Here is a 144,179-nt window from a genome sequence, read left to right on the forward strand (position 1 = left end):
CCTGGGTGTCCTGTATGTGCCGTGTGATGGCACTCAAGATGATCTGCTCCATAACTTTCCCTGGCACCGAGGTCAGACCGACAGGCCTGTAATTCCCTGGATCCTCCTTCCAGCCCTTCTTGTAGATGGGCATCACATTTGCTACCCTCCAGTCAACTGGGACCTCCCTGGTTAGCCAGGACTGCTGATAAATGATTGAAAGTGGCTTGGTGAGCACTTCCACCAGCTCCCTCAGTACCCTTGGGTGGATCCCATCCAGCCCCATAGACTTGTGTGTGTCTAAGTGGTGTAGCCGGTCGCTAACCATTTCCCCTTGGATTATGGGGGCTTCATTCTGCTCCCCGTCCCTGTCTTCCAGCTCAGGGGGCTGGGTACCCCGAGAACAACTGGTCTTCCTATTAAAGACTGAGGCAAAGAAGGCATTAAGTACCTCAGTCTTATCCTTTGTCACTATGTTTCCCCCCACATCCAATAAAGGATGGAGATTCTCCTCAGCCCTCCTTTTGTTGCTAACGTATTTATAGAAACATTTTTTATTGTCTTTTACTGCAGTAGCCAGATTAAGTTCTAGTTGGGCTTTGGCCCTTCTATTTTTCTCCCTGCAGAACCTCACAACATCCTTGTAGTCCTCCTGAGTTGCCTGCCCCTTCTTCCAAAGGTCATAAACTCTCTTTTTTTTCCTGAGTTCCAGCCAAAGCTCTCTGTTCAGCCAGGCCGGTCTTCTTCCCTGATGGCTTGTCTTTCGGCACATGGGGACAGCCTGCTCCTGTGCCTTTAAGATTTCCTTCTTGAAGAATGTCCAGCCTTCCTGGACTCCTTTGCCCTTCAGGACTGCCTCCCAAGGGACTCTCTCAACCAGGCCCCTAAACAGGCCAAAGTCTGCCCTCCAGAAGTCCAAGGTGGCAGTTCTGCTAACCCCCCTCCTTGCTTCTCTGAGAATCAAAAACTCTATTATTTCATGATCGCTGTGCCCAAGATGGCCTCCAGCCATCACATCACCCACAAGTCCTTCTCTGTTCAGAAACAACAGGTCCAGTGGGGTCCCTTACCTATTTGGCTCGCTCACCAACTGTGTCAGGAAGTTATCTTCCACACACTCCAGGAACCTCCTAGACTGCTTCCTCTCTGCCGTGTTGTATTTCCAGCAGACGTCCAGGAAGTTGAAGTCCCCCACGAGAACAAGGGCTATCGATTGTGAGACTTCTGCCAGCCGCTTATAGAATATTTCATCTGCCTCTTCATCCTGGTTGGGCGGTCTATAACAGACTCCCAGCAGGATATCTGCCTTGTTGGCCTTCCCCCTCATCCTTACCCATAAACACTCAACCGTACCATCATCACCACCATCGTTGAGCTCTAGACAATCGAAACACTCCCTAACATACAGGGCTACCCCACCGCCTCTCCTTCCTCGCCTGTCCCTTCTGAAGAGTTTATAGCCATCCATTGCAGCACTCCAGTCGTGGGAGTCACCCCACCATGTTTCCGTGATTGCAATTATATCATAGTTTTCCAGCTGCACAATGGCTTCCAGCTCCTCCTGTTTGTTGCCCATGCTGCATGCATTGGTGTAGATGCACTTCAGTTGGGCCATTGATCCCGCCACCTTTTTGGGGGGAGAAACTCTAATTCCTACGTGACCATTCTCAGGTGCTTCTGTGGTTTCTAACACATCCATAACCCTTATGTATTTGCTGCTGCATGGATCTTCATCCCCTACCCACACTGAGATGGCTAAGGAGCATTCATTGCTGCTCTGGTTGGCTTGGCTTTTTACCCTGTTGCTTTCAACTTCACAGGTGTCACCACTATGGACCCCATCCCCCAGGCTTGTCAGTTTAAAGCTCGCATCACCAAGTTTGCTAGCCTGTTGGCAAAGATTCCTTTGCCTTTTGTAGTCAGGTAGACTAGACATCCCTCTCTTCTGAGGGATGAAGCTCATACAAAATTCTGTTAGAATGAATTTCCTTGTTCCTGTGTGGAGGGAAAGAATGCTCATCCCTACATTAGGAATGTAAAACTTTCCGTAAAATATTAGCTGAGAATTATCATCTGCAACTTTTCTTGCCCACAACAGACCCTTTCCTGTTTGCTTAATCTTGTCTCCCAGTCTGTTGCTATCAGTTGCTCATTAGGCATCTGTCTCTTTTCCCCATGATGCTCACTCTGTTGTGGGAGATTTCCTCCTTTTAGTAGTTTCTATCCTTTTTGGGCTCATTCTGCAACTAATATGGTTCCTGTCTCTGCCATCCTTCCCTCCCCTGTGTCGTTGCCCCTCCCCCCCCCCCCCCCCCCAATGTGCTCAACAGCTATTTTCTTTCTCTATTGCACATTTGGTTCTCTGACTCAGGTATCAATTAAAAAAACCAAACACCTGGATGACTGGGAGCAAAGCTGAGAAGTCTCTCAAAATGATTGCTTCTTAAACACTGCTTGCTTCATCACACCTATCTGCATCTGAAGGGTGTGATGAGCCTTGGTAAGGTTTTGAAGGGCCCATGGAGGTTTGGGCAGTCCAGTGACCCGATGAGGAAGTCAGGAGGCAAAGGCGTTCGGAAGTGCTGTCTATTGTAGCCTAGAGGGACTCAGCAGGAGATTGTTCAGTTTCTGTCCTTGGGCTGGGCAAGGAAGAAGGAAGTCCTCGCCTCTGTTTCCAACCCTGTTTTGTCAGAACAGGGAATTGTGTGAAATGGAGCCTTAAACAGGGATGTGGCCAAGTCATACTCAGCATCAGCTGGGCACACAGTTTGCTGAGAGTCTTCTAGCTAAACTATGAGAAATCACCCTTTCTGGCATTAATGAACAGAAGCCTAAAACATCAGTTAAGTTTTTATCTCTGATTTAGCTTTGCAGATCAGCTATTCTGTTAACTGGGCCGGGTATATCTCACGCAATTGTTGCTGGGGCTAGGTTTCAGCTTTGAGCCAGCAGTGCTCAGAGCCTGAGGGTGAGTGAGTTGCCCAAGGAAGAGGGAGCTGTGGCAGAGCCGGGCTTGAACGGCATATGAAGAGATCATCACAGGGGATCTGTATCTGAAGGGAGGAAATGGTTTCCTTAGCCTTAACCAGAAGACCAGCCAGACTAGTGGCATGATGCTGCAAGCATTATTTTGAATATTATCAAATATTATCCAAGGGTACAGTGAATAGAAGGCTCTTGTATTGTAATGAATCAATGAATTAGAAAAAAAAAAATTATTTGGATTTCTTTCTAAGCATAATATTGATATTTAGTTGCTGCTAACTAGTTCACTTTTCAGTTTGGACTAATAGGAATTTAACTTTTTAAAAATTGTAATCAGCCTCAGTTATAGTGAAACTAACTTTTTTTAATTGTAGAAAGAAATTTAAAGTTTTGGGTAGTCAGCGTGGCTTTTGAGGGGAATGATAGACCATCAGAGTAACTTAACTTAAATTAGAAGTGCAACTGGGAAAATGAAGGCTTTCCACCTTACAGAGAATTCCAATATTCAACATGTTTAGTATTTGGGAATACTCTGTTTCAGCTTCAGAACAATCCAAATCTTGAATATTGGAACAATTCCATGTTAAACCAAATTTTCCTGGCTATTTGAGTTATTGTTTGGGTTTCCAGTTATTAGATTACATCTTTACATGACCTCTACCTTGAGATGGCCATTCCTTAATATAGCATGTCAGTGTCAGAGAAGATTATGTTGCATCATGGAAGACACCATCCAACAGAGAAGCCTGATTCATTCCAGACAGACTAATCTAGCAAAATGAAGTATAACTTCAGTAAGCAATTCAGATGCCTGAATCTCATTGAAATGCCTGTAGTGGCAAAGGTCAAAGGCCTATCTTTCCCTGTATCCCGTCTCAATTTTGGTAAAAGAGTGGCTGAGAAGGATGTAGAAATAGAGCAAGCATAGACAGTGCCTCCCCATAATGCTCTCCTAACTTCCAATGCACTTCAGGATGTCCCTATGCTGAAATAGGTGTGGGATTTCCTGAACGGAGTGTGGTTTCCATGTGGTTAGGAGTCATGCAAGTGAATTATTTATGTGCAAAAACACTTGATATAAGCTTTCTCTTATCCACCTCCTTCACTGCAAGCACATGTTCTGCAGGCAATGAATAAGAAATTCAGTTTAATATTGGACTGTTTTAAAGAGAAATGTTTTGCCTCTTTCCAGTTGTTCAAAATATTCTGTGTTAGTTCAAATCAACCAGAACTAAATACCCATTTTCAGATTTTTCTATTTTTTTCTTTTTTTTTTTTAATGAAGTTGAATTTTGTCCTGGGTGGGGGGACAGAAAGTCTGGTTTTGCAGAAATTGCATATTCTGAAAGAAAATCTCCCCTAAAGAAAATATTTAGCTACCTTCTATCCTACTCTCGGAAACACATCCAAAAAAGAGATGGTAGTGATTTTTCAATAACCAATGCTGAGCTTCAAATAATCAATCAATAATCCTTTAGCAAGATTGAAGTAATTTTGTTCATTGCTAGGCTGATTTGTCACAAATTGTTAGGAGGATTTATTTCCCTTTGGGACCATGACACTGCTGCCATGACAACAGTTATTAACAAAGCAAGATTCATCCCATGATATGTAAAATTATGGAAACTGTCTAGGATGTTGCTATTATCTTTTTTTTTTCTTTTGTTAGTAATTTAACTTGGTGGGTGGATAATAACACAGTTTGGAAGCTTTCAGGTATCTATTTTGAGACTTCCTGTCCTATATGGAGACTTTCTTGCAGAAAGGTCCAAGTCTAATACAAAACATGTTTTGTACATGATAAGCCCTTGGTAACATGCAACAGCATTAGCAGAGGTCCAGGTTATTCAACCAGATTGATGTAAGAGTTGGCATTGTTGGCACTTTTTCATAAGTCATTTAAAAAATAGAACAAAACAAAAAACCCTTTCCATTTCCAAAGTCTTTTATAAGGATTAATTGAACCTTCCAGTGACATGTGTGGGGTGGACAAGTTGCAGCAACTGGATCACAGATTTTGTACTTTCCCATTTCCACATATTGTATTCCACAGTGATATGGAGAATCTTCTACTTTCTCTTTTCTCTACTCTGGATCAGGCTGTTTGGGGTCTGAGCAGGTAGCCACATGTAGGTTTGGGAGTAGTTATTTAGCTGGTGGGGTAACACATGTTCCTGAACATCAGCTCTTCCTTACTGATGAGGGGAAAGACTGTGAGCTGAAGAGCATTTTTTAAGCACAGTGGTTTGGCCCATGTGCTATCAGTTAGACCACATCCAAATCAAACTAGCATTTGTGCTCTCTTGCTGCTCTGCTCAAAATCTCCCAATGGTACTTTGACAGGCTGCTGTTTGGACTGCGTGCTGCATGCCTGGGTTTTTAATCTCCCTCTGGTTGTTGGATCAGCCTCATAGCTATCGATTCTACGGTGGCCGCTGACCCCTTGTCTTCTGTGAGTAGAGTCTGTCACATCCCTTCCTGAAATGGGACCTTCTGACTCAGTGGCAGTGAGTGCTGTGCTATTCCTGAAAGACACCTCTATGAGGATAGGTGGTCCCACTGAGGTTATTCTGGTGCGTGGTTTCCAAGAACGGAGGATTGTTAAACCAAATTGAGACTTTGCACTGAAGAACAGTGATTCATTTTAGATTCATTTTAGATTAATATTTGACTGGATAAAGCAGTAACATACATGTCTGCCATTCCTCGTAGCTAGTTATTTCTTGCTCCTGTGCGTCCTTTGGACTTTGAATCAGGATCCTTTCAAATTTTCAGGTCTCCTTTGGTGTGCTGAGCATCTCTAAATCACTGTGCTGGTTTTGGCTGGGATAGAGTTAATTTTCTTCATAGTAGCTAGTATGGGGCTATGTTTTGGATTTGTGCTGAAAACAGTGTTGATAATACAGAGATGTTTTCGTTATTGCTGAGCAGTGCTTACACAGAGTCAAGGCTTTTTCTGCTTCTCACACCGCCCCACCAGCGAGCAGGCTGGGAGTGCACAAGAAGTTGGGAGGGGACATAGCTGGAAGAGCTGACCCCAACTGACCAAAGGGATATTCCATACCATATGACATCATGCTCAGCAATATAAAGCTGGGGGAAGAAGAAGGAAGGAGGGGACGTTCGGAGTGATGGCATTTGTCTTCCCAAGTAACCATTACGTGTGATGGAGCCCTGCTTTCCTGGAGATGGGCTGAATACCTGCCTGACAATGGGAAGTAGTGAATGAATTCCTTGTTTTCCTTTGCTTGCATGCGCAGCTTTTTCTTTGCCTATTAAACTGTCTTTATCTCAACCCACGAGTTTTCTCACTTTTACTCTTCTGATTCTCTCCCCCATCCCATTGTGGGGGGAGTGAGTGAGCAGCTGTGTGGTGCTTAGTTGCTAGCTGGGGTTAAACCACAACAATCACGTAATTCTTCTTTGACCTCCCCAGTCTCTGAAATTTCCTCTTTTTATCCTCCATTTTTCTGGGTCCCTTTTCTATTTCCTAAATATATAGACTTCAGCCCTTCCAGGGAAATTCTACTTCTCTCCTCCCTCTGCCCCTTCCTGTCCTTACAGACAAGTCAGGACAAACCTGGTTTCATAGATTCCAGGTTTTGTTTTTCTTTGTTGTGTCCATCCCAATGGTAGCCATTAGGACTGAGTCTCCATTGTTTCCGTCTTGTAGAAATTTGCAGTCTCTGGTACTAGGCAGCAAAATTGTGTATATCATGCTATTGGCAGTCAGTATTGCAATAACTTCCTTAAATTGACCAGATTTAATAAGCTTTTGTGAGACAAATTGTACAATCATTCTGGAAGTGGTATAGAAATCAAAAGAAAAAGACCCTGGCTTTCATGTCCGTGCTTAGAACATATGATTCTTCCCATTTTTTTCTTAAATGCTTGCTGATAACTGTGTCCTGACTTCTGCTTCCATGTATTGAAAGCTTTCCTGTGTGGGGTCATGCTGATGGTAAATCAGTATGGCATCTTCCATAATGCAGGTCTAGAATTGCTCCCAGTGAGGATTCCTGGACAGAAATCTGTGGCTATGTAGCATGGATGTCATTCAACAAACAGTCTCAAATCTGAGTTGCAATTTTTTAAATTTTTTTTTTAACTGTTAAAAACCTTTTTCTGACTTTTGTCCCTCACCCATTTTCTTGGATAACTGTGCTCCTTTCTGTGTCTGACAGTTTGTCTTAAAACTGATTTTGGTCTACCCTCTCTGTACCCTACCCGTGGATAGCACAGCAATCCATCCTGCCCCTCATCCTTTACAAAGCTGGTACAACACTGTGCCCTGCCAGTGAGAAGCTGGGAGGGGGCACAGCCAGGACAGCTGACCCAAAATGGCCAAAGGGGTATTCCATACCATATGATGTCATGCTCAGTATATAAACTGGGGGGAGTTGGCTGTGGGGGGCTGCTCGGGGACTGGCTGGGCATCGGTCGGCAGGTGGTGAGCAATTGCATTATGCATCACTTATTTTGTATATTCTTTTATCATTATTATTATTATTATTTTCCCTTCCTTTTCTGTCCTATTAAACTGTCTTTATCTCAACCCACAAATTTTACTTTTTTTTCCCCCGATTCTCTCCCCCATCCCACTGGGAGGGGGGGAGTGAGCAAACGGCTGTGTGGTGTTTAGCTGCCTGCTGGGTTAAACCACAACACACTGGCAGCAGCAAAGGTTGACGTTGAGACTTGCCTGCTGAAGAGGACAAAGTTGGACTTGCTGTTGGGAGTATAATTAAAAGTGATATTAAATAAAATAAACCCCCCAAAAATATTGTGTGCATGTATGACAGTGTGCCCTTGTTACCTTGCTGTATCTTTCTTATCATTTTCCCTTTTTATTTTCCAGGGAAGGGGAAAAAAAGACTTATACTTCATTTGAATCAAAAGGGTTTTGTTACATTGGAAACTTTGGGAAAGTTCCCATTTTTCAACCAGTTCTAGTTGTAGCTTAATTCTTTGCTTGCTCAACTACCATAACAACTTGGGATGGGACATTTCTTTCTCAAATCCTCTACCTGGCTTCCTGTGGTACGTTCTAGCATAAGCCTGCAATTTCCACTGTGTGCACAAGCAGTTTTCTGACATTTTTTACTTCAGCTGGGTGAGCTGAGACTCTCTGGAAGTTGAGTTTAGGACTACAGGGGCAGTGGATATACAAGGCTAATAACCTATTGCTTTACTTAGCCTTTGCTTGTTTGCATCTTTTCTAGGGAACTTCATTCAAATTCATTAATTTGCATTGAGCAGTGAATATTAAGCATTGCCACCACTTAATACGTGAAATGTTGCCTTGTGTAGGCTCCATTGCTGTACTACTTAAATTTCAGCTGAGATTTCTTTTGCCTAGAGTATCGTCTATGTCTATCGTCTTCACATTAGTAACATGAAAAGGTAGAGAGTTGTTTTGGTTTTTTTTAAACTTTGTTAAAGAAGGAACTATTGTAAGAATCATCACTGATGGAAGAAAGTGGATAAAAATCAGTCAATAATAAAGGAATAAAAGAGGTTTTTTTAAAAAAATTCTAAGAGACAAAAGTTAAATTAAAACCTGTATCTGTCTCCTTTCTTCCTTCCTCCCCTCTGGACATAGCAATGTAAAGATTTTGAGGCAAGGAGGAGAGAATATTTGTAAAAGTCAGGAAAAATATGGAGTATAAAAATTTTACCCACACATAGTTGCAGATATATTTTTGCTTGATTATGCATCAGTCCTATGTGCTATGCACAGCTGCTTAAACTGAAGATAAGATGCAACTTGTACTTAGTTCAGATTAAGATCTTTGTCCACTGAAGCACCATTTGGGGTGTGTATCAAAACCCTGTGCTGATTGCTTGGATATTAAATATCAACAGTTTGGTATGACCATACAAACTTTTGCAGAAATTATTCTTCAGCTCAATGCAAATGTGAGAAGGGTAAAAGTTTGTGATATTTCTTTCCAAGGTAATGTTCTCTTGTGGTACAACTCTTTGCGATGTAAGGCCAGAAGGACACTTCAGAGTGCAACCACATTAGAGATCTGAAACTTAAACAATTTAATTCATAAATTGAAAACTTTTTGTTTTTCAAGGCTGTTAAATTGGAAGGGTCAATGATCACCAGATTAATTTGGTTTAGAAGGAAAAAAGAAATCCTAGAATAGTGAAAATAGCATAGGAATAAAGTTGTACTCAGTTCCACTGGTTGACGTGCAATGGCTCTGATATGTATGCTTCAGAAAAATGTACAGAAATGTACAGAAAAAATCCTATTTGCTTTTGAATTTAGCTTGGTAAGGGCCATGTTTTGTATCTCACCTCTGGTTTTTGTTTTTGTCCAGTAGACCAATATGTATGCTGTATAGATCAAATTACAGAACTTGTCTGAAATGAAACATGAAATATGCCAATACTTATATTAATGGATGTTTTACTGTGTTTCATGAGCCACCTTTAGTTGCTGTCTTTCATTGAGAAGTTTTATCACCTAAGAGGTGATAAAGGGATAACTCATAGGCATTCATGTGTGTGTTATCACTAATATAAAGTCCTTAGGTGCTTTGATAATGCTATTTTGGTTTCAAAATGCAAACTGTTTTTACCATGTAGAATAGCAGCTTCTCCCTGTATCATAGTTTTCATAGTACATTAAGTTGTAAAACAGCTTTTTGTTTTCCTGCAATTGCTCATTTTTTCCTCTCATTTTCCATGATTTTTTGGAAAACCCCAAATTACCCATTTATTATGCTAACTTATTTCAAGGACTTATACTTCCTTATGCTGTGTTTTTGTTTGTGATTTTCCTTTCTGAATTCAGCATGTTTGTACAAAAGTTGTTTTTGAAAATGTGTGCTGCCTGTGTACTTGTCCTGTAAGTCAGCCAGTTTGAGGGAGAATTAATATAAATGTTGAATCAGAGCTGAGAAACTCCAATTCCAAGTTATTGTTATCTACATGGTAAAGCTATTCTGATACTTGTCTAAAATTGGGCAGTCACTTTTAAATACAAATACTGCTGAACACTTTAGTTGAGAAGATAGATTTATTAATCTCTGGATATTTTATTAAAAATGTTTTAATTGGATGGATAATTTTAAATTGTGCTACTTTTATTACACACTTCATAGCAATGGATTTCATTATCGGTTCACACTGAGAATTAGGTGCACAAGGGATGCATTGACCAGATCATGTGTGCAGGGAAGGCATGTGCATTTTCTTTAAGAGAAAATAAAAGCTTATAAACTGCCAGAGGAAATGAACTTATTTAATTCTCCAAAGTCTCAGCTCAGATTTCATTAAATATTTGAGTTGCTAAGATGCTGGTGTATATTGGATTTTGAAAGAAAAACATGGAAGATAGATAGTCTGGGGAAAGTCCTTGTCCCAGACAGGCTATCTTCAGCTGCTTGACTTGACAGAATCGGATACAGCTTCAGAGCCATCAGAGTAACGAGTTTAATGAATAACTGTCCTGGTTTCAGCAGGGATAGAGTTAATTTTCTTCCTAGTAGCTGGTACAGTGCTGTGTTTTGGATTTAGGATGAGAACAAAGTTGATAACGCACCGATGTTTTAGTTGTTGCTAGGTAATGCTTACACTAGCCAAGGACTTTTCAGCTTCCCATGCTCTACCGACTGAGAAGGCTGCAGGTGCACAAGAAGCTGGGAGGGGGCACAGCCAAACTGGCCAAAGGGACATTCCATACCATGTGACGTCATGCTCAGTACATAAACTGGGGAGGGCTGGCCTGGGGGGCCGCTGCTTGGGGACTGGCTGGGCATCGGTTGGTGGGTGGTGAGCGGTTGCGCTGTGCATCGCTTGCTTTGTGTATTATTATTGTTGTTGTTGTTGTTGTTATTATTGCATTATTGTTATTATTGCTATTGTTGTTTTGTTTCAATTGTTGGGCTGTTTTTGTCTCAACCCATGAGTTTTTCTCACTTGTGCTCTTCCAATTCTCTCCCCCATCCCACCGGGGACGGGGGGGGGCTGCATGGTGCTCAGTTGCCGACTGAGGTTAAACCACAACAATAAGTAAACTTTTCTAATAGAACAGCTTTTTCCTCTTGGTGTTGGGTTCCCAGCCACTACCTCTGTGTTACGCTGAAGTTGTTACTGAACAGCACCTGTCAGCACAGCCTAGCACTCTGCTATGTGCGTCATGCTGAACTGTTCGTGAAATTGATAAATAACAAGGAATTATTACTATCAAGGTTACTAGATCAGCATGGAAGGTTTTTTCTGATGCTGAATTTATGCCATTTGTATAATTTCACAATTCAACAGCTGAATATAGAAAGCTCGACGAAATTCTGTTTGGAGGTAATTTTTTGACTACTCTCTCTTTTGTGTACATCCCATTCTTGTTTTCATGAAGCAACTTGTTACTGCTACTTATTCCTCTAAAAGAAATACTGTTTTTCTTTGGAACATTAGAATGATAAGAGAGTAAAACAGCAGGAACAAATAAAGTTCAGAGCAACTCTGTTTAAGAAGAAAAGGAAACTAAAAAGTTGTTAATCAAACCAAGGTAATTAGCATGTTCGGGTTGCAGAAAAAACTTATGTTGAATACAAGGCACCTAGTACAAGGACTCTCTCAGCTGGGGTGGCCACCTTGTGTTTTCATGACTTCAGACTTGGCCTATGCATGGTGCAATACTGGAAGGCTCCTGGACTACTTGCCAGGTGATTGCTTTTCTTCTACTTGTCTGCCTTGGGTCAATGCACCTGTGGTTCACACTCTTTCTAGCATAGTTCTGAGGGTTGAGGGTCAAGGGTCAGGGGAAGATGAGTATCTAGGACATGCAAAAGTTCTCTGTTAGGTGTTTCTTGCTCACTAAAGGTTACATTAAATATAGCTCTTCTGTTCTAGTGTAAATGGTTGGGGGGGATCAAGGGTTTAGGTAACAGCTGTAAGATATACACATATGGATTCAAACAAGGCAGGCATAGTACAGGCAAATCAAAACAAGCTATTCCTCCATGTATCTGTAGTGCTCCTTAAGCACTCATTTGGGCTCCTTTTCATCATTCTGTTGCTCAATGAAGAATTGTTACTTGTGCTATTAAATTTGATAGCTTAATTTTATGGCTTATGAAGGAGTAAGCAAAAAAGCAAACGGTTCTTTTTAAGGTACTTCATCGTTGGACGAATGTAATGAAGTGGAAGCTAATCTAATTAAATAGTGAAGTTTTGTTTTGAAATAGTCAAGTGGAAAAACTTCAGCTTTAAACTTGAAACATTTTATGAGGTTTCATCTAGTTAATGATACTGTCAGCTTCCGGGGGAGAAAAAAATCTTTCTTATATGTTCTCCAGTTTTAGTGGTGTAAGTGTATGGGTCACTGCTCCTTATACATGTTCAGTTTTGAGCTCACTGAAAAAAAAATGCATTAGACCAACTGATTCTGAAAGGTGCTTGTGTGTAATCCATTAGGAACTCCAGGGACAAAAATAATATTACTTTTTTTCTGCTGTTTCCTTTTTATATTACTTTTTACACATTTGTGCTTTCCTTCTTCTCTCCTGTGTCAGTGGTGCTACCTGTTTACTATAAAAGTCTTGGTCAGCCTAAAGCTACACAGAGTGCACTGTTCTCCATTTGATGATGGCCTAAAGCAGATGCTTACAGAAGAGTATAAGAGGGTATGTATAGAACAATGCTTTCTCTGACATAGCCTCCCAGCTTCTGGCATGGTGATATGCATTGCAAATTAAATTAGTGGTTTGAATTCCAAATATGTGCTTTGTTTTGGGTTAATTCTAGAACTACTCAAACAAGGAAAATAACAAATTAGTAGATTTTTCCAATTCTAAATATGAAAACAGTCTCCACCTCTTGATAAGTATTGTTGCTTTGCAGACACTATGAGGAAGTCCTTTAAATGTTGTGAATATCCTTTCACTTAATAGTGTGTTTCAGTAAGCTGTTATCCTCAGGAGAATACAGGCTTTTCCAATAAAAATGAACAACAAATATAATTTTTTTTTTTAGCAAAATGTGAGCGATGTTAAGTGCTTCATGGGTTGCAGAATAACTCTTCCCAGGTGTGTCAGAGTTTACTCGGATCGGTGTTGACGGCGGAGCGGGAGTTGCGATCCCGGAGTAACGACAGATCTCAATGTGAGTATGGTCATTCTCCTTTATTCATGCTTATAACAGGGCTTATATAGTTATCTACTATAGGCACGCGCTTCATAACAACCTATGATTGGTTAACTACAGCTATACACGCGCTCACAACTCCTTCCTCATTGGAGGCTGACGGCTGGGCACACCGACCTTCGCCTCTTCCTCATCCCGGATGTAGTTCCGCTTTTGTTGTTTATCTGCTGGCGAGGTTCCCTCTTCTGCCCCGTGAAGGATGATCAGTCGTCTTTATCAGCGCACCCCTGCTATTGCTCAAAACATGGGTTGCTCAGGGATACTAGATCATGCCCCTGCTGTATCAGCCACTCCTCCACACCAGGTGCTTCATGTGATTCGAGTTTGGAATGCAATGAGCAGAGGTCTTTATTTCTGCTGGATGAAAATAAAGTTATTTGTTATACTATACCTATTAAAATATGGAATTTCATGCTGATTATCTAGTACCTGAGCTCATGCTACTTTTTCAGCACTTGTATTTAGAATACAATTAAGCATGTACAGTTATGAGCTTTATTATACATATTTCTTCACAAGACTTGCAGGAAAACATCTAAAATGGACTGGATTAACAATTTAATGAAATTATCTATGTTCCAAACAGGTACGATAACAGCAATTGCTAAGACACGCTGCTATAGCAGAATGCCTGTGGCATCTTGTCAATGGAACACAGTGTAATCGTTTCACACGTGTCCTAAAATAGTTCTCATAATGTCATCTTTGTGGACATATTTACTTGAAAATCAACAAAATTCCTACTAAGGGCAGGAGTCCTTGTAATGAATACCCACAGGTCTGGTTTCTTCCTTATGAATTTGTTAGTAGTTGGCTTAAAACTTGGTCTTAAAATCCACATATTTAGTATAACTGTGCATGTTCTCATTATTCATATACCTTTCTGTATCATTTTAACTGTTTGATTTGTCTGGACAAGTAACATGGAGTATCTAAGCTTTGTGATAAGCATGCCTATCCTTTGTGTAAACTTGAACTTTAAATTGGGGATTTTGATGATCGACTTTAACAAAGAATTCAGATAGCTAACCTCATAAGGAAGTGTAAGCTTCAGTGCCTGATTTCCAAGTTCTCTTTTTTTATGTCGCTTCTAAGTCCCTCTCTCTCTCTTTATACACCTCAAGTCTTTGGCAAAGAAACAGATTTTAAAGGGTTTTGTATTTTTGATTGGAGTTCAGTCCTTTGTCTTCACTGCTCTTGAATGAAAACCAGTTGGTCTTTGTGCCTTGTAGCTAATTTGTGTCAACTATAAAACCAGAGGATGAGGAACTGGACTAAGGTTAGTGTAAAGGATGTGAAAATTATGAATAATTAGACCCTAAAGCCAAGTGATATATAACAAAAATGTCTTATTATGTGACCATTTATCCATCTAGTTCTGCACTAAAAACATAACAAACCCCCCCTCCTCCCCAAAACAGAATGACAATATAATTGCACAAGGAAGAAAGAGGTAGGAGTGCAACTGGTATATATTTACACATACTAACATTTAATATTGATTTGGTTTTAGCTGTCTTGCTATCACTTTATACATCCAAGCCATTTTAATATTTATGACATTTACATACTTTTACTAAATTGTTATTTAAAGGAAATATTTACTATTGTACTTTTGAAGGAGGGTTAAGCTAAATGAAAATCATGGCTTGTTTTCTGAGTCTCCTTGTTTAATTTCTGCTGCATGTGAATATGGTAACCTTCCTTAGGCAGCTGGTAGTTAATGTCATGGTATGCATGAGGGAAAGCATCTGGCTGCAGATGAAGCACGTGTTGGAAAACAGCTTGCAAAAGATTGATAAGTTTTGGAATTGACAATAAAATGAGATTTGTTTTCCTCCTGCTTATTTATACCCTGTGTTTTTCCATGTCAAGATAAAAAAAACAACACCTAAGTGGAGAAAGAGAGAAGGAAGAAAAACAGGAGTAGAGAATACAATCTCCTGGATCATTTCCAACCTTGAAAAGACTGAAAAGAACCACAACTGGTAGCAACCCAGCTGAGCAGCCGCAGAGCTCTGGTGGAGAAGAGTTGGTAGGAGCTGTGTGCTTTCTCGCTTTCATTCCAGACTTGCTCCTTTGAGAACTCCTGGACTCTTTGTTCTTCTGTTTTGTTAGTAAATGCCTATTGTGATGAAATTTGTGTGGATATGGGTATGGGGGAGCTCAAATTTTGGGGAAAAAAATCTCATTATACCTAATGTTATATGCATCTAGGAAGTGCATGTGATTGAAATAGTGTCCTGGTTTTGGCTGGGATAGAGTTAATTTTCTTCCTAGGAGCTGGTATAGTGCTGTGTTTTGGATTCAGTATGAGAATAATGTTGAGAACACACCGATGTTTTAGTTGTTGCTAAGTAGTGCTTACACTAGCCAAGGACTTTTCAGCTTCCCATGCTCTACCGACTGAGAAGGCTGGAGGTGCACAAGAAGCTGGGAGGGGGCACAGCCAGGACAGCTGACCCAAACTGGCCAAAGGGATATTCCATACCATGTGATGTCAGGCTCAGTATATAAACTAGGGAAAAGCTGGCCAGGGGGGCTGCTGCTCGGGGACTGGCTGGGCATCGGTTGGCGAGCAATTGCATTGTGCATCACTTGCTTTGTATATTTTTTTTTATTATTACTACTACTATTTTACTTTATTTTATTTCAATTATTAAACTGTTCTTATCTCAACCTACGAGTTTTCTCACTTTTACTCTTCTGATTCTCTCCCCCATCCCACCGGGGGAGGGGGGAGAGTGAGCGAGCGGCTGTGTGGTGCTAAGTTGCCAGCTGGGGTTAAACCATGACAAATAGATTCACTTTCTCACTTGGTCTTTCTGCTAATTAGCTACTAGCTTTTGTGAATGTCTGATTTATTAATTGCTGCATAGGGATAATTCTCTATTTCTGCCTGGCTGGCTTGGTTATTATTCTCTAGATAGAAAAAGAGACTTAGTCAAGTCAAGAATAGAAATACACCAGAGCCTATATTTTCTATATAAAACATAGTGTTTGACCAGTGATTAGGGTGACTCCCTGCTAATGCCATTGTTTGGGCTTGGATTTTTATTCATTTAATGCCATTTTATCTTTCTTTTTTAAGCCTGTAATTTTTTCTCGTTATATGAAAGTGATGTGCATACTTCATAGTAATAATCATCTCTGGAAGCATATTTGCTTACAGACCATACGTATCTCTGTATAAGTCCATTTAAAAGCCTAATAAACACCTTTTTGCACGTGAACTGATCTGTCATTAAGGGAAAAAGAAACTTACTCCAAGGAATGGGTGTAAACAACCAAAAGGAAGGGAGTGTTGCATCTGCATGTAACGAGGACTGTTTTGTTGGAATTTGTTTATAAAGAGCAGTGACCCATTCCTCTCTAGTCCCAAAATAGATATACATTTAGGATTATTCTCTTATATGGGATTTAATGCCACTTCAATACATTTCTTGAAGAAAAACTGTAAGAACTTGCAGAAATGCTCAGCTGCCTCTTACAGCAGCCATCCCTGGCACCTAACATAAGGTAAGGCAGAGGATGTGATGACATACAGAGGCAGAACAGACCACGACTCTGTTATTGCTGATTTTCTGTGGTGTAGTATCCCAGAAAACACTTAAGAAAATTAAAACTCCCTGTGCAACCCCATGTACTGTCAAAGCTAAGCTTCTAGTGAGCTTTCTTGTCTTTAGACTGAGAGGAGGAGGCTTTTGTAGGAGGCTACAAATGCCCTCCCTTGGATCCAGCTATGCCAACTGAAGACACCCCTGCTGTATTACTCATCATCCTGCCTCCAGTACTGACCTATAAGTCTACTGCTGAAATAAGGGATTGTAAAACTGCTTCTTATATCACTTCAGGCAAAGTCAGCTGGGCAAGATTAAACACCTGATGAAGGTGGTTTGAATTATCTTAATTGGCCTGGATTGTGTGAGTTCCCCATAACCCATCCCTTCCACTGGTAAAGCCATAGGGAGGTTGTGTTAGATGGATGGTAAAAAACAGCTGAGGGACAGATTAGCACAGATATTTGTTAAGTTGGATGTTGATTCATTAGGAAACACTTAACATTTCTTTAGGTTTATAGCATTTTCAGCCTGTGCTGTGTTCACACCTGGAGGGTGTAGTGGGTAATTTATGCTTACAAGTGCCATTTTTTGGATCTGCTTCAAGGTCTCTTTTAAATGGTACAAAAATAATAAAAAAACAAGTTGAGACAACAGGCAATAATAGCAAGCAGTCCTTAATTTCTACCACATTGTTTCTGCCTTGCACAAATTTCATTGTGTATTCTTGCTTATCAATTCTCCATCTGATTCTCTTTTTTTTTTTCGATACTGTATTGATCCTGTGCTGATTCTTAAACTATATAACTAGGATATTCACACTTTCAAAGAGTTCTGCCTCTGAACCCAGCCATGTTCATATATGTCTCTCTGAAACATGAGCACCCCAATTTCATGCAACTCTTACTGTGTTAAGTTTTTGACGCATCAACCTTGTTTAGGAGACTGGCCCACTGCTCCTGATGGCTTTTGCTGTTCAGCATAGTGTCTTTCAAACTCAGTCAAGCAGCTTGTATAAAGTTGTCTTTTGACAGTTTCATCTTCCCCTTAGAAATATGATGGAGACTTGAGGAATTAAGGAGGAAAAAAAAAAGCTGTTTAAAAAGGCTATTAATACATAAAATGTACTCCTCAATATAATGTCTTTTGCTGGACTGTTTGGGGTATGTTTTCTTTATGAATGCTGTACCTAATTAACAAGCATTTTCTGGGACAGTCTGACAATACTAGCAACTGTAACAATTTTTACAGGGTTTTCGATATACGTTTACAAGCAATGAGCACTTAATGCTGCTTAAATTACTAGTTAAACCACGTTTTCTTCTTTCTGAAGTGACAAGGAAAAAAGATACCGCCTGAGGGGACCCATTTCTGATGATCACTGCCAGCAATGAGCCAGTCTCTTGACACCAGATGGAGCTGCCGTTATGCAACCCCATGTGTCTATAGGTGAATGAAGGAAGAACCAGAACTCCTGTCCCACAGGCCTTAAGGCAAGTGCCAACTTGTCTGATGCACTTGGTAGCCATTTGGAAATGCTTTATCATGTGTAACACCCATTTGCTCGGTACAGGAGTGGTGGTACTTTTAAAAAATGTTTTCCCTTTGACTTGTTTTAAACAGCACCACTAAAACTTGGAAAAAAAAAATTCAAAGCCAGTTCAGAGCTTATTTACCTGGGGGGAACCCACTTTTCCACCCTCCTTTCCTTTAAGGAAAAGGAATTTAGAAAGCTCTGGCTGTCACTATCTGTGCTTTTAAATGCAGAGTGGGGATGGAAATAAACACAGCTCTTCCACAGGGTAGAGAGGAATGGCCTTGCGATCTGAAATTGGTGACTGAAGTGACAAAGCATTATAATAGTGCTGCATCCGGAGGCGAAGGGCTCCGGAGCGGAGGATCGCGCCGGGGGATCCTTCCTGAAGCGGCAAAACCGCGGCCAAACCCGCGAAAAGCAAAAGCGCAGGGAGCGAGAGGGAGCCCCAGCCCCCCCATTCCCGGAGCCGGAGGAGGGCGTTCCTGACGAGCGGCAACTCTGACTCAGCGTGGGCGGGGACAAGAGGGGCGGCGGCCAAACCCCCTCACTTAGAAGAGCAGCCCCCAGGGAGCGCGAGCGACCCAGACGTGGCGCGTCAGATAGGGCGTGGCGCGGCAGTTTGCGCGGCATTTCGCGCAGGGAAGGCGAGCGGGCAAGGCGCAGCCCCCCTCCCGGCTCTAGAGGTCAACTCAATTGGTAATCGTTGCCCTCCCAGAAGAGGACTAGTTATGGTTTCCACTCGGCCGAAAGCCGTCGCCAGAAGAAATGTGGTGACCCAGATGGAGCCCTCACACAAGCATACAGCTGTCCAGGTCTCTGGCTGCAGGGAGTGCCTGAGCCTGTCAGCTGTACTGGAGGGCAGCAGAGACAACACCTGTGTGTGGTGTGACCAGGTGGATGATCTGCTCAGCCTGGTGGCAGAGCTGAAGGAGGAGGTGGAAAGGTTAAGAAGTATCAGGGAGTGTGAGAGGGAGATAGATTGGTGGAGCCACACCCTACCATCCCTCAGGCAGAGGCAGCAGATGGAGGCTCCACAAGAAGCAGAGGATCCCCTGCCTTCTTGCCATCAGGTAGAAAGAGAGGACCTAAGCGATGCGGGGGAATGGAAATGGGTCCCTGCTCGGGGTGCCAGGTGAACCCCCGCCCAGCCTCCCTCACCTTCCCAGTTGCCTTTACACAACAGATATGGGGCCCTGGAACTTGAGGGCCAGGCAAACGAGGATGTAGACGAAGGTCCATCCGGGGGGTCGCCTAGGGTGAGGCAGTCAGCCCCATGCATTATGACTGCTGCTGCCAAGAAAAAAAGGAGGGTAATTGTCGTAGGCGATTCCCTTCTGAGGGGAACAGAGGGCCCAATATGCCGACCAGACCCGTCCCACAGGGAAGTCTGCTGCCTCCCTGGGGCCCGGGTCAGAGACATTACTAGGAAACTCCCTGGTCTGGTACAGCCTTCCGATTACTACCCGCTGTTGGTTATACAGGCTGGCAGTGATGAGGTTGCAGAGAGAAGTCCTGCAGTGATCAAAAGGGACTTCAGGGCACTGGGGCGACTGGTTGAAGGATCGGGAGCACAGGTAGTGTTTTCCTCAATCCCTACAGTGGCAGGGAAGGATACTGAAAGGAGCAGGAAAACACACCTGATCAACGCATGGCTCAGGGGCTGGTGCCATCGGAAGAATTTTGGCTTTTTTGATCATGGGGAGGTTTACATGGCACCGGGCCTGCTGGTGACAGATGGAGTCCAGCTGTCTCACAGGGGGAAAAGAATCACGGCTCATGAATTGGCAGGGCTCATTGAGAGGGCTTTAAGCTAGGTTTGAAGGGGGAAGGGGATAAAACCAGGCTCACTAGAGATGAGCCTAGGGGTGGCGTGCCGATGCCGGGGGCGAAATCGATAGCCCAGCTCAAGTGCATCTACAGCAATGCACGCAGCATGGGCAGCAAACAGGAGGAGCTGGAAGCCATTGTGCAGCGGGAGAGATATGACTTAGTCACCATCACAGAAACATGGTGGGGTGACTCTCATGATTGGAGTGCTGCAATGGATGGCTATAGACTCTTCAGAAGGGACAGGTGGGGAAGGAGGGGCGGTGGGGTGGCCCTGTATGTTAGGGAGTGTTTCGATTGTCTAGAGCTCAACGATTGTGATGATGGTACGGTTGAGTGTTTATGGGTAAGGATGAGGGGGAAGGCCAACAAGGCAGATATCCTGCTGGGAGTCTGTTATAGACCACCCAACCAGGATGAAGGGGCGGATGAAGTGTTCTATAAGCGGCTGGCGGAAGTCTCTCAATCGCTAGCCCTTGTTCTCGTGGGGGACTTCAACTTCCCGGACGTCTGCTGGAAATCCAACACGGCAGAGAGGAAGCAGTCTAGGAGGTTCCTGGAGTGTGTGGAAGACACCTTCCTGACACAGCTGGTAAGTGAGCCTACCAGGGGAGGTGCCTCGCTCAACCTGCTGTTTACAAACAGAGAAGGACTGGTGGGAGATGTGGTGGTCGGAGGCCGTCTTGGGCTTAGCGACCATGAAATGATAGAATTCTCCATTCTTGGTGAAGTAAGGAGGGGGGCAGCAAAACTGCAACCATGGACTTCCGGAGGGCAGACTTTGGCCTGTTCAGGACGCTGGTTGAGAGAGTCCCTTGGGAGACAGTCCTGAAGGGCAAAGGGGTCCAGGAAGGCTGGACGATCTCCAAGAAGTAAGTCTTAAAGGCGCAGGAGCAGGCTGTCCCCATGTGCCGTAAGAAGAACGGGTGGGGAAGACGACCGGCCTGGCTGAATGGGGAGCTCTTGCTGGGACTCAGGAAAAAAAAAAAGGAGAGATTACCACTTGTGGAAGAAGGGGCAGGCGACTCAAGAAGAGTACAGGGATCTCGTTAGGTCGTGCAGAGAAGAAATGAGAAAGGCAAAAGCCCAGCTAGAACGCAATCTGGCCGCTGTCGTTAGAGACAACAAAAAATGTTTTTACAAAGATATTAATGACAAGAAGAGAGCCAAGGAGAATCTCCATCCTTTATTGGATGCGAGGGGGAACATTGTCACCGAGGATGAGGAAAAGGCTGAGGTACTTAATGCCTTCTTTGCCTCAGTCTTTAACAGGCAGACCATTTATCCTCAGGGTACTTGGCCCCCTGAGCTGGAAGACAGGGATGGTGAGCAGGATGAACCCCCCATAATCCAAGAGGAAGCAGTCAGTGACCTGCTACGCCACCTGGATGCTCACAAGTCTATGGGGCCGGATGGGATCCACCTGAGAGTGCTGAGGGAGCTGGTGGAGGAGCTTGCCAAGCTGCTCTCCATCATTTATCAGCGGTCCTGGTTAACGGGGGAGGTCCCGGAAGACTGGAGGCTTGCCAATGTGACGCCCATCTACAAGAAGGGCCGGAAGGAGGATCCGGGGAACTACAGGCCTGTCAGCCTGACCTCGGTGCCAGGGAAGATTATGGAGCGGTTCATCTTGAGGGCGCTCACAAGGCATGAGCAGGACAACCAGGGGATCCGGCCTAGCCAGCACGGATTCATGAGAGGCAGGTCCTGCTTGACCAACCTGATCTCCTTCTATGACCAGGTGACCCGCCTAGTGGATGAGGGAAAGGCTGTGGATGTGGTCTGCCTGGACTTCAGCAAGGCCTTTGACACCGTCTCCCACAGCATTCTCCTAGAGAAGCTGGCGGCTCATGGCTTAGACAGGTGTACTCTGCGCTGGGTCAAAAACTGGCTGGACGGCCGGGCCCAGAGAGTTGTGGTGAATGGAGTTCAATCCAGTTGGCGGCCGGTCACGAGCGGTGTTCCCCAGGGCTCAGTACTGGGGCCGGTCTTGTTTAATATCTTTATCGATGACCTGGATGAGGGGATCGAGTGCACCCTCAGGAAGTTTGCAGACGACACCAAGCTGGGTGGGAGTGTTGATCTGCTCGAGGGTAGGAAGGCTCTGCAGAGGGACCTGGACAGGCTGGATCGATGGGCCGAGGCCAACTGTATGAGATTCAACAAGGCCAAGTGCTGGGTCCTGCACTTCGGCCACAACAACCCCATGCAGCGCTACAGGCTTGGGGAAGAGTGGCTGGAAAGCTGCCTGTTGGAAAAGGACCTGGGGGTGCTGGTTGACAGCCGGCTGAACATGAGCCGGCAGTGTGCCCAGGTGGCCAAGAAGGCCAATGGCATGCTGGCCTGTATCAGAAATAGTGTGGCCAGCAGGAGTAGGGAAGCGATCGTGCCCCTGTACTCGGCCCTGGTGAGGCCGCACCTTGAATACTGTGTTCAGTTTTGGGCCCCTCACTACAAGAAGGACATCGAGGTGCTGGAGCGTGTCCAGAGAAGGGCAACGAGGCTGGTGAGGGGTCTGGAGAACAAGTCTTATGAGGAGCGGCTGAGGGAACTGGGGTGGTTTAGTCTGGAGAAAAGGAGGCTCAGGGGAGACCTCATCGCGCTCTACAACTACCTGAAAGGAGGTTGTAGCGAGGTGGGTGTCGGTCTCTTCTCCCAAGTAACTAGCGATAGGACGAGAGGAAATGGCCTCAAGTTGCGCCAGGGGAGGTTTAGATTGGACATGAGGAAAAATTTCTTTACTGAAAGAGTGGTTAAACATTGGAACAGGCTGCCCAGGGAAGTGGTTGAGTCCCCATCCCTGGAAGTATTTAAAAGACGTGTAGATGAGGCACTTAGGGACATGGTTTAGTGGACATGGTGGTGTTGGGTTGACGGTTGGACTCGACGATCTTAGAGGTCTTTTCCAACCTTAATGATTCTCTGATTCTATTCTATGATTCTATACAGGAGATACATTGCAGGGGTTTACACTTACAAGGAATAAAATAGATACATCTTTCCTACCTCCCCTCTCCACCCCCTAACATATCACTAGTAAATAATGGGTAAAGTTTTATCTATTGAATAGACAGGCAAAACTACAACTAATTTCAGAAGGTCCTTGAATTATTCCTGACTTCAGTCTATGCTGAAACAAATTTGTCTTCAAAATTACACTACATTTTATCAAATCCCACATCATACACAGCATGATGATTCAAAAGGATTAGATCACCACCTTTAAAAAGTTCAAATACAATGCTTAAAAGAGGGTGCCATTAAAATAATTCAGTGAAATTACGGGAATAGTAGCTTTAAAGCATGAGAAAGTAGGTCCTATAATATTAGAGTTCTATTTTAAGTATTACATTTTCCTTTAGGCTTCTCATTCATTTGGAATTTTTAAACTTTCTGAAGTACATTGAGCACTTTAACCTTTAACAGTGCAAGATCACATTACTCTGGTTCCTATTTGACTAATAAAATGACAGGTAATTGAAACGAGAACACTGTCAGAATGAGAATAGAAGTTCTTCACCTACAAATGCATTCAAGTGTTTGTATTCTGAGTCATGAATTCTAGGAAAACAAAATACATTTTCTCTTCTAAATAATCTTGCTTTATATTAATTCCTTTTTACTTAAGTACAAAACAATTAGTTGGTTACCAAAGGGAACAAATACAAATTGGCTATCAGCAGAAACAAAATAATCAAAGACTCCTTGATGTTCTTCCCATACTCTCCCCATAAAAGAAACCCCTGTAGAACTATGGACTGAACATTAAAACTTCTGTTTTCAGTTACCTATCAGAATGCCATGAAGGAAAGAGAGGAAAAATTTCTCCTTTAGGTAGCTTAAGGGTTGCTATTTTGTACCTATGGTGGTTATGACACTAAAATTTCAGAAAGGATAATTTAAGTGAAACTTTAATTTTAAAAGGAAGTTTAAATACTCAAACTACTTTTCCATTTGCAATTCAGCTGACTTTGAAATAAGCGTGTCCTATAGCTATAGAAATCCAAGCACTAGTATCAGCTAACGCTGGCAGTTATGGGAAATATCACTTTTACCATCTGGTTCCTATGATTCTTCTAGTATAGTCTGTTTTGTGTCAAAATACTATCAAAGTTTAACTTCTGTTTTACTGGCAACATTTTTTTCCTTATGGCTGAGTCTCCCAATATTAAAACAAATTAGAAAAAGTGGGTTTCTCTCCATTACTGAAATGGTTGCATAATCTCCTGGTACATTGTCATCTGTTAAGAAGGTTTACAACTCAAAATGTAAATTAAGTCTAGACAATGCAGCAACAATTGCTACAAATGAACAAAGGTAAAGCCAGGTTCAGCCATAAATGAAAATGTTTGAGTTGTAATTGATTTTGCAATTATTTTCGTTGGAATGCTTTCACAAATAGCATAGTAAACCAGTAGTGAATAGACAAATGCAAATACACCTGTTAATTTATCAGAGCCAGTTCACTGTTTAAGTGAAAAATGGTAGGATAGGACAAAACCAGGAATATCCACAATTCCTATCATTCCCTATTACGTCTGAAGTGACTAAACAAGAATCCCTTAATAAACAATTGTGGAGGAAGACAGAAATCTAAATCTGCTAGCAAGAGAAGAGAGATTTCCTATCACCGTATATTGCAGAGACACTTGAAAAGAACAACAGGGCTTCTCTATTATTGAAGATTTATCTCCAATTTTCTTTCTTTTTTACAGAATCTCAGCAATTTAATACTTTGTTCAAAGTTTGTGATAAGACTGCTGTTTAACAATGCCATAACCATTTTGTTTCCCTCTTAGAAAAGTGGGGATAATTTAAATATGAAGACAGATATTATATTAGTTTTTCATGAAAAATCAACGCTATGATTCCAAAAGCATTCCATTTAGTTCTTTATTCATTCTTCTCTGCAAGGATAGGAATCTGTAAGTAGAATAGGTTTAGCATAATCATGTCTAAGACATGTCTTATTCCCTGGGCAAATTGAAAAACATGAACAGAGTTAGGCTGAGATATGCATTGGGGCAGCTGATGAAAGAGCAAGTCTTCCCTTGACAAAATTGTCTAAACTGGAGAAAAGCAAAAATACACATCACCATTATTTCTATCTAATGAATTATTTTAGTTTTAAGGTGTTCTATAATATTCTTCATAATGGCTAGGTATTAATGGGTAATAAGTTTTGCATTACAAATTCCCCATTTCCTATGCTATTTTATATAACTTATTCTTGTAATTAAAAAATAGTAGTGCAGAGAGTATCCACACTGTTTTATTTCGCATATCTAACTGAGGGATGTAACTGAGCGATGTAAGGTACCAATATAGCCACTGGCTCTTCCAGTGAGCAATACAGAGTATCTGAGGGTGGAGGTACCAGACACTTTGGCTCTCATAGCAAAGGAGTTTTAAAGCTCTCTTATCCCTACCTCTCCAGCTGTGTGTCACCGGGGTTTGTCTCCATGCAGCTATACTAACACAACAGAGCCATCATGACAACATTTCAAACCAGATCACTGAAACGATTACAGATGCCTTTTCCCCCCCCCGATGTTTTTGTAGAGGGCTGCTATAACCCAGATCACTGCAGTGCTTTGGTTTGCAGCCTGGTCTCTTGATGCAGCTAACAGGACAGCAAATTGCTGCACAGGAAAAAGCTGGCAAAGGTGGGATAGGGCAGACGATCCCTCAACTGGCTTTATTACTACTGCCAGCATCAAGTAAATACCTGTAAGGTTAGCATCTTACTTTTCTCCAGCTGTGTAGGAAGATTGGATGTCTAATCTGGGCTTCAAAATCAGACATTTAAATAAGCTGTTGTAAATACCCAGGAGTTTATGAAATCCTAAAGGATAGCTCTTGATGTCCAGGGTTGGTTTTGACTACCCAATTGGTTATGTTTACACACAGGAAGCTTGCTTTATATTTAAACACAGGGAAACTAACCTCCTCCAGTAACATTGGTCCCTTACAACTTTGAGTATTGCTAGCCAGAGCTTTTGATGGGTTTCACGTAAAACAAAATGCATTAAAATTTTGCTCTATTTTCATATGCATTTGTTTGATCGGTTAAAAACAAAACTTCTGCAAAAATAAACCCCCCATGTTCTCTGCCCCATAAAATGAGGATCATAGAATCATAGAATCATAAAGGTTGGAAAAGACTTCCAAGATCATCGAGTCCAACTGTCAACCCAACACCACCATGCCCACTAAACCATGTCCCTAAGCGCCTCATCTACACGTCTTTTAAATACTTCCAGGGATGGGGACTCAACCACTTCCCTGGGCAGCCAGTTCCAATGTTTAACTACTCTTTCAGTAAAGAAATTTTAAAGAATTCTACCATTTCATGGTCGCTAAGCCCAAGACAGCCTCCGACCACCACATCTCCCACCAGTCCTTCTCTGTTTGTAAACAGCAGGTCGAGCGAGGCACCTCCCCTGGTAGGCTCACTTACCAGCTGTGTCAGGAAGGTGTCTTCCACACACTCCAGGAACCTCCTAGACTGTTTCCTCTCTGCCGTGTTGGATTTCCAGCAGACGTCCGGGAAGTTGAAGTCCCCCACGAGAACAAGGGCTAGCGATTGTGAGACTTCTGCCAGCCGCTTGTAGAATGCTTCATCCGCCTCTTCATCCTGGTTGGGTGGTCTATAACAGACTCCCAGCAGGATATCTGCCTCGTTGGCCTTCCCCCTCATCCTTACCCATAAACGCTCAACCGTATCATCACCACAATCGTTGAGCTCTAGACAATCGAAACACTCCCTAACATACAGGGCCACCCCACCGCCTCTCCTTCCTCGCCTGTCCCTTCTGAAGAGTTTATAGCCATCCATTGCAGCACTCCAATCATGAGAGTCACCCCACCATGTTTCTGTGATGGCGACTAAGTCATATCTCTCCCGCTGCACAATGGCTTCCAGCTCCTCCTGTTTGCCGCCCATGCTGCGTGCATTGGTGTAGATGCACTTGAGCTGGGCTATCGATTTAGCCCCCAGCATCGGCATGCCACCCCTAGGCTCATCTCTAGTGAGCCTGGTTTTATCCCCTTCCCCCTTTGAACCTAGTTTAAAGCCCTCTCAATGAGCCCTGCCAATTCATGAGCGAGGATCCTTTTCCCCCTGTGAGACAGCTGGACTCCATCTGTTGCCAGCAGGCCCGGTGCCGTGTAAACCTCCCCATGATCAAAAAAGCCAAAATTCTTCCGATGGCACCAGCCCCTGAGCCATGCGTTGATCAGGTGTGTTTTCCTGCTCCTTTCAGTATCCTTCCCTGCCACTGTAGGGATTGAGGAAAACACTACCTGTGCTCCCGATCCTTGAACCAGTCGCCCCAGTGCCCTGAAGTCCCTTTTGATCGCTTCTGGACTTCTCTCTGCAACCTCATCACTGCCAGCCTGTATAACCAACAGCGGGTAGTAATCGGAAGGCTGTACCAGACCAGGGAGTTTCCTAGTGATGTTTCTGACCCGGGCCCCAGGGAGGCAGCAGACTTCCCTGTGGGATGGGTCTGGGTGGCATATTGGGCCCTCTGTTCCCCTCAGAAGGGAATCGCCTACGACAATTACCCTCCTTTTTTTCTTAGCAGAGGCAGTCATAATGCGTGGGGCTAGGCAACCCCCTGGATGGACCTTCGTCTACATCCTCATTTGCCTCGCCCTCAAGTTCCAGGGCCCCATATCTGTTGTGTAAGGGCAACCGGGAAGGTGAGGGAGGCCGGGAGGGGGTTCGCCTGGCACCCCGAGCAGGGACCTGTTTCCATTCCCCCCCATCGCTTAGGTCCCCTCCTTCTGCCTGGTGGCAAGAGGGCAGGGGATCCTCTGCTTCTTGTGGAGCCTCCATCTGCTGCCTTTGCCTCAGGGATGGTAGGGTGTGGCTCCACCAATCTATCTCCCTCTCACACTCCCTGATACTCCTTAACCTTTCCACCTCCTCCTTCAGCTCTGCCACCAGGCTGAGCAGATCATCCACCTGGTCACACCATACACAGGTGTTGTCTCTGCTGCCCTCCAGTACAGCTGACAGGCTCAGGCACTCCCTGCAGCCAGAGACCTGGACAGCTGTATGCTTGTGTGAGGGCTCTGTCTGGGTCGCCACATTCCTTCTGGCAATGGCTTTTGGCCGAGTGGAAACCATAGCTGGGTCCTCTTCTGGGAGGGTGATGACTACTAGTTGAGTTGGCCTCTAGAGCCGGGAGGGAGACTGCGCCCTGCCCGCTCGCCTTCCCTGCATGCCCTCCCTCGTGAACTGCCGCGCCACAGCCCTGTTCGCTGCACTCCCTGGGGGCTGCTCTTGTATGTGAGGGGGTTTGACCGCCGTCCCTCCTGTCCCCGCCCATGCTGAGTCGGAGCTGCCGCTCGTCAGGAACTCCCTCCTCCGGCTCGGGGAATGGGGGGGCTGGGGCACCCTCTCACCCCCTGCGCTTTTGCCTTCGCGGTTTTTGCCGCGGTTTTGTCGCTTCAGGAAGGGTCTCCCGGCGCGATCCTCCGCTCCGGAGCCCTTCGCCTTGGTGGCTTCGAAAGAGAGGTCTACTTGCTTGATGAAGAGTGAAGAGAAGGAGAATGCCTTGAGTATTTGATATTTGCTTTTGAAGAAGCTTTTAATATTTTTCATGAGACTGCATCTATCTTTGATCTTCTCTCTTTATAAGAATTTTCTCATGATTGAAATGAAGACATAAAATCAGCAATGTGCCACCTTGAGAATGGCAAAAGAGTTGCACTCTCACTCGTAATAAAAGTGTTAGTCTGATGGAGTCAATCAAAAGCAAATAGGAAAGCCTATCTGTATCTCTCAGCTTGGTAAATTTCAAGTGGCCGTGACAAAAATAAGCCAACAATTCAGAAATTAATACTGAGGTGGTTGAACATTTCCTTGTAGCTGTAAGAGCGGACAGATCAATCCAGAAAATAAAAGAGAACAATACCAAGTTAACGAGTGGAAATGGAACTATTGTACTGATACAAACAGGTGAAACACACCTGTAAGAAGGCACACATCAAAAGAACTTATGGTTCTATGCATTCTTAGAAGACCTGCATAGTAGTGCAGGCCTATAATCAGTTCACAAGGTAATCAACTTTTTAAGACGACAGACAAAAAAAAACCCCAAACCACACAGCACACACTGTGATTGAAGAATTACAAAAGATAAAGTCAATCTTTCTAATATGAAGCATGTCTTACCAAATCTTCGTTCTGCTCTGCTTGTTTTGCTGGTAAGTTTGAGTATGAAGCAGTATGAGAAATTCTAACTTTGGATAAATGCCAAAATCACACTTTTTATTTTAAACACCAGTTGCTGGGTGTTAAAATATGACCACATGACCACTGATGTCCCACAGTAGAGAGCAGCTAATATGTATGGCTCAATATGTTTTTAGATTAACTGCTCACAGACTTGCTAAATGTCAGCAAGCAAGCAAGAATTTCTGAAGCAAACTGCTTTTCATTTACCTCCAAAGAGCAGAAAATACTGCACAATCTTAAACTTGTGCACAACAAAAACCTTTGTGAACGTTTGAGGTTCTTTTATTAGAAGAATAGTGCAATGTAACAAAAATTTCAAAATGGTTTCAGCATCAACCCTTTGCACTTAATTGGAAAGTCTATCCAAGACCATTAAAAAAATTTTATACACATGATATCTTCTAACAGCACTCCAATATATTCCCCCTTTCCCTACTTCTAATTTAAAATGGCTTACATCAAGTATAAAATTGGAAATAATCACTGTGATCAAACTTGATTGCCTGCACAATCCAGACTAAATGATTGCCCAGATTTAATTGTCATTTGAATGAGATGTATTCTTGAAACATCCAAGGTTGATTAAAAATGTTGCCACAATGAAGACTCCATGGCAACCTTAACAACTAGTTCTGTGATTGACTACACTCAAATTTAAATAAAAAAATGCTCCTCAATCATCTGAATTTGTCTTGCTTCAATGTTCAGCCATTTAATCCTGTCCAACTTTCAGTCCTCTCTAATCAATTTGATTGAACTCCTTGAGTCCTTTCATGACAAGTCATACTGCCTGAGTATTTTCTAATTTTTCATCATCCTTGAACTTCAGTCTCCACAACTCAACACAGCACTCCAGTAACAGTTTGCATCACTAGCAAATTGAAAGATAAATTTTACAAATCCAATCTTGCAGGCTATTTTGAAAAAGTAAGTTCACGTCACCTGATTGTCTGTCTATCAGGGCTCACAAGTGTTTTAAAAGTGCAGTAGTTTTGTTATGCCATTGGCATCCACCTAACCAATTGCGTTATACCTCTCCTTTGTGAAAATCCATTTATATTCAAATAATCAATAGGATAATACAAATGCTCATTATCTATTTGAATTTTATTCCATAGGGCTGTCCTGGTTTCAGCTGGGATAGAGTTAATTTTCTTCCTAGGAGCTGGTACAGTGCTGTGTTTTGGATTTAGGATGAGAATAATGCTGATAACACACCGATGTTTTAGTTGTTGCTAAGCAGTGCTTATGCTAATCAAGGACTTTTCAGCTTCTCGTGCCCTGCCAGTGAGAAGCTGGGAGGGGGCACAGCCAGGACAGCTGACCCCAACTGGCCAAAGGGATATTCCATACCACAGGACGTCATGCTCAGTATATAAGCTGGGGGGAGTTGGCTGGGGAGTGGCGACTGCTGCTCGGGAACTGGCTGGGCATCGTTTGGCAGGTGGTGAGCAATTGCACTGTGCATCACTTATTTTGTATATTCTTTTTTCATTATTATTATTATTATTGTTATTATTATTTTCCCTTCCTTTTCTGTCCTATTAAACTGTCTTTATCTCAACCCATGAATTTTACTTTTTTTTTTCCCCCCGATTCTCTCCCCCATCCCACTGGGGGCGGGGGGAGTGAGTGAACGGCTGTGTGGTGTTTAGGTGCCTATCTGCCGGGTTAAACCACAACAAGGGCCCAGTTCAAAGTTGATATTTCCTTATGTTTTTCCCCCGTTTTATTTTTGGTACATCACCTTTGAGCTTAAATAATTGGTCCTGCTTTTTAGAGCTGTATAAGATAGTGAGTTATAGCAAGAGTCCAAATGCTGCAAATAAATAAATAAAGGATCAGACTTGAGTTGTTTTAATATGAAAATCTTACAGAGCTGTGAAATTACTTTATAGGCAGAATTGTCTTATATTGGACTTCTCCAAGAAAAGACATCATCTCACAGTACATGAATGTAATATGTCCTGTATCTAGAGCATTCTCCAAGTACTTCTACACAAAGCAGACATGAGTTATGTCATCCAAGACCTGAAAAGCAAGTATTTTTCATTCTAAGAGTAGAGATAAATGCAAAACACCTAACCAGAGAGCTGAGGTCTCATTGCTTCTGAGAACCAGACCATACAAGATTAAATTGTTCATGCCTTTTATGCAAAAAATCCTTCAGATATTTCACAAGAGATACAACTTAAATAATGGAATATTTGTTACAAATAGTTATGTCAGATATTGGTCCAAACACAGAGTTTAATATCCTTGTTTTGTTTCAATAGCCCTATGGCATTTTGAATGATCAAAAGTGAACAAGACCTGAGTTTCACAATTCTGTCATCTAAAAATAATACTTTCGTTGACACAGTAAAAGCTCTGAATTCTTCTGTAACTTCGTATTAGGATAATACTTAAAGCACTACTTGAAGGGCAGTTAGATTTCCTATTCAATTCAGTAACTTCTTAAAAATAGTGTTCAGAAATGGGTATCATGGACCTTGGGCTAAGCACAAAAACCTTAGTCTTCTATTTTCATCTCCTGTGTTGCACCATTACCTAGCTGCAGAGCAAGTTTACGTTGTCTGATTGATATTGTAAGTAATGAAACCTGCTTGTGCAGCAAGTTAAGTATGCACATTACATAAAGTCTCCCACCAGCAAAAAAGTTGGACAGTTGTTGATGGTGAGATCTCTCATCTGCACATGCATCTGGAGAGATATAGAAGCTCAAGAAGTAGAAGGAAACAGCACAGCTTGGAGAGAAATTCTGAGAAATGGGCCAAGTCAGGAAAAAGCGAAAGTGACAGAGACTTCCTCACATCAGTACTCCAGAGAAGTTGGCCTTTGGGTGCAGAGTTTCCATCACAGACAGAGCAAAATGAAACCTTGGAGTCTGTGACCCAAACATGGGAACAGTCCTTGCTGCTAGTGCTGCTTCTTCTCCTTTCATTAGTAGGGTTTCCAACCAAAACACACACAAGCCAGGTTTGCAAATGATCTACAGAACAACTGTCGGAAAAATGTATTTCAGCAATTCTGTGATTAAATTCAGCTTTGACAGGCTCAAACTGAAAGACTCAAATCGTACAACAACATGACCTCACAAGAAAAAAACCAAAAATTGACTGACTCATTACTAGCATAATGAGTGTCATTTATTAGAAGGTTTTAAGCAGCAAGCTTTTAAATCAGGCATAAATAATTCTATTTTTTAAAGGGCAACACTCAGTTTAAGGGCTACATCATTTTTGGAAGATGCCCTGCTCAACTGAACTCTATCGCATTTTTCTAATTTTTCTTTAATATGCTGTCACAATACACAGGAAAAAAGCAAGCAGCTGATTGATTAAAGAAAAATAGGGTTTAATTCTATTTGTGTGAAACTGAAGAACTCTGACTTGACCTGTAATCACAGAGCAGTTTAAAACATGTTTACTAAAAATCAAAAGGACTATTAAAAAAACCCAAAAAACAGCACAGTATATTTAAGCCTGACAGGTGTCTGTTCATCCCCTCTCCCCCCAAAAATGCAATATATTTGGCAGAAGAGAAAGAGAAAGGCAAGGGCCACAGGAGCTACTGTCCTTTCCCTCTTCTTTGTTCTCATCCTTCTGTGCAGTCCCACAATGAGGGGGTTCACTGCACTGCTCCCCACAGCCCTTCCTGACACTATTAGGGCCACTTTCAGCAATACAAACCAGGGCACACAACTGTGCATATAGAAACAAACCACAAATTGTCACTTTGCAAACCAGCAAGACATATGTCAGGGTATCTCACAGTCTTACTGAGGATCTCGCAGTACAACGATGTGGTCACAAAGTGATTAGTCACAGGTTATTTTTGAAGCACCAGATCGCTGCACGGACTGCCGTTACAACCATTAAAGCATGAAATGTTTGCTCTCATTTTCATTCCTGTGCTTCATGGAACATTTAATGCCAACTATAAAATCATTTAAAAGGCAATCAAGTTTTCAGCTGAGAAAAATAAGATGACTCCCAAACAGTATCAGTGTATTGACAAAGCATCAAGTAAAGAACAGCTTAAACAGAATGTGAATTCTTAAGGCATTGACAGATTTTAAAAAGTATTTTTGGAAATAAACATGTAATAGCAGCTGTGTAGGTATTCATTCTCTGCCTTCTATTTAAGTCTTGCTCCTGAAAGTATGACACTATAAAGGCCTGCAACATTTTCCAGTTTAAGACTGTTCCTAAAATGATAGGATTACCACTTGCCACACAACACTTTGTATGCAGCCAACCAGACATAGCCAAATTGCTTAGATACCACCTAGAATGGTTACAAAACTAGTTAAGATAACAGAGCTGTCCTTTATACAAGCTACATCTCATGGTTATGAAACATTGTGCCTATTATTCTTCCTTTCTTAGAAGAAATGAAATAGATAACTAAATTGAGAATATTCACTGCACAGCTAAAATAAACTCTCACATCATCCAAATAAATTGGAAATTCTGCCTGAAATCACAGAGGTCCCCATAAAAAGAGAAATTGGCAGGCTAATTATTAATAAAACTCCACTGTGCTTTACCATGGATTCTTGAGACTAGAAGAACATCACTTGTATTATTTCCATTAAAATCTGGGAAAGAAATATTATTTGAGAAATTCTACATAAAAACCCCGGTGGCCTCAATCAGTAACCTTAGTACACTCATAGATAAGCACAGACAAAATGTGTTTAGCGTGACCTGGTCTTCATTCTACATTAGACACTACCACCTGTAGATGGGAAGCATACACAGCTACAGTGTTATTAGTGTTTAAAAATATAATCTGAGGAAATCCCTTTGCCTCCCTAATGCCTAGTTTCATCCATTTTCAATCTCTAGTCTGCTCCCAGGTCTTTACCCATTATCATAAGTGTTAGCATTGATAGTATGGTTAATCTGCAATGTAGTTCCTTGATAAAGAAGCCAAGTGGGTTGTTCAATATTGCAAAATAAATGGTAGTTTCAGCTCAGAGTAATGACTACTCAAAAGTACAACAGGAATCCATGTATCATGTTGGATTAAGTATATGGAATGATCAAACGCCCCAGATACTAACACAGTGAACTCATGCATTTTCAGGGAAACACTGGGAAAAAAAGAAAAGCTGGGGACTATGGGAAACTAGACAGCAGGCCAATTCTACAACCAAGAAAACAAACTGACAGGTTTCTGCTATATCATTTGTCCATGCTGTCTTCTCTTCATTTAAAGAAATGTCTCATTTTAAACCAAGAGCCATAAATGGCCTGGCATCCCCAAAGGGAGGATTAGTCAAATAGCCTACAAAGATATAAAAAGACATTATTCATTTTTTGCAGAACAAATAGCTTTACTCCTAATACCTTTACTATTTGAGTATAACTTTCTCCAACAAAAATAAGCACTTGAAAGAATTGAAAAGAATACTTGAAACAGCAACAGGCAAAAGAGGAAGATGGAGGACAGACAACCTTCCAGTTAATAATTTAACTAAGAGGGTAACATTTGGAATTAGAGCACTGTACCCAGGTCAGTCTTCTAAAAGCAGAAATTATTGTGCCCTGAGGTAAAGTAACAAGGCTTTCCCTTTGAAATGTCTTCATTCATGATTACCCATGCTTTGCAGGCAGCTCAATTTCAAAAGAAAAATGCTATATGAACTATTTAACTTTTATTTCTCAATTGGGAATATCTGAACGCTTCCCAGTTTTTCTTTTGAAGCACATTTGTATCAGGCTGGACCAGTTACCACAGAAGTACCACCAGCTCTAATAGCTAGGCAAGGCAATAAAACCAAAAACACACAAACAAACCACACATGTGAAACAAGAAAGGAAATGATTGTTGAGGCTTCCCGCTGCCTTTTTTCCTGAAGCTGTCTCCACTTTCTGAGTCAGTATACGTGTTAATTAATTAAGTTTTCAAAACTTTCCCTCATTTATTAATATATATTTAGGAACCACTTTTTGACTAAAGAAAACATTTGTGCAATTGCTGGACCTTGCATTTTGGGGTGAGAGCCACAGAAAAATAGTAAATGCCTTCTTTAGTTATGGTGTGCTAAACAACTGGCAAAATGCATCATGCTTAAATGTGAGTTAGTAAACTGTATCCCAATTGCTAACAGTTAAGAGTCTTCAGAGTAGGTAATACAAAAATTGTGACTGTTCACTCAACTCCTGCTTAGATTTTGGCTAACCTAGCTCATGCTAAAGCCTGATGTCTGCTGGGAGCAGCGCCATTAGGTCAAAGCAAGAGCATCACATAGGCAGGACGGGTGGCCAGAAAGAGCTAAAGGGTCACGATGCAGCCATTATCACCTGCAAATCGCTGTCTCCTGCAGCTATTATCTGTTGTCTGGCAGTTTCGTCAGAATGTGCTAACTTAGGGAAATGGTATAGACCAAACCTCCAAGCTGGAAGGTATAAAACATGAGCTTACTCAAAAAGCTTTTCAAGTGGATCCAACAGCAGCTAGACTGCTGAGGCTTTCACCCTTCTCGGTGTGATACAGGGGACGCCCGCACTGTGACAGAGGAGGAAGGATGAGCACTCTCACCGTCGGCTAGGTGACTAATTTATTTTTTTTTCCTCATAGGTGCACGATGTTAAGAGTTACATGTTATAAGTTATGAAACCTTATGACTTGAATGGTGAATAAGTGAATTCACGTGATAGACTAGTCTGGGCAAAAGGGGACTGAGCCCCTGTTTGCCGTATGTGTTTGTTGTATTTCTTAATGAGCTCATGAAATACAGTTTTAATTCACAGAGTACGTTTGATGTAACTTTGCGGGAGGCTGTCATTGATTAATATGCAATTATCTTGCCCAATGCTTTTGTTAAGTATTCAAGTGAATGTTTAATGTAGGATCTAAGAAAACTGTAACACAATAATCTGTTTTGTTAAGTGAAGTCTCTGTCAAGCGAAATCTCAAAGAATGGATGGTGGCGATCCAAGCCTGAAATAACCAATTTACCAAGACAGCTGCAGGAACTGAGCAGCAGCAGTTGAAACATGAAGCTAAAGGCGAAGAAGAGGTAATTCCGGCAGGGGGATGTCGTGGTTTAACCTCAGTCGGCAACTGAGCACCACACAGCCACTCGCTCACTCCCCCCTGCCCCGGTGGGATGGGGGAGAGAATCGGAAGAGTAAAAGTGAGAAAACTCGTGGGTTGAGATAAAAACAGTTTAATAATTGAAATAAAATGATAATAATAATAATAATAATAATAATAATATACAAAGGAAGTGATGCACAATGCAATTGCGCACCACCTGCCGACTGATGCCCAGCCAGTCCCCGAGCAGCGGCCCCCCCGGCCAGCTTTCCCCCAGTTTATATACTGAGCATGACATCACATGGTATGGAATATCCCTTTGGCCAGTTTGGGTCAGCTGTCCTGGCTGTGCCCCCTCCCAGCTTCTTGTGCACCTCCAGCCTTCTCAGTCAGTAGAGCATGAGAAGCTGAAAAGTCCTTGACTAGTGTAAGCACTACTTAGCAACAACTAAAACATCAGTGTGTTCTCAACATTGTTCTCATCCTAAATCCAAAACACAGCACTATACCAGCTCCTAGGAAGAAAATTAACTCTATCCCAACCAAAACCAGGACAGGGGAGATCACGACCACCGACTCACGGCCCACCGACTCAAGAAACCCTCCGACCCAAATGTGGAGAAAGACTGAGCATGCAAAATAATTAGCATAAGAGGCGAGAAGACCATTTGACAGAGACTATAAATAGTGAAAGGTTTTGATAATCGGAGAGCTAGTCTTTTGTAGGCTACCACCTAGCTCCCTACTTTGCGCAAACTAGAATAAAGAAATCGAAATACCTCATCTCGGTGTGTGAATTGGCATTGCATACCAGGCAATGAGCCCGCATTCGGGACAACACGTTGTCCTGTAAATTTGAGAGATCCGAACGGACCATGACATTTTATTGGTGTCAGAAGTGGGATCTCTCTTGGACACGTTCTGTTGGCAAGCACAAGCTGCTCTGCCACGCTTGTTGAGGTGATCGTTTTGGTGTGAGTATAAAGATATTGTCTGTGTTTGTCTGTGCCATGGTGAAGAATGAAAAAGTAGACACCGAGTGGCAACAACTGGGAGAAAAAATTGAGAAAGAGGGATGGCGAAATCCCAAGTGGGATTTGTCCTGGGTCGAGAGCCACCGCACGAATGCTGATAATATCTGGCAGGAGCTTGCCAGATGGCGGGCTTCTTGTAAGTTAAAGAAGGGAAAAGAGAAAGATGCTATGTGCTGCTGCTGGGCAGTTATTGTAGAGCAGCAACGGATATGATTGAGTTGAAAGGGGAAAAATGTGCGGTTGAAAAAGGAAAATAAGGAAAAGGAAAATAGAAAGAATACTTGGGAAGTAAAGTGTAAGCAATTAGAAATGCAAAATAGACTGCTTGAGTCAAAACTTCAGCCCCAGATAATTGCAGAAGCTGGAGAGTGCAGGAAGAGGTTGTTGGAAGCTACTACGGTAGACCCGATTAAAGTCTATTGTGCCATGTATGATGATGATTGGGATGGGGATATCTGGAAACAAGCAGACCCGCATACCCTCCCCTCAGGGCAAGGTGATAATATGAATGATTTCCTGCCGTCTTGGTATCACTAATCAAGACTGAACAACAGAGCACGCCCGCAGGGGCACAAAACCCGCTTCCCTCTACAGCTACTCGCTACTCAAGGGTTTACTGCCCTAGAGTTAATATGTCTGGAGGACCGATACTGAGCTAACCCAGGGGAAACACCCATGGACTGGCTAGCCCGGATCTGGACAGCTGGAACCAACCAGCTCCACCTTGCACCAGCTGAAGCTGGATCCTTGGCATTAGGTCCAGGAATATTGTTAGATACCACTGGGCCAAATATTATCAGTCCCTTATGGACATGCGCTTTGTGCTGGGGACGCACTATCCATCCCACTGACCGTGGGGGAAAAGGTGCGTGGCCCTGGAACTCGGCAGCCAGCCTGCAAATAGCCCTGCTGAGAACTGCGATTTTAGCTGAATTAGAAGGACCAGCACCTGTTGCCCTGGATGCCAGACAACCCCCTCCCACAGAACCGAATCCCTGGGAGGTGACCTGAACCTGTACACTTCCCACCTATAATAAAGGGAGCTGAGGGAGTGTTGAAATCTTTAGCTCTAGCCATTAAGACAGGCATAAACGGTATTACTTTCCAAGAGGTCCTTCAACGTATGCTAGCAGATTTACTACTATACACCCCACAGGATAAAAACCAGGGGAGAACCTCAGCTAAAGTAAATGTAATAGAAAAGAGACAGCTGTCTCCATGCAAAAGACAAAAGCAAAAAGGGGAAATTGGGAAACGCCCTCAGTTACTACTGATGCTAAGAGATTATGGAAAATGTGTTTAGATAAGGGTCTCTCTCCGAGTCAGTTAAATGGGCTGCCAACTCCTGTCCTATGGCAATTGGCTGGGTTTCCCTCATTGACTTCTCCTGATAGCCCTCTGGGACATGTGTCAGGAGATGGGGCTGACACTGTAAGATTTAAAGGGATAATGACTAGGGAGCCACAGAATGCAAGGGAAGTGAGCTCCGGGATATACCCAAATCTATCAGCACTAAACAGAGACCATGAATATGCAGGAATCTAGGGGTGGGGCTTGGTTCAGCAGAACTACTGGCAGCCGCTAAACCCACTGCTGAGGATCCCAGTCCCGAGATGATGTTACTCAGTTGCCGACTAAGGTTAAACCACAACAGTCCTTTTTGGCACCCAACGTGGGGCTGGAAGGGTTTGAGATAATAACAGATTAACCGGAGCGTATTAAGGAATTCCTATCTGTTAACAGTTGTGGGTCACAATGTTGGTTTCTCTGTTCTCGATATTGATTTGTCTAATCTGCATCGTGCTCCTTTTTCCTGTTGTACATGTTAAAGATTGGTGTTGGTTTTTGCAGTTTGCTGTGGTCTGCAGTGATTGGTGATGTTTCGCTTGTGAGGTTTGTTTTTAGAACATTGACCTTGACCTTAGTGTGGTATGAAAGTTTCGCAATGAAGCCGTTACTGTACCACGGATAGCATTTCGTGGAGACAACTAGCAATTGCAGTAACTTTTCTGAGAGTTTTTTTACGGAGGAAATACAGAATGGCAGTGTCACTACCTTCTTCTGTGATGTTTCCTCCTTCATTACAGTAACTTTTCAGTATTTTGAACATCCTTGGGTAGTTAAGATACTTCTATTGGTACTTCTTGGGAATATTGTTTCGGTTTTGTCTAAGGTTGGTAAGCAATTCAAGAATATCATCCAGGGATCTGCCCCAAGGCTGCATAGTTATGAGTGGCAGGGTGTGTGGGACAAGATGGGCAAGTACCTAGGCCAATGGGCACCCCCAGTGTTTTGGAACTTCACCCCTGAGCAAGTGCAGAATCCTGAAAAGTTAGTAGAATATTTGGACAAAGTATGCTGTCACCCTGGCAACTCCAGAGAGACACAGATCACTGCAACGTGCTGGGGCCTGGCCCATGCCTACCGAGCCCTGTTCAACACTATTCAGTACCCTCAAGGGGAAGAGAAGGTCTCTGGATCTGACGGTAAAACGACACGCCCTGTGGCCACTCAGACGCCGGGGACATGCCCTGCGGCCACTCAGACCCCGGCAACACACCCTGTGGCTGAACCAAAATGCCAACCTGTGACTCATTTCAGTCTCCGGACTGAGAAGGCTGCAGGTGCACAAGAAGCTAGGAGTGGGGCACAGCCAGGACAGCTGACCCAAACTGGCCAAAGGGACATTCCATACCATGTGACGTCATGCTCATACATAAACTGCAGAAAGCTGGCCGGGGGGGCCACTGCTCGGGGACTGGCTGGGCATCGGTCGGTGGGTGGTGAGCAATTGAACTGTGCATCACTTGCTTTGTGTATTATTATTACTGCATTAGTATTATTATTTTATTTCAATTATTAAACTGTTTTTATCTCAACCCACGTGTTTTTTCTCACTTGTGCTCTTCCAATTCTCTCCCCTATCCCACCGGGGGAGAGGAATGAGCGAGCGGCTGTGTGGTGCTCAGTTGCCAACTGAGGTTAAACCATGACATCCTCCCATTTTTTCTAGACAGTTTTTTATATAAAGTGGAAATATACTATAAGTATAGCCAATACACTGGTATATTAAAATAAAGGTGGGATCATTTTGTTTTCTTCCTTCTGCAGAGGCAAAGTCTTTGCAATTGAAATTTAGGAGTTATTTTTACAGTCCATAAATTGAATTGGATGACATTTATGTTTTATTCATCTGTGCACTCTTAAGTGATATACATTGTAGCAAAATAAACACTTATAACTTGGAATTTAAAAAGGGACCAATTCTAGTACCTGTGCTTATTGTGTCTTTGAAGTTAAAAAGTATTTGTGTGAGTAACATGAATATATCTGAAAGAAGTTTTCTAGCTGATGCAGTTTATACAGGTTTCAAGTGACTTAATTCATGATAAACAAATGTATCAAAGGCAACTGAATACAAGGACATTACTTTTGCTCACGGTGTCCCTGAACTGGAAGTCGCTGGAGTCTGGGAGATTGTGGCATCTGGTGTTTGCCACTGTGAAAGAAAAGAAGATTGGGTTAGATTGACTTTTAATCTGATGATGTCGTGATCCTTGTACTTTTAAATTTTGACCACAGTATCAGTTTGTTTAGTTATAGGCATGCTTCACACAAAAAAAAAAACCCCACCAAACCCCAAACCAAAACATATGCAAAAGTTTTCATACTAACTCTGTTTATAATGGGCATTCATCATCTCTTCCATGCATTACCCTGAGACACAGGATAGAGTTAAATGTAAGAGTCTGGATTTTAGTGAGGTGGCATACAATGTTACCACCCTTTCTTGTGGTTACTACACCACTAGCTGGGGTAAGTAGTAACACAGTAACAGCTCCTACTCGTTTCAGGGCAAAGTAAAACAACTGGTATAGCTTTCAGTGCTGACTCATGCCCATTTGTTTTACTTTGCCCCAGATTAGGAACATGTAGACTGCCACCACTTACCTGTCTCAGATAGGGTTTTGTGAATTCTATCTGACTGCTGCAACTAAGAACTTTAGACTGCAAAACAGTTTTCATCCACTCTGTGAGTGCATGTCTACCTCTGTCATAAACACCCTTCCCAGCAGTTTGGCTTTCTCCTCTCATTGTCGAGCCTTTAACGCCATCTTGCATGCACAGTGGAATGGTTGGCTGTCCAGCCTCATGATGGTAACAAGCAATATAACCTCTGTCTGTGTGTGTCCCTGAGAAAGTAATTTTGGCTGGCATTCCTTTGGCTGGTGATAGATAGGTTGCTAGATAAAGGCCTTGCATACAGACAGACATGAATTAATTTAATTAAAGCAGGTCAGACAAATTGAGCAACCTCTGTATAGATGCTCTTGATTCCTTAGCTTACCTAAACTCCATTTCTAGCTGACTTTAGTAAATCTCCATTTAAACTGCTAATTATTATTAATCATGTGAAAATAGATTAATTACCTGAATTTAAATACATTTATTTAAATTATCTACTTAAAACTTCTTCAACCAGTCAGTGTGAGGACCAAAGCTGGCTGTGGGTTGGATGCAACCTACATTTTTCTCAATTAGGATAAAGACACAATGGTAATGGTCAGGCTGTGCTATAGAATGAGCTATAAAATACTCTTGGAAGGTATGCATCTGCATTTTCATGTATTTTTTTGAATGAGATTTGCATTTGTAAGCATCCATCTGTGAATAATTTCTGGTCTTGCTCCTTGCTTGAACTGTGGCCATAATCCTTTGACTGTGATACTATTACTATTTCCAGATCAGTTAGTGATGCCTGAAAGAAGTTTTTGGTATGCAGTGAGGAAGCTGGCCTGATTAGACAAACTATATGGAGACAAAGATCTTGATTTCAAACTCAAATATCTTTTGTGATATAAAAGAAAAGAAGTATAACACGGGGGGGGGGAGGGGGAATCATGCAGGAAGTCTAAATGGAATTGGATTTGAGTTGTATTTTACTTTTAAAGGAGCACCTGTAGGGTGTGGGGTTTTTGATTTTGTGGGTTTTGGTGGTTTTTAGGGATTTTCAGACTTGTAAATCTGGAGTGTGTTTACTATTACTCCCAAATCATGTATGTTCATGTATCTTTTTAATCTTTTCAGATGTGCTATCATGCTCAGATATGTGAAGGTTATGACAAGGACTTGAAAAAAGGAAACATATTGTCATCTATAACATGCCTAAATCGGGGGGAAGCTCATGTGATCACATTCTGGGGGAGGAGAGAAACAAAAGCATGAAAAAAATCTTTTTTTAAAGATGCCTGAAAACACAAGGGGAATGAATGGGTCTTAGTCATCTCCAGCAGGTTTTCTGTCCTGAGCAGTAACTGGTTAGTGTCCTGGATATAGCAGCTACCTTTCCACTCAGTGAGGGGACAGAGAACCACCTTTGTCCTATAGGCACTTAATCAGTAGAGGCCACTGCCTTACAGATCAGCCTGCAGAACAGGCTAAGTAAAAGATGGGTTGTGGAAGCTGAGAAATTACTTTGTGACTGACAAAGAAGTAAAGGTGCCTGTGCTTTTGAGGAAAGGCAGAAGAAAACAGCGGAGCACAGAGCTAGAAAGAGATATGGACATACCAAAGTAGAGTTTGTAATGTGGTCCTGGAGTAAGCAGAGAGTGCTAAACAAGGGGTGGAAAAAGGTTTCCAGGCCCTTTTTCTAGTGGGAACTTAGAAAAGGATAGGTACTGAGTTTTACTTATTTCTGATGAGCTAAAAGAAGGACATCTCTCACCTCTCCCTCCCTCAAAAATAGTTGGTACTGCATCAGAGGAAAAAACCTGATGCTATCATAAAGGTTTTCTTTTTCTTCAATGATATAATCTGTGAATTTTTGGCTACCTTCTCTGTGCAAATGGGGGTGGGTTGACCTTGGCTGGCTGCCAGGTGCCCACCAAGCTGCTCTATCACTCCCCCTCCTCAGATGGACAGGGGGAGAAAATACAACAAAAGGCTCGTGGGTCAAGATAAGGACAGGAAGATCACTTACCAATTACCGTCACCGGCAAAACAGACTTGACTTGGGGAAATTAATTTAATTTATTGCCAATTAATAAAGGAGTAGGATAATGAGAAATAAGAACAAATCTAAAAACATCTTCCCCCCACCCCTCCCTTCTTCCCGGGCTCAACTTCACTCCCCAATTCTCTACCTCCTCCCCCCGAGCGGCACAGGGGGACGGGGAATGGGGGTTGCAGTCAGTTTATCACACGTTGTCTCCGCCGCTCCTTCCTTCTCACGCTCTTCCCCTGCTCCAGTGTGGGGTCCCTCCCACAGGAGACAGTCCTTCATGAACTTCTCCAACATGGGTCCTTCCCACGGGCTGCAGTTCTTCACGAACTGCTCCAGCATGGGTCCTTTCCATGGGGTGCAGTCCATCAGGAACGGACTGCTCCAGCATGGGTCCCCCGTGGGGCCACAGGTCCTGCCAAGGAGCCTGCTCCAGCGTGGACCCTCCATGGGGTCACAGCTTCCTTCAGGTCACATCCACCTGCTGCAGCATGGGGTCCTCCACAGGCTGCAGGTGGATATCTGCTCCACCATGGACCTCCATGGGCTGCAGGGGGACAGCCTGCCTCACCATGGTCTTCACCATGGGCTGCAGGGGAATCTGCTCCAGTGCCTGGAGCACCTCCTCCCCCTCCTTCACTGACCTTGGTGTCTGCAGTTGTTTCTCTCACATATTCTCACTCCTCTCTCTCTTCCGGCTGCTGTCGCACAGCAGTTTTTTCCCCCTTCTTAAATATGTTATCACAGAGGTGCTACCTCCATCGCTGATTGGCTCAGCTTTGGCCAGCGGCGGGTCTGTCTTGGAGCCGGCTGGAACTGGCTCCGTCTGACATGGGGGCAGCTTCTGGCACCTTCTCACAGAAGCCACCCCTGCAGCCCTCCCCCCACTACCAGAACCTTGCCATGTAAACCAAATGCACTTAATTTGCAAATAGAAAACTGGATTTTTATAAAATGGTTTGCAACATTTTTGTCATTAAATGTATCATCAAAGCACTTATTAACACCCTTACCATTTCTGAGAAGTGGCATTTTAGATAAGCATTTCCGTATGCATTCAAGAAGTCTTAATAGTTTTTGTGAGAGAAGGAGGAAAGAAATCAATTTTTTCCACTTTTCCCTAATGTCTTAAATCATAAGCTATTTTTCTAATTTTCCAACTACCTTGTGTTCTACCTGCAGTAGCACTCGCTGTACTTTGTATCTGATCATTTTTCTAACTCCTATGCTACAGAACCCCTGAAGATCCACTAAGAGAGGACACTGACAAAGAAATAATTTTTTTTGTTTTGTTTTCTTTGTTAATTCCACACTGTACATAGTAGACCTACATCTTTGACTTGCTCATATACTATTGGCTTGTTTAATCTCAACAGAGAATTGACATGGTTAACTGACTCCAACCTGTGGATCCAGGGGAAGGTGCAAAGATATTTTCTCTATTTGCTTCTAATTTCTTGAAAATCATTAATTTGTCTATACTGTTCTTCACACCACAGATTGAACATAGGTGCAAGGATAGATGTTAATAGTGTCATTCAATTGTGCAGATACAGCAACAGCCCCTTTGAATAAACTTAATTTTGAATGACAGCTACTAGCTGTCATTAAAGTTTAGCAGTTCTAGGAGCTTATCCTGTTACACATCTGTAAGCCAGACGTGGAAAGGATGCTTGGATAGGTCCCAGGCAAAAGTTTACTATGGACTGAAGGGAAACTGAACCAGTTGGGGGATAAAAATGATTTTTTGGAATATGCTTAAAAAAATCTTCAGTGCTTAAAGGAAAATTTGTGAAATCCTTACCATTAAGGCCATTGTCCACTTGTTATATTCTTGTCTGTCTTTGCCTACTACTTTTCCTTTTAATCAGCCTGGATGTTAATACAGGAAGAATGAGGAACAAGCATGAACAAGGAATGAGCTGAAAGTCTTAATACACAGTTGGCATTATGACTTAATTGACGTAACAGAGACTTGTGGGATAACTTGTCTGACTGGAATATTACTATAAAAGGAGGGACAGATAAGAGGGGAGATGTGTGTTGCTTTCTAAATCAAAGATGTGTATGCTTGGTCTGGAATTCAGAATGCAGAAGGAATGGGATCTGCTGAAAGTCCATAGTATTTAAAGGAGAAAAAATCAGAGACACTGTTGTGTTGATGCTGCACGGCATGCCACAAAACTTGGAAGGACAGGTAGACAGTGCTTTCTGTGAGCAACTACAGAGTAAATTAAAGCATTGGATATTGCAGTAGGAAGGATTTCCCAGAAATCTTTTGGGGAAGGTATGCAACAAGATGGTAACTGTCTATCAGATTCCTGATGATTTTGTTACAGCTTCTTGGTACAGAAAGCTAAAATACAGCTCAGATGGATTCTGTCTAAGTAGTGGGATTTCCCCGAGAATGTGAAAATGGAGGGCAACTTATATAAAACTGATGAAAAGATGGGAAAGTCAGAGAACAACAAAACCAAACCAATGAACTTCAAGAAGCCAAACTTCAGTGCAGTTAGCAAGTTAGTAGATTACATTTCTTGAGAGGCAAGTTTAGGAAAAATTAAGTTATGGCAGTTTAAGAAACAAATGGGAACAGCAGCAAAGATAAGAACTAATAGTAGTTTTAGTGAATGGCAACATGAAAATAAATGAAGCTATTTATGTAGTCTCTGAAATGTCAAACATCACATAGGGATGTAGTAGTGTAACCTGATGTTGCACAGGAAAGGAAGGTAGAGCAGTAGGTAGGTATTTACAGTTGGGAAAAATTATTCCCTGTGCTTTAAATGTACTTGACAACGTTGAAGCCACTTTACTGTGAGCTTTTCTATGTAATTTGGTTGTTTCTGTACCAAGATATACATATTCATATACTTTAAATTTAAAGGTCAGAAATATTTATAATGTTTTAAAGAATGCTTTTCTTGGATTTAAGTATGCATGTACTTTTGAAATCTGTCTAAATTACAGCAGTTAGAGAACAGCATTTCCCTTCGGGTGTAATCTCTCCTTTGTTTACCTTTGATTTTTGCATTTATTGTACATAATAGTATTGAATTAAAGTTTACCACTGAAGTAATTTCTTGAAATTATGGAGACTTGTGAAGAAAGTAGACAAAAAAGCCCAAAATTTCTAACTTTAAGTTGTCAAGATGGTATTAGATTTCTGGTGTCCAACAATATCTTCCTATAATATAGCATATACCTTGTTTATAATATCTGGTTGGAGCATGGGTATGTATGTTTTGAGGAGGAGAGAAAGAAACAAAGAAAAAACCTTTCCCTAGTCAGTTCGTAGGGGCTCATGTTTAACATTTCTTATACTGCAGAAGTGCCATTTTGATAATTTTTATTCCTTTTGCTTTTAGCTTATTAACATGGTGCCTTTATGGCCTAGGAAGAAATAGACATACTATGGATATTTTTGTCTGGATTACTAAAGTGAATATGTCATATAAACTGGATGTTTTGTGGCAGATATAGCATACTGAAAGGATTTTAAGCAATCCTTAGTTCCCAGGCTTTTAAATCTAAATATACGTAATTATCCATTCAGAAGTTCTGATCAATGTAGATTCTCTTATTTATTTGGGAAAAGGTTTTCTTCTGGATTATATGGTATCAGATGCTTTCTCACCTTCATCTGTTTTGCTTGAGCTGCGAATTAAATCCCTTCTGAATATAAGTATTGCTGATTTTTATGGCCTTCATGAAGTCATAGTCACACAAATTATCTTAGTCACATTCTAATTAAATAGCATGAGAACTGTGTTTGCACTTCAGAATTCTATCTCCCACTTATCATAAATATAGCAAAATGTGTGTATTTTTGCACAGGCAAATGTGTGTATGTCTATATATGAAAACGTAAAAATATGACATGCTTCACAGATCTATTTTCAGACTGAGTTCTCAAAAAAGAGCAGTAGGATTCAAAACTAGTTTTTGGTTAAAACTGTGGATTCTAGTGGTTAACTTGGCAATCCAATTTAAAAAACCCCTGTAGATCTTTGTTACACTGCCTGGGCTAACAATTTAATGCTAGATAATGGAAAAAATAGGCATGCAGAATTGGTTTTGTAAGATGATGATGATGTTTTATTGCCTGACATGAAGACTGTTCAGAAGAGCAGATTTTTTAGTGCACTGCTCATGTAATGATTGCTGTAACAGTGGTTTGTAAATAGTCTTTGAGACAGAGCTTGATGTTTAAGGAGAAATTTAAAGAAAGAAAAATTCTTATTATTGTGAATGGTGGAAGAACAAAAAAAAAAAAGATTATTCCTTGAATATAAAAGAGTAATCTAGAAATTAATATGAAAATCTAGACTTCCGGATTTAAAGTTCAGTTTTGCAACTGTACCAGGATGATTTCATCCAGTACTGAGCAACAGACATCTAATGAATGATGTTACAGATGAGCAATTAAGCTTGTTTACTTTCTAAAGATCCACTTATTGGCACTGTATGTACTTAGGGTACTAGAACTAGAAAATAAACGTAGTTCTGTGATCGATGTAGATTTGCTGTCATATTTTCCTATTATTTCATTATCCAGCCATCAAAAGACATAGTTTTGGAAACTTTACCCACAAATACACTTGTGTTTCTTATGTACAGTTCTGCAGTATTTCAAATTCATCATAATACTAAAGAACCTACTAAGATAAACTGATGCCATTTCTCTCATCTGGGAAAAATGCACACTTCTGAAAGGTTGAGGACACACTGAATGGCAAGTTCTTTGTTTGCCAGCCATGCAGTGCAGCAGGTTTAACCAGCTGGTAAAGTCCTGGCTCAGTGGGCCAGGCCATGCAGTCTGTGTGTGATCATCCTGGTTATTGCTGTAGCCGCAGCTCAGATGGGAACATAAGAAGTTCAAAAATAGAAACTTACAGAAACATCAGCACCATCTTATATACTTCATAGTAATTGTACTAAGTTTGTTGTGACTACATTCTGCTATTTGCATTTATCTCACGTTCCCTGCCTTGTTTCATTTTTCCTAACAATTTTTTGAACTTTGCACAGAAACAGCTTAGCAATATCTCTACTGTCAAATCTGGGGAAGAAGTCTAAGCCCTCAATATGTAAATGCCAGGTCCCATTACTCTTGAAACAGGGTCTGTATATAAATGCCTAGGCCTGAATCATGGATCCTCAAATCTTCTGTTCCCTGCTGGTATCTATGGAGGTATCTAAATTTTACAAGTGTCATTGTCTGTAAAACTGCTACTGGTGCATTGTATCATAAACAGGTACCGCTGAAGAGTTTGGCCATTAATGTTCTTCATGCCTAGATTTTCATACGGCGCGTTTCTCTGGTATCTTGCCTGTGGGGATTAATCTAATAATCATTCTATGGTTATGGGCTGACGAACAAGTTCTTGTGCAGTAAGCCAGTGCATGTACACATGCTGGATGGCAGTTTCTTTCTAAAAATCGCAATACATATTCTTACCTTGCAGAAAAATTAGCGAATTTCTTTTTCTCATTGAAGGTTCAACAGGATAAGGCTAGCTTACTCCAGACTAGTAATTCATCTAGAGTACATAATATCCTGCTATTTGAAACATTAGCTTAACTGCTATTCTTTGGTGTCCCTTGATGATATTGTTACTGGATTTGGTCTAATGTAGAACATAAGCAGAAAGTAATGGGGGACTTTAAGGACAGAGCAACAAATTTCTTCTCCTGTAGATACTTGATTATAGTAATTTGTGCAGCTCCAGAAGAAAGATCCACCTCAGAATCAATGAAACATGCATCACATGTTACATAGCGCACTCCCCTGTGAACTGGAAGATGCGTGTTCAAGGCTTTCTTCCAAAGTGGGCAGGGGATGAAGCTTAGTCCGCATCTCCCAGACCTCTGGGAGCGCTTAGACTTTTTAAATAATGAAGATAAATAGAAAAGACCACTGTCTTTTCCATTTGAGAGGAAGTATCATCCTTGTCCTGGTTTCGGCAGGGACAGAGTTAATTTCCTTCCTAGTAGCTGGTACAATGCTGTGTTTTGGATTTAGGATGAGAACAAAGTTGATAAGGCACCGATGTTTTAGTTGTTGCTAGGTAATGCTTACACTAGCCAAGGACTTTTCTGTTTCCCATGCTCTACCAACTGAGAAGGCTGGAGGTGCACAAGAAGCTGGGAGGGGGCACAGCCAAACTGGCCAAAGAAACATTCTATACCATGTGACGTCATGCTCAGTACATAAACTGGGGAAAGCTGGCCGGGGGGGCCGCTGCTCGGGGACAGGCTGGGCATCGGTCGGCGGTTGGTGAGCAATTGTACTGTGCATCACTTGCTTTGTGTATTATTATTATCATATTATTATTATTATCATTTTATTTCAATTATTAAACTGTTTTTATCTCAACCCACAAGTTTTTTCTCACTTGTGCTCTTCCAATTCTCTCCCCCATCCCACTGGGGGTTGGGGGGACTGAGCGAGCGGCTGCGTGGTGCTTAGTTGCCGACTGAGGTTAAACCACGACAGTCCTTTTTGGCGCCCAACGTGGGGCACGAAGGGTTTGAGATAATAACAGATTAACCGGAGTGTATTAAGGAACTTATATCTGTTAATAGTTGTGGGTCACAATGTTGGTTTCTCTGTTCTCGATATTGATTTGTCTAATCTGCATCGTGCTCGGTTTTTTGCTGTACATGTTAAAGATTGGTGTTGGTTTTTGCAGTTTGCTGTGGTCTGCAGTGATTAGTGATGTCTCGCTTGTGAGGTTTGTTTTTAGAACATTGACCTTGACCTTAGTGTGGTATGAAAGTTTCGCAATGAAGCCGTTACTGTACCACGGATAGCATTTCGTGGAGACAACTAGCAATTGCAGTAACTTTTCTGAGAGTTTTTTTACGGAGGAAATACAGAATGGCAGTGTCACTACCTTCTTCTGTGATGTTTCCTCCTTCATTACAGTAACTTTTCAGTATTTTGAACATCCTTGGGTAGTTAAGATACTTTTATTGGTACTTCTTGGGAATATTGTTTCGGTTTTGTCTAAAGTTGGTAAGCAATTTAAGAATATCATCCAGGGATCTGCCCCAAGGCTGCATAGTTATGAGTGGCAGGGTGTGTGGGACAAGATGGGCAAGTACCTAGGCCAATGGGCACCCCCATTGGATGGCGGCGACATGCTCTGCAGCCACTCCGACCCCAGCAACATGCTCTGCGGCTACTCAGACTCCGGCAACAGGCCCTGCAGCCACTCCAACCCTAGCGACAGGCCCCGCAGCCACTCAGACCCCAGTGATATGCACTGCAGCTACTCAGACTCCGGCAACAGGCCCTGCAGCCACTCAGACCTTGGCGACAGGCCCTGCGGCCACTCAGACCCCGGCGACACGCCCTGTGGCTGAACCAAAGAACCAGCCTGTGCCGGTATCAGTCGCCCCTGTACACATGAAGAAATCTTGGAAGCAGAAGTCGGCTCGTTTAGTAAGGGAGGAAGAAGCTTCTTCTAAAAGGGGGCTGGACGAAGAAGTGTACAAGACAGATGACCCTGGAGAAGGACCATCACGAGAAAAGCAGGAGGAGAGACAGCCGCTGATCAGGGAGGAAGAAGAGGAAGAACTCATAAACGAGGCAGTGACCACCCGATCTCTATCCCTGAGTGAGCTGCGAGATATACGAAAAGATTTCAGCCGTCGTCCAGGTGAGCATATTGTCACCTGGCTGCTCCGATGCTGGGATAATGGAGCCAGTAGCCTAGAATTAGAGGGTAGGGAAGCCAAGCAGCTGGGATCCCTTTCCAGGGAAGGGGGCATTGACAACACGATTGGAAAAGGGACACGAATCCTCAGCCTCTGGAGGCGACTCTTGTCAAGCGTGAAGGAAAGGTATCCCTTTAAGGAAGATGTCATATGTCGCCCAAGCAAGTGGGCCACCATGGAGAAGGGTATCCAGTTTCTGAGAGAATTAGCTGTGCTGGAGGTGATTTATGGTGACCTGAACAATGAACAACTATCCAAAGATCCAGATGAAGTCAAGTGCACACGACCCATGTGGCGGAAGTTTATAAGGAGCTCACCATCGTCATATGCCAATGCATTGGCAGTGATGACCTGGAAAGATGGAGAGGAACAAACGGTGGATGAATTGGCTAGTCAACTCCGGCAATATGAGGAAAGTCTTTCTTCCTCCCTCGTCTCGGCTGTGGAGAAACTGTCCCGGGAGGTCCAGCAACTCAGAGAGGATAGGTCCTACTCCCCACCTGTACGGACCAATATCTCGGCTATTAGAAGTAAGCGTTCTTTTGCTCAAGAGAGAGAATATAAAGGGTACACACCACAGGGCACCCTATGGTTCTACCTGCGTGACCACGGAGAGGACATGAGGAAGTGGGATGGAAAACCTACCTCAGCCCTAGGGGCACGGGTACGTGAATTGCAAGGGAAAACAATCACAGAAAGAGGTTCTTCCAGACAGAGTAGAAGGGCTGATCTCACTTCTGATCTTAATGAAGAGGCTTCTGACTCGTATGTACAAGAAATGAGAAATGAGTACTGTGATGAGGACTAGAGGGGCCCTGCCTCCAGCCAGGGGGAGGAAAGGGACAACCGGGTTTACTGGACTGTGTGGATTCGGTGGCCTGGCACATCAGACCCACAGGAGTAGAAGGCTCTAGTGGACACTGGTGCACAGTGTACCCTAATGCCATCTAGTTGCAAAGGGGCAGAACCCATCTGTATTTCTGGGGTGACAAGGGGGATCCCAACAGCTAACTGTATTGGAAGCCGAAGTAAGTCTAACTGGGAATGAGTGGCAGAAGCACCCCATTGTGACTGGCCCAGAGGCTCCGTGCATCCTTGGCATAGACTACCTCAGGAGAGGGTATTTCAAGGACCCAAAAGGGTACCGGTGGGCTTTTGGTATAGCTGCCTTGGAGATGGAGGAAATTAAACAGCTGTCCACCTTGCCTGGTCTCTCGGAGGACCCCTCTGTTGTGGGGTTGCTGAAGGTCAAAGACCAACAGGTGCCAATCGCTACCACCACGGTGCACCGGCGGCAATATCGCACCAACCGAGACTCCCTGATTCCCATCCATAAGCTGATTCGTCGACTGGAGAGCCAAGGAGTGATCAGCAAGACTCGCTCACCCTTTAACAGTCCCATATGGCCAGTGCGGAAGTCTAACGGAGAGTGGAGACTAACAGTAGACTATCATAGCGTAAATGCAGTCACGCCACCGCTGAGTGCTGCTGTGCCAGACATCCTAGAACTTCAATACGAACTGGAGTCAAAGGCAGCCAAGTGGTATGCCACAGTTGATATTGCTAATGCATTTTTCTCAATCCCTTTGGCAGCAGAGTGCAGGCCACAGTTTGCTTTCACTTGGAGGGGCGTCCATTACACCTGGAACCGACTGCCCCAGGGGTGGAAACACAGCCCCACCATTTGCCATGGACTGATCCAGACTGCACTGGAGCAGGGTGAGGCTCCAGAACACCTGCAATACATTGATGACATCATTGTGTGGAGCAACACAGCAGGAGAAGTTTTTGAGAAAGGGAAGAAAATAGTCCAAATCCTGCTGAAGGCCGGTTTTGCCATAAAACAAAGTAAGGTCAAGGGACCTGCACAGGAGATCCAGTTATCTGGATCTAGTTATCTCCTAGTTATCTCCCTTCAATCTCTCTAGCTGACTTCGTCATCTGGAAGAGGTTTCTTAGCAGACTTTATACCTTCATACCTTTGTTGCTATTGCCCTTTTTTGGTCTTCCTTATTGCTTTTTTATATGTAACTTCTGCGATTTTATAATGTTTTCTATATTCCTCATTTGGGCAAAACTTCAACTTTTTGAAGGATGTCTTGTCTTTTCAAGGACTGTCTTTATCCTACTACTTCACCATATCAGCTTTCTTTCACTTTTTAAAAAACTGCAAACTATATATTCATATTCTCCCAATTGTTTTTCTTGGGCTTCTACTAGTTGTACAAAAAAAATAATTTATTCTTATAGAAGCATATGCTTTATCTTCTTTACTGTGTCTTACAATAATGGCACTGTTTGTTTTGTCCTTCCAAATTTCCTATTTGATAAAAATTTTCTAAGTATACTTTTCTTCAGAGATACAAAAATTACCTAGAGGAATGCATCATTTTGAAATGTGCTCTTTCAGAACCGTGTCCCTTCCCTCACTCTTGAATATAAAACATCAGATAAAAGTCAACCTCAAAGGGTTTAAAACCTTAGTACAACCTCTTCATTTGATACATTACCTGCTTCCTTTGAGGTTCAAATAAAGTTTATCCCACTAAAATGAATTCTTGTGTTCTAGAAGCATAAATCCCTCATTCTTGCACTATTTTCTCATCCACATGATGAAACCTTGGTCCTCTGCTTCTCCCTATGGGTTTGCATGCAATATGGGAAGCAGTTGAGAGAATACCACAGCAGAGATGGAATATTATTTATATATGACATCTTCCTTGAAGGGATACCTTTCCTTCACGCTTGATAAGAGTCGCCTCCAAAGGCTGAGGACTCGTGTCCCTTTTCCAATTACTTTGTCAATGCCCCCTTCCCTAGAAAGGGATCCCAGCTGCTTGGCTTCCCTACCCTCTAATTCTAGGCTACTGGCCCCATTATCCCAGCATCGGAGCAGCCAGGTGACAATGTGCTCGTCTGGACAATGGCTGAAATCTTTTCACATATCTTGCAGGTCACTCGGGCATAGGGATCAGGTGGTTACTGCCTCGTTTATGAGTTCTTCCTCTTCTTCCTCCCCGAGCAGCGGCCAGCCCTCCTCCTCCTGTTCTCATGATAGCCCTTCTCCGGGGTAGTCTGCCTCGTCCACTTCTTCCTCTTGCTCCCTCTTAGAAGAAGCTTCTTCTTTCCTTACTAAACGAGCCGACTTCTGCTTCCAAGATTTTTTCTTGTGTATAGGGGCGACTGATACCGGCCCAGGTTGGTTCTTTGGTTCAGCCGCAGGGCATGTCGCTGGGGTCTGAGTGGCCGCAGTGCCTGTCGTTTTACTGTCAGAGCCAGAGACCTTCTCTTCCCTTTGAGGGTACTGAATGGTGTTGAACAGGGCTCGGTAGGCATGGGCCAGGCCCCAGCACGTTGCAATGATCTGCGTCTCTCTGGAGTTGCCATGGTGACAGCATTCTTTTTCCAAATAGTCTACTAACTTTTCAGGATTCTGCATTTGCTCAGGGGTGAAGTTCCAAAACACTGGGGGTGCCCATTGGCCTAGGTACTTGCCCATCTTGTCCCACACACCCTGCCACTCATAACTATGCAGCCTTGGGGCAGATCCCTGGATGATATTCTTAAAGTGCTTATTAACTTCAGACAAAACCGAAACAATATTCCCAAGAAGTACCAATAGAAGTATCTTAACTACCCAAGGATGTTCAAGATACTGAAAAGTTACTGCAATGAAGGAGGAAACATCATAGAAGAAGGTAGTGAAGCTGCCATTCTGTATTTCTTCCGTAGAAAAACTCTCAGAGGACGGACTGTAATTGCTAATTGTCTCCACGAGGTGGTACCTGAAGTACAGTAATGGCTTCAGTACATAGCTCAAATACCAGATTAAGCTCAAGGCCAGTGTTTTAATAACAAACCTCCCAGGCAAAACATCACTAATCACTGCAGACCACAGCAAACTGCAAAAACCAACACCAGTCTTTAACATGTACAGCAAAAAAAAGAGCATGGTGCAGATCAGATAAACTAATATCAAGAACAGATGAATCAATATTGTGACCCGCAACTGTTAACAGATATTAATTCCTTAATACGCTCTGGTTAATCTGTTATTATCTCAAACCCTTCGTGCCCCACGTTGGCTGCCAAAAAGGACTGTCATGGTTTAACCTCAGTCGGCAACTGAGCACCACACAGCCGCTCACTCACTCCCCCCACCCCCGGTGGGATGGGGGAGAGAATCGGAAGAGTAAAAGTGAGAAAACTCATGGGTTGAGATAAGAACAGTTTAATAATTGAGATAAAATAAAATAATCATAACAATAACAATAATAATAAAAGAATATAGAAAGCAAGTGATGCACAATGCAATTGCTCACCAACCGCCAACCGATGCCCAGCCAGTCCCCAAGCAGCAGCCCCCCCGGCCAGCTTTCCCCCAGTTTATATACTGAGCACGACATCACATGGTATGGAATATCCCTTTGGCCAGTTTGGGTCAGCTGTCCTGGCTGTGCCCCCTCCCAGCTTCTTGTGCACCTCCAGCCTTCTCAGTCGGTAGAGCGTGGGAAGCTGAAAAGTCCTTGACTTAGTGTAAGCACTACCTAGCAACAACTAAAACATCGGTGTGTTATTAACTTTGTTCTCATCCTAAATCCAAAACACTGTACCAGCTACTAGAAGGGAAATTAACTCTATCCCAGCCGAAACCAGGACAAGTATCCATTTAATGCTAGGAGGATACACGTCTGAGAATTTGCAGTGTATTACAGCTCTTTTTAGTCAGTTCCTTCATTAAAAGGAAAGCATCCTTAGAATAGTCATTATCCAACAGGCAGAAACCTGGGGTTAGCTGTACTTGACCTCAGTGCTATTCACTGTGTTGTGCGTAGCATCAGGACATGCACAGTATTCTTTTGCATGTGTAATATTCAAATAGTTTGGAAAGAAGGAAGCCTCTCCAGGTACAGTGGGATGGAACAGGTTCAGAAGAATGACAGGGATGATTCACGTGGAACTCATTTAGGATTAGAAATCTTTACACTGACCAGGACAGTTTAGGCTATGAAAGAGATGGCTGAGGGAGAATGATGGCTGTCCCTCACGGGTGTTCCCAGTATTTCATGGGTGCAGTCCCCTCAGGGAGGTGTCCCCACTCTGGTGCGGGTTGCCCGTAGGCTGCAGTCCCCTCAGAGGGGCACCCTTTGGGGCAGAGTGCCTCCTCTCTCCAGCCATGTCTCCGGTAGCACCTCCAGCTGCCCTCAGAGCAGGCGCTGCAGCCGCCTCTGGCTGAGCCCTGGGGCCTGCAGGGCAGTTGGCAGCAGTTACTGAGCTGGCTGGAACCGACTGCAGCTGGCTGAGGGCAGTGCATGGCTGCTTCCCACAAAGGGCACCGCCGTTGCTCTGGCTCCTTAAACCCTGCTGTTTACACCCAGAAACCTACATATAAAAGTGTAGGTGAGTGGTGACAGAAAAAAAAAAGTGAGTTGTGACAGGGAATCACAATGGCTAGTTCCTGGCCTGGTTTGGCTCTGTCCCACTGGCATGCTCTCAGGCAGCTGTGGTAGTTCAGGAGTCAGGGCAGGCAGGGGCTGTTTCCCCCCATACATGTTACATGTGCTGCCGTACTGGTTTTGAGGCTAAATTTAGTGTTTTGAATGCAGGCTGGCAGGTCTCGGTGCCAGACAGTGCTCCCAGGTATGTCTAATTTGTCAGGCCAGACATAGACTGATGCAACCCAGTATCAAACATGTATTTCACTTCAGTATTAAAAGGACTGTCCTGACTATGAAAGATGACGTTCTTTTAGTTAAAACTCTATTTGAGTAGAACTTAGCATTACATTGTCAAGAGCGTTGATATCTGATGCTACTCTTATTTCCTCTCTGCCAGAAGAGGCAGAGGACCAGTAAAAAAATACTTTGTGATTACTCTCTCCAATATTTTCTATCTTCCTTTGATCTCTTTTTAGCATGAGAAAGAGACTGAAGAAAAAAAATGTTTTGACTGTTAAAAAAAAAAAAAAGGAAAAATTTTACTTGATTATAACATAAGATGAGATTCTTCCCAGTGTGTTAAAGGTGAGCACGTATTTATTTTCTTGTGGTCACGCTTGGTAGTTAGCCTTGTGCATGTAATAGGGCTGCACACACTTTGGGGAAGGTCTATTTTGTTTTGTTCAGTCTTGATACAATCCCTAAGGCTGAGTCAGCCCAAGTCCCTGGCTGTGAGTCCTCAGTGCTAACACATAAAAGTCACAAATAAAATACTAGCAATTGGTTTGTAAGTTTATAAATGCAGTTATCAAATATACAAGCATAAGGCAAATATATTTAGTGGAAATATTCTTACCCAAAATTGCCTCTTTACACCCCCTCCCCAGCCTCAATGCCTGACTGAGTTCCCCAGCTTTCAATTCTCTGTCTTTCTGTTCTAAGGGATTTTTCTGGGTAAGTGCTGGGCACTTACTTCTGGATGGATGGAAGTAGTTATTAAAAAAAAATTGCACTAAGTGGACTTTAGTGTTCCCCCTAGAGGTCATGCTGTATTCTGCTAAAATGACATTCCCTGTCTCCTGAACAGGCTTTATAACTTTATCCAAAGAAATAGATAATCTAGCAATAGGAATATCTTTGCCTTCTTCTATGCTTTATAAACTGCTACAGTAATTTTACTCCAACTTTTATGTTAAAAGCCCAGCATCCTGCTAGCCAATCTTCATTATCCAACACATAGCTGTGATTAATGACATTTCTAGTAGCAAGTCCTCAAAATTGTCTGATATCAATACTTGCATTGTAACAATACAGTAATATGTTGTCCTGGTTTCAGCTGGGATAGAGTTAATTTTCTTCCTAGTAGCTGGTATAGTGCTGTGTTTTGGATTTAGGATGAGAACAATGTTGATAACACACCCATGTTTTAGTTGTTGCTAGGTAGTGCTTACACTAGTCAAGGACTTTTCAGCTTCCCATGCCCTGCCAGCAAGAAGCTGGGAGAGGGCACAGCCAGGACAGCTGACCCAAACTGGCCAAAGGGATATTCCATACCATATGAAGTCATGCTCAGTACATAAACTGGGGGGAGTTGGCCAAGGGGCGGTGACCACTGCTTGGGAACTGGCTGGGCATCGGTTAGCAGGTGGTGAGCAATTGCATTGTGCATCACTTGTTTTGTATATTCTTTTATCATTATTATTATTATTATTATTTTCCCTTCCTTTTCTGTCCTATTAAATTGTCTTTATCTCCACAAGTTTTACCTTTTTCCGATTCTCTCCCCGATCCCACTGGGGGTGGAGGGGGAGTGAGCGAATGGCTGTCTGGTGTTTAGCTGCCTGCCGGTTTAAACCACGACAGTCCTTTTTGGCACCCAACGTGGGGCCCGAAGGGTTGAGATAATGACAGATCTGACCAGAGCGTGTTAAAACAAATTTGTTATAAGCATTCATTATTAGGTTAATAGCCGTTGGTCGCAAAGTTGATTTATTTGCTCTCAGAGTTGTTGTGCTTGTTCTCAGAGTTGTGTTATGTAACACCTTACTTGCTGTATATGTTCCCTGTTGTGCTGTTTGTCATCTCTGGGGGCTGGATGAAGGTTATCATTTTGCTGTACTGTGTAACACTGGTTTACGATATGATAAAATTACTGCTCGTGAGACTAATCTGGTATTTGTACTCAGCATTGCCATCATCTCCGTACTTTGGGAGCCATCTCTTGGCAACTATTAATTACATTCTTTACCTTTTCTCCTCGGAGAGTCAATTTATGGGGAAGACAAGGGGGGACACTTTCCCCTGCTCCTTCACCTTCCCCTTCTCCTCCAGGCTAGTTAAAATAGATCTTGAGAATTCTGAATATCCTTGAGATGTTCAAACCAGCATGGTCCTATTTCTATGTCTCCTGAATGTGTTTCAGGTCTTGTTTAATGGTAAACAATTATTTAAGAATACCATCCAGAGATCAACCCCCACGACAGGTGCTGTGGCTACTCCAATCCTGGCGACAGGCACTGCAGCTGAACCAGAGAACCAACCCATGCTGGTATCAGTTGCCACAGTACACAATAAGAAATGTTGGAAGCGAAAGTCAGCTCGTTTAGTAAGGGAAGAAACTCTTCCCCTACTAAGGGAAGAAGTGGACGAGGCAGACTACTCTGAAGCAGGGCGATCACGAGAACAAGAGGAGGAAGAGGCAGAACACATAAATGAGATGGAAACCACCCGATCCCTATGCCCGAGTGACCTGCAAGATATGTGAAAAGATTTCAGCCATTGTCCAGACGAGCACATTGTCACCTGGCTGCTCCGATGCTGGGATAATGGGGCCAGTAGCCTGGAAGTAAAGGGTAGGGAAGCCAAGCAGCTGGGATCCCTTTCTAGGGAAGGGGGCATTGACAAAGCAATTGGAAAAGGGACACGAGTCCTCAGCCTTTGGAGGCGACTCTTGTCAAGTGTGAAGGAAAGGTATCCCTTTAAGGAAGATGTCATATGTCACCCAGGCAACTGGACCACCATGAAGAAGGGTATCCAGTACCTGAGGGAAGTAGCCGTGCTGGAGGTGATTTATGATGACCTAAACAATGAACAATGATCCAAAGATCCAGATGAAGTCAAGTGCACACGACCCATGTGGCAGAAGTTTATAAGGAGCTCACCATCGTCATATGCCAACTCATTGGCAATAATGGCCTGGAAGGACGGAGAGGGACAAACGGTGGATGAATTGGCTAGTCAACTCCGGCAATATGAGGAAAGTCTCTCTTCCTCCCTCATCTCAGCTGTGGAGAAACTGTCCCGGGAGATCCAGCAACTCAGAGAGGATAGGTCCTACTCCCCACCTGTCCGGACCAGTATCTCGGCTATTAGAAGTAAGCGTTCTTTTGCTCAAGAGAGAGGATATAGTGGATATACACCATGGGCCACCCTGTGGTTTTACCTGTGTGACCATGGAGAGGACATGAGGAAGTGGAATGGAAAACCTACCTCAGCCCTAGGGGCACGGGTACGTGAGTTGCAAGGAAAAACAATCAGGGAAAGGGGTTCTTCCAGGAAGATTGCTGCTCCAGTTTCCAGTGGGCAGTTCCCCAGACAGAGTAGAAGGGCTGATCTCACTTCTGATCTTAATGAAGAAACTTCTGACTCGTACGTACAAGAAATGAGAAATGAGTACTGTGATGAGGACTAGAGGGGCCGTGCCTCCAGCCAGGGGGAGGAAAGGGACAACCGGGTTTACTGGACTGTGTGGATTCGGTGGCCTGGCACATCAGACCCACAGGAGTAGAAGGCTCTAGTGGACACCGGTGCACAGTGTACCCTAATGCCATCAAGATATATAGGGGCAGAACCCATCTGTATTTCTGGGGTGACAAGGGGGATCCCAACAGCTAACTGCATTGGAGGCTAAAGTAAGTCTAACTGGGAATGGGTGGCAGAAGCACCCCATTGTGACTGGCCCAGAGGCTCCGTGCATCCTTGGCATAGACTACCTCAGGAGAGGGTATTTCAAGGACCCAAAAGGGTACCGGTGGGCTTTTGATATAGCTGCCTTGGAGATGGAGGAAATTAAACAGCTGTCCACCTTGCCTGGTCTCTCGGAGGACCCCTCTGTTGTGGGGTTGCTGAAGGTCAAAGACCAACAGGTGCCAATCGCTACCACCACGGTGCACCGGCGGCAATATCGCACCAACCGAGACTCCCTGATTCCCATCCATAAGCTGATTCGTCGACTGGAGAGCCAAGGAGTGATCAGCAAGACTCGCTCACCCTTTAACAGTCCCATATGGCCAGTGCGGAAGTCTAACGGAGAGTGGAGACTAACAGTAGACTATCATAGCGTAAATGCAGTCACGCCACCGCTGAGTGCTGCTGTGCCAGACATCCTAGAACTTCAATACGAACTGGAGTCAAAGGCAGCCAAGTGGTATGCCACAGTTGATATTGCTAATGCGTTTTTCTCCATCCCTTTGGCAGCAGAGTGCAGGCCACGGTTTGCTGTCACTTGGAGGGGCGTCCAGTACACCTGGAACCGACTGCCCCAGGGGTGGAAACACAGCCCTACCATTTGCCATGGACTGATCCAGACTGCACTGGAACAGGGTGGTGCTCCAGAACACCTGCAATACATTGATGACATCATCGTGTGGAGCAACACAGCAGGAGAAGTTTTTGAGAAAGGGAAGAAAATAGTCCAAATCCTGCTGAAGGCCGGTTTTGCCATAAAACAAAGTAAGGTCAAGGGACCTGCACAGGAGATCCAGTTTTTAGGAATAAAATGGCAAGATGGACGTCGTCAGATCCCAATGGATGTGATCAACAAAATAACAGCCATGTCTCCACCAACTAGCAAAAAGGAAACACAAGCTTTCTTAGGCATCATGGGTTTTTGGAGAATGCATATTCCAAATTACAGTCTGATTGTAAACCCTCTCTATCAAGTGACCCGGAAGAAGAACGATTTCAAATGGGGCCCTGAGCAACGACAAGCCTTTGAACCAACTCAAGAGATAGTTCATGCAGGAGCCCTGGGGCCAGTCCGGGCAGGACAAGATGTAAAAAATGTGCTCTACACCGCAGCCGGGGAGAACGGCCCTACCTGGAGCCTCTGGCAGAAAGCACCTGGGGAGACTCGAGGTCGACCCCTACGTTTTTGGAGTCGGGGATACAGAGGATCCGAGGCCCGCTATACTCCAACTGAAACAGAGATACTGGCAGCATATGAAGGGGTTCGAGCTGCTTTGGAAGTGATCGGCACTGAAGCACAGCTCCTCCTGGCACCCCGACTGCCGGTGCTGGGCTGGATGTCCAAAGGGATGATCCCCTGTACACATCATGTAGGAGGAGGTGACGCGTGCTGAAGAGTCCCCACACTGTATAATAAACTACCAGAAAATGAGAAGCAATATGCCCTGTTCACTGATGGGTCCTGTCGTCTTGTGGGAAAGCATCGGAGGTGGAAAGCTGCTGAAGGAGAAGGTGAATCGAGCCAATTTGCAGAAGTAAAGGCCATCCAGCTGGCTTTAGACATTGCTGACCGAGAAAAGTGGCCAGTGCTCTATCTCTATACTGACTCATGGATGGTGGCAAATGCCCTGTGGGGGTGGTTGCAGCAATGGAAGCGGAGCAACTGGCAGCGCAGAGGCAAACCCATCTGGGCTGCCGCATTGTGGCAAGCTATTGCTGCCCGGGTGGAGAACCTGGTTGTAAAAGTCCGTCACGTAGATGCTCACATACCCAAGAGTCGGGCCACTGAAGAACATCAAAACAACCAGCAGGTGGATCAGGCTGCTAAGATTGAAGTGGCTTAGGTGGATCGGGACTGGCAACAGAAGGGTGAGTTATTTCTAGCTCGGTGGGCCCATGACACCTCAGGTCACCAAGGAAGAGATGCAACATACAGATGGGCTCGTGATCGAGGGGTGGACTTGACCATGGACACTGTTGCGCAGGTTATCCATGAATGTGAATCATGCGCTGCAATCAAGCAAGCCAAGCGGTTAAAGCCTCTCTGGTATGGAGGACAATGGCTGAAATATAAATATGGGGAGGCCTGGCAGATCGATTATATCACACTCCCACAAACCCGCCAAGGCAAGCGCCACGTGCTTACAATGGTGGAGGCAACCACCGGATGGTTGGAAACATATCCCGTGCCCCATGCCACTGCCCGGAACACTATCCTGGGCCTTGAAAAGCAAGTCCTATGGCGACATGGCACCCCAGAAAGAATTGAGTCAGACAACGGGACTCATTTCCGAAACAACCTCATAGACACCTGGGCCAAAGACCATGGCATTGAGTGGGTATATCACATCCCCTCTCATGCACCAGCCTCTGGGAAAATGGAACGATACAATGGACTGTTAAAGACTACACTGAGAGCAATGGGTGGCGGGACATTCAAACATTGGGATACGCATTTAGCAAAGGCCACCTGGTTAGTCAACACTCGGGGATCTGCCAATCGAGCAGGCCCTGCCCAGTCAGAACTTTTACGTACTGTAGATGGGAATAAAGTCCCTGTAGTGCACATAAAAAATATGTTGGGGAAAAGAGTTTGGGTTATTCCTGCCTCGGGCAGAGGCAAACCCATCCGTGGGATTGTTTTTGCTCAAGGACCTGGGTGCACTTGGTGGGTGATGCGGGAGGAAGGGGAAGTCCGATGTGTACCTCAAGGGGATTTGATTTTGGGTGAGAATAGCCAATGATTTGAATTGTATGATCTTAATTGCTTTATAAAACTGTATGTCATCACTGCTATGGTCGCTATATGCCATATCAATGGTATTGCAGGAAGAATCACCCAAATCAATGAATGAATTTTGATGAAACCGAGCAAAGTATAGCGATGGTAGAAACATACAAGCGCAGCGGTGATTGTACGGGTTAAACCACGACATATGTCTTCTCAAAGAACTTCTGAAAATAGAAAGCTTCTCCTTCTTGCATAGGCTGCAAAAGTTTTGTGAAAAGTTTTCTCATAGCCTGCTTTTCATGTGTTTTAATTGTTGGAGAAAGTATATAAGAAAGTAATTCTCCACTATTGCTTAATTTTCATAGAATCATAGAATCATAGAATGGTTTGGGTTGGAAGGGACCTTTAAAGGTCATATAGTCCAACCCCCCTGCAACGAGCAGGGACAGCTTCAACTAGATCAGGTTGCTCAGAGCCCTGTCCAACCTGACCCTTGAGTGTTTCCAGGGATGGGGCATCTACCACCTCTCTGGGCAACCTGTTCCAGTGCTTCACCACCCTCAGCGTAAAAAATTTCTTCCTTATATCTAGTCTGAATCTACCGTCCTATAGTTTAAAGTCATTCCCCCTTGTCCTGTCGCAACAGGCCCTACTAAAAAGTCTGTCCCCATCTTTCGTATAAGCCCCCTTTAAGTACTGATAGGCCGCAATAAGGTCTCCCCAAAGCCTTCTCTTCTCTAGGCTGAACAACCCCAACTCTCTCAGCCTTTCTTCATAGGAGAGGTGTTCCATCCCCCTGATCATTTTTGTGGCCCTCCTCTGGACTCGCTCCAACAGGTCCGTGTCTTGCTTGTACTGAACTTTTATTCTATAGCATCTTGGGAATTTGCATCTCCAAAAAAAAAAAAAAAGCGTACAGTAATTAGCAATCAAGGGCTGACAGTGAAACTATTAGAATCATAGAATCATAGAATAGTTTGGGTTGGAAGGGACCTCTAAAGGTCATCTAGTCCAAACCCCCTGCCGTGGGCAGGGACATCTTCAACTAGATCAGGTTGCTCAGAGCCCCTTCCAAACTGACCTTGAATGTTTCCAGGGATGGGGCATCCACCACCTCTCTGGGCAACCTGTTCCAGTGTTTCACCACCCTCAGCGTAAAAAATGTCTTCCTGATATCTATTCATGTTAGCTGATTTCTGGATTTGTGATTAATACTTGCAGAGACATTATTGCTAAAGTTAATAATGGTAAATAATTTTTCCCTCTGAAAAATTATTGAAAAATGGCTGAAAATACAGTTTTCTGCAAGTGTGACGAGTTCGTGTCTGTTCTACTGAAATTCAATTTTGACGTCGCCTGGATCAATGTAAAAATTCCCATTTTCTCCACTGGAGAGATTGTTTACATATCATTCATGCTATCAGAAGAGGTTATTGGTGTAACAGGAAATTCCAAAAAAGCACTAAAATACAAAACACTTATGAATGAATTTGCATCTATTTGCCATGTTTAAATGCTATTTTTACGCACACTTCAGAGATGTTAATGTTGTATACAATACATTTTCTGCCGGGAACTCCCTTGTGGTTCTGAAACATTGGCTTTTATAGTAGTGTTCATAAACTTTGGAGAACATAAGGAAAGTAGAAATTATTAACTTTTCGGTTTAATAATACAAGTAAGGTTTTTATCTCTTTTTCTTTTTTTTTCATTTTTTGACTGATGTAGCATTGAAATTTTTTTGTTACAATGTTCATGTTGTTGCTTGCTCTGCATTTTTGCCAAATATAATGTGGAATGTTCACACTCATGCTAATTGTGCTTTTTTAAAAGCAGTGTAAATGTATGTAAACACAGATGTTATATATGTATAAAAATATATATATTCCATATAAGTTTCACTGTTCTAAAATAAATTAAAATACCTGAGATTTTGGCAGGGTCATTCAGTTGTCAGCACCAGTTTCTAGATATTTGTTTTCTGTAGAACAATGAAACTAATTTGCTTTAAACATTACTTTGCACTGTATTTAAGTTGCTTTTTGTCTGTTCTGAAGAAATCCATGATTATGAAAAATGCCTATAATGTGAAGCAGACTATATAGAAAATATGTCATATTGAATAAAAGGAGGTAAAAGCTAGTCTAGCTAGGCAAGTTTACTGGGTGAGGCTTTACCTGATGGTTAAGGAAATAAATGGCCAGTAGCATGATAATATATTTGGCCTTGAATATTCAGGTATTTATTTGCACAGGTCTCTCTTAATTATAGATTTCTCATATCTCAGTAATAGTCTATCCATACAAGCTGTTTTTTTCCTACTCAGTCATAATAACTAGAGAAATACAGTGTCTTGTTAAACATAGGAGGGTTGAATAAAAATTGAGCATGTACTCTGGACCGAAATGCATTCTTATTTTGGGACCTCTTTTCTCCTCATACTCTTGCCTTTCTTTCACATCTTCTCCAGTTGTCAAGGTTTTTCACAGCCTGTTGATTTTGAAAATTTCATCAGTGTGGCTTAACAGATTCACTGGAGTGTATTTGCTCTTTTGTTTCAGCTTTTTTTTCTTTTGTATGCTCTTGTTTTGCTGGGGAAGAAAGGAGAAAAAAAACTAAGCCTAGAGCTATATTTTATTAAACACAGCTCTGGTACAGACACAGTTGCCTTTAGAATCAGATTTGGTAAAATAATAATAAGTACCATAATCTTGCTAGCTGCCAGCAGTCAGAGCTTCCTAGCAGGTTCATTGTATGCCTGTGCAAATTTTAGTGAATTATTTTGAAAAATAAATAAAATGAAAGGAATGTAAGGCTATCTGGTAAGCAGAAAGAGTGCAAGTTCATCAAATTGTGCAGCATTCTATAGCTCTTCTTAAAGAAAATATGCCTTTTTCTTTCCACAAAACATAGATAGATGAGACTTTTATGTATACTTATATATATTCATATGTTAGATATATGAATAATTTATAATAAGATAGAGTTATCTGGAAATGCAAATTCTCTTAAGGGAATCATAACAATATCCCACAAATTGATTAAGATCTTGGTTTTTTTTCAACGCAGTCTCCACTACTCACCTCCTATGTGCTCCCAAATCTACTGATGCGATTCTTAGGTTTTTCACATAAAGACTCTATCACCTATGTGCAGAAACAATACACATATTGCTTTTTGCTTCTTTCAGTGGATTAATATAAATAATTGCAAATTAGATCCTGTATTTCATTGTTGTAAAGCTGCCAACAACAGTGTTTGTATATATGATATCTAAATATGAAAAAATATTAGCTGTTTCCTCAACAGTTGGCTTTGCTTCTCTGTTACTGGATGCTGCCTATAAATAATTAAATATATAAACAATCAAGGCATATTTATTATTTATCTGAAGGAAGTGGCAGAGTTTTAGAAAACAAATCAAAATATCAAGTAGTGTGCTGGAGACTTGCTTGTGCATTGAGATGAGTGGGTTTCTTAGGAAGGAAAACTAGAGTTTTAGATCTGTCACAGGTTATGATGTTCTCCTGTGGGGGCAGGAAACTACACCTGTATGTGTGTATATCTGCATGACTATATTTGACTCTTAGTATCTTACTGACACTTAAGAGTTCATTTTCTGTTGTGGCAGAGGTGGGCTTCGGAGATTCTCAAAAACTTAGTCATTTTAAAACAGTAAGTTATGCTAGCAAAACTATGCTAGTGTGGATGAAGCCTAACCTAGGAAAATATTTCTTGTACCCATACTAGTTGTATAAGTGATGCGCTTGCCCATGAGGGAAATAAGCCATACCTGTAATTTTGCTGGTATGATTGAGTCTACATTAGGTGATTTTACTAGAACAGCTCTGTTGGTCAGAAATTGCACTTTATCTCATCTTTGGCTGACAGATCTAAGGAAAAAAAATGTGTACAGAGATATACCTGGCCCAAATGAGAATATAAATCTTTCAACTGCCTGATCCTGGAGCATATGAATTTCCCTTTAACTCTACTCTTCCATGATTACTGCTATGCACTTACCCAGAGGCTGATGAATGCTGCTTTTCAAAGCTGCTGTGCCATGTCATCATCAGTTGCTAGGGCTTTTGCTTAGTTATTTTTATAATACAAAGACCAATTTGTCAAACTCTGACAGCTATATGAAAGTACCCAACTGCTGGTTTAAGCATCCTTAGGCACCTGGATTTGAAAATTACTCTAGCTGACCTTCTTCCCCTAAATTTAGCATATGTCTGCTGGTCTGAATAGTATATAAGTTAACAGAAACCCCTCAGATTGAGAAACTGGCTAAAAATACCCAATAAGGCTTATTTCATTATTACAAACAATACTGCCGATATCTAGTTAAATATCTGTGGCAAAAAGCCCTGCCTCAGAAGTCTGTAATCTTCTGTAATTTTGGGGGTTGGCATGCATTTGTTATTGACTGGAAAACATGCACTGTTCATGGATATGCTTGTTGTATGGTTCAAGGTAACTGTATGTGTTGTATGATTTAGTGGTACGTGAAACGTGCTCTATTGGATCTTAAGAATGTTTGCAACTTTTATACACTGAAGCAGTGGCTTATGCCTGGATGTTGTACAATTTGCAAAGACCTTGATACTAACTAGATAAATTAATTTCCTTTCAGTATAACAGCTGGTATTTGGATGGTCGAGAGATAAAACATCTCCTTTGAAACTTGGCAGAACACTTCTGATTTAGTCATAGAGTCACCATGAACAAGAAGAATACCTGTACTCTACATGGGAGGAGCAAAAGTGTAAGTAGAAGCTTTTATTTTCCTTGCTTCTATTTTTATGATCAGTATTCTTCCATACCACTTATGTGTTATGTTAGCCTTTCAAATACCACTTGCTGAGTAGGATAGCAACTGTGATAAGATCTTTGTTAGTCTTACCCTATTCTTGTATCTGTATCCTAAATAAATATGTATGTGTGACCTGCACACACACATATAAGATTATTGAATAATAGTATGTTTTTGAGTGATTTATAGAATTGAGACATTAATTTTTCAGTGTATTTTACATCGTTATTAAAAATTTTTTTTTTCTTGAGCATTCATTGAAATGTAAGCTTACATATTATCTATAATGTACTTAGTCATAAATATAAGCCCCTACACTGATGTTGGTATCAAGGACTGCACCTGATTTGATAATGGATTGTAGAAATGTTGACTGTGTAATGCTCCAGGTGACCAATGAGACAATATGCTAATAATATATACATAGATTTGGATGAGGCTTAATTTTGGGTTTTTTTTCTGGTCTTTGTGGTGTTTTTTGTTCTATGTATATATGTTTCCCAGTATCCAGGAGTACTACTGAAACAGAGAGGTTTGGATGCTGCTGTAGCCTTTTCTGTCTTCCAGATGTTCATGGAACAACATTAATGCGTGGTATTATATACTGATGACTCTGCCTTACAGGCACAGACAAGAACTGAATGTTCCTTTCTAACATGCTAGTGCTACATTTAAGCTGTTGAATATGCCCCTTCTCCTAATAGGCAAGGATACTTAATATTTAAGTGCTTTGATAAATGGTAATAGGAAAGAAAAGTTCTAGTGTGCATCTACAAGGACAGAGGATACAGTTATATTTCCTTGTTTTCTGAGGGGCTCCCAGCTTGTATGTAAACAGAGTTCACTTGAGGAATATTCCAAATCACTCTGGATCCAGATTTTTTATTTTCCCATGAGTCTTTTCCACCTTGCCCTGTAATGACATTGGGACTGCTGTCTCTACTTTGTTGCCACTAATGCATTAGTGTGTCTGCTTCCTTCTCCCCTTTGCTGCCTTGGCTTCCTAATCCAGTGGGGTTGGTTCTTGGACCAAGAGGATGAGCTTAGTTGACTTTATCCAGAATTGCTCAAGTTTCTCCCTGTTCTCTCAGCTGTGGGAAGGCAGTGCAGACATCTCTGACCGGGCCTGGTAGGAGCTTCCTGAATCTGGCAGGCTGTATTTGCTTGAGCTCCTGGCTATTGAGAGCAGTTGCTCTTTTTGGCTTATTCTTAAGAATTTCTTTTAAAAGATTTCTTTCTGTGTAGATAGATGGTTTTTTCTTTCCTGTAATTTTGCTGTACATGCCATCAGCATATGTAAGTATAGCCATGGGGGAAAGTGACAGAAGTATGCTAAATTCCTCATGGTGCCACTGTTTGATATGTGGATCAAATAAACAGCCTGATATGTCTTGATAAACTGAAGATAGGAATTCAGAGTGCTTAATAAAGTTTCACTGTTGCTGTTGTCTGACCTGCTGAGGAATTATGTGAAGTATGAAGCTGTCCAAAAATTTTTTAAAAGACTGCAAAGCATAAAAATTTAACGTTAGCTGATCTAATGAGATTTGGTCAAATTTGGGGGAAAGACCATCATTGTTTCAGATTAAGTTAACTGAATGAATTTTTATCAAATATATTCATCTTTATTAATTCAAAAGATTTTCATATTTTAGTACAAATTTCCTAGTATATATTTTGTGAAATTGTTCTAAAAGTTCAAGAAATATATTAAAACAGGCCCTGAAAGAGAATTTTTTAACCTACAAAATAAACTTCATTATTTTTAGTGTTAAATCCTAGCACATCTTGCTGTGTGAACTTAATCATAACCACCTGCAGCTATTTTTCTTTAAACTGGGCATATAAAATATTTCCTTTGTTGTTGGGGTTTTTTTTTAAATTGCAAAATATGTAATCCCTGAGAAATTATTTTAAGCCATGTGGTAGCATGCTCTTTAAATAATTCCTTGACTACTGATAGTAGGGGGATAGTGGCACTGTTTGAACAAAAGTGACTTTGGAAAAGTGTCTCATTACACTTGTTGTGTACAGCCAAAGATTTCGTATCACATGATGGTGTCATCAAATCTTCCATCTTCCTACACATCTGTCAATTTGAATTTGCATTGTTGAAGTTATCTATGGTCTGCCAGACCAGTCATTTCATCAAAAGACCTTCTAATGAATAAGGAAAAATGTCATCAGTGAACTGAATAATCTTAAAAAGAAAAATGGAATATGGCTTTTATTTTTATCTCATGGGATTGTCACATAGCTTTCAAAGAGGTTTTTATGTTTCTAGGAAGCATGGCAATCAAAGTCTTAGTTCAGTGGTTTCTGATGTCACTGAATATAATTTATCTAATATGGAAGATGAACCTGCAGATATGTGCGAATACTTTGTGAACACTTTGTGTTTTCACCAAATGTAGAACTAACTTTGTGCATCGTGAACCAGCTGAAGCTTAGTTTAACAGTGTATAATAACACAAACTGCAGAAAGAAAAGACATTAACATTTCCAGTTTTTCTGACAATACAATATGTATAATATTTTCTAGTGCTGCTGTAAGTTGGAAGATTGATGCTGTTGAAAAAAATAATTTGCAAGTGATCTTGTCATTGAAAATATGTTGTTAATATTTTTTTTTAAACTTCCTCTAATAGATTTTTATTCCATTGCTTGTACTTCATGTCCTCAGACAGCATGATATGTATAATCCTGCTAGTCCTCTGCCTTCTCCGTGGCTGGTTTGCACAGTACTGCTATTCATTCTTCTGTTGGTAGCCTACGGAGTTGCATTTAACCGTGTTTTGTAATAAGGGTTTATATAGTAGTCAGCTCTTTCTTTCTATCTTGCTCACAGCATTCAGTGAGGATGTCTGCATTTATGTCCTTTCAACCTATGCATACCATTTGTCTAGTCCCTCTTAGTCGGTTTCCTTAGGTAGCTTTTTGTTTCTTTAAATGGTTTCCTCATAAATAAATTCCTCCCTTTCCTGAAATGTCTATTTTTCTGGTGTCTTGAACTGCTCAGAATATTCTAGGCGTTTTATCGCTTTAACTTTCATGATTTACCATCTGGTACTTCTGAAAATACAGCTAAATGTTGTTCTTTCCTTCCTTCCCTCCCTCCCTCTAATTTGGTTCTCTTTCTTTTTTCTTTTTTTCTTACAAAGTTACTTCTAGTATAGGACAGGGTTTTTAGTTAGCACTGATCAGCTATGGAAATAGACTTTTTTTGAATAATTTAATAATATAACACTGAACTTTATTATTTGTGTTTTAGAAGGGCCTCATATTATTTTCATAACTGGATGGACAACCCAATGTATTTCTACAGACAGCTTTATGAATTTCAACATAATTTGTTCTTTATCAAAAAGCATGATAAAATGCATTATTTATTGGTATTTTTAAAATCAAACTTTCAGCCTGTCTTCAGTTAAATTAGCACAGCTTTATTGACAATTAATACACCATCAATAGTAAATAACTTTTCAATAGAGTATTATAACAACTAGATTTCTATGGGAGTATACTGGAGGCATATTTGGTCAGCTAAAGGAAGTAAGATTCTACTTTCAGATTATGAGAGTGCCAGTATATGTGGAGAAAAGAACAAAGTCTGAATGTTACACTGTGTAGGTGTTCATCTTGGAACATTGTGTCAGAAGTGAGTCAACTCCTGTGAAATCAGAAAGTAGCTATATTGCAAGAAAATGAACCAACCAAGAAGATATGTTTAGCAACTGGGCCTGCTTAAACTGTAAAATTTCAACAGCTTCAACAACAAAAAGGAGCAGGGGGGCAGAAAACAAAATAAGCATTTATGCTGTTGTAAAGAACAAAGGCTGCTGTGTGATTCAACAGTATTTGGTCAGCCTTTTAACTTAAGAATATCTGTAAAAAGCCTAGAAGTGTGAGACTGTTTTGAATTCATAAATGTATTACATATAAAAGGTGTATTTTCAACAACTGTAACTTCTGGATAAACTACAGATCACTAGTAGGAGACAAAATGGCTGTCTCATTCTATGATCAAAACTTTAAAAGCAAAGTTGTGACTACTGATGGGTTCAAAAGATGCTGGACCTCAAAAGTGACTGCTCAGAGAGATTGCAGCAAAGGTTCTGAGAGCTTAGCTGCGTGCAGAAGTTTTTGGGGGGGACTCATGCGAATGCAAAGCAGACAGGGAGCACCCATAGAGATGAAACACAAAGAAGGCGGAGAGCTATTTGCAAACAACTGACTCACTGAGATGTTTTCATCCGAAGTACTTAAGGCTAGATTGTCATAACCCTTGCTTATGGTGTGGGGGAGTGAAGAGGAAGTTAAAGACTTCCTTTATTCCTATGCTCATTTCTGTTTAGATTATGACTCACAGAGATGACAAGAGCCAGGGGCTCTTTGTCTGCCACTCCTCCTGTAAGCAAATGGTCAGGGAGAGGGAATGTCATCCCGTTGCTCCTCTGCTCACCAGCCAGAATAGCTATTCAGCAATAGGGTAAGATACTCTACACCAGAGAGTAGTGTGATGTAGAGTGTGAAGGAATTGCAAATAACTTCAGTCCCAGGCCTTTTTATGTCACAGTGCAGTTCTGTCAGATGGCAATCCTTGCTTTAGGTCAATAGTTCTAAGTAACCAATTTGTCAACAGAAATGGAAGAAGCTTGCAGTGTTCCAGAAGCATTTTTCATAATAAATTTGCATTACTTCCAAATAAATTTATTTTTCTCTCATTGCCAATGGTTGGGTCCATTTGTTAGCTGATAGAAGGATACTTAGGAGATTGCTTGGACTGTTATAATTTTATTCTAACTCCCAAAACACAGAGAAAAGACTACATTTAGGAAGGAGACATTGCTTTATTTGATAGTGCGCAGAATCAGACACTCGGGGGAAATTCCCCAAATCGAGTGTAAGGTTAAACAGAAAACTTAGCATATTTATACACTCAAGTTTGCATAATTCATTAGTATACATCACGTTGACCCTTCTTATCTACTACATTTACATATTGATAACGTTGTGAAACTATACTAAGCATGTGTGGGGGTCCCGAGTGGTTGTCGGTGGTCGTTTGGGTAGGTGCCCCCTACTCATTCTGAGGTGTAGTTAACTTCAGGATGCCACTACAGATGTTATCTTTCCAAAGGCTTTGTAAGCATTCTATACATCCTTAATTGCTCAAGTCCTTGTGATTGTTATTCTAAGATAAGTTAAAATTCCATCCTTGACCTCATGAATGCTCTGCACATAGCTAAAGCTACAACAACTAAAGCATATTTACATAAGGTTAGGTTTAAACTCTGCTGGTATCAATTCCGCCCTTTGGAAATCTTGAAGTTGTACTAATAGTCACCTTCAAGACTTCCATAATTTTGCATCATCATTATTTTACTATTGAACAAGGTGTTCATTAGAGCCTGCTTTATGCATCCAAAAAGAATACAAACTACTATGATAATCATGATTATTATTATTATACTCTGTATCAAACTTGCTAACCATCCAGTTAAAGTCCATCCACTAATTCTTTGAAGAATCTGATTCAACCAGCTGGTCCCCATAATGCCACAAGAGCCAGAAAAAAAACACATATTATACTATCCCTTGTGGACAATCTAACTCTGTACAAGAGGGTCCTTGTTCCCAATTCATTTTGATCTTAATTTGTAGGGGGTTATCTGCTCAGGGCACCACTGTCCACTTATCTCCTGGTGCTGCCTTCTTGACCCTCGTGTAATGGATCCAGGGTTCAACTCCCTCAAGCTTCACAGCGGTGTATGTGGTTAACAGAATCTGGAAGGGTCCTTTCCATCTTTCTTTCAAAGGTTCGTTGCTCCACGTCCGTAGGTAGACGTAATCTCTGGGTTGGAAGGGATGAACCAGTGAGTCAAGTCCTACGGGTGCCCTCGACTGCAGAAACCTGTCAAGAGAGTGCAATACTTTCCCTAAAGATATTAAATATTCCTTAATGTTTTGATTTCCAATTATTGTTACAGTCAGTGGCTCAGTATTGCTTACCATATAAGGTTTTCCATACCACAATTTCAAAAGGACTGACTTTTTCCTTCGACTTCGGTGTTATCCTTATCCTTAATAATGCTAAAGGTAGGGCATCTACCCACCTCATGTTTGCTTCTTGACAAATTTTGCTAATATGCCTTTTTAAGGTTTGGTTCATTCTTTCCACTTTTTCACTTGTTACCGTAAGTCGGCAAATTAAAAACTCTCTAAGACTCAATTTGGAGATTTAGAAAGCAGGCATTCTTTATTGCGGCGCCGGGCACACAGGGGATCCCTCCACCTAGTGTGCGCCGAATCTCTCAATTACCAGAGTTATGTACAATCAGAATATACATATTCATTAATTTCATTAGCATATTCATGTTATTTCCTGGAACTCATTAACATATGTAAAAGTCTTGAATGCATGCGCTCTTATGTTCATTGGTGGTCTTTCAGGGTGGTCGTTGATAGTCTTCCTCACCGTGTCTGCTAATTGAACTCAGTCTTTTCGCCTGCACAGTTTGTCTTTTGGCCCAGCTGCACTAGCTAGCTGATTTCAGCATAACTTCCTTATCTATTCCACCCCTGTACACAGAGCTTCAAGGCTTCCTTTTATCTACAGAATGTCCAGTCTATCTATCCACGGAACATTTAGCTACTTTGTTTCGACAAAGAGAACCATATGTCTCCTTAGTATTTCTTTTATTCGGTATCACACTGGATTGTGGTCTCCAAGGGGTATGTAGATCCCATTTTATGCCTAACACCTTTACTAACTCTTGTACTACTTTTGCTATGAAATGAGGCCCTCTGTCTGATGATATTCCTAAAGGTACGCCAAATCTCAGGATAATTTCTTTCAACAAAACCTTCACTACTTCTTTCGCTTGGTTGGTACGACATGGAAAGGCCTCAGGCCAACCTGAGAATGTATCTACAAGTACTAACAAATACCTGTACCCATTTTGCCACGGTAATTCTGAAAAATCTATTTGCCAATAGTCTCCTGGGGTATTTCCTTTCTTCACATCTCCAGGCGGCAGCCTTGGTTGTATCTTAGGATTGTTCTTTAGACACAGTTCACATTTCCTAGTGATATTTTTAGCTGTTCCTAACATTCCAACTCCAAGAATATTGGGTTTTAGTAAATCCACTAGGGCTTCTGCTCCTACATGCATTTGTTGGTGCACCCTTTGCATGATTTCCTTTACTATTGCCGTCACAATGAGTCGCTTGTCTGGGGTCATCCACCATCCACTTTCTGTTTTAATTCCTTTTAATAATTCAGCTAAATTATTGTCTTCTGACCCATAAGAGGGGGCAGTTCCCATTTCCTGGTACTTAGTCTGGCACCAAGACTAGTAACTCAGCCGTCCCTGCCGCTCTTTTTACAGCTTGATCTGCCTTTCGATTCCCAATTACTTCAGGTGTATTTCCAAATCTATGGGCCTTGCAGTGCATAACTGCTACTTGTTTAGGTAAATTTATTACTTGTAGTAATTTTAAGATAAGTTCCCCATACTTTATGGGGTTACCTTGTGATGATAAGAGTCCTCTCTCTCTCCAAATAGCCCCATGCACATGCACCACGCTAAAGGCATACTTAGAATCTGTCTAAATATTTAGTTTTTCCTTTAGCAATTTCCAAGGCTCAAATCAAGGCCACCAATTCTGCCTTTTGAGCTGACGTGTTGGCTGGGAGGGATTTTGCTTCTATCTCAGAATCCGTGGTGACAATAGCGTATCCAGCTTTCCGGTGTCCTTCTGTCATAAAACTGCTGCCATCCATGAACAATTCCAGCTCGGCTGTTTCCAGTGGAGTATCCTGCAGGTCCGGTCAACTGGAATACACCTGTTCAATCATCTGCAAACAATCATGTGTTAACATTTCTTCTCCTGAATTTAGTAGTAAAGTAGCGGGGTTTAGAGTGCTGGTCACTTTTAATTCAATGTCTTCCTGTTCTAAGAGAACAGCCTGATACTGCATCATCCTACTGGGTGATAACCAATAATGTCCCTTTTGCTCCAGCACGGTAGTTACTGCATGAGGCTCATATACAGTAATATGTTGGCCCAAAGTCAGCTTCCGGGCCTCCTGGATTAACAACACGGTTGCCGCCACTGCCCGTAAGCAAGCAGGCCATCCTTTACTAACCTGGTCCAGCTGTTTAGAGAAATACCCTACTGGCCTCTTCCATGATCCCATAATTTGGGTCAGAACTCCCAAGGCCTGGTGATTTCTCTCATGTACATATAATTCAAAAGGTTTTACCAGGTTAGGAAGGCCTAAGGCAGGGGTGGTCATCAGCCTTCTCTTGAGTTCATCGAAGGCTGACCAACATTGCGATGTACAGTCCAAGAATTCTCCTGCCCCTTTAACAGCCTCATATAGGGGTTTTGCTATCAGTCCAAAATTTGGAATCCAAAGACGACACCATCCGGCCATTCCTAAGAAGGCTCTCAGTTCTCTTTTTGATGCCAGTGGGGGGATCTGGCATATTGCTTCTTTACATTCTATTCCTAACTTTCTTTCACAGTCCAGCACATTTGAGTCTTTCTTCCAAATCGTGGGCTTTCCCATTCGAAAGCAAACAACTTTTGGCTACTTTCCTCTAAAGGAATACAAAAGAAGGTGTCCTTCAGGTCCAGGACTGTAAACCACTGATCAGTTTCTCTTATAGTAGTTAGTAAAGTATATGGATTGGCCACTACAGGGTGCACATCTTCCGTTATTTGATTTATAGCTCCCAGATCCTGTACTAATCGGTATTCGTCTGAATGAGGCTTTTTTACAGGTAGAATTGGAGTATTAAATTCAGACTGACATTCCCGCAAGAGTCCATATTGTAAGAATTTATCTATAAGAGGTTCCAAACCTTTTCTCGCCTCCAATTTAATAGGATACTGTTTGCTCCTTACCGGTTTAGCTCCTGGCTTGAGAGGTATCTTTACCGGTTCCACGGCCTTTGCTCTTCCCAGTATTCCTGTAGCCCATACGAGAGGGCTAACGGCATTCATCACATCCTCTGGAATGGCGTTCGAACTTTCCTGTTGATCCTGATTATGATTCTGTAAAACAAACACTTGCGCCTCCAAGGCGTATTCCTCTGGGATATGGACACATATTTTTCCTTTTTGAAAGGTAATTTGAGCTCCTAGTTTGGTTAGCAAATCTCTTCCCAATAGAGGCAGTGGGCATTCGGGTATGTATAAAAATTCACGTGTGAAGGTCCGTTTTCCTACCTCGCACCTGAGGTTTAGGTTTAAACTCTGCTGGTATCAGGACTAACCATTCTTTATTAATGGGAAGCAATTACATATTCTTTGCCTTCTTCCACCCCTCCATCTGTAATACAGCCTTTGCAAAGGAAACAAGGGATAGAAAAGGCAAAGGTGGGACATTGCTAAAGGGCAAATTGAAGCCCGTTCAGTGGTGCTGCCTTTCCCTTAATGTCAGTTACTGTGGTTGCCTGGCAGAATAGACATTTTAAGCAGCAAGTTCCCTTAAGCAAAGCAGCAGCTGATGCACAGGAAATGCCTGAAGAGAGAGTAAGTAATGCCTAGAGCAACTTTAACCCTTACTGCATGTTTTCTAACATTCCTAACTTATGTCCATGGTGAGAGTGCAGTCTGAGAAAGAATGGCTGGATTTGACCCCTAATAAATTAATTCCTTTAATAGTCAATTGCTATTGATTAAATTGAGTTGTTTTGGATGAATTTACTGCACTGGTATGTGTACATTTGACAATCCCCTTTTAACTGTGGGATTATCTTTTGGGGAGAGAAAAGGTTGTCGTGGTTTAATTTCAGTCGGCAACTAAGCACCACGCAGCCGCTCGCTCACTCCCCCCAACCCCCGGTGGGATGGGGGAGAGAATTGGAAGAGCACAAGTTAGAAAAAACTCGTGGGTTGAGATAAAAACAGTTTAATAATTGAAATAAAATGATAATAATAATATGATAATAATAATAATACACAAAACAAGTGATGCACAGTACAATTGCTCACCACCCGCCGACCGATGCCCAGCCAGTCCCCGAGCAGCGGCCCCCCCGGCCAGCTTTCCCCAGTTTATGTACTGAGCATGACGTCACATGGTATGGAATGTCCCTTTGGCCAGTTTGGCTGTGCCCCCTCCCAGCTTCTTGTGCACCTCCAGCCTCCTCAGTCGGTAGAGCATGGGAAGCTGAAAAGTCCTTGGCTAGTGTAAGCATTACCTAGCAACAACTAAAACATCGGTGCCTTATCAACTTTGTTCTCATCCTAAATCCAAAACACTGTACCAGCTACTAGAAAGGAAATTAACTCTATCCCTGCCGAAACCAGGACAAGGTTCTATAGCAGGAAGATACTAGTATATTCTTGACAAAGCAATTGCAAATGTGTTTCTTTCCTCCCACTCATTCTCGATTTCTTCCTTTCTGTCTTCCACCCTCTCCAATCTTTCATGGATGTTCCAAATAATGTTTCCAGCCATCCCATTCTGATCAGATCTCAAAATCTGTTCTCCGTGCTTTTCTTCCTTCTGCCATTTCTGACATTAATGCACACGCTTTTGTCATCATTCTCTTTTTTTTTTTTTTTGTGACTCATCTCCTGGTTCAGCTCCTGCCTACCTTCTTAACTAAGTTCCAGCCTTTTTGAAGCAAGTCTTACCTCCTTATCTCAGGCTTGGGCAGTACTTAGAAGTTTGTGACTTAACTGCACCGATTTGGAACATGCAAACATTCCCACCTATATGCTAACGGATGTAACAAGCATAACCTGTAACTCAAATGTCATTCACAGTTATGCAGATTTAAAAAATAATCTGTGGGCCAATAACATTTATTTAGTTTAAAATACATCAACAGAAAAATTCTCTTGATGGTTTGAGTAGGTCTGACTGAGAATTTTACAGCTCAGCTACACTAGCAAACCCTTGAAGTGTAGCTGAGTCTTTCCTTTTTTGAGTTCTTGCATATTTGTGTCACTGGCATCCTCTGTTCCAGTTCTTCCTGTCTCCAAGGATAACACATGAGGCTGTATCTTCTTAGCAATACAGATTACTTCTATACTTCTGAATCTTTCCACCCAGTGCTGGAATTCAGGCCATCTGCGAGAGGCACAGTGGATTGTTCAGGCCCTGTTTCATGCGAAGGGCTGAGGAGTCTCAGCCATTTGTATCAGAATTACACCTACTTCTGTGTTTTACTGCTTACTAATTGGCCAAAACCAGTTCTTGTTCTTTGAAACCAGCTCCAGCCCTCTTGCTTTTGCTGTTTGAGGGAAATTGCTCTCACCTTTGTAATCATTTACTACAGCAGTGAAAATAAAACTAAATGAACCTGAAGATCCCACTCTATGACTGTAAGAGAATATACTTACCTTAAAGACCGTAAACTTAAATGAAATACAGAACAAAGGATTAGGAAAGGAAAGGAAACAATAGATAGGTAACTGAAATGATTGAGGGCCTGGAGCAGGTGAATTAGGAAGAAAGACTATAAAGATCAGGACTTTACGCATTGCACTTCACACTGTAGAAGGCTGGTGGTCAAGGGAGGAGTAGAGGAAAAGCATGAAGGTGTAGCCATATGTTTGGGTTAATACCTAGACTGTAGTCTTCATTGTACTAGCCTGATTACCTTGTATAAACAATGCATGCCTTACAACGACTATGCCCTTGAAGAAGAACTAGAAGACTGATAAAAGGGGAACATCCTGCCCTAGAAGGCATCGGAGGCTAGATGATTGCCAAAGAAACAAGAAGTCAGCAAAAAAACTGCGGTAACTAGGGGAAAGGTAAAGGCGGCAGGGGGAGATCGCGACCACCAACTCAATTCAAGACTGGAAAGGCTTGCCCCCCCACACCTGCAAGGAGCATGTGTGCTAATTTACATGGCAAGCGAGGCTAATTTGAACATAACTAACCAATGAGCATGAACTGAACTTAAGCGGGTTTTTGCTAATCGTGTAACATTATAAATACACTGTAGTTCTTTTGTGTGGTGTGCTAGCTTTGTGGAATTACCACCTAGCACCCATCTTTGTGCAAACATGAGATAAATAAATATCTCGGCTCTGTGTGTAAGATTGGCTTATTGCACACCGAGTACCAGACCCCACTTGTGGGACAACAGTTTCTGGCGACCCAGATGGGACCACTATTTTAAGCCTTGCCTGGATTGTTCTGCTGCTCCGGATGAGAGACAGGACCGGGAAGGACTCCAGCGCGCACCGACCTTTTGATCAGGGAATCCACCGGTTCCTCTCTGCGGATGGACGACAGGCAACTCAATGGTGCAACACCAATATGAGATATTTAAAAGGAGGCAAGGGACTACGGAGGTAAGTAGCCGCTTTTGAAATGGCTTGGAATTGCTCTGCATAAGACACGCCAAGAAAGGCCCGCAGCAGGAGCTTAAAAAGGATTCCTATTCTGACAGGGGGTCGGAATCTGGTAAGCCGAGTGGCTCAGATTTGCTCTACATAAGATGCACCAAGAGAGGCCTGCAGTAAGAGCTCAGAGGAATCCTATTCCAACAGGGGGTCAGAATCTGATAATATGGGTGCGGCTGCCTCTACCGAAGTACCCCTGTGTACTCCCTTAGGATGCATCCTGAAAAATTGGAGAAGGTTTGGAGGGGATCCCCTAAAGAAAGATAAATTAAGAGCTTATTGTGCCCAATGGTGACCGATGTATGAACTGGATGATGGAGAAAAAATGGCCAGAGAATGGATCATTGAATTATAACACTATTTTGCAGCTAATGCTGTTTTGTAGAAGGATGGATAAACAGGATGAGGTTGCGTACATCGATTTGTTTTTCGTTTTGAGGCCTGATCATGAAACTCGTATTTTGTTTCCTTGTGACACATGCAATATATCTCATCTTCTACCTGTGTATACATACATGTCTGTACACATACATATACATCCTAGAAATGCAGAGAACACGTGCTATGAATTTACATCAGGAAGCCCTTAATGAATAAACCAATGATCAGCTTTCCTCAAATGAATATGTAGTTCCATTATTCAGAAAAATTTCAAATATAGTCCTGAAAACAGCTAATAGCAAACTTGCTTTTCTACAAAATATTAGGTTTCTCTCACCCAGTGCACTGCATTCAGAGTAACTTGAGTTTGGTTACCTTACATATCATCTCAGATGGAACACTGCAAACTCTCCTTCTGCCAGCCTATGAACAGGGAAGCTGCATGATCTGTAGACTCTGGGCAGATGCTTCTGGTGGCTTGAAGCTGGGAAACCTAGTAACATCTGTGAAAGTGCTGGTTAAATCTTCAGGTTCTTGCCTATTTCCTTCAGCACTGCAGGATCTGGGAAAATCTGATTTCCCCAATTTTTTTTTTCTCTCTCTCTACTTTTTACTTTGATATGATTCAGTCCAAAATCCAGCTTCAAAAAAGGAAGAAAATGTCCAAGTTCTGGGGAAGTTCTGCTTTTCATTCAATTCCTTTAATGATTATATTTAGAAAACTGGTTTCTGGAATATTTTTATTTTATCCATATTGAATTAATGCTAATTTATTCAGTAACACTTCTGTAGAGTTAAATCAATCTACCTGTGGATTTTAAAGCACTTGACAATATCATTCTCTCATTTTTGGTCTCAGAGAAAAAGGGTCTTCACCAGGTTTCAAAGAACATGTCTTTTGATATATCTTCAATGCAGTTTGAGAACACAGTTAACAGAAAGTGACAAGCAGCATTATTTTTAGCCAAGACTGTGCAGCAAAAGACCCCATAAAGTGCTGGTCTCTTCCTTCAGAGCTGGGGCTGTATTCATGTAAATATTTTGATTTTCAAAATGGATCTAGGAGACAAACCTGTTTCCAAGATTTTTGATTAAACTTTTGGGATGGTTGCAGCTGATGCTTTGGAGATAGATCTTGAATAAGATTCCCAAAAGACCAAATGAGACCCTATGAGGTGTTTGTCCCATGTCCCTGTACAGAGAGAGCTCAGACGGAACAAAATGGTGCAGTTTGTCCTTCTATACTCCTGTTATTTGTATTTTTCACATTTAAATATGCAGAATAACTAGAAATTTTCCAGTTTCTCCCTTTTGTCCTGGTTTCGGCAGGGATAGAGTTAATTTCCTTTCTAGTAGCTGGTACAGTGTTTTGGATTTAGGATGAGAACAAAGTTGATAAGGCACCGATGTTTTAGTTGTTGCTAGGTAGTGCTTACACTAGCCAAGGACTTTTCAGCTTCCCATGCTCTACCGACTGAGGAGGCTGGAGGTGCACAAGAAGCTGGGAGGGGGCACAGCCAAACTGGCCAAAGGGACATTCCATACCATGTGACGTCATGCTCAGTACATAAACTGGGGAAAGCTGGCCGGGGGGGCCGCTGCTCGGGGACTGGCTGGGCATCGGTCGGCGGGTGGTGAGCAATTGTACTGTGCATCACTTGCTTTGTGTATTATTATTATTATCATATTATTATTATCATTTTATTTCAATTATTAAACTGTTTTTATCTCAACCCACGAGTTTTTCTCACTTGTGCTCTTCCAATTCTCTCCCCCATCCCACCGGGTCGGGGGGAGTGAGCGAGCGGCTGCGTGGTGCTTAGTTGCCAACTGAAATTAAACCACGACAGTCCTTTTTGGCGCCCAACGTGGGGCACGAAGGGTTTGAGATAATAACAGGTTAACCGGAGTGTATTAAGGAACTTATATCTGTTAGTAGTTGTGGGTCACAATGTTGGTTTCTCTGTTCTCGATATTGATTTGTATAATCTGCATCGCACTCTTTTTCCTGCTGTACATGTTAAAGATTGGTGTTGGGTTTTGCAGTTTGCTGTGGTCTGCAGTGAATAGTAATGTCTCGCTTGTGAGGTTTGGTTTTAGAACATTGACCTTGACGTTAGTGTGGTATGTAAACTTCGCAATGAAGCCGTTACTGTACCACGGAGACCATTTTGTGGAGACAACTAGCAATTGCAGTAACTTTTCTGAGAGTTTTTTTACGGAGGAAATACAGAATGGCAGTGTCACTACCTTCTTCTATGATGTTTCCTCCTTCATTACAGTAACTTTTCAGTATTTTGAACATCCTTGGGCAGTTAAGATACTTCTATTAATACTTCTTGGGAATACTGTTTCGGTTTTGTCTAAAGTTGGTAAGCAATTTAGAGAATATCATCCAGAGATCTGCCCCAAGGCTGGATAGTTATGAGTGGCAGGGTGTGTGGGACAAGATGGGCAGGTACCTAGGCCAATGGGCACCCCCAGTGTTTTGGAACTTCACCCCTGAGCAAGTGCAGAATCCTGAAAAGTTAGTAGAATATTTGGAAAAAGTATGCTGTCACCCTGGCAACTCCAGAGAGATGCAGATCATTGCAACGTGCTGGGGCCTGGCCCATGCCTACCGAGCCCTGTTCAACACCATTCAGTACCCTCAAAGGGAAGAGAAGGTCTCTGGCTCTGACAGTAAAACGACACGCACTGCGGCCACTCAGACCCGGGCAACGCGCCCTGCGGCCACTCCGACCCCAGCGACATGCCGTGCAGCCACTCAGGTGAGGCTGACTGACCTGTAGTTCCCCGGGTCTTCCTTTTTTCCCCTTTTTAAAAATGGCGGTTATGTAGACCTCATCGGTTATGTTAGACCTCATCGCTCTCTACAACTACCTGAAAGGAGGTTGTAGCGAGGTGGGTGTCGGTCTCTTCTCCCAAGTAACTAGCGATAGGACGAGAGGAAATGGCCTCCAGTTGCGCCAGGGGAGGTTTAGATTGGATGTAAGGAAAAATTTCTTTACTGAAAGAGTGGTGAAACATTGGAACAGGCTGCCCAGGGAAGTGGTTGAGTCCCCATCCCTGGAGGTATTTAAAAGACGAGTAGATGAGGCACTTAGGGACATGGTTTAGTGGGCATGGTGGTGTTGGGTTGACGGTTGGACTCGATGATCTTAGAGGTCTTTTCCAACCTTAATGATTCTATGATTCTATGAAAAAAACTAAAAGAAAAACTGCATTATATAGTTCCCATTGAGAAATACATTAAACATTAAACATTAAAAAATAAAAATTAAGCATTAATAAGCATTAATAATTTAAGGTAGAACTTTACATGGCTATGTCTTTAATGAAAAGGGTTTAAGTCCTGATTAATCTCTATTTGATTATGATGGGCTTGTCCTCTAAATTACCAGGTTTCTGTACTCACTAAATTAGGAAATTGGCACCATTCATTTGCAGCAACATTCAGATTCAAAAAAAAATATTTGAATATGTGAATTTTAAAAGCTAATATTTTTACAAATTCCAACAGCATGAAAATTAACACTATTTGTATTGTTCAGGTCACACAACTCTAACAATCCAAAGATGTAAGCCTTTTGAAACAAACGTGAAAATAAGGCCCTTATAGGTGATTTGAGATAGCCAGCATGGCTTCACCAAAGACAAGTCCTGCCTGACCAACCTAGTGGCCTTCTATGATGGAGTGACTACAGCAGTGGACACGGGAAGGGCTACAGATGTTGTCTATCTGGACCTCTGTAAGGCCTTTGACATGGTCCCCCATAACATCCTTCTCTCTAAACTGGAGAGGTATGGATTTGATGGGTGGACTGTCCGGTGGATGAGGAATTGGTTGGATGGTCGCATCCAGAGGGTAGTGGTCAATGGCCCAATGTCCAGATGGAGATCAGTGACGAGTGGCATCCCGCAGGGGTCCGTATTGGGACTGGTACTGTTTAATATCTTCATCCATGCCATAGACAGTGGGATCGAGTGCACCCTCAGCAAGTTTGCAGACGACACCAAGCTGAGTGGTGCGCTCGACACGCCAGAGGGACGGGATGCCATCCAGAGGGACCTGGACAAGCTTGAGAAGTGGGCCTGTGTGAACCTCATGAGGTTCAACAAAACCAAGTACAAGGTCCTGCACCTGGGTCAGGGCAACCCCCGGTATCAATACAGGCTGGGGGATGAAGGGGTTGAGAGCAGCCCTGCCGAGAAGGACTTGGGGGTACTGGTGGATGAAAAGCTGGACATGAGCCAGCAATGTGCGCTCGCAGCCCAGAAGGCCAACCGTATCCTGGGCTGCATCAAAAGAAGTGTGGCCAGCAGGTCGAGGGAGGTGATTCTGCCCCTCTACTCTGCTCTGGTGAGACCCCACCTGGAGTACTGCGTCCAGCTCTGGAGCCCCCAGCATAAGAAAGACATGGACCTGTTGGAGCGGGTCCAGAGGAGGGCCACGAAAATGATCAGGGGTATGGAAAACCTCTCCTATGAAGAAAGGCTGAGAGAGTTGGGGTTGTTCAGCCTGGAGAAGAGGCAGCTTCGGGGAGACCTTATTGCGGCCTATCAGTACTTAAAGGGGGCTTATAAGAAAGATGGGGGCAAACTTTTTAGCAGGGCCTGTTGCGACAGGACAAGGGGGAATGGCTTTAAACTAAAGGGGGGTAGCTTTAGACTAGATATAAGGAAGAAATTTTTTACGCTGAGGGTGGTGAAGCACTGGAACAGGTTGCCCAGAGAGGTGGTGGATGCCCCATCCCTGGAAACATTCAAGGTCAGGTTGGACGGGGCTCTGAGCAACCTGATCTAGTTGCAGATGTCCCTGCCCACGGCAGGGGGTTTGGACTAGATGACCTTTAGAGGTCCCTTCCAACCCAAACTATTCTATGATTCTATAGTCACTTATTTAGAACATTTGAAAATATGAGTTTCTTTTTTAATTTATCTTTATGGACATGTTATGGTTTAACCCGGCAGGCAGCTAAACACCACACAGCCGTTCGCTCACTCCCCCTCCACCCCCAGTGGGATGGGGGAGAGAATAGAGAAAAAAAAAGTAAAATTCGTGGGTTGAGATAAAAACAGTTTAATAGGACAGAAAAGGAAGGGAAGATAATAATAATAATAATAATAATAATAATAATAATAATAATAATAGAATCATAGAATCGTTGAGGTTGGAAAAGACCTCTAAGATCATCGAGTCCAACCATTGACCCAACACCACCACCCACTAAACCATGTCCCTAAGCGCCTCATCTACACGTCTTTTAAATACCTCCAGGGATGGGGACTCAACCACTTCCCTGGGCAGCCTGTTCCAATGTTTAACCACTCTTTCAGTAAAGAAATTTTACCTTACATCCAATCTAAACCTCCCCTGGCGCAACTGGAGGCCATTTCCTCTCGTCCTATCGCTAGTTACTTGGGAGAAGAGACCGACACCCACCTCGCTACAACCTCCTTTCAGGTAGTTGTAGAGAGCGATGAGGTCTCTCCTCAGCCTCCTTTTCTCCAGGCTAAACAGTCCCAGTTCCCTCAGCCGCTCCTCATAAGACTTGTTCTCCAGACCCCTCACCAGCCTCGTTGCCCTTCTCTGGACACGCTCCAGCACCTCAACGTCCTTCTTGTAGTGAGGGGCCCAAAACTGAACACAGTATTCGAGGTGCGGCCTCACCAGTGCCGAGTACAGGGGCACGATCACTTCCCTACTCCTGCTGGCCACACTATTTCTGATACAGGCCAGGATGCCATTGGCCTTCTTGGCCACCTGGGCACACTGCCGGCTCATGTTCAGCCGGCTGTCAACCAGCACCCCCAGGTCCTTTTCTGACAGGCAGCTTTCCAGCCACTCTTCCCCAAGCCTGTAGCGCTGCATGGGGTTGTTGTGGCCGAAGTGCAGGACCCGGCACTTGGCCTTGTTGAACCTCATACAATTGGTCTGGGCCCATCGATCCAGCCTGTCCAGGTCCCTCTGCAGAGCCTTCCTACCCTCGAGCAGATCAACACTCCCGCCCAACTTGGTGTCGCCTGCAAACTTCCTGAGGGTGCACTCCATCCCCTCATCCAGATCATCGATAAAGATATTAAACAAGACCGGCCCCAAAACTGAGCCCTGGGGAACACCGCTCGTGACCGGCCGCCAACTGGATTGAACTCCATTCACCACAACTCTCTGGGCCCGGCCGTCCAGCCAGTTTTTGACCCAGCGCAGAGTCCACCTGTCTAAGCCGTGAGCCGCCAGCTTCTCTAGGAGAATGCTGTGGGAGATGGTGTCAAAGGCCTTGCTGAAGTCCAGGTAGACCACATCCACAGCCTTTCCCTCATCCACTAAGCGGGTCACCTGGTCATAGAAGGAGATCAGGTTGGTCAAGCAGGACCTGCCTCTCATGAATCCGTGCTGGCTAGGCCGTATCCCCTGGTTGTAATAATAATAATAATGATAATGAAAAAAGAATATACCAAACAAGTGATGCACAATGCAATTGCTCACCACCTGCTGACCGATGCCCAGCCAGTCCCCGAGCAGCAGTCGCGGCCCCCTGGCCAGCTTTCCCCAGCTTATATACTGAGCATGCTGTCATATGGTATGGAGTATCCCTTTGGCCAGTTTGGGTCAGCTGTCCCGGCTGTGCGCGCTCCTAGCTCCTCGCTGGCAGGGCATGAGAAGCTGAATAATCCTTGACTAGTGTAAGCACTACTTAGCAACAACTAAAACATCTGTGTGTTATCAACATTATTCTCATCCTAAATCCAAAACACAGCACTATACTAACTTCTAGAAAGAAAATTAACTCTATCCCAGCCGAAACGAGGACAGTATAAATCATAAAGAACATTAATCCAACAATGTTTACAAAGTTGTAAAAATTATTTGTATCTTTGAGGGAGGCTTAGCATATGCCAATTATTGTAACATCTTGGGTGCCAGTACCACTTAGTAGTAAACAAAGCAATAAAATGCTGCCAGACAAGTAAACAACAAAATTCTTAATTAGAGACTGCTACTAAATTCTGAGAGCTGTTTTGATTGGCCTGTAAGTTGGAAAACACTCATCTTCCTTTTCCTTAGGTTGTGTGGAAGTATGTAGGACATAATAGATCAAGAGCAGCTTTTCAAACCAAACAGAAGAACAGGATGGGTTTTAGAATGCATTTTATTGGAGCATACAACAGACTTTTGCCAAGATTTGAAAAGGTACCATCATTTTTTCCAGGCGCTCTATTTGTAGCTACAGAAACCAAGGGCTTATCTAGCTAAATGATTGTAGTTTTATACAGTATTCCAGACTTCAGAAAATCAAGAAACTAACACATAAAACTCCTTTCTTCTCCTAATAGAGAATAAAGCCTCTGGGCCACTAAAATATTACAATGCATTCAACCTTGGATGTTATTTTGGTTTCTTGACCCTTTATTGAGTGGTATAAGGACAAGATTGACACTTCAAGGAAAAAATTGATACTTTGGAGATCTCCACATCTAAGCAATGCAGTGGTGGATGCTACCTCGTTAGACCTATTCCCATACAAAGAATGGAAAGGGAGAGGAAATAGTTTTTCTTGACAGCAACAAATTTTAATGGCCATTTATCAAAGTACAGTATTAAAATAGACAGCTTTAGGGAACAAGCACCAGGATTACTGGATTGCAAAGGCTAACATTGCCTCACCTTTGTGCAGTTGCTTATGTATAAATACAGATGAAAAGTTGGTTTAATGAAGAAACCTAGACCTGTAAATCACTTGAGATAAAATTTACAGGAGACCTATTGTAAAAAAATGATAGTCTGGGAAACCTGATAGAAAAGAAGTCTAAGGTCTAAGAGAGTAGGATGTATCTTAAGGATATATCATCTTGAGAAATTCCATCACTAGTGGAATTAGGACCTATGGTATTTCTTCTCTTTTTTTTTTCCCCTGTCTGAAATTTCAGTAGTGAAAAATAGAACATAGCAAGACGATATGGCAAGATGATTTAATTGACATATGACTAATGCCCTTTAAAAATGCTAAGTTTTTTTTAAAACAACTAAACTCTGAATATAGACCATGTAATAATGAAAACAACTAAACTCTGAATATAGACCATGTAATAATGATAGGTATGTTAGAAGCAAATAGAGGTACCTGAAATTTTTGAAGATAACCAGAATATCAGCTCCATTTATTACACTGAATGTTTTTGCACTATTAACTCAAAAATTATTTGAGTTGAAGTATTTATTCCCCAATTCTACTAGTACTATTTATGATTACATAGTACCTTTTATTCTATGATCTAAAAAAATCACTTTAACACAAATCTGTAATGACTCTATTTCTGTTTATATTTTACACATGAGAAAACAGTGCCACAGAGAGATTAATTGACTTGCCCAAGACCACACAGTAAACAAATGGCAAAAAAAGATCCTAGATAGTCCCAGCTATCTTCTCAACTCCTCTGGCTTTTGTACAGCTCTTGTATATATGAATTTAAAGCACTTACCTTCTAGTTTGAAAATATAGGAATAATCTTGACTTTTAAGAAGAAGACATCAGTCAATGATTCAGATACACTGTTCTATGTAATGAAATGCTATTGTATTCCTTGAAAGAAATATAGTGCTGTACTAAATAAGTTGTGTACAAAGTTACTGTAATGATTATACAGAGCCAGAGGAAGCATTAAAATAGTTATAAACAATATTTCATTTTCCAAACTGCAAGCACATTGTGGTTTTCAACTAATTCAGTTTAGAATTTTTGCTGGTTGATTTTGCCTTTTAAATGTTAACTCTCTTCAGTTTGGGTAATAAAGATGTACTAGTCTGTTCTAATTCTGATTTCAACATATGCAATTCCTTCTCATTTATTTTGAAAAATGTAACTGTTACATATTTTTAAGTTTTCTACAAGTCTTAAAATAGAAGAAACTTCAAAGTTGTATATTTGGCTTCTTAAATGTTCCTTTATGGTTTTCATTGAAGTTTTAAGAATTAGGATATCTTCAGAGCAAAACAAAACAAATTCTAGAAAAACAATGCTATAGATACAAATTTTTCATATTTTAGCCAATAATGTTTAATACTGTCCCTAATACATGATGTGCTTTCTGTACAGTTCTATACAGAATTTTTCCCACTCTCTCATATTCAGAGTAATTTGGGGTTTTCTGAAAGACAAGTTTATCACCCTAGACCATAATAAATCCATGGGAATCTGTTAAGAAATGTTCTTCTGACAAACAGGTTAAATAAGACAGAAATATTAAAAGTCTTAAAATGAAAAAGGAACTGAACTACTTCAAAAAAGGACTGGTGTCTTATTCAGTATTGGGATTTTTGCAAGTTACTTGTTTTACAAGAATACCAAGAAGATATTTTGCTTTGCTTTCCATGAAAAAAGCAGTTGACCCAGAACTTGAAATGAAAGTCCTGGAAAGACCAGGCTTTTCTGATATTTCTTGAATATATTTATAAAGCAATTTGTTACAGTTCACTTTGTGTTTGCATATTATAGCTGTTCGTTTCATTCAAAATGTTTAACTGTGAGAATTTATTTTTGCTAAGAAAGTCATGGAACGGTCAGTTTTACTGAGCTGCTTTACTCCGCTTTCCTTTAGTACTTCTAAAAAGGAGGCACATCTGAAGCATTTTTACCAATCCCATAAAATGAAAATAAAAATCACTGACACCCCCCCGACTTTTAAAGCAGTGTCTTGTCAAAACAACATGGTTGCACTTATAAAAAGAATGGAAGATTAAAAAAAGCAAAATGCTGTTCACAGAGAATTTTAAATTCCTATTTAAATAGGCATCATAAGAATTTTAACTTAAAATTTTAAAATGGCCCCAAAACCCTAACAATAAATAATATGTGTACTTTCTCTTCCCACCTTGACTTGTCATCCCCTCAATAACTAATCACTCATGGAAAAATGCTGAATATACTCAAACCAACCATTACAATTTACAAAAATTAAACTTCTTTGCATTCAGAAAAGAGAAATGCATTCAATCTTAAAGATTGAAAACCCTAGACGCCTAGTGTTTTTTCTATAAAAGAAACAGGAATGCATTGAAAAGAGCTTTAAATTGAACATTTGTTCATTTTTGTAGCATATGATTTGTTCTTTCAAATCTTACATAGTGAAAAAATTATCACCATTAACTTCGGACAAGCATGAGTTCACACAAGTGATACAAAGGTGTAGCAACAGAATAGCTGCATGAAAACCAAAGAGATTAAAAGATAGATTTTAAAGATTACTGATGTGAAAGTGTAGTTTTAATTTAGAAATGCTGAACCTATTTTTATTTCTCAGTTATATATGGAAATGAAGCCAACGTTAGATAGAAATAGAGCAAACACTGCCAGAGAATGTTCAAGTATGTCTTGCTCAGATTTATGGCCAAGGCTCCATAATAAAGAATACAGTGTGTACCACAGAAACACACAAAACAATCTTCGTTCAGAAAGGATTCTATTATTTATTCATCGAGCATATCACGCTATAAAAATCTGATTATCCAGGAAATCAAAAATCTAGAGAGTAAATGAGTATTAAGTATTGTCCCTCTGCCCTCCATTCTCAGCATAAATCCTTTATTCACAATGTCCGCTTAATATTCAAATACAAGCATGGGGCTTTGCACTAAAAGGAAGTGGTTCCAGCTACTAAAAATGAAGACCGAATAATAAATTGATCGTTCAAATACAATATCCTACTGATTTTGACAGAGAATTTGATTTTAAAACAGATGCCTGTGATAGTCATCAAGGGCAAAATAGGCATTGGTGAGCTACACACTGCAAAATAAATCTACATCTCATTTAACAGGGAACAATAGACTAGTAAATGACGGACTCCTCCCTCTGGCTAAGAAACCATTAGCCTATTTTCTCATCTAAGCCCATTCAAATTAGGAGGACCCTAACCCTGGATTTGCCAGACTGTCTCCCACCTCCCAGAGCTCTCATTATTTCAACTTCGTGTGAACAGCACACGAATTTCGTCCTTCCCACTCGGCACCAGCGCTGTAGATTCCCGGGGAGCGGAGGCAGCAAGGGCAGCTCCAGCGAGGTGAGGCAGCCGGGGAGGCAGCGGAACGGAGCCGGGCGGCAGCGGGAAGCGGGGCCGGGGCGGAGCAAAGGGCCCCACGCTGCCGGCCGCCCCGCACTAGTCGCCCCGCTCACGGCTCCTTGCTGGCAAAGACGCGGTCCCGTTCCCACCCACGTGTTTAGCGATTGCTTTTCCATCCATAGACAGGCGTGTGTGGGACGACGTGCCGCCGCCCGTGCCCCGGTCACGGCCCGCTCCAGGCGAGCCTTGCCCGGGGTCCCCGGGGAGGCGAGCTGCCCCGCTCCCCGCAGCTTCCCACGCCGGGCTCCCTAGCACGGCAGCCCATCGCATCCCTCCCGCCGCCGGAGCCCCCGCCCGCCCGCCCCCACCTCCCTTTCGGAGCCTCCGCAGCTGCACGGTGTTCCTTCTCCTTCCCGCCGCGGGGAGCGGGGTCGGTCGGACGGGGGGCCCCGCTGTGCCCACACCTCAGCGGCCACCGCTGGCTCCCCTCCCCGCGGCCGGGAGCAGCCATGGCGGGCAGGAGAGCGACACCCCGCCGCCGCGGCCCCCCCCCCTCACGGCCGGAGCGGTGGGCCAAGCCTTCTCCTACCGTCTGAGTCCCTGGAAAGAGTTGGGCCAGGACATCCGCGATTTCTTCAGGCCGGGCCGGTGGCCGGTCTCCACGGCGTAGGAGGCGCGGTCCATGGCTCGGCAGTAGAGGTATCGCTCCGTGTCGGAGTAGCCGCGGTGCCTCACGCGAGCCCCGGCCAGGCAGCGGCCCAGCAAGGCGGGCGGCGGCGGCGGGCCGCGGGTCTGCTGGTGCTGGAGGAACTGGTGCTGCCGCAGCTGCGACGGGTAGTGCTGCTCGTGCCGCCACAGATGCTTGGGGGCTTTGAGACTCCCGCTGCCGCCGGCGCCGTCGCTGCTGCCGGGCAGCGCGGACAAGCCGCTGCCGCCGCCGCGCTCTGCCTCCATGCTGACGACGGCCGGGCCGGCGGGCCGGGCCGGCGGGCGCCTTCCTCCGGGCAGAGGCGGGGAAGCTGTGCTGAAAAGTTGGACAGCTCCTGCCGCACCGCCCCTCGCTCGAGTGTGGGAGCGGCTGGGGCCGCCGCGCCGCCGAGTCCTCGCGGCCACTCGGGAGGGGAGGCGGGGAAGAGGGGGAGGAAGGAGAGGGAGAGGGGGCTGGCTTCCCGCTCGGAAATATTTAAAGCCGGGCTGGAGCCAGCGTGGGGGAGAGCAGAGCCAGCAGCAGGCTGCGATCAGCGCGGAGAGCGCGCCCGGGGTGTGCAGGAGGCGGGGGAGGGCACGGCGGAGAGCCCGGCCCGGCCCAGCCCAGAGGAGGACAAGGACTAGGACTAGGAGCGAGCGTGGAGGGGCTCTCCCTGCCGCTGCTCCAGCCCGCCTCCTCCCTGGGGTCTCCGGGCGCCCCTCTCCCTTCCTGACGCCGAGGGAGCCAGCGGTACTACACCGGTGTTTCGCTGCTGGCCGGACATGAGTCCTCCCAGAGGGACTCGCCCTGCAAAGCGACGGCAGGTGGCAAAGTTGCTCACACACTAATTCACCGAGAACTTTGTGGTGGGTTAAAAATGGGTTCTTACTCCCTAAACTCCTCCTCCCACCACCCCTTATTCCCTAGATCATACTTTCAATCTTTGCCATATCAGGTTCAGAAATCGTCTATTTCCCAACTTGAAATCTTCCCCTGGTCTGCCATCTTCCCCAATGAGTAAGCTCTCTGCCCCCGCGAGAGTAAGACTGGCTGTAAATCAATGCGAGGAAGGTTTAATTATAGCGATGCTGAGCCTGCTGCTACAGAGAAGCTTTTACATTAGAGACCACAAGTTTCAGGAGTTTGTAACTGCTGCAGAAAAATCATTTAAAGTTAAAATTTACAGAGCAGGAACTTCATCCGAAAAAACATTTTTTAAATTAGTTTTACATTTCAAATTCTTTTGTGCTCATGTACAATCAATAATCCAGAACCAAAGGAAGTTTTTGCTTGAATTTTTTTTTTTAAAGTAGAATTTATATTTGTCCTGTGCCGTAATATTCTAAAAATCTAACACCACTTCTTATTCATGACAAAATTATAATCGCTACACTCCTGACAAAATATGAAAAAGACACATGCAGGTGTTCATTTGAAAACTATTAATATGTATTTGTCTGGTCCTTCTATTCTGTTTGTCAGACTATCAGTACTAAGCAAGAATGCATTGCAAAAATCTCTCTCCTACAGTATCTTTACAAAAACATACATTTTCTTCCAATCAGTGTTCATCTACTTATTAGTTCTGATTAGCTTCATGCACAACTTATATTTCCTCAATCACAAAAATGGTCTTGCCATCCTTTTTCCCTTTCCATCACAGATTTGCAATCATTTTAAACCTCATAAATTTCTTTCTTAATTTCTTATTAATGGAAATGTACACCTATGTCAACCCTTTCACATGTTGATGCATTTTTTTCCATTCTCCATCTTAAAAGTCAGTCTTCCTTCCCAGACATACAGCGCTCCTAAAATCAAGATTCACCCTCTAAGCATGTACATCCAAGCTTCTGTTGGGCAAAACTCCCAGTTCATGTTTTTCCAAGCCAACAGTACTTTCCTAGATAATCCTGTTAATCATCCGTCATCGCTTCATTTTTTCTTTCTTGCCCTAAAAACTTTTGGTCTCACCAACCAATTTCAGACAAGATAATAAGCTGTGATAAATATTGTAAATACTGGAAAAGACCCAAAGTAGTACTTCCTTTGAAGGAAACCTGAGCCTGAACTCATGCATTTATCAAGTTCTGATTCTCCTGCTATTTATCCAGACATACAAGACTAACACCAAACCAGACACCTCAGATGCTGCCACTTTCCCAGCTAGAGCAGGCTGTGACAGTTTTGACGGCATGTATAGGACACAGAGACTGGAAGAAGATGGAAGGAGAAAGACTAAAGTGAGACAAGAGGGGAGAATGATATCCAAAATTAAAAAAGTAATGGGAATAATTGCAATGTGGGATATAGGCATATAGGATGAAAATCCATGAAAAACTCAGAGAAATAACTTTTTCCCCTCTCTTTACCTCCATTCCCATACTGCAATGGGACTGTACTTCACAATCGCTAGTTCCCTCTACTCCCTTAAAATTAGACACAGCTGTGACCAATCTCTCTATAATTTCACAGAATCATAGAAATGCTGTTTGGAAGGGCCCTCGTGAGGTTGTCCAGTCCAACCTCACGCTCAAAATGGGACTATTATCAACACTAGATCACATCAGCCAGGGCTTTGTCCAAATCTCAAAAGCTTCCAACAACAGAAATTCCCCAGCCTCCGTGGATAACCTGCTCCCGTGCTGCACCACATTCCTAATGAAGAATATTTTCCTGATGTTCAACTTGAACCTCCCAGTCAGGGGCCCTTGCCCCTTGTTATATAGCATGCCACTGCTGAGAAGAGCTTAACTTTGTTGTCTTTTGTAACCACCCTTCAAGTAGCTGTAGGCTGCCATTAGATCACCTTTCACCTCCTCCATGGCAGACAAAACAATCTCAGGCCCCTCAAGCGCTCCTCACTGATCATGTGCCGTAGGCCCCAATCATCCTGGTAGTCCTCTCCTGGGCTCCCAGCATTCCCCTTGATCTGCTGGTCACAGTCACTTTGGCACTTAGTTTGCTTTATTTATGATGAGAGTGCATGGTTTGGCTGATATCCACCCTGCAGTCCATTGAAGTCCCCAGGTCCTTTCCAGCAGGGTTGTGACCCAGCCAGTCACTTGCCAGCCTGTGCCAGTGTTTCAGGTTATCCTGTCTAGGTGCCGAACTCTGCACTTCAGCATGGGCTCTGGTATCAACCCCTCATGGTCACGTGCTCATTGCCAGCTGCCAGCCAGATGCTGAGCCACCATTCTCTATGCTTTGATCGCAGCAGTGGAACTAGTTTTCTGCCCACCTAACAGTCTTTTCAAACAGTCCAGATTTCCTGACTGGAATTCAAACCAGTGTTATTTAAGAGTGCGGTCTGTTAAGGGAGATTTGCCAGTATAAAGGGGGGGAGGGGGGGATAAAAAAAGTTGCAATCTCAGACAGAATAATTGAAAAATCCACAATATAAGTAAAGAAATAAGATTACTTTTGAAGCTCTAGAAGCTATATTACATAACTTCCTTCTCCAAGTGGAGGGGCTCGTGGGGAATGTGAAGCTCAAGGGCAGCCTGGGCTGCAGTGACCACGAAATGGTGGAGATCAAGATCCTTAGGGCACTGAGGAGGGCGCACAGCAAGCTCACTACCCTGGACTTCAGGAGAGCAGACTTTGGCCTCTTCAGGGATCTGCTTGGTAGAGTGCCATGGGACAAAGCCCTGGAGGGAAGAGGGGCCCAAGAAAGCTGGGTAATATTCAAGGATCACCTCCTTCAAGCTCAGGAGTGATGCATCCCAACAAAGAGGAAGTCAGACAAAAACACCAGGAGGCCTGCGTGGATGAACAAGGAGCTCCTGGACAAACTCAAACACAAAAAGGAAGCCTACAGAGGGTGGAAGCAAGGACAGGTAGCCTGGGAAGAATACAGAGAAATTGTCCGAGCAGCCAGGGATCAGGTTAGGAAAGCTAAAGCCCTGATAGAATTAAATCTGGCCAGGGACGTCAAGGGCAACAAGAAAAGATTCTATAGGTACGTCGGGGATAAAAGGAAGATGAGGGAAAATGTGGGCCCTCTCCGGAACAAAACAGGAGACCTGGTTACCCGGGACACGGAGAAGGTGGAGGTACTCAATGACTTTTTTGCCTCGGTCTTCACCAGCAAGTGCTCAAGCCTCACCGCCCAAGCCGCAGAAGGCAAAGGCGGGGACTGGGAGAATGAAGAGCCACCCACTGTGGGAGAACATCAGGTTCGAGACCATCTAAGGCACCTGAAGGTGCACAAGTCCATGGGACCCGATGAGATCCATCTGCGGGTCCTGAAGGAACTGGCAGATGAAGTTGCTAAGCCACTATCCATCGTATTTGAGAAGTCATGGCAGTCCGGAGAAGTTCCCACTGACTGGAAAAGGGGAAACATAGAATCATTGAGGTTGGAAAAGACCTCTAAGATCATCGAGTCCAACCGTCAACCCAACACCACCATGTCCACTAAACCATGTCCCTAAGTGCCTCATCTACTCGTCTTTTAAATACTTCCAGGGATGGGGACTCCACCACTTCCCTGGGCAGCCTGTTCCAATGTTTCACCACTCTTTCAGTAAAGAAATTTTTCCTTACATCCAATCTAAACCTCCCCTGGCGCAACTGGAGGCCATTTCCTCTCGTCCTATCGCTAGTTACTTGGGAGAAGAGACCGACACCCACCTCGCTACAACCTCCTTTCAGGTAGTTGTAGAGAGCGATGAGGTCTAACATAACCGATGAGGTCTACATAACCGCCATTTTTAAAAAGGGGAAAAAAGGAAGACCCGGGGAACTACAGGTCAGTCAGCCTCACCTCTGTGCCTGGGAAGATCATGGAACAGATCCTCCTGGAAGCTATGCGAAGGCATATGGGGGACAGGGAGGTGATTCGAGACAGCCAGCATGGCTTCACCAAGGGCAAGTCCTGCCTGACCAACCTAGTGGCCTTCTATGATGGGGTGACTACATCAGTGGACACGGGAAGGGCTACAGATGTTGTCTATCTGGACCTCTGTAAGGCCTTTGACATGGTCCCCCATAACATCCTTCTCTCTAAACTGGAGAGGTATGGATTTGATGGGTGGACTGTCCGGTGGATGAGGAATTGGTTAGATGGTTGCATCCAGAGGGTAGTGGTCAACGGCCCAATGTCCAGATGGAGATCAGTGACGAGTGGCATCCCGCAGGGGTCCGTATTGGGACCGGTACTGTTTAATATCTTCATCCATGCCATAGACAGTGGGATCGAGTGCACCCTCAGCAAGTTTGCAGATGACACCAAGCTGAGTGGTGCAGTCGACACGCCAGAGGGACGGGATGCCATCCAGAGGGACCTGGACAAGCTTGAGAAGTGGGCCTGTGTGAACCTCATGAGGTTCAACAAAACCAAGTACAAGGTCCTGCACCTGGGTCAGGGCAACCCCCGGTATCAATACAGGCTGGGGGATGAAGGGGTTGAGAGCAGCCCTGCCGAGAAGGACTTGGGGGTACTGGTGGATGAAAAGCTGGACATGAGCCAGCAATGTGCGCTCGCAGCCCAGAAGGCCAACCGTATCCTGGGCTGCATCAAAAGAAGTGTGGCCAGCAGGTCGAGGGAGGTGATTCTGCCCCTCTACTCTGCTCTGGTGAGACCCCACCTGGAGTACTGTGTCCAGCTCTGGAGCCCTCAGCATAAGAAAGACATGGACCTGTTGGTCCAGAGGAGGGCCACGAAAATGATCAGGGGTATGGAAAACCTCTCCTATGAGGAAAGGCTGAGAGAGTTGGGGTTGTTCAGCCTGGAGAAGAGGCAGCTTCGGGGAGACCTTATTGCGGCCTATCAGTACTTAAAGGGGGCTTATAAGAAAGATGGGGGCAAACTTTTTAGCAGGGCCTGTTGCGACAGGACAAGGGGGAATGGCTTTAAACTAAAGGGGGGTAGCTTTAGACTAGATATAAGGAAGAAATTTTTTACGCTGAGGGTGGTGAAGCACTGGAACAGGTTGCCCAGAGAGGTGGTGGATGCCCCATCCCTGGAAACATTCAAGGTCAGGTTGGACGGGGCTCTGAGCAACCTGATCTAGTTGCAGATGTCCCTGCCCACGGCAGGGGGTTTGGACTAGATGACCTTTAGAGGTCCCTTCCAACCCAAACAATTCTATTCTATGATTCTATGATTCTATATCAGAAGAAACAGTGATACTGAGTAAGAGATATTTGATGATGCAAAGGCCTTCAAAGAGTGATCCAAACAAGACTACATAACTGTATGTATTTTAACTGTATGTGATATTATGACTAATCGAGAAAAATACAGACTCATAATACTGAGCAAGACCTAAAGATTCTCCATGTCAATAACCCACGAGAAGCCTGCCTTTGAAAAAAGAAAGATGAAGGCACGTGAGAATAACCAATGAACAACTTCAGGAAATAAAAAATTTATGATAAAAGATTAATTAAAACAACCAGTTAAAGTTTTCATGTGGTCCTTGACTGCCCGTCACTCAGAGAACCCAGTTCTGAAGTCAGCTTCTAATGTATATCTCACAGTCGCTACACGATGACCTTGGCAAGTCATTGATGAAACTAGGCTGGATGTTCAGAGGGAGGGTCCCCTGTACACATCATGCAACTGATGCTACATGGAGTAAGTGGGTCGCACTGATCACACAATGGGCTCGAATAGGAAACCCCAGTCGCCCAGGAATCCTGGAAGTGATCATGGATTGGCCAGTGGGCAAAGATTTTGGAATATTGCCAGAGGAGGAGGTGATGTGTGCTGAAGAGGCCCCAATGTATAATGAACTACCAGAAAATGAGAAGCAATGTGCCCTGTTCACTGATGGGTCCTGTCGTCTTGTGGGAAAGCATCGGAGGTGGAAGGCTGCTGTATGGAGTCCTATGCGACAAGTTGTAGAAACTGCTGAAGGAGAAGGTGAATCGAGCCAATTTGCAGAAGTAAAGGCCATCCAGCTGGCTTTAGACATTGCTGACCGAGAAAAGTGGCCAGTGCTCTGTCTCTATACTGACTCATGGATGGTGGCAAATGCCCTGTGGGGGTGGTTGCAGCAATGGAAGCGGAGCAACTGGCAGCGCAGAGGCAAACCCATCTGGGCTGCCGCATTGTGGCAAGATATTGCTGCCCGGGTGGAGAACCTGGTTGTAAAAGTCCGTCACGTAGATGCCCACATACCCAAGAGTCGGGCCACTGAAGAACATCAAAACAGCCAGCAGGTGGATCAGGCTGCTAAGATTGAAGTGGCTCAGGTGGATCTGGACTGGCAACAGAAGGGTGAATTATTTCTAGTTCGGTGGGCCCATGACACCTCAGGTCACCAAGGAAGAGATGCAACATATAGATGGGCTCGTGATCGAGGGGTGGACTTGACCATGGACACTGTTGCGCAGGTTATCCATGAATGCGAAACATGCGCTGCGATCAAGCAAGCCAAGCGGTTCAAGGCCCTCTGGTATGGAGGACGATGGCTGAAATATAAATATGGGGAGGCCTGGCAGATCGATTATATCACACTCCCACAAACCCGCCAAGGCAAGCGCCACGTGCTTACAATGGTGGAGGCAACCACCGGATGGCTGGAAACATATCCCATGCCCCATGCCACTGCCCGGAACACTATCCTGGGCCTTGAAAAGCAAGTCCTATGGCGACATGGCACCCCAGAAAGAATTGAGTCAGACAACGGGACTCATTTCCGAAACAACCTCATAGACACCTGGGCCAAAGAGCACGGCATTGAGTGGGTGTATCACATCCCCTCTCATGCACCAGCCTCTGGGAAAATTGAACGATACAATGGACTGTTAAAGACTACACTGAGAGCAATGGGTGCTGGGACGTTCAAACATTGGGATACGCATTTAGATCAGGCCACCTGTTTAGTCAACACTAGGGGATCTGCCAATCGAGCAGGCCCTGCCCAGTCAGAACTTTTACGTACTGTAGATGGGAATAAAGTCCCTGTAGTGCACATGAAAAATATGCTGGGGAAGACAGTCTGGGTTATTCCTGCCTCGGGCAGAGGCAGACCCATCCATGGGATTGCTTTTGCTGAAGGACCTGGGTGCACTTGGTGGATAATGCGGAAGGATGGGGAAGTCCGATGTGTACCTCAAGGGGATTTGATTTTGGGTGAGAATAGCCAATGATCTGAAATATGTGATGTTAAGTACTAATTATAGTTATAATAGTTATACTAATAATACACAGATATACTAATCATACTAATAATATTATATGCCATACTAATGTTATTACAATAAGAATCACCCAGACTAATGAAGAATAACTTCAGTGAAACCAAGCAAAGCACAGTGATGATGGTACCAGAACTGACTTCAACATGAAACAATCCAACACCACATACCATCTCCATTTTTCCTGCCCTGAAAGATTATTATGACAGATGGAGCCCGAAGTCATGGACTAAATGAACTCACCGAACATTTTAGAGGGATGGCCCACAGACGAAGGGAATGATATCTGTGTGTGTGTGTGTGTGTATATATATATATATATAAAAAAAAAAGGGGTGGTGATTAATGAAAATGTACTGGAAAATGTGAGACTTGAGCATGACGCAGATGGTATAGAATAAGGGGTGGATATTGTCCTGGTTTCGGCAGGGATAGTGTTAATTTCCTTTCTAGTAGCTGGTACAGTGTTTTGGATTTAGGATGAGAACAAAGTTGATAATGCACCGATGTTTTAGTTGTTGCTAGGTAATGCTTACACTAGTCAAGGACTTTTCAGCTTCCCATGCTCTACCGACTGAGAAGGCTGGAGGTGCACAAGAAGCTGGGAGGGGGCACAGCCAAACTGGCCAAAGGGACATTCCATACCATGTGACGTCATGTGCAGTATATAAACTGGGGAAAGCTGGCCGGGGGGGCCACTGCTCGGGGACTGGCTGGGCATCGGTCGGCGGGTGGTGAGCAATTGTACTGTGCATCACTTGTTTTGTGTATTATTATTATTATTATCATATTATTATTATCATTTTATTTCAATTATTAAACTGTTTTTATCTCAACCCATGAGTTTTTCTCACTTGTGCTCTTCCAATTCTCTCCCCCATCCCACCGGGGTTGGTGGGGAGTGAGCGAGCGGCTGCGTGGTGCTTAGTTGCCGACTGAAATTAAACCACGACAGGGAACAAAATGGTGCAGTTTGTCCTTCTATACTCTACTTCTGTTATTTTTATTTTTCACATTTAAATATGCAGAATAACTAGAAATTTTCCAGTTTCTCCCTTTTGTCTCTTCATAGAACCAATTAAAATTGTCCCAGCCCACCACACTTTCAGTAAGTCCTAACAAAAAAGGCTTCTTATTTTGATGCCTCCAAAAGACAGTTTGTGAGTTACCTGCCTCTGCCTTGTCAGTCCTGAGGTGGAAGAATAAAGGGGGCTCAAACTTGCTCTATGGGTTAGCACTCCAATCTCAGATCCTGCATTCTAGAAAACTATTTGTTTTTCAGATCTATCTGCTTTTCTTATTGCTATTTATACTGTGCTTCTGGTCTCATTTCCCCTTTTTTTTTTAAATTCAGGATACTCTACCAACAGCTCAATTACTAATGACTTCACCTTTTCTTTTTCAGAATAGAAAATAATGGAAGTCTTTAAATTTGACAGAATTTCACTATGATATGTGGCCCTCGTGAATAGCAGGCTTTCTTTGGTATAACTTTCGAGCTTCACAGTCGCTCCAGGTTCCTAGCTGTTGGCTTGCACCTATGCTTTTCAGACTTGCTTATAGAATCATAGAATCTTTGAGGTTGGAAAAGACCTCTAAGATCATTGAGTCCAACCGTCAACCCAACACCACCATGTCCACTAAACCATGTCCCTAATTGCCGCATCTACACGTCTTTTAAATACCTCCAGGGATGGGGACTCCACCACTTCCCTGGGCAGCCTGTTCCAATGTTTCACCACTCTTTCAGTAAAGAAATTTTTCCTTACATCCAATCTAAACCTCCCCTGGCGCAACTTGAGGCCGTTTCCTCTCGTCCTATCGCTTGTTACTTGGGAGAAGAGACCGACACCCACCTCGCTACAACCTCCTTTCAGGTAGTTGTAGAGAGCGATGAGGTCTCCCCTCAGCCTCCTTTTCTCCAGACTGAACAGTCCCAGTTCCCTCAGCCGCTCCTCATAAGACTTGTTCTCCAGACCCCTCACCAGCCTCGTTGCCCTTCTCTGGACACGCTCCAGCACCTCGACGTCCTTCTTGTAGTGAGGGGCCCAAAACTGAACACAGTATTCGAGGTGCGGCCTCACCAGGGCCGAGTACAGGGGCACGATCACTTCCCTACTCCTGCTGGCCACACTATTTCTGATACAGGCCAGCATGCCATTGGCCTTCTTGGCCGCCTGGGCACACTGCCGGCTCATGTTCAGCCGGCTGTCGACCAACACCCCCAGGTCCTTTTCCGCCAGGCAGCTTTCCAGCCACTCTTCCCCAAGCCTGTAGCGCTGCATGGGGTTGTTGTGGCCGAAGTGCAGGACCCGGCACTTGGCCTTGTTGAATCTCATACAGTTGGCCTCAGCCCATCGATCCAGCCTGTCCAGGTCCCTCTGCAGAGCCTTCCTACCCTCGAGCAGATCAACACTCCCGCCCAACTTGGTGTCGTCTGCAAACTTCCTGAGGGTGCACTCCATCCCCTCATCCAGATCTTTGATAAAGATATTAAACAAGACCGGCCCCAAAACTGAGCCCTGGGGAACACCGCTCGTGACCGGCCGCCAACTGGATTGAACTCCATTCACCACAACTCTCTGGGCCCGGCCGTCCAGCCAGTTTTTGACCCAGCGCAGAGTACACCTGTCTAAGCCATGAGCCGCCAGCTTCTCTAGGAGAATGCTGTGGGAGACGGTGTCAAAGGCCTTGCTGAAGTCCAGGTAGACCACATCCACAGCCTTTCCCTCATCCACTAGGCGGGTCACCTGGTCATAGAAGGAGATCAGGTTGGTCAAGCAGGACCTGCCTTTCATGAATCCGTGCTGGCTAGGCCGGATCCCCTGGTTGTCCTGCTCATGCCTTGTGAGCGCCCTCAAGATGAACCGCTCCATAATCTTCCCTGGCACCGAGGTCAGGCTGACAGGCCTGTAGTTCCCCGGATCCTCCTTCCGGCCCTTCTTGTAGATGGGCGTCACATTGGCAAGCCTCCAGTCGTCCGGGACCTCCCCCGTTAACCAGGACTGCTGATAAATGATGGACAGCGGCTTGGCGAGCTCCTCCGCCAGCTCCCTCAGCACTCTCGGGTGGATCCCATCCGGCCCCATAGACTTGTGAGCGTCCAGGTGGCGTAGCAGGTCATTGACTGCTTCCTCTTGGATTACGGGGGGTTCATCCTGCTCGCCGTCCCTGTCTTCCAGCTCGGGGGGCCGAGTACCCTGAGGATAACTGGTCTGCCTGTTAAAGACTGAGGCAAAGAAGGCATTGAGTACCTCAGCCTTTTCCTCATCTTCAGTGACAATGTTCCCCCCTGCATCCAATAAAGGATGGAGATTCTCCTTGGCTCTCTTCTTGTCATTAATATATTTGTAAAAACTTTTTTTGTTGTCTTTGACGACAGCGGCCAGATTGCGTTCTAGCTGGGCTTTTGCCTTTCTCATTTCTTCTCTGCACGACCTAACGAGATCCCTGTACTCTTCTTGAGTCGCCTGCCCTTTCTTCCACAAGTGGTAAACTCTCCTTTTTCTCCTGAGTCATTTCATGGTCCTACCTGCTGGTTTAGAACATTATTTGGATCTCTTATAGGATGTTAGACCAGTCATCTTCCTTTCCTATATAAGATCCAGAAAGGTAATGAAAGCAATTACACATTGTAACAGATGATTAATTATTTTGGACATTGCATAAACAGAACTAATTTCTGTTAGCTGTCTTATCAGATCATATAGCATCATCCTAATCAGGACATTTTGCTGTAAAATGTAATATTAATGTTGGGGAATTTTTATGGTACCCCTCAAGGCAAATTAAACACACGTTTGTGCTTAAATATAAAAGAAAAATTAATGAACAATGCATTGGGCAGAGTCCTACCGCCATAAGCGGTTCTACAAGGAGTCTGCAAAGATGCGTCACAAGCAGATTCCTTATATACACTGGCACCAGCACCAATCCCCTGAGCGGTTGCATGGGGCACCTCAGCCGGGCCCTGGGTCCATCCCCCAGCCCAGCTCTGCTGCCCAAAGGTGGCCCCTGAGCACTCGCATTCCAGGATGGCTACAAGACAATGCTGAGGCTGTTTCTTATCTCATCACCCAGGGAAACTTCACTCCCTTGCAGTGAGTCTGTCTCTGGCATTCCTGATTCCAGCCAGTTTAACCCCTTCTTGCAGTTGGGCCTTCTTGCCCTCCATGCCAGATCATTCCTCGGTCACAAATTACCACTGCTGAGCAGTTACAATTTGAATTTCCCCTTTAATGATTATTATTATTTAATTATTATTATTATTATTTATTATTATTATTATTAGGGCTCACCTGAAGAAAGCCAATGCAGCAATATCAAAGTGAAACTTAGGCTCTTAAATAAACACAGACTACAACTGATTGCAATGTTATTTTTAAAAATGAACTAATATACTCAATATTTTTGGCCAAGGGATTGAAAAAAACATCAAATTTTCTATGAGATGGGGGATATTTTTTCAGCATATATGCTGTGTTTTTTCTGATAAATTTTGAAGTACCAAGCCTTGAGAAAACTGATTTCAAAATGTAAGTGGACTGTTGAAAATACATAGAGGCAATACTGCCCAATTTCTCCGTTAAGTAAATAAATTATTGAGTTTTCTACATATGAAGTTTGAAACTTAAAGAAAGGCTATCACACTCTTGTCTACATTCTTTTCACTGCATGTTCTTTATAAATAGTGTCACTTAATAGCCAACTTCCATCTCTTTCTGGGGCAGAACATTGCATATCATTGATTTCCCAGTAGGGATCTACATTACATGACACATGCTGAGACCTAGATATTGCTTAGTAACAATAGTCTCTGAACAGCAACATAAAAGCAAATGAACTAGGGTAAGAGGGGAAGACTTTAGACATGGATAGTGAAGAAAAATTTTAATCATATTGTTATATACCTACAAGCATCTACTTCTGGCCTTTTCTGTGGATGCTTTGCTTCAGGAAATAAAATGCTAGAAGTTTTCTTGGTTCCTTTAAAAACTTCATTCTAGAAACAATTTTCAGCTGTTAGTCTCTTCATGAGAAACCAGCTCAATGGCACAATCTAGACAGTAAAGGCTCAAGTCTCAGGGGTTTTGCTAGGCAGTTTTCAAAATAAAGCAATCATCTCAGTTCAAATACTCTTACTTAATGATCCTCTCTTGATAGAGCAAATTAGGCTTTCTGTGTTCTTTTCTTTCATTCTGTGTTCATCTCTTGAAATGGCAGCTCCTCTGTCTCTGGAAGGGGTTGATTTAGGAAAGAAAAAAGAGAAACTACATCAGGAAATGAGATGAGGTAAAGCAGTGAATAACGATGTTTTGTAGAGAATGTGTGGCTTTCTAATAAGACCTGAGTCGGGGGGGTGTGGAGGTGACCATCACAAAACCAGCATGATGTTACGGCTCAGTGATGGGCTGTACTTGGACCTTTCTCCAAGTTTCTTTGCAGGCTGTTCTGGCATCTCACTCTACATGTCATCTAGCAATTCACTCCATTTGCATACAGAATCAGTTTAAAACACAGCAAACCACCTAAAACTGGAGTTTGGAGACAGCTACAGACTGTTTTCTTCTAGTGTCTGTGCTGTACCACTTTCCTTCCACACTCTGAATGTTTGCCTATTTTTCTTCAAACTACATTCTCCCTGGGGCAAAAGATGATTCTTTTAATACTTTAAATTCTATCTTGCGAGGCTGAAAATTGCTTTTATATCAAATGAGTACCCACCCTGTGATGAGGGTTAGCAGGGTTCTCACTAAGGAGAGGTACTACTGTTTGCCATAAACTATTGAGCTGTAAGCATCATAAAACTGCTATCTGATGCAAACTTTTATTCATCCTGGTTTGTTTTTTTTCTCTCTTACATCATCAAATGGTACTGTGTCTTACCTACCTTTAAGCAAAACTAAACTGGTATAAAGGAGAGACAACAACAATACCTGTTACTTATGCATTTAGTCACTTTTATAGTCCTCTTCCTGTGCCTTTTGGGATCGCTTCAGACTGAAAAATCGCAGGTCATAAAATTAAATCAAAATAACTGTCTTGAATTTCCTTTTTGTGTTTTCTGCTGATAGAATCAAACATTACTATGCTTGTTACTATCTAGATTGCAAGATTAAAAAAAAATACTATCTAGATTGCTAGGGAATAGGAGCATAAAGAAAATAATTGGAACACTGACAACTTTTGAACATGCTTATAACAGCTGTCATAAATATTTCTATTGAAAGTGCTTCTTCATATTTTCCAAACTGTCCTCTGGTTTCATTGGTTGTGCAGTACCTTGAGTAGCGATGCAGTCCCAGCTAACCATTTATATTTCCTTAATCAGGAAATCAGAAGTCTGATCAGAACTGTTGCTATTTTACAAGCATCTGCTATTTTCATGATTGCTTCTTACTTTTCATCTGCACTTTGGTACAAAGATTTAATTAAAGTAGTTAAAATAACAGACAACAGGTGTGATCTACTCAACTAAAAGTCAGCACTTTGAGATTCCTCTATGGATGAACAGAAATTAACACAACTATGTTTCTGTAATTTATTTCAATTAGTTTATGTATCGAGTTTAGTTAATCACTGTTGTCTTGCACCTTTTCAATAGCTAATAACATGGGAATTCTCAACAGTTACCTACAGCCTTTGCAAAAGATATTTGGGAGATGTGAAATTCCTGCCTTTTTCTGATTTCCTACTGACAATCTTCTCTACTGTTTTCTTTCATTCCTGTTTTGTTACATTAAATAATCCACAATGCTATGCTCTTGGATGAGTTGTCAGCAGTAGAGGTAGAGACTGGAACCTCTAAAGCTTTTATATTATCATGGCAAGCTCATCAATCTATCTCAAGTGTGCTGCACAGTGAATGAAGTGTGACTTGCATAATTTTCTGGGAAAGCAAACTGCCATGTTTTGATTGTTCCAATTACAAGACTCACCATGCTAACTGTAGCTGAATATGTCTTAAATCTTCACCTGTTTTCTTCAACTATAGGATTTTATATTTGTACAAAAGTATGTGCATATGGAAGAGGGAAAGAAAAACTGAGCAAAAAAAATATTAATAAAAATATAATAGAAAGTCTAATTAGATTAAATATATGCTAATTAATTAGCTTGTGCTGACCATAATGTCATTTGCTGAGTTGCTGCTTAATGGACTTTATCAGTCAGCAGAATAGTCAAGATAAAATGGGATGCAAATTAGGGAATAAATTTATCTGATATTTCTTCCCTAATCATGCCTTCCCCCCAGTGTTCACAAATACTAGGTCTCTGTTAATTTTTCCTTTAGTCAACCATATATTCTTATTCTGTTTCTCACTGCATAACAATTCCTTCTACTGTTCCAGTTTCTGTATGTGGCTCTATTTTAACTTTAACCTCTCCTCTGGTTGTGTTTCTCCATGAGCAAGCTCTCTAAATTGTAAATGCAAAGTAATTTAAAAAAATAATTATGTCCACTGTATTATTCTAAGGCCAAATCAATTAATAGAGATGTAATAGGGAAGCCACAGTAAAAGTAGTGGGTCTGGGAGAGACAACATTATTTTGGCTCCAAGAGCGTTGAAAACTAGCTGTGATGCATAAACTGAAAGAATAAATATGATACAATTCATCCATCATAGTATCACTAAGGAAAAACAAAAAAATTAATAGTGCAGTAAAGTAAATATCATATGGTCGAGAATACTAAAATACTACTTTCACAGAGCTGAATGCTATTCTTTCCCCTGGAACAAAACCACTCCCTCAGGAAAAGTATCTATTGGCTTTACAATATGCCTTGAAGGTCTGGCAAAAGAAAGCCCTCAGGCTTTGGTAGACTGCAGGTTAAAATATTTTTAAAACTGATTTATTGCTTTTTGTCAAAGGTCTGGCAAGGTATCTTAGTTGGCATTTTACAGAAGAGAAAGGGAGCAATTTGTGACATAAGAAGGTACATTTTATGTGGCCTTGAAAACCCCTATGCAGTTTTGCACAGGTGTCTGTGCTGAGAACGATCAAGTTTGAGAAACACAAAATCTTCATTCCAAAAGGGCAAAAATATCATTTTCCTACTTGTTGCTGCCTGGTTGTGGCAAACAGAAGACGTACAATTGAATGCCCAACCTACTTTTAAAGGGTGGATATAAACCTGATGCCAAAAGGATGGTCTCCCTTCCACACTTACCTTTGATTGTTTAGCTTTTTTTAATCACTGTGTTCTACCTAAAATGAGTTCCTGCATGCTGGCTTTCAGTCAAGTGCAGTCTCAGCCAAAGAGGTCTAAATGGCAGGACAACATACAGCTACTAAAGGAAAGATGTAGAACAGATGGCCATGTCTAAACCAATGGTAATGCTGTCCACACAGTCTTATCTTTTCCCCTACTAGCCTTATATATGAGTCGATAAGAAGAATTTTTCCTCTTGCTGTGTAATGTTTTTAGGGAACATTGCCTCAACATTTTAACTGTGCATAAATGGATACATGAGACTTTCTAAGAGTTTAATTCTCTGCAGAGACTTTTATAAGTGGACACAAGGAGTATTGATACTATTGAAGTTCAACAGTAGGCTTGGCTCCTCTGTATGTATGCCTACAGTCACAATCTTTTTTTCATGCTGTTGCGATTTCATGGTACCAGCCATAGAAGCTTATATTTTTTAAATATAATACTTCTGTGTTCAATGATCTGTGTATGACCAATGAGATTTGTGGCATAGTGAAGACTGGAAGTTTTGTTGAAGATGCTTAAAGTAACTTCTGTTTGCTGCTTTGAAACAAAGGGATACTGAATTTAAACATATACAAAATAGGCAGTTATGATCCCATAATTCAGGTCTCATCTTATTTTTTGAAACAGAAAAATAATCTAGGATGATATTGTGGCAACAGTATGACCCCAATTCAATCCTCTTTACAGCAAGTTCTCCATTTTTAAGTTTTTGAATATTTGCAGAAAGGAATCTATTGTGGAAGTTACTTGGAAATTTATTTTTGGAGTGGGCCTTCCTTGTGTCCTGCACTTGCAGGTCTTAGGATAAATTGCTGATATGCCATTGCCAAATTCAACACATGCTGCAGCTTTCCCTGCTTGATCAGCTTTTATTAAAGATGACAGGTAATGCAGTCTGAAAATAATTGAGGCCTTATGTTGACAGAGGAGGGCACGTCAAATGTCATGCAAATGAAACCTATTGACATTTAGCTGTGTTTTCTTTTTCTTTGTTTCATTATTTAATTAATGTGAACTTTGGAAGTGGAGGAAAAAGTTCCCATTTTCACTGTGACATATGGTGAAAACCACGTTTCAGCTTTCCTCTTTTCTCTTTTCATTAAGACTCAGATGTATAAAATAACTGGAAAATAATCTGGAAATGGTAAGATACTTTTAGAAAAGAAGACATTAAATTGAAAAGTGGTATGTATCTGTGTTTATAGAAGTTTTAAAAATTATAGAAAAGAATATTCATCCATTGAGTGGTACAATTATAGTTGTCTATGAGAAACTGCAGCAATGGTTAGATTTTTATAAACCCCACGCTAGGCTGAATAGATGGAACTACCAATCTCTCCCCTTTCACTGCTGGGATGAAAAGCATAAGGATGTTATTGCTTTTGTCAGAAATGGCCAAACTGTAACTCTTGAACCTCATGTGGTTTGCAAAAGCTTACTAAAGAGACAAGTTTAATTTGTAGTTTGATGCTGACAATTTATTCACTGATGCGAAATCACTCATCAAACAGCATGGATTTAAGCCTGCTGCATGCACTGCATGCACTGCAGTTGATTATATACTTTTGCTATAATACTTTTATTATACAAATACTATTATGAGACAGCTTAATATAAATATGCTTTTGTTAACTCTTGAGTCTTACTCTTCTGCCTCATAAATATGAATCTGTATAGGTCTAAAGAAGGCTTCCCTGGGAAATCTATTAATGTGGCTCACATTTTGGACTGAAATGGAAAAGGGGCCACACTCCAATTAAAATTGTGTATTATTCTTTAACTTGGTATAAGGCTTAGACTGGCCAAAGGTGTATTCAGTTAAATGTTTCACTTACAGCTGTCAGATAGCTGAGGCCTTTTTGTCCACCTGAAATCTGAGAAAGACTTGGTTTAAAACCTGACCACTTGAAATTTGTGAGGTAATATGATCTGTTCTCTTGGACTGCCTTCGCCAAAGCACAATCAAGAGCTTATAAGGGATTTGGATCACCAGTGAGTGATAAAAATGGAAAATACATTTATGTAATATATTTACTATACATATTGATGTTGGTAAATTTATACTGCAATTTGAAAGCAAATTATATTTCAAACGCAATCTATTCATATCAGAGTAGAAATTGGCTGTTGTAGAGATGTACAATTGTCAAAATATACACATAACATAAAACTTCTTGCAAAGTAATATCTAAATAGAATTCATGTGGAAGGCATATGTTACTAATTTGAGGTGAACTGAATTCCTGAGGAGCTGTAATTACAAATTCTTGGGTTTGAGATAAACCTAGGAATTTTCAAGTTAACCTTGTGTCCTGGTTTCAGCAGGGATAGAGTTAATTTCCTTTCTAGTAGCTGGTACAGTGTTTTGGATTTAGGATGAGAACAAAGTTGATAACGCACCGATGTTTTAGTTGTTGCTAGGTAATGCTTACACTAGCCAAGGACTTTTCAGCTTCCCATGCTCTACTGACTGAGAAGGCTGGAGGTGCACAAGAAGCTGGGAGGGGGGCACAGCCAAACTGGCCAAAGGGACATTCCATACCATGTGACGTCATGCTCAGTATATAAACTGGGGAAAGCTGGCCGGGGGGGCCGCTGCTGGGGACTGGCTGGGCATTGGTCGGCGGGTGGTGAGCAATTGTACTGTGCATCACTTGCTTTGTGTATTATTATTATTATCATATTATTATTATAATTTTATTTCAATTATTAAACTGTTTTTATCTCAACCCACGAGTTTTTCTAACTTGTGCTCTTCCAATTCTCTCCCCCATCCCACCGGGGGTGGGGGGAGTGAGCGAGCGGCTGCGTGGTGCTTAGTTGCCGACTGAGATTAAACCACGACACCTTGTATTCAAACATGCTGAAATAGGGAAGTACATAGTAGTAGCATGCAAAGAATGCTATGAAGTACTGGCATCCATATGAAAAACAGTGAAAAGATACATACACATTTTTTTAAGTAAGTTGAATCTAAATTTCGTGTATAGGCTGTAAAATGACCAAATTGGAAATATGTACTCTTATTAATGCTTTTATTGCAAGAAAAGTTTAAGATTTCAGCTGAATGAGAAAATTTTAAATTATGAAGAATACTGTTGAGAAGAAAAAACCATAAACCTAAATTTTAAACAGTGAATGAAAACATCCTTTTAGAATAAAATTCCTACATAATTAATTAAGAAATGTTAGAGTGTATAAAAAGGCAAAATCATACCTCTACTTTCCTACCATATTCTGCTTCCTTCTCATGTCTACCGAGTAGACCTGTCCAATGTGTATTTTTTATTCTAAAAAAAAAGTGATAGTTTTGCTTGTTGTGCCTGAAAGTTTGTCCCTTATGAATTATTGCTGTTTTAAAAAGTTTATTACTGGCTTCCTGTCATTTAGAGTGGGGGCAGTATGATGTCTGATGGTTCACTGAACATGTTTTAAAGGAGAAAAAAATAAATATGGAGTTAAAAAGAAAATAATATTAAAACGCATCATTGCTTTGCAATAGAGTGCCCTGGCCAAGCTGCTTGCTTTCTTCCCTAATTCATTTTCTGGATAAGAAAATGCAGTAGACTTAATCTAGTCAGACTTTACTGAAACATTTGATATGATGTCCCATACGCATTGATTAGCTAGGGTGGAGAAGACAGTGATTGGTTTAAGAACTGCAAGTTGGACAAAGACCTGTCTAAAGGAGAGGCAGCAGGTTCTGTTGGAGTGGTATCTATCAGGTTGGTGGGAAGTTACACAAAGATTTCCTTTGTGGTTTGGTTGACCTGATTTATTTCAAGTCGTGAGGCATCATCAATAAATGGAAGACTACGTTTATCTCCCAAGATGTTAGTGGCCTAGTGGACTAGCTGAAATAGGAAGAAATTTAATAACTTGAAATAAAGTCACGCATGTAGGGAACTTGATAATAAATATTTCTGCTATAAATTGGAGGCTTATCAACTTCAAAGTACAGAAGACAAGACAGACCTCAGTCTCTTAGTAGGTTGACTTATAGTTAACAATGTGAGGTTGCTGTGAAAAAGAAAAATGGGATTCTAGAATGCATAAGGCAAAGTTTTCCACTAGTGAAATGAATACTGTTGTCTTGTGTGATGGAAAACCATCCAGCTGGAATACAGTATACATTTCTCATTACTCAAGTTTGAAAAAGGTTTATCCATACTGGGAGAAGTATGAGGTGGACCAGTAATATGATGTCATGCTGCTAAAACCTGTTAAAGAGGAGATTAAAAATGATAGCAATGGAGAAATAAAGTCTGGGAACCAGGAAGGATTAAGATCTTGCTTAAACTGAAGGAAGTATCAGTAAAAAAATAAATAGAATGGAGTGGCCAGGAATGAATTTAGGCTGAAAATAAGATGACTGTCAGGGAAGTGAGATTTCAGAGCAGACTTCCAATTAGGTGAGTTGGAACAATTGGTTTTGATTACTTTGTGAGAGGAATTATATGGCTGCAGTGGTAGTAGAAGTCTTAATTTGATCATAGAGCATGATTAACAGAATCCTTAACAGTAAGACAAAATTGAGGACCCTTTTCTAGTTTGTGGTTCTGTTACTGGATTCACAGTTAGGCCTTCGAGACATACAGGATATGTAGTTCATAGGCTTCTTAATATAGTTTCATTTGACAACCTGACAAGCTAGCTGCTATTTCTGCTGAAGTAATTTATCTAAATGATGGAATTTTGTTTATGGCTCCCATGAACAGATAAAGAAGTAATGAAGGCAGAACTTTTAGGTATCAAAGCAGAGCTGCTTGGGATACAGTTGCTTTTGGGATGCAAAGGGGGTGTTTGGCAGTCATACCAGCGATACACTGTTCAGATGCCCAGATTGGGAGCTTGTGTTTCCCACTGACTGGGAAATCTCCAGGGCAATTCAGAGTATCTAAAATGGGAGTGTGCCCTTTTCTCTGCTGAATAGGTAAGGAATCTAGGTTCCTGATTTAAGTCACATTCCTACATTCAGACAATGAATATCCACTACTTGCTCTTCACTTCTGTGTCTGAAAATTCTGTTCCTCTTTACTGTCTACTTCCTGACATAGATTCTTTCCACTTTGGGCTTTATTATGAAGTGGTTGCGAAGCTACTGGGAGGGGGAAGAAGAGGAAAATAAATGTTAAGGTACTATTGGATTATTTTTTTGCCTACTTGAACTCTTACTTTTCCAGCAATGTCTGCACATTTAGATTTTTAAATGCTGTGGAGAAACTGTATTGGCCAAATATGTTTGCTTCATCCTGTACAGCTCTTCTAATACTATCAAGCCTTTGGGGAAAGAGTATCTTGAAACTAAAAAAAACAATTTGAGATTGTGTCTTCATTCTGAAAAAAAATCTGCTTAATCTGATAAATTTAAACTAAGAATACAGCTCTTATGAGGGGAGTAAACACATATGTGTACATGCTTTGCGTTTTAGGATATTCAGTTCTGCTTGTAATGAAATTTGGTGATTCACCTTTGGAAATCTGGACTTGACTCCTAATATACAATTTATTTCCTCTGCTGGGATTAAAGTTATTCTATGACAAACATTCCACAATTGACTCAGTTTTCAGCTAGACTGCTTCCTCTTCTGCAAGGTTCTTCAAAGTACTTGGCTTTACTGTTTATTTAGACTCAAAGTTGCTTCTGGAGAGGAAAAATTGTTGAAGTGACAAGTGTTTTTCAGTGAAGCTAGAGGATTTCCAGAATCTTCTGTTTTGGGGAAAATAGCTCTTCCTTCTCCCCCAGGTCTCAATCTTTTCTTTTTTTCTTTTTTCTTTTTTTCTTTTTTAGGAATCCTCCCCCCCCATACAAACCACCACCACCACCAAAAAACCCAAACTTGTGTTTTCATAACTAATGCTATTGTGTTTTCTTTTATATGGCAACTCCTTTCAGTAGCGTTGGGCCTGAAATGATGCAATGACTGATGCAATGGAACATTTTTGTGGAGCTCTTAGACTGCATTGTCTGTAGTATTCAAAGGTCGTTCGGAAAACATCTTTGGTAAAATTAGAAGATATGGCTCTTCCCTATGTCATAGATGCCTCTTTTGGAATACCTTTCAATCAAGTGAAAACAGGGCAATGTAATAAAATCTTTCTCTTCAGGGAAAGAGATTTATTTTCTAGTGTGTTTTTACCTCTGGCAGATTTATCATGTTTCTGTCTACTGAGTTATTCAACTTTTTCACCACTCAGTATAAAAAGAAAAACAAAAATCCCACCACCACCCCCAAAAAAAACCCAAACCAGGTTATGCAGATACTTTTATAGCTTTTGGCTCTGGCCTGAGTAATTTTGTTCCTTTCTTTCCTCTTTATCTTTGAACTTCCCTTTTCCACACAAATTCAGTATGTTCCCATCTTTGAACTAAATCTTGGGCCAGCAACTTTTAGAATTGCTTTCAGCTGATAAAAATAAAACATGCTGTGGGAAGGATAATCACATCCTAATTTGAAATTAATTCAGCTAGCATTTTATGCTCCTAAAATTCAAAATGTCAATGGCCAGCTCAGTAAATATAACCACTGTGAGGTTGGACTAGACACCACCTGAGGTTCTTCCCAAGCTTGAATGATTTTTGGATCAGTCTAATCTATCTCTTCATGCTGCTTATGAGTGTGATTATTATTGTTATTTTATTTAGCAACTCTTTGCAAGGAAGCTTTTCCATAAATTTAATCACCGTTGTTACCCACCTCTGAACCTCTCTGAAGTCTAAAAAGTTCTTTTTGAAATGGGGATAGACCAGAACTACATGCAGTGCTTCAACATGTGCCTGAACACTTACTTATACAGTGGTATAATGATGTGCTCTATTTCATTTCCTATTCCTTAATAATGTCAAACATCTGCTTTTTTTAACCATTACTGAGCAGTGAGGTTATGTTTCCAGGGAGTCTTAACTCCACAGTCTCCTGAGTGGTAATGGTAAGTTCAGAGCTCTTTATTTATATGTAAAGTTAGAATTTTTTTTTTCATGTGCATCACTTTACATTTTTCTATATTAAATTTCAGCTGCTATTTTATTGCCTGGTCACTCAGTCCTGTGCTTGTGTTCTGCTCTTCTTCACAGTTAGCCGTTACTTTTACTACTGTGACCTAGTATCATCATCAAACTTTGTCATCTCATTGCTCAATCTTCTTTTTATTGATTGTTTAGGACTTCAGAGATATGATATCATTGGTATTAGTGAGACTTGGTGGAATGAGTCCCATGATTGGAGTGCTGGGATGGAGGGCTACAGGCTGTTCAGGAGGGATAGGCAGGGCAGGCGAGGTGGAGGTGTCGCACTATATGTAAGGGAGAGGTTTGATTGTACAGCCCTTGCAGCTAGTGATGTGGTTGAGAGCCACTGGGTGAGGATTAGGGGGATGGAAAACAAAGGAGATGTTGTAGTGGGTGTCTACTACCGATCGCCCAGCCAGGATGTTAGCACTGATGAGTTATTCTGTAGGCAATTCGGAGAAATCTCTAGATCGGTAGCCCTTGTCCTCATGGGAGATTTCAACTTCCCAGACATCAACTGGGAATATCATACTGCTGTGACGAGCAGGTCTTGGAAATCCTTGAAGTTTGTAGGAGATGATAACTTCTTGTCACAAGTACTCAGTGAGCCAACTAGGAAAGATGCCCTCCTAGACTTGCTATTTGTGAATAGAGAAGGACTTGTGGGAGATGTGGTAGGTGGCTGTCTTGGCCACAGTGATCATGAAATGGTAGAGTTTAAAATTTTCAGTGTAATGAGAAAAAAGGACAGCAGAGTTGCTACCCTGGACTTCAGGAGAGCAAACTTTAAGCTATTCAGGGAGATATTTAGCAGTGTCCCCTGGGAATCTGCTTTTGAGGGCTTAGGAGTCCACTAGTGCTGGTCAGTCTTTAAGAACCACCTTTTAGAAGCACAGGAGCAGGCAATCCCATTGTGTCAAAAGTCAAGCAAGCGGGGCAGAAGACCAGCTTGGCTAAACAGGGAACTCCTCGTGGAGCTCAAGAGGAAAAAAAAATGGTATGATCTCTGGAAGCAAGGTCAGGCTTCGTGGGAAGATTACAGAGCTGTGCTTCGTATATGCAGGGAGAAGACACGAAAGGCCAAAGATCAACTAGGGTTGAAACTGGCCAGTGTTGTGTCAGACAACAAGAAAGGCCTTTTTAAGTATGTTTATTACCAAGAGGAGGTCTAAAGAAAACATTGGACTGATACTTCTTGAAGATGGTCATCTGACTAATAGGAATGAAGAAAAAGCAGAGGCATTCAATGCTTTTTTTGCCTCAGTCTTTAATAATACTGACAGAACTTGGGCTGCCCAGTTCTCTGAGTCAGAGGACCATGAGTGTGGGAACAGTGGCTTTCTATTTGTGGACACTGAAATTGTAAGGGACTGGTTGTATCAGCTGAATGTTCACAAGTCCATGGGGCCTGATGGGATTCATCCCAGAGTACTGAAGGAGCTAGTGCATGTTACAGCAGGACCCCTCTCAATCACCTACCAAAGGTCTTGGGAGTCTGGGGAGGTCCCTGCTGACTGGAAGCTAGCCAACGTTATTCCAATTTACAAGAAGGGTGTGAGGGAAGACCCAGAAAGCTACAGACCTGTTAGTCTAACCTCAGTACCTGGAAAAATTATGGGGAAGATCATACTGGGTGCTACTGAAAGGCATTTAAAGGACAATGCAATCCTCAGGCACAGTCAACATGGGTTCACAGAGGTCACCCGCCTAGTGAATGAAGGGAAGGCGGTGGATGTAGTTTTTCTAGATTTTAGTAAGGCTTTTGATACTGTCCCTCACAGCATCCTTCTGGACAAGTTGTCCAACTGTGAGATGAGCAGGTACACGGTGTGTTGGGTGAAGAACTGGCTGAGCAGCAGGGCTCAAAGGGTTGTAGTGAATGGGGCTACATCTGGCTGGCGACCAGTCACCAGCGGTGTTCCTCAGGGCTCAGTTCTAGGGCCAGTTCTGTTCAATATATTTATCAATGATCTGGATGCAGGAATTTAATGCACCATTAGCAAATTTGCTGACGATACCAAACTGGGAGGTGCTGTTGACTCTCTTGAGGGACAAGATGCCTTGCAGAGGGATCTAGGCAGATTGGAGCACTGGGCAATGATCAATGGCATGAAATTTAACAAGTCCAAATGCCAGATTCTGCACCTGGGATGGAGTAACGCTGGACACAAGTATAAATTGGGAGAGGAGTGGCTGGAGAACAGCCCTGCAGAAAGGGATCTGGGGGTGCTGGTTGACAGCAGGCTCAATAGGAGTCAGCAGTGTGCCCTGGCAGCCAAGAGGGTAAACCGCATCCTGGGGTGCATTAAACACAGTATAACCAGCCGGTCAAAAGAGGTGATTATCCCTCTGTATTTAGCATTGGTGCGGCCTCACCTTGAGTACTGTGTGCAGTTCTGGGCCCCACAATTTAAGAAGGATGTGAAGGTCCTTGAACACGTCCAGAGGAGGGCAACAAAGCTGGTGAAAGGGCTGGAAGGCATGTCCTCTGAGGAGCGGCTAAGGACTCTGGGGTTGTCTAGTTTGGAGAAAAGGAGGCTGAGGGGCGACCTCATTGCTCTCTACAGCTTCCTGAGGAGGGGAAGTGGAGAGGGAGGTGCTGATCTCTTCTCCCTGGTATCCAGTGATAGGACGTGTGGGAACGGTTCAAAGCTGTGTCAGGGGAGGTTCAGACTTGACATTAGGAAGCATTTCTTACCAAGAGGGTGGTCAAACACTGGAACAGGCTTCCTAGAGAGGTGGTCGATGCCCCAAGCCTGTCAGTGTTTAAGAGGCATTTGGACAATGCCCTTACTAACATGCTTTAACTTTTGGTCAGCCCTGAATTGGTCAGGCAGTTGAACTAGATGATTGTTGTAGGTCCCTTCTAACTGCACTATTCTATTCTATTCTATTCTATTCTATTCTATTCTATTCTATTCATTGAATAGCAAGGACCTCAGTGCACATTCCCATGGAACTCCAACGATAATTGTCTTCCAAGGCAGAGCCTGACCATTTTCTCCTATCTTCTGTTTCTTTTCTTTTAACTAATTACTTATTTATGCAAAGACCTTTTCTTATTTCAGTATCTTCCTAGTTTTCTCAAAAGCCTTGGCAGAAAACCATCTCCAAGTCCAAGCAGGTTATTAGCTAAATCAGAACCGTGTAACCCCCTTCAAAGAATTTCATTAGATTTGTGTGGCATGATTTCCCTTTAGAAAAGCTTAAGTAGCTGTTTTCAGGAATAAATTTCTCAAAATACAAATTTTTTATTTTAATTTCTCTTTATATTGTATCTATCTGTAGACTTATTTAACATGATTTTTCACTTTTGACTGACACATTATATTTTCCATTGATTTACACCTACTTGTATTTCTTGCAATCTGACAAACAAGCAAGGACTAAAAGGAGATGAATATTTCAAAATGAAGTCCCCAGTCTATGAAGAGTTCAGTGATGCAGGAGGGCTCTTTGTGCTCAGAGGAGACAGATGTATGAAACCCTGTGGGACTGTGCTGTAAGAAGTCAAATAAAATAAATTCTTTGCTCAGTGTTAGTAATACATTAAGAACTAAACCTGTACTCATGTTAGTATGATAATAGTGCCTTGGAGGAACATCCCTTTCATTTCATTCCTGTTTATTTTTAAAATCAAAACTTCTATTCAGACTTAAAACTTTTTCAGACACCTTTCCTTGGCAATTTCAATAGATAGCTCTGTGTATTCTGGAGAGAAGATACTTCAACATGTGTCTTCAAGGTCCTTGTATTCAGCTTCACTCTGATCTCAGATGTAACCCTTTCCTTAATATAACTCCTGGCTGTTGATTTATAGATGCTTTGTTTTTATTATTCTTACAGTTGATCATGACTGGATTAGGAACTTTTCACCAAGAATGATTTTCTGAGGCATAGAATTTGAATACAGTCATGAAAAAATAGTAGTTTATGAAAGTAATAAGAACAGCATAATCTGGATTAGCAGAAGTTTATTTAACTGTCCTTTTAAAATAAATTTCTTATTTTTATTTTCTTATTATAAGTGTAGTTCTAGACTTTGACTATACAGAGCGTAATGTAAAACTAGATTCCAGTCACTTGGCAGGCTCCTGCTGGTAGGAATAAACACCTTTGTTTACCATTAAGTGCTAATTCCTAAGATAATGCTATTATACAGAATATGAGAATGGAATGCATCTGTAGAGAATTGTCCTAAATTAAGTTTAGAGTTGTTAACACAATATGCATTGTCCACAGTATACTAAAGACATAGAACTTTTTCTTTTGAATAAAGAGTGTTTCTCCAGTGGTAAGAATACTAAGTAACAAAATCAAGTTATAGAATATTTAAAAGATGTGTGCCCACTAAAAATGGATTCCTTCCTCATGAAGCAGAACTGTCTGTCTTGAACATTATTGTCGTGGTTTAACCTCAGCTGGCAACTAAGCACCACGCAGCCGCTCGCTCACTCCCCCCCGGTGGGATGGGGGAGAGAATCGGAAGGGTAAAAGTGAGAAAACTCATGGGTTGAGATAAAGGCAGTTTAATAGGGAAAGCAAAAGCCACACATGCAAGCAAAGCAAAACAAGGAATTCATTCACTACTTCCCATGGGCAGGCAGGTGTTCAGCCATCTCCAGGAAAGCAGGGCTCCATCACGCGTAACGGTTACTTGGGAAGACAAACGCCATCACTCCAAACGTCCCCCCCCTTCCTCCTTCTTCCCCCAGCTTTATATACTGAGCATGACGTCACATGGTATGGAATATCCCTTTGGCCAGTTTGGGTCAGCTGTCCTGGCTGTGCCCCCTCCCAGCTTCTTGTGCACCTCCAGCCTTCTCAGTCAGTAGAGCATGGGAAACTGAAAAGTCCTTGACTAGTGTAAGCACTACCTAGCAACAACTAAAACATCGGTGTGTTATCAACATTGTTCTCACCCTAAATCCAAAACACAGCACTGTACCAGCTACTAGGAAGGAAATTAACTCTATCCCTGCCGAAACCAGGACAATTATGAAATAAAAAAGCAATTTAAACTTATTGCTGGAATGTTTGCAGTAGGCTGAAGCCTGTGCCTGGAATCTGTTATACTGTAAATCCCCATAGCATGGAATATTACAATGAAAATCCCCCAATTTTTTAAATTATTCTAGTAAATCAGTGTAGCCATGAACAAGCAGAATTAATTCACAAGATGAAATCATACACATGCATAGATTGTTTGTCATACCTTTTTGGCTGGAAAATCCTCTTGTGAATATGATAGAACACATGGCGCCTTTCTAATATTGGCAGGAAATCCTCTAAATGATTCAAAATAAGTCTTATACCTATGTCATTTATACTGCAGTGCATGACTATAAACCAAACTTTTTGTTAACACAGTTCCTGAAGCGTTCATGAACACTGACTCTGTATGCTGGCATTTCCCTCATGTAGATAAATAATTGCAGCAAGGTTTTAAAAGGACTTGCCAGTCTAATCTCTCGTGTACTGTTCTTCCTGGCAAATAGATACAGGGACTGAAAAATTTCTAACTGCTAGGAATTTTTCTCCTATCTATCTTTGGCTTTCTGCCTTCAAAACATCAGATGAGTTCAATTCATTTCTGTTTTACAGAAACAATTAATTTAGGATTAGTATTTGGTTAAAATTCTGACTAGGTTGAAAGGAGATGGAACTTCTGCCATTGGCTTCAATAGGAGGACATTAAATGATGTGTATCATTCTGTACTGTTACATAGTACATGTTGGAGATCTGGATCTTAGGTTCTGTACCCAGTGTAGAGATTTGGGAAATAATTAATTACCTTATTGGGCTTATTCTTCAGTTATTCATTGCAAACTGGTAAATTATTTATCAGGTCCTACAGTTCAGTTCTGGAGATATGATTTACCACTGATGTGGTAAATATCACCAGAATTTAACTAAAAATGCAGTTAATGTCAGCATGAAGCCTTTTTCTGACTAAAGATCTTTGTCTCTAAACAGACATAAAAATGCAAGCATTGATACGGTTCTATTTTAATTATTTTATTTCCTTTTTTTAGTTTCCTTATCTCAAATGTGAGGTGTGCTCCATCTTTTTTTTTGGTCAAACTGTCATTAAATAGTGCTATGCCAAGATATGTTATGGCAGATTATGATGTTCTTCCTCCTCCTCTTGCTAGAAAGAACAAAAGGGGCAGTATGGCTGTTGCTGCTCTAACTGCAAGTTTCTTGCCTGATGGGAGCATCTGATATTCATTGGGTCACTGCACTGTGTTGCATTGCAATACTATTGTTCTGGCTGCAACAGCTATTTTGGGGCTGTACTCTATTTTAGGAAAAAGGCTGAAAATAGGAAAAATGTGCGATAAATCAAAGTGTAGCAGTGCTATAAATAGTTTACCATCTGATTCTTCAGGCATTGCATTCAAATTCAACACAAAATGCAACTCTGAGTCCTGATTTCTTATTTGTTGCACATTGTAATGGTCTCTGAGAAGGATCTGTGGTATCAATCACCACTTTTTCACCTTAAACATAAAAGTGGAATGGCATAGCATATATGCCACTGTGAATCATTCTTGATATGTAAGAACATGTTTGATAGTGAATGTTAAGTAGTTTGTTCTGATCCTTTATCAAATCCTTTTCTAAACTCAATGAAAGAGATTCTGTAATCTCCAGTTTTATGCCAATATAGTTTTCTACAACTTTAGTTCTCTTTGTTCTGAGGTCAGAATCTGGCCCTTATACTTCATAGATACTAATTTCAGCTGTGCCAATAATCAAGAGTTTGCATAATGACACTTATTTAGTGATATTACACACACATAGATGAAGTTGGTGGATCAGCCAGCTTGTGTAAGTCCAACCACTAGTGATTTTCCTCAATGCCATTAATAGTACTTGATAGGATTGTTAGACCAGAGTTCTTTAAAAACAAACAAAAATACCCAGGTTCAGCATGCAAAAGGTTTATAATAAAATTAACTACTATTTACTTATTTTGTACTTGTACTTAATCTGAAATGCATGCTGGTTATGTAGCAGAATGACTGTAAGCAGACCAACACTGTCTTACAGAGTTTATAATGTAATTTTAGCATAACACAATGAATGAGTGTCCTGGTTTCGGGTTTGGTTAAACCACAACAATGAGAGTAAGAAACAAAAAGAGGACAGGAAACAGACATGTACAAGAAATGTAGTATTTATGATTAGGTTCAAAGTTTGAGGGTCCCTTTCCTACAAGTAACATTTTTACCCTGACATTGTTGGGGTAATCAGGAAACTTAAAGCTAAACAAAAGCGCTAAGAAACCTTTACAAATAGATATTACGATGAAAGTGCTGCAGTTTATGGACTGCAGTTCAAAATTCACTTTTAATGAATGTGTGAGGTTTTTTTTCTAAAAATGTTAGTTTTAATTGGACCTGAATATAATTTTAGAAAGTCAGCTGGTATAAAGCTCTTGAGATTTTTTTTCAAAGAAACACCTTTAATTGTCTGTTTGCAGGTTGGCTTTTGCTTTAGACTTCTTACTTGATATCTAGCCATTAGTTAACTGTCCTTTTCATATTTCTGTCACATCTATGACTATTTATCTTGATATGGCAGTAGGCACTTGCTTGTTTAAGCACAGGTGCAAAGAAATACATAGTGCTAAATTCACAACACCATTGTCAGTCCATTGCATTTCAAAATTACAGCCCAGGATAACATCATACCTTGAGTTTAGGTTCAAGGCAATCTAATAGGTCAGGGTCACTAAACTTTGGTTTCCTGTATCTATTATTGAGATCAGAGTGCTTCAGTGTTTGGAGCTGCTGGTACATCTTTTGCTAATCTGCTGTTGCACTTAATCTAGAAAAGCTGTTTTAACATTGCGGTAATGTGTCTCGTTATGACATTAGAATAAATATGTGGTAAGAATAGGAAATTATGTTCAACTTCTATTTGAACTTCTGAAATATGCTGGATCCAGCTTTGAGCCTACCCAGTTCAAGAGGGATGAGGACAAACTGGAGCGAGTCCAGCAGAGGAAGGGCCACCAGTGTGGTTGGGGGCTGGAGCAAATGACATTCAAAGGAGAGGCTGAGGTAGATGGGCTGGTTTGGCCTGGAGAAGAGAAGGCTCAGGCATGGGAGGAGCTATTATCAGTCTTCCATGACCTCTCCTTCCTCGCCTGTCCGTTCTGAAGAGTTTATAGCCATCCACTGCAGCACTCCAATCATGAGAGTCACCCCACCATGTTTCTGTGATGGCGACTAAGTCATATCTCTCCCGCTGCACAATGGCTTCCAGCTCCTCCTGCTTGCCGCCCATGCTGCGTGCATTGGTGTAGATGCACTTGAGCTGGGCTATTGATTTCGCCCCCAGCATCAGCATGCCACCCCTAGGCTCATCTCTAGCGAGCCTGGTTTTATCCCCTTCCCCCTTTGAACCTAGTTTAAAGCCCTCTCAATGAGCCCTGCCAATTCATGAGCGAGGATCCTTTTCCCCCTGTGAGACAGCTGAACTCCATCTGTTGCCAGCAGGCCCGGTGCCGTGTAAACCTCCCCATGATCAAAAAAGCCAAAATTCTGCCGATGGCACCAGCCCCTGAGCCACGTGTTGATCAGGTGTGTTTTCCTGTTCCTTTCAGTATTCTTCCCTGCCACTGTAGGGATTGAGGAAAACACTACCTGTGCTCCCGATCCTTCAACCAGTCGCCCCAGTGCCCTGAAGTCCCTTTTGATCACTGCAGGACTTCTCTCTGGAACCTCATCACTGCCAGCCTGTATAACCAACAGCGGGTAGTAGTCGGAAGACCGTACCAGACCAGGGAGTTTCCTAGTAATGTCTCTGACCCAGGCCCCAGGGAGGCAGCAGACTTCCCTGTGGGATGGGTCTGGTGGGCATATAGGGCCCTCTGTTCCCCTCAGAAGGGAATCGCCTATGACAATTACCCTCCTTTTTTTCTCAGCAGAGGCAGTCATAATGCATGGGGCTGACTGCCTCACCCTAGGCAACCTCCTGGATGGACCTTCGTCTACATCCTCGCTTGCCTGGCCCTCAAGTTCCAGGGCCCCATATCTGTTGTGTAAGGGCAACTGGGAAGGTGAGGGAGGCCAGGCGAGGGTTCACCTGGCACCCCGAGCAGGGACCTGTTTCCATTCCCCTGCATCGCTTAGGTCCCCTCCTTCTGCCTGGTGGCAAGAGGGCAGGGGATCCTCTGCTTCTCGCGGAGCCTCCATCTGCTGCCTTTGCCTCAGGGATGGTAGGGTGTGGCTCCACCAATCTCTCTCCCTCTCACACTCCCTGATACTCCTTAACCTTTCCACTTCCTCCTTCAGCTCCGCCACCAGGCTGAGCAGATCATCCACCTGGTCACACCACACACAGGTGGTGTCTCTGCTGCCCTCCAGTACAAGTGACAGGCTCAGGCACTCCCTGCAGCCAGAGACCTGGACAGCTGTATGCTTGCATGAGGGCTCCATCTGGGTCACCACATTCCTTCTGGCGACGGCTTTCGGCCGAGTGGAAACCATAGCTGGTCCTCTTCCGGGAAGGCGACGACTACTAGTTGAGTTGGCCTCTAGAGCCAGGAGGGGACTGTGCCCTGCCCGCTCACGTTCCCTGCACGCCCTGCCTGCACGAACTGCCACGCCACGCCACGCCACGCCACGCCACGCCACGCCACGCCATGCCATGCCACGCCCTTCTGACGAGCCACGTCCTGTTTGCCCACCCTGTTCTCCGTGCTCCGGGTTGCTCGCGCTCCCTAGGGGCTGCTCTTTTATGTGAGGGGGTTTGGCCGCCATCCCTCCTGTCCCGCCCACGCTGAGTCGGAGCTGCCGCTCGTCAGGAGCTCCCTCCTCCGGCTCGGGGAATGGGGGGGCTGGGGCACCCTCTCGCTCCCTGCGCTTTTGCTTTCACGGGTTTTGCCACGGTTTTGCCGCTTCAGGAAGGGTCCCCCGGCGCGATCCTCCGCTCCAGAGCCCTTCGCCTCAGTGGCTTCGATGTTCATATTTGAATTTCTAATCCCAGATGAAGCTGTAAAATGAAAGGATATTTTCAGTTGGTATAGGCAAGCTTTCCATGTCATCCTTATTTTATTTCAAATCATTCATTATTGGTAGTCACTGCATCGTAACAGCTCCTCCTCCAAGCCATGCTTTGGAAGATGAGCCCAGTCTGAAGCTTAGACTTTAAAAGTGCTCCACATTCTGAGGAATCTGATTTACAGCTCTTGAAACAGTGCTTGGTTTTTCTCACTGTAGATAGAAAAAACTGAAGTCAAGTACCTTAATCATCAGAAAAGTTTATATCTGCTTCTGGATCTGAATTCCACCATTATTTAAATGCTACTCTTGAGAGGTCCTGTTTTGGAGCTGCTTTAGCATAGAATGTTTCAGTCAAGTTTTTCTTTAATAAGTCATTAGCATTAGAAGAGAATTAGTGTAGAAAAGAACTTTTATGACTAAATAATTAATTGGTAGTTACCATTTCTTTCATCTCACTGAATATTCAAAGAGTTGGGGTCATTAAATTGAACAATAGTAGAGCTTTTTGTTTTCTGGTAAAGTCGTTATCACAGCTGTCAGCCACTTCTATCTGATTCTTGGCCAGACTGGTGAAAAAAAATGTTAATAGCACACTGTAGCAGCTAGCAGTGGTCTGTGTCTATTGCTGTATCTCTTTGAACCAGCAATTATTCAGAAGGGCTGCACTGAAATCTATTTGATAATCATCCATGATGGTTTCAGTGTAACAGACTTAAGAGGTAGGATCGTGTCCACATACTTCACTTTAAGATATTAGTACTTTAATAGGTCTCTGTTCCATGACATCTTAACTATCTTAATTGCCATTTTTCCTTTACTCATTTACTATATTTCTGACATTGTCTTAGGTTTCTTTTTCTTGGAAAAATCAGAGGCATGACAACAGGATATTGAAGTTTTCTCCATATTAATGTCTAGAGTCAATTTAATTTTATTTGTGAGTAGAAGCTTCAGTTACCAGCCCTGTCATCACTTCTTAGTGTAATTATTTGCAATTCACTTCATATTGCCCTTCTTCACAATCAGATTTTAAAAAATTAATTTGAATACAGATATTTGTTAGCACTGCTGAAACCAGTGTTCATAAGGCAACTAACTACCAATTAGATTACAGCAAATTTCCTTCTTTTTGTCAGCAAATATCAGGTCTTCTGTGGTGTGATCCTGCATAACCCTTTGTTATTATTAGAATATTATTCTAGCCAAGGGGCAACATCAAAGACATTGACTGAACCTTGCAAACTCAGGTCTGTGGCAATAAGAAAATTATATTTTATAGCACCTTCTATTTGTGTGTACAGAACTCTCTCATAGTAATGCTTAATAGCAATAGTTCAAAACTGTAATATGCTTTGATGACTTCTTTCCTATATCAAGTTTTTATTTACCATCAGCAATTTTCTGCTTCAAGCTGTACTCTGTACAGGGTTTCTGACTCAGATCAAATGCCTTTTTTTTTTATATTTAATTTTAAAATTAAATTTAAAATGCAAATTAATTAGTGCATATTTTATTAAATCAGTGTTTTCCTTAGTGGTACTATAAGCAGGAGTACTTTTATTTTGTAGGATTTCCTCAAAGTGGATAGCTGAAGAAAAATGTATTAACCAATCATCCTTTCAGAATAGTGACATAGTGTGTACACTGGCAAGAATATCAAACTAATCAAAGTCTGCTTGTGTAGAAAAGTTTTCTAGCACTGAAAGTAATGAGAGTAAGAAAGATTAATTATTAAAGAACCTTTTTAAAGGTCGGTCATAAAAATGCAGTCTTGTACAAGCCTGCCCAATAACAAAAAATTATCAAGCAAAATATTTAAAATAGGTTTGGAAAGCACTAGTTCATCCTCCAATTGTTGCCTAACTGAAGAACATAACACAAATGGTTTGAAAATGATACATTCCATATGTTTTTAAAATGTCTGGGTGTGGGGGAAAAAAGCGGTACGGACTCCGGCAGACACGGCAACCAAAGACCTTTATTGCTTTTTGTTAGCATCTTTTATAGCAAGCAGAAGTGTACACGCGCTACCTGCAGCTTGCAGATAGGTTATAGCCTTGTGTTCACACGCATCTATGCTCTAGCAGATTGGCCCGTTCTTTCTGATCATGCGAAATGCCTTCATGGTCTTTATCTTGTTTTTCTCCTTCCAGCTGCACATTCCTTTCTCCGTTGTTTTCTGCTTAAGTGCCTTGTCATGCCAGGTGGTACAGTGTTTGCTCATTAAAATCAAACTCAGGAATGTCCGTTAGTGAGATTCCCATCCCCACATCTCCCCCTTTTTGTTTTACTAGAAACACTGCTGAAACCGATCTTTCAATCATTTTTCGCATACCTTGTAACAGACACGGCACACAAACCAGGATGCAAAGGAACATTACTAAGCATAGCCCTCCTAGCTTGGCTAGTCCTTTTAACCAGTCACTTAGACCCCATTTCCCGAATAATTTATCCAACCAATCCCAGGGGTCTTCCACTCTTAGCTTCTGTACTCCTTCCTTCGACATCTGAATGCTGCGGTGAATTGATTCCGAATGATCAGATAGGTTCATACAACACATTCCCTCCAACTCTTCACACCCATGGCCTTGCGCTAAAAGCAAAAAATCTATCGCTGCTCTATTTTGCAAAGTAGCATGTCGTATAGAATCTACATCCATTAGTAATCCTGTTAGTGCTTCAGAGGTTGCATTTGATTGTTTCGCTAGCCAACATCCTAATTTATTTAATGTGACCAAACTCTTTGCTGCTGCGACACCTGGAGCCAAGATTGCAACCGCAGCTATAGTGTTCCGGTTCCATAGGTCGACAGCATCATCACATTGTGAAGTGTAGGCATGTGCTCTGCGCTTACTGCGCGTCTTAGGGGTGCTCCTTCTGTGGTCTAGGATCATAGATGTGTTTGGCATTAGTAGAGTTAATCTTCCCAACGAACATGGCCCACCTTTAATATGAGAGGGAATGCCAGGCCAGGCTCAGGAAACATTGGCCCCTGAATAATTGAAATACAAACACCAATCCATTTTTATGGACCCTAATAGCTCGAGTTCCTGAGGTTCTATTGGCAAGTGATTAAGATGTGGTAGGCATCCATCCCAATTGTCAGTGGCATGTCGTCCCCCCCCGCAGGCCTCCTTGAAAGGACTAATCAGGCCCAAGTCCCAATTATCTAAAGGAAGCCCCACTAGGCAGGTAGAAAAGGGGTTACCGGGGGAAGATATCGACAGGCAGATGGAATCCTGTCCTGTCTGATTGGCCAGAGTTACCCAAACATTTTCCTTCGGCTGTGAGGGTGCCCATAACGCAGCAACCGCACACAGTGATACTAGCCACAAGACACACCCCCATACTGGCGTCATGGTTTACGTTCTCTTTTTGTTCCGTTTCCACCCAAGTCGTTTGTCACACTGTCGTTTGGTACTTTCCCAGTCCACGGCTAATGGCAACCCACTTGGTCCCCTATATACCCCGGCACGGCCTGGCCCACTAGGTGGTTCCCCAAATATCGAATGAGATACTTTGTGTAAGTCCCAGTAATCTACTTCAAACCATTGATGTATCTGTGGGCTCCTTGTCCAGATACGGTCGAACGCAGCGGGCAGGTATCCACCGGGGTCCACGATCTGTGGAAACACAAGCATATCCTCTCCCCCATGTTATAAGATCATAAGGGCCTTCCCATTGGCTATTTTCCAATGACTTGACCCACACCCGAGCCCTTTCTCCTACCGGAGAAGCTGAGTTACAAGATGTAAAGTGTCTCGCTATTACCGTGTTAGGGCTGCCAACTGCTGTCCTGTCTTCCCTTATTGTAAGATGATTTAACACATATATTGCTTTATGGAGGCGGGCTTGCGGTGATTCCCCTAGCATTCCCCCTTTTTGTTTTTGTAGTAGCTGCTTGAGAGTGAGATGAGCCCGCTCAACGATACCCTGGCTCTGAGGGGAATAAGGGATACCAGTGATATGTCGAATGCCCCACTGTGCCAAAAAGGCCTGCGTTTTTGCGCTTATGTACCCGGGCCCATTATCTGTTTTGATCTGGTGTGGAACCCCTAGAGCAGCAAAGGCCCCTTTCCAGTGCCGTAAAATATCTTTGCTTTTTTCTCCGGTCTCAGCGGTCGCCCATAGAGCTCCGGAGAACGTATCGATAGAAACATGCACATATTTTTGTTTGCCAAATTCTCCGATATGAGTAACATCAGATTGCCAAATCTGTAGGGCCTTTTCTCCTCGGGGATTTACCCCTGTTTGGGGTATGGGAACTAATTGCTGACAGTCAGGACACATTTGTACAATACTTCGTGCCGTGTCCCAAGTCAACCCAAATTGTCGACGCAGCATTCAGGCAGATTGATGGAAAAACTCGTGCGACAATTGGGCTTGTGTAGAAACGTCTGGTACAGGGACTGTCCATACGGGGGCAGCGAGACGATCAGCTCGCGCATTCCCTTCTGATATAAACCCTGGGAGGGAGGTATGACTCCTCACGTGGAGCACATAATACGGGTTTACGCGGCGATTCAACAAGTCCCATACCTGTTTGAACATTAAAAACACAGGTTCGTTATCAACTTCTTTGAGCCAAGCCTTTTCCAAGCGCCTGACAACGTTGGCGACGTACTGAGAATCAGTAACCAAATTTAATGGCATCTCCCATTGGCGAAAGACCTGAATTACTGCGTATATTTCCACCAGCTGAGGACTTCCTACAACATGGTGAACTTGATGTTTCCATTCCCCTTTTTCGCACCACACTATAACTGCCTTACCTGTTCGTCCTGATCCATCGGTGAATAAGGTGGGTCCTTCGACAGGTACCTCCTTACTCAACGATTCAGGAATTATACTAATTTCCTCATTAAGGGAGAATAATTTGTGAGATGGATAGTGAATTAGAATTTGACCCTTAAAGTTTTCCAGCGCTATCTGTAGTTCTAGGCTATTAGCCTCACACCAATTAAGGTGGTCTTTAGTCAGTGGGAGATAAATTGTTTTAAGATCTGTGCCCGTTAATTCCAAACATCGCGCGCGTCCCTTTCGCACAAGCATCGAAAACATTTCCACCCTCGTCACTATCGTTTTTGGTGCTTGATGCGGCAGGAATACCCACTCAATGATGGCTAAGGGGTCCTGGGTACCCTTGGTGTCCCATTGGCCTAAGAGGCCCACTGCTTGTCGGGACTGATTCAGGACATACAAGTTAACTCCCAATCCTTCAATTACGCGTTGTGCTTGCCTTTCGGTAAGCGCCTGTGATATTTTTTGTAGCGCTTGTTTGGCCTCTGTCGTTAATTCTCGTGGAGATGTCAACTCAGGATTACCCTTTAACAACTTGAACAGTGGGTTTAACATGTCATTATCTATTCCCAGCAATGGGCGTACCCAATTGATAGTCCCTACTAGTTTTTGCAAGTCATTCAGTGTTTTAATGTTAGATTGCAAGGTTATGGGTTGGGGCTGTATCGTATGTTCTAAAATCTTCCACCCCAAGTACTTCCACGGGGCTTGCACTTGCACCTTTTCAGGAGCTATTTGCAAGCCGTATGTCTTAAACCCCTCCAACATATCTTTCATAACTGTGAACAGTTCCTTTGGGTCTCGTCCGGCGATTAAAATATCGTCCATGTAGTGATAACAAATTAAGTCAGGATATTTGTTTCTTATGGGCGACAACGCACGCGCAACATACATCTGACATATTGTGGGACTGTTTTTCATGCCCTGGGGCAACACCGTCCAATGATATCGCAACCTAGGCCCTTGATGATTTACAACTGGGAGAGAGAAGGCAAATCTGGGAGCATCTTCCGGCGCTAAAGGAATCGTGAAAAAGCAGTCTTTCAAATCGATAATCACAATGTCCCATTGACGAGGTATCAATGTTGGTGAAGGCATACCTGGTTGCAATGTCCCCATATCTTGAATCATGGCATTTACTTGCCGTAAATCATGTAGAAGTCTCCATTTGCCACTTTTCTTTTTTATAACAAACACTGGGGTGTTCCAGGCGCTGGTGGTGGGAACCAGATGTCCTTGACTCACTTGCTCGTCCACCAACGTTCGCAACGCGTCGGCCTTTTCCTGTGATAGGGGCCACTGATCCACCCACACTGGCTGATCGGTGAGCCATGTGAGTCGAACGGTGGGCCGAGCGCCAGTGACCCCCGCTAAAAATGTTGATGCGGATCAGCAGTGCCAATCACTAGTCCCCAAGTGCTCAAGACATCTCGTCCCCACAGGTTTAACGGCGCAGGAACCACAAAAGGTCGAATAGTTGCAACCTGCCCTTCCGGGCTTACAATCTGTATTAAGTTGGCACTCTGCCTGGACGTCGACAGGCCTCCGATTCCCACTAGCCCCGTGTTGACTGGGATGGTTTCCCATGATCCAGGCCACTTTGCAGTACTGATGATAGTAACGTCTGCCCCTGTATCTATCATTCCCTTCACTACCAGTTGTTGCGGTTTGCTTCCTTTATTCTTTAGAGTGCAGGTCAAAGTGGGCTGAGTTCTTTGGACAAGCTGAGTCCAAAAAATATTTGGTTCACCTGTGGACCCAAATCCACCAGCCCCCCGGAAAATAGGATCCCGATTACGAACCATACTCTTAAAAGGAACTAGCTGTGCAATCCTGCTTCCAGCTGGAATAAACACTGGAGGAGACAGGGTCCATAGCAACGCTTGCAGCTGTCCCGTATAATCAGAGTCGATAACCCCAGGTAACACAAACAAACCCTGCATAGTAGCACTGGACCTCCCCACCAATAGGGCACTCAGCCCCTGGCCAAGGGGGCCTCTCACATTGAGGGGCACCCTGTGCACAGTCTGATCATTTATAGAGAGGTTGGTGGCTGTGGAGACATCCACTCCGGCACTGCCGATGGTTCTGGCCTTGAGGTGATCCAGGCCTGCTGAGACAGCGGTCTCATGGGGTTTTGGGGTTGGGGATTTTGGGGTGGCATTTGTGTCGGTGCGCGCCCCCACCTCGCGCTCGACTTCCCGTTTCCCGACAAGGGTCGACCGCGGAGATCGTATTTCGACCGGCATTGATTAACATAGTACCTCCCCTTGCGGCAGCGTGGGCAAATACCAGGGGGCTGCTGAATTCCTTCCGATCCTCCCTTCTGTACAGGATTCTCAGGACATTGCCGTTTAAAATGCCCCGAGTTTCCACAGCGGAAACACGCTTTGTTACCGGGATGCAAGGCAGTGGCTAAACAGGCTGCAAAAACCTCATTCTTATGTGTAATTGAACCCACACGATTGCACGCGTCAAGCATGTCTATTATGGTCGGATTTCGCAATGTCTGTAAGACTCTTTTACAGTCCTCATTGGCATTCTCTATAGCCAATTTCATAAGCAATGCCTCTTTGGCTTCAGGATTTTGTATTTGTTTTTGAATAGCTTCTTGGAGCTTGTCGATAAAATCCATATAAGGTTCGTTGGTCCCTTGCTTAATGCTAGTAAAGGATTTTACCGGTCGTCCTGTATCAGGGACCTTTATCATTGCTTGAAACGCAAGGTCTGCTGATTGTCTTAAAATTTCAGGCGCCAGCCGTGCCTGCAGTTGCGGCGTATTGACAGGGTCCTCCCCCATTAACTGAGCAAGTCCCGCGGCCCGTAGCGGGTCTCCCGCTCGCCGCTCCAAGTTCTGTAAAGCTGCACGATCACAGAGCTCTCGCCAGTGGGCTTGCCAGAGCACTCTTTGTGTAGGGGAAAATATTAAATCAGCTAACGCTTTGGTATCGAAAGGGGTTAACAAGTGTCCCTTCACAATATTTTGCAATAGGCTCTGTGTAAAAGGCGCTCCCAATCCACATTGCATGATGGTCTGCCTTAACTCCTTAACCAAATCCCATTGAAGGGGCTGCCAGCGGTTAGGACCTTGTTCACTAATTATGACAGGGTATGCCACAGTAGAAAGGTCTCCTTCTGCCAAGGCTTCTTGTCGAACGGCCTGCCAGTGAGCAGCCGGATCATAGTTTAAGGGTTCATTGTTGTGGCTTGAGACCCCTCTGCTCTGTTGTTTAGGAGACTGTCCAAGATCACTTGATATCGTCAGGGCCGAAAGAGCCTCGGTCAGAAATTTTTCCCCTCCCTCAGGCTGATCTGTCCCACTCGGACCGGGCAAAGGTTCCGAGGGAGCCTGGTCTGGAGTGGCCGGAGTTGGTGGGTCAGGAGCAGTGGCTGCCACCACAGCTTGATGGGCAGTACGATCACACTTCAATTGTTTTAACGTATCTGAGACTAAGCGCCATGCAGTAAGGACCGTTTTTGCAGTCTCATCTCCCCCGGTAGCTGCATCCCACAACAAGTTCCCTGCTTTATCCCAAGTTTCCTTCTGAAAAGCAGTAGCCGAATCAGGGGGAATTCCCTTTCGTTTTAGCCATGAAAGCAATAGGCGGAGGGTATGGTCATCATACTTAACTCCACGCTTTTCTAACAGTTTCTTAATAATACATAGTATAGATTCCTCCTCCTTAGTTAGTTGCGATCCCATTTTAAGTTTCCCAGCTGCTCACCTCTGCTCCGACGAGGCGATGATTCAAAGTTCCGGCTCCAGCTCTTTCCTGAGACTGCTCTGTCTCCCGCTGGCTGTGACTCGTTCAGCTGGCTCCTCACCGGTGCTCTGCTCCAGCATTTTCGCCCCACGTTGGGCGCCATTTGTGGGGGAAAAAAGCGGCACGGACTCCGGCAGACACGGCAACCAAAGACCTTTATTGCTTTTTGTTAGCATCTTTTATAGCAAGCAGTAGTGTACACGCGCTACCTGCAGCTTGCAGATAGGTTATAGCCTTGTGTTCACGCGCATCTATGCTCTAGCAGATTGGCCCGTTCTTTCTGATCATGCGAAATGCCTTCATGGTCTTTATCTTGTTTTTCTCCTTCCAGCTGCACATTCCTTTCTCCGTTATTTTCTGCTTAAGTGCCTTGTCATGCCAGGTGGTACAGTGTTTGCTCATTAAAATCAAACTCAGGAATGTCCGTTAGTGAGATTCCCATCCCCACATCCGGGTTTGTAATAGACTATTAAAATGGAAAGTGAAAAGAATTCAAAATTTATTAGGATTTTTCACAGATTTTTTCATGCTTTTTCCTCTTGAATTCTCATGTAAAGGGAGCAACAGAAGGATTAGCAGTCCATTGAAACGCTAACTTATTTGATTCTCAGCATCAGTGAAGTAAGCAGCGATGTAGTCACTCTCTATGGATATGCTGCATAAGCAGGCAAAAGGACCGATAAATAAGCAAAATTTCTGAACACTTCAGGTAATTTATTTTTCTCTGCCGGACTAGAGAAATCTCCATTTGATTTGCATGATGTTCTGTTGCATTAGGAATGTTTCACTGGGTTTTTGGTTACCATTCTTCATTGTCTGGGTTTCCCAGTGTTATGACCCAGACTGGGTGACTCAGGGGGTCGTAGCGGTTTCGTGATCCCCTTGGGCTAAATTAAGGTGAAACGACACCAGGCGATCAATTAAACGCTTTATTTATGGAACACGCAACTTAAACTTGGAAAGCGTAATAATAGGCGGCATGGATTCTATTGAGGCATTTATAAGAAGAAAAGGAAAGAGAAGAAAAGGAAAAAGAGAGAGAGAGAGAGATCACCACCCTTGGATCCTGCGATGACGATGACGGATGCGGCAATCCTCCGGTGATGGGCGTGCGCACGGCTCCTTGGAGTTGTGCCTTTTATAGTCTAGTTCCCGCCTCTCGGGGAGTTATGTAGCTCCTGATCCTTTGTGCAGGCACCATTGGGGGGTGTGTGGTCGTGAACCCCTTCCTCAAATAAACTCTGTATGACCTCTGGCCATATATGGTGCGTTGTCATGCTGGGCCTATCAGAACATGGAACTGCGCACCCTCTGGCACGCCCTCCGCGTCCTGAGTTATCTGACCTCTCGTTTAAGGTTTATCGCTGCTATGCAGACCGTGACTTGTTTTACCACAATGTTTGAGACATTAACTCTTTCAGTCTCTCACACCACCCCGTGGCTCAAACATTGTCTATATAATCTTCATCAGGGTGGTGATTTTCGCATAATGGATAGAGGATAGAGAAGATAAAAGTCGCAAAATCATACATTTTACAATAGCAAGGCCAATCATTAAAAACAAGAACCCACAGCCCAACATCATAGCAATATTTAAAAGCCTTTTTCCCCAACCTGTAAGTCCCAGTGAATTCAGGAGAGATTTGAACCAAGATCCAGGGCTCCAGCCGTTAAACCAGTCCTTCAGCTGCATTGCCTGGAAAAGCTCTCCGGTCTGCTCCGATACCTCTCTCATCTTCTTTCATGCTTCTTCTATGGTGGTAGTTGTGTTGTGTATGGTGAGACAGCATTCTCCATCGGTGAGATTTAACATTCCACATCCCCCCTGCTCTTTTAACAATAACATATCTAAGGCTAATCTGTTTCGTAAAGTCATTTTAGATGCCTGTTGAATCTTTAAATTCATTTCCTTGAAGGCATGATTGGTCCAATTGCTTAGCACGTGTATTTGCCAGGTCAGATTTTCTAAGACAAATTGGTGTCTTTTAAGGGTCACATATGGGGTAAATATATTTTCTAACATCAGAGATGTTGTCATGCCCCAGGTATAATAATCGGGTACTCGGATTCCATGCACAGCCCACTCGGGTCGCACCTGGGACCCATCACTTTCCCGGCGCCTTCTGTTTTGATGAGGCACTAAGAAATTGAACACTCTAGAAGGACACGTTGTAGGAACTCCTATTCCACACTGTAATCTGGCATGTAGTCTCACATTAAGATGGGAATATAATTTTCCATTTGAGCATCCCCATAATGTTCCTTGTGGAACAGGGTACCATGTTGTACTACGTTGGTAACCATCATCTCTGGGTACCCAAGTACCCTGTAGGTCGCTATCCCACACCTTTCGGCGTTCCGGACCATGGCTTGTGGGAATACCGCACCTAATCGCAGTTCTGCCCGTTTTCCAGGTTCCGTTGCACCTATTGTCCAAATTTTGGAAACCCCGGGAAGGGTATCCCCAACAAGTACACATATCCCGTATAAAGGTTCGGAGTTCAGGGATATACCATGTCTCAATGGGGTCTTGTCGTGGTTTAACCTCAGCCGGCAACTAAGCACCACACAGCCGCTCGCTCACTCCCCCCTTGGTGGGATGGGGGAGAGAATCGGAAGGGTAAAAGTGAGAAAACTCATGGGTTGAGATAAAGACAGTTTAATAGGTAAAGCAAAAGCTGCGCACGCAAGCAAAGCAAAGCAAGGAATTCATTCACTACTTCCCATCGGCAGGCAGGTGTTCAGCCATCTCCAGGAAAGCAGGGCTCCATCACGCGTAACGGTTACTTGGGAAGACAAACGCCATCACTCCGAACGTCCCCCCTTCCTTCTTCTTCCCCCAGCTTTATATGCTGAGCATGACGTCACATGGTATGGAATATCCCTTTGGCCAGTTTGGGTCAGCTGTCCTGGCTGTGCCCCATCCCAGCTTCTTGTGCACCTCCAGCCTTCTCAGTCGGTAGAGCATGGGAAGCTGAAAAATCCTTGACTAGTGTAAACACTACGTAGCAACAACTAAAACATCGGTGTGTTATCAACATTGTTCTCACCCTAAATCCAAAACACAGCCCTGTACCAGCTACTAGGAAGGAAATTAACTCTATCCCTGCCGAAACCAGGACAGTCTCCTGCACCTGTGGTGCAATTTAGGGTGGTGGTACAGTTCATTAACTGAGAGTATCCTGGGGAGGGGACTTCAGCATATTTCTCATCAACTGGATGATCAGGATTGGTGTCTCCGTACAACATATGTTTGATAGACCAAGCCCACTCATATCTGGTTCTATTAATTTTACCATATTCCTGACCTGGGTCATCCGGAATCTGTATACACCATGTAGGAGACCACTTAACCATATAGGGGTGCTCAAAAGGTTCCATTTCAGGAGGTGGAGGCCAGTAGGGGATTTGGGTACATGATATTCTGTGGGGATTCGCACAGTGAGTTTGGCTCCACCATTTACCTGACGCGTTGTGTATGTTCATCAAATCTTCAGGACAAGGAGATATTGGCAATCTAAACGGAGCTTCCAACATGGGAGTTACCAGATCACTCATATTCCATCTATTACATGTTTTGTTCCAAAGATCAGTCCAATTTTCTGGGGGAATTTGATAAAACGCATCCTGGTTCACCCTCCAGGCCCCACCAAAGGTATTGTTAGGTTGATTCTCGAATGGAGCTTTCACTCTGCCCCAAGTGCAATTGGCAATACAGTTATTAACGACTGTACGTAATTTACTTTCCAGCAACTTGGAGAGGTTAAGATTAACTATAGAGAAGCCAATGCCTTCTCCTGAAGACTTGGGAATTGGGACACAAATTCCTTGGTTAGTATGGTTCCAGATGCGTGTGAACCCTTGAATTAGTTCCCAGGCAAGGTTCGGAGACTCATCTCCTCTTCCCTCACCAAGGATGGCGAAGGCAAGGAAGAGGGTTTTCCAAAGCATCATGTTTTGCTATAACATACAAAAACAATAAAGAAAACTACACAGATGATGCAAATAATCACTAGGAGTAATAATGTATGCATATGGTCCGTAAAGACTTCTGCGACGACCTGCAAATACATAGAACAAGAACAGAGCAGGTTCAAAAGGACGGCACAATCCATCTGATATTAATTCGATGATCCCTTCCGTGGGCATCGGTGGTTACCCAGGCATAGAGGTTAAGCGGAGTTTTCAGAGTTAAGGGTACTTCTCCTACCCTTGGTAAGTCTACCAAAACAGGTTGTCCTGGGCAGTGGAGTGGCTCTACCGGGTCCTTCGTTTCCCTCTTCCCCGGGAGCAGGGAGGGGGGGTTGGGGCAAAATGCGGTGAGCCTGGGACATCCATTGACCCCCCCAGCGACTGTTCACTTTCGCTATGGCATCGGGGAGTCGTGCAGGCCATCTGGAATTGTGGGCCTAAGGACACGTTTCAGCAATCCGTTTGTCGTTTCCACTATCCCATTAGCTTGAGGATAGTAGGATAGTAGGGGGTGTGAAATATCCATTGTATTCCCTCGCCTTTTGCCCATTCCTGAACCACCCCAGCAGTAAAGTGGCTACCGTTATCTGATTGGATCGACTGGGGTTTAGGTAGATAACTAAACCATAGCTTCATCCCTTTCACCGTGTTGTCCCCAGTTGCTCTCGCAACAGCCTCAGCCTGGGTAAGTCCTGACACCACTTCCACCCCGACAAGAACATACTGCTTCCCGTCTGACTTTTTAAAATGTCCTATGTAATCAACTTGCCAGGTCTCCCAGAGGCCCTTCCCTTCCTGTAAGTGGAGAGGGGGTTCTTGCAAAGGGTGCCTCTCTAATTGGGTACGGCACTGACTACAAGCAGAAATGATTGTGTTACACAGTTCCCGAGTAACAGGCTAGCCTCTGCCACCAGCTTCTTTGAAAAGGTCTTTAACCCCTGAATGACCACGTTTCACGTGTAACCACTCTAACAGATATTCCCACTTTTCTTCTTCAGCTTCTGCTGCCATTGTAGCTAAACAGGTTAGCGAATCTACCTGATTATTCCAAACGTGGGCTGAGTGATTCCCCCTTTGGTGTGCAGCTACCCATCCCACCAAGAAAGTCCCCTGTTTAGCAGCATTTAAGATTTCCTCCCATTTTTCCCTTTGCCACACAGGTACCCGGTTAACTTCCCACTGATTTTGTTCCCAGAAGGGGAGCCACTCAGTACATCCTTTAAATACAGCATATGAATCCGTATAAATAAATGTTGGTTTTGCTCTCAGCCTCTCTTTTTATCACTCCAAACTTCTATCAACTCCCCTACCTGAGCACTTCCCTCCCCCTCTGTTACAATTCGCTCCCCCGAATCAACATGTAAGGCTACTGCCCAGTATTTCCATACCTTTCCTTCTCTTTTAGAAGATGCATCAGTAAACCACACATTCTTCAAGTGAGGTTCAAATGGGGGAGCTGGTTTTATAAGGGAAGGGGGGTCTCCTGGTTGGATTGGTTATCGGGTGACTCTTGTATCTGAAGTACCTTGGGTGCTCCTTCTTCTACCTTATGTGCATGACAATAGTGATCCAGTTGTGCATACCATTTTCTGACTGTTTCCCGCTGTGCAACCCCTGTGGGGGGTGGGGTCCAAGCCAATACTGGTTTCAGGACCTTAAAGGGCCCTCTCAAAATAATTGATTGTTGCCTTATGATTTTTTCGGCTTCCTGCAGGGCTAGATTAACTATAAAAAGGCCCTTTTCCCAAACTGAATATTGTTTTTCTGCATCTTTGAAACTGTGTGAATAAAACCCGATGGGACGAGTCGGACCCTCAGGTCCACGTTGCCACATGTGTATTGATAGCCCGTGAATGGCAAAACCCCACTCGATATGGAGGGGATCAGTCGGATGTATCGGCCCTAAGGCCTGATATACCCCAGCCTCAAAAATCAGCAGCTTTAAGGCTTCCTCATGGATGGGGGTCCAATCCCAAGAGGCCCTTTTGCGTGTCAGATCATATATGTCAGATCAGGGTTATGATGGAAAAATCTGGAATGTGTTTCCTCCAAAATACCAACAGGCCTAAGGCATGTTGGAGTTCCCTTTTGTTTCCGGGCATTCCCACTTGTTCCAGGGTAGTCAAGGTTGCGGGGGGGAATACACACTGTCCCACCCCTCCACCAGATGATACCCAGGAACTTTACCTCCAAGGATGGGAGCTGTACCTTCTCTGTTGGGATCTGGAGTTCTAAACTCTCCAGGTGAGTGATTATCTTTGTCTGGGTCTGTCCCACTACGCTGGTATCAGGGCCGCCAATCAATATATCATCAATATATTGGTATATCCTAACTCCCTCCTCAGGGGTAACCCGGGCAAGCTCCTGTACCAGTGCATAGTGGGCAACGGTCGGTGAGTGGCGGTATCCCTGAGGAAGACGTGCACCCCTTCCCAGGTAAAAGCAAAACGATCTCTATCTGCTTCCTGCAAGGGAACCATAAAAAACATGTCTTTCACATCAATAGTTGCCAAGATCTGGTGGGCTTGTTCCTGTATGGTTGCAATCAGCTCGGCCATGTTAGGCACTGCAGCTGTTAAGGGACCTGTATTGGCATTCAGGCACCGATAATCAATTGTTAATCGCCACTTTCCGTTTGGTTTATGAACTGGCCACACAGGGGAGTTATAAGGGGAGTGAGTTGGGATAATTATCCCCTGTTCCCGCAACTCAGTTATTACAGGGGTAATTCCCTCCCTTGCCCCTAACGGCAAGGCATAGGGTTTCACATTGACTGTCTTCGAAGGAGGGAGTGCAGGCGCCGACTCTAACAGTCTCACTGAGGCCACAGGGAGTCCGAACTTCCATTCCTTTCCCTTTGCGTCTACCCACGCTCTCCCCTTTAATAAGTCCAATCCTAGAATGTTTGTGGGCAATGAGCCTAATATCATTGTGACTTCAACAGGGGATGGATCTCCTGGCAGCCAGCACCTAACTCGGGCGGTTGGCTGTGACTTAGAATTTCCAAAAACATCTGTGACCCAAATTTTCTTTTTGTCAGCAACTATTCCGTTGCGGCTAGCAACATCCGTTGGGAGAGCTGACATCTGAGCCCCTGTGTCTACTAAAAAGGTGACTGGAGTCTTAAAGGGGCCCAGGGGAAAGGTAATCAACAAGTCCCCTTTGTCACTTTCTGTGAGCCTTCTTAAATAGATCCACCGTCCATCCCCCGGCTCACTGATTGGGGATGGCGGAGGGGGTTTCCCGGCTCGGGGATGCTCAAATCAATCAACTCAGTCTCCCGGGGGGCGGACGGGGTTATTATTCCAGGTTCCCGGAATAGGAGAGAAAGATCCTTGGGGTCCGAGGGAGATGGGGTTCCCTTTATTTTGTCCCAGCCTTTCACCAAACTTTCCAGGTTGGGAGTGGGCAAACCGCCCATCACCTCCTGGGGAATCCCTTTTGAAATGCCCTCTGCCCATAATATATATCTTCTATTATCAGGGGGTCACGTCGGTCTGGCCGGGGCGGGGGGTCGAGGATTGCGCGAGGGCGTAGCTTTTATTCCCCCATTCCCTTCTACCCTTCTAAAGTCCGCTTTGGATTTTGTCTCTCCTGGACCGGTAAATCCCATTCGTCTCCCGTAATTAATCAATTCCTGTGCTACTTCTCCCCATGTCATCTCCGGGGGACCTCCCCTTCTCCAGGGTCAGGGTGCCCTCAACCAATCTTGTAGTTGCACCGCATATAATTTCAAGGCATCGGGTAGTCCCCTTATAAGAGGGTGCAACCTGTCGGGGTCTGCCACATATTGCATGGGAGAGGGCTGCTGCGGAACCAGTAATGCATCAACTGGAGACACGCAGTTTTCTGTACGCTCTCTAAAATGTGACCCACCATAGGCATTTTAATCGAGAAGGGGTCTCCCCTTTCCATAGGATCCAATCCACCTGCCCAATATGCTACCCTTTGGGTCAGGGACCAGGGTTCTCTATTGTCATTTGTGGTTATAAAAACCCCCAGTCCCCAATACCCTCTTGCCTCGTCCTCGCTCACCAAGATACGGTCCCCCCCGGTAAGAGATACTCTCCATACATATTCGGTTTCCGTTTCTCGGGGTCCCCGGGAATATTTTTCCTGAATTTTAGCCAAATCAGTAGGGGAATAGGGAACGATGCGGGTAGTAACTTGTTGGGCTCCTCCTTGACCACCATCTACAATCTCGGTCTTAATTAAAGGTCGCATTATAGCTTCCTCCCTTCCAAGGGAAAATATTTCTCTTACATGTTCTAGATCTTTAAGAAGGTATAACAATTTTGATTCTTTTCCCTCGTCAGAATCTGCATCCATATTTCCTACACCAATTTGGGAGCGGGTTTCATCTAATTGCTCCTGTAATATTCTCTCCTGCTCCAGAGCCTCCGTCAAAGCGGTATGTAGCCTTTGGTTAGTCACCCGCTCGGCGGCAAGCTGATCGGAGAGACTTTTTGTCTCGTTTTCTAGTTGTTCCTGCAGAGCCTTCACTAGATCTTGAAGGGATTTTATTCCCTCCCCTTCTGCTTGTTGGACCACATGTTTATCCCATTGTGCTGCCACCAGGGCAGCTCCTAAAACTGCAAAGACCAACACTTTCCCCTTTCCTAGCTTCAACCTTCGCTCCTTAGCTAAAGTGGAGATTCTGTCTGCTACCGCTTGCGGATCGTGCCAATTACTATGGGCCCAAGTCACACCAGGGGGAGAAGGTCGGGCGTTATAGCCCTCTAATTTCTCCAGGAGAGGGGTACAGTCTACAGTTGGACCTCCCAGGGAGGCCATAATGAGTATACAATTATAGGGATCAGATCCCTTATTAGTCCTCTGAGGACTGTCTCCCCTGGTGTATGACTCCTCTCAGAGAGGGGCTGCGGTAAAGGCCTGGTCCCAACGATCGCTTTAGCACCGACAAGGGAATCCCATCCTCGTCGCCAATAAAAATGTTACGACCCAGACTGGGTAACTCAGGGGGTCGTAGCAGTTTCGTGATCCCCTTGGGCTAAATTAAGGTGAAACGACACCAGGCGATCAATTAAACGCTTTATTTATGGAACACGCAACTTAAACTTGGAAAGCGTAATAATAGGCAGCATGGATTCTATTGAGGCATTTATAAGAAGAAAAGGAAAGAGAAGAAAAGGAAAAAGAGAGAGAGAGAGAGAGAGATCACCACCCTTGGATCCTGCGATGACGATGACGGACGCAGCAATCCTCCGGTGATGGGCGTGCGCACGGCTCCTTGGAGTTGTGCCTTTTATAGTCTAGTTCCCACCTCTCAGGGAGTTATGTAGCTCCTGATCCTTTGTGTAGGCACCATTGGGGGGTGGTGGTCGTGAGCCCCTTCCTCAAATAAACTCTGTATGACCTCTGGCCATATATGGTGCGTTGTCATGCTGGGCCTATCAGAACATGGAACTGCGCACCCTCCGGCACGCCCTCCGCGTCCTGAGTTATCTGACCTCTCGTTTAAGGTTTATCGCTGCTATGCAGACTGTGACTTGTTTTACCACAATGTTTGAGATATTAACTCTTTCAGTCTCTCACACCCAGCTACATGTTTCTATTCTCTTATTAAATCATCCACTCACCTTCCATTCTATATATCCCACTAAATAGTATTATTATAGGACAGCTGATGATCCAGGCCAAAGTC

General features: G+C 43.1%; 2 protein-coding genes across 2 annotated transcripts; both read right to left on the reverse strand.

Moving 5' to 3' along the window:
* Positions 1 to 13,088: 13,088 nt before the first annotated feature.
* On the reverse strand, positions 13,089 to 92,843 carry LOC143172243 (3',5'-cyclic-AMP phosphodiesterase 4D-like). The gene is made up of 3 exons (XM_076361467.1): positions 92,479 to 92,843; positions 40,817 to 40,885; positions 13,089 to 13,479 (listed from the first exon to the last, which is right to left on the reverse strand). The coding sequence occupies exons 1-3, from the start codon at positions 92,841 to 92,843 to the stop codon at positions 13,356 to 13,358; spliced, it is 558 nt and encodes a 185-aa protein (XP_076217582.1). The 3' UTR covers positions 13,089 to 13,355.
* Positions 92,844 to 142,202: 49,359 nt separating this feature from the next.
* On the reverse strand, positions 142,203 to 143,308 carry LOC143172244 (uncharacterized). Its single transcript, XM_076361469.1, is given in 2 exon segments — positions 142,203 to 142,336; positions 142,339 to 143,308. Coding segments are annotated over 2 exon segments (1,104 nt in total).
* Between the last annotated feature and the right edge of the window lie 871 nt (positions 143,309 to 144,179).

This window comes from Aptenodytes patagonicus, chromosome W (genome assembly GCF_965638725.1).
Source record: "Aptenodytes patagonicus chromosome W, bAptPat1.pri.cur, whole genome shotgun sequence".
NCBI lineage: Eukaryota > Metazoa > Chordata > Aves > Sphenisciformes > Spheniscidae > Aptenodytes > Aptenodytes patagonicus.

What these genes read in the sequence shown, in the direction of transcription:
- LOC143172243 (XM_076361467.1), bottom strand. Translation starts at nt 92,843, where the DNA reads ATGGAGGCAGAGCGCGGCGGCGGCAGCGGCTTGTCCGCGCTGCCCGGC. An exon ending in TCTTTCCAGGGACTCAGACG is followed by an intron (nt 40,886 to 92,478) that starts GTAGGAGAAGGC and finishes TTTCTTTCACAG; the next exon opens with TGGCAAACACCAGATGCCAC. An exon ending in CAGGGACACCGTGAGCAAAA is followed by an intron (nt 13,480 to 40,816) that starts GTAATGTCCTTG and finishes TTCATCCAGCAG; the next exon opens with AAATAAAGACCTCTGCTCAT.